Source organism: Panicum virgatum, chromosome 9N, assembly GCF_016808335.1.
Source record: "Panicum virgatum strain AP13 chromosome 9N, P.virgatum_v5, whole genome shotgun sequence".
Taxonomy (NCBI): domain Eukaryota; kingdom Viridiplantae; phylum Streptophyta; class Magnoliopsida; order Poales; family Poaceae; genus Panicum; species Panicum virgatum.
In genome coordinates this window covers 21,049,049-21,175,219 of record NC_053153.1, presented here as the reverse complement: position 1 = coordinate 21,175,219, position 126,171 = coordinate 21,049,049, and the positions used below count along the sequence as shown (strand labels likewise).

At 48.4% G+C, this 126,171-nt stretch overlaps 9 protein-coding genes, 1 non-coding gene and 1 pseudogene across 17 annotated transcripts; 5 read left to right on the top strand and 6 right to left on the bottom strand.

Moving 5' to 3' along the window:
• Positions 1-24,139: 24,139 nt before the first annotated feature.
• LOC120693669 lies at positions 24,140-24,278 on the bottom strand. The gene has a single exon (XR_005683125.1). It is a non-coding gene; the product is annotated as a small nucleolar RNA Z247 (small nucleolar RNA).
• Positions 24,279-25,126: 848 nt separating this feature from the next.
• On the top strand, positions 25,127-27,144 carry LOC120692871 (benzyl alcohol O-benzoyltransferase-like). The gene is made up of 2 exons (XM_039976269.1): positions 25,127-25,721; positions 25,848-27,144. Exons 1-2 carry the CDS (start codon positions 25,281-25,283, stop codon positions 26,781-26,783), a joined length of 1,377 nt encoding a protein of 458 aa, XP_039832203.1. The 5' UTR covers positions 25,127-25,280; the 3' UTR covers positions 26,784-27,144.
• Positions 27,145-30,235: 3,091 nt separating this feature from the next.
• On the top strand, positions 30,236-36,536 carry LOC120692869 (NAD-dependent malic enzyme 59 kDa isoform, mitochondrial-like). 3 transcript variants are annotated; one of them, XM_039976265.1, is made up of 19 exons: positions 30,236-30,975; positions 31,096-31,192; positions 31,336-31,454; positions 31,557-31,724; positions 32,091-32,219; positions 33,021-33,081; positions 33,249-33,352; positions 33,425-33,508; positions 33,577-33,683; positions 33,791-33,893; positions 33,997-34,110; positions 34,222-34,287; positions 35,041-35,113; positions 35,229-35,315; positions 35,402-35,456; positions 35,532-35,603; positions 35,797-35,859; positions 35,994-36,108; positions 36,204-36,536. In XM_039976265.1, the coding sequence occupies exons 1-19, from the start codon at positions 30,826-30,828 to the stop codon at positions 36,273-36,275; spliced, it is 1,839 nt and encodes a 612-aa protein (XP_039832199.1). In that variant the 5' UTR covers positions 30,236-30,825; the 3' UTR covers positions 36,276-36,536. The 3 variants fall into 3 exon arrangements, 2 of the variants coding, with proteins under 2 accessions (XP_039832199.1, XP_039832200.1); XR_005682765.1 differs by lacking the exon at positions 35,402-35,456 and having other exon boundaries at positions 30,619-30,975; positions 36,204-36,520; XM_039976266.1 differs by lacking the exon at positions 33,425-33,508 and having other exon boundaries at positions 30,619-30,975.
• On the bottom strand, positions 36,501-40,109 carry LOC120692873 (tetraspanin-10-like). Its single transcript, XM_039976271.1, has 11 exons — positions 39,419-40,109; positions 38,696-38,808; positions 38,546-38,600; positions 38,365-38,420; positions 38,078-38,125; positions 37,780-37,828; positions 37,582-37,665; positions 37,406-37,473; positions 37,157-37,282; positions 36,996-37,071; positions 36,501-36,845 (listed from the first exon to the last, which is right to left on the bottom strand). Exons 1-11 carry the CDS (start codon positions 39,467-39,469, stop codon positions 36,771-36,773), a joined length of 801 nt encoding a protein of 266 aa, XP_039832205.1. The 5' UTR covers positions 39,470-40,109; the 3' UTR covers positions 36,501-36,770.
• Positions 40,110-40,552: 443 nt separating this feature from the next.
• Positions 40,553-44,878, bottom strand: LOC120692870 (DEAD-box ATP-dependent RNA helicase 12). The gene is made up of 10 exons (XM_039976268.1): positions 44,430-44,878; positions 43,887-43,947; positions 43,489-43,723; positions 42,683-42,921; positions 41,888-42,139; positions 41,622-41,802; positions 41,382-41,470; positions 41,217-41,290; positions 40,978-41,142; positions 40,553-40,893 (listed from the first exon to the last, which is right to left on the bottom strand). Exons 1-9 carry the CDS (start codon positions 44,729-44,731, stop codon positions 41,064-41,066), a joined length of 1,512 nt encoding a protein of 503 aa, XP_039832202.1. The 5' UTR covers positions 44,732-44,878; the 3' UTR covers positions 40,553-40,893; positions 40,978-41,063.
• Positions 44,879-69,318: 24,440 nt separating this feature from the next.
• LOC120692874 lies at positions 69,319-73,496 on the bottom strand (annotated as a pseudogene).
• Positions 73,497-73,847: 351 nt separating this feature from the next.
• On the top strand, positions 73,848-80,546 carry LOC120692867 (HBS1-like protein). 3 transcript variants are annotated; one of them, XR_005682764.1, is made up of 12 exons: positions 73,848-74,010; positions 74,974-75,110; positions 75,895-76,044; positions 76,141-76,281; positions 76,855-77,186; positions 77,285-77,395; positions 77,483-77,982; positions 78,821-78,989; positions 79,213-79,452; positions 79,530-79,661; positions 79,793-80,074; positions 80,170-80,546. XR_005682764.1 is itself a non-coding variant. In XM_039976263.1 (12 exons), the coding sequence occupies exons 2-12, from the start codon at positions 74,978-74,980 to the stop codon at positions 80,197-80,199; spliced, it is 2,049 nt and encodes a 682-aa protein (XP_039832197.1). In that variant the 5' UTR covers positions 73,848-74,010; positions 74,974-74,977; the 3' UTR covers positions 80,200-80,546. The 3 variants fall into 3 exon arrangements, 2 of the variants coding, with proteins under 2 accessions (XP_039832197.1, XP_039832198.1); XM_039976263.1 differs by having other exon boundaries at positions 79,793-79,903; XM_039976264.1 differs by lacking the exon at positions 75,895-76,044 and having other exon boundaries at positions 79,793-79,903.
• A 2,488-nt stretch (positions 80,547-83,034) lies between these two features.
• Positions 83,035-86,356, top strand: LOC120692872 (expansin-B3-like). 2 transcript variants are annotated; one of them, XR_005682766.1, is made up of 6 exons: positions 83,036-83,412; positions 83,960-84,314; positions 84,401-84,510; positions 84,676-84,860; positions 85,117-85,735; positions 86,250-86,356. XR_005682766.1 is itself a non-coding variant. In XM_039976270.1 (5 exons), the coding sequence occupies exons 2-5, from the start codon at positions 84,047-84,049 to the stop codon at positions 85,607-85,609; spliced, it is 1,056 nt and encodes a 351-aa protein (XP_039832204.1). In that variant the 5' UTR covers positions 83,035-83,412; positions 83,960-84,046; the 3' UTR covers positions 85,610-85,850. The 2 variants fall into 2 exon arrangements, 1 of the variants encoding a protein (XP_039832204.1); XM_039976270.1 differs by lacking the exon at positions 86,250-86,356 and having other exon boundaries at positions 83,035-83,412; positions 85,117-85,850.
• Positions 86,357-89,934: 3,578 nt separating this feature from the next.
• LOC120691778 lies at positions 89,935-92,531 on the bottom strand. 2 transcript variants are annotated; one of them, XM_039974971.1, is made up of 4 exons: positions 92,090-92,531; positions 91,878-91,994; positions 90,745-90,821; positions 89,935-90,664 (listed from the first exon to the last, which is right to left on the bottom strand). In XM_039974971.1, exons 2-4 carry the CDS (start codon positions 91,990-91,992, stop codon positions 90,080-90,082), a joined length of 777 nt encoding a protein of 258 aa, XP_039830905.1. In that variant the 5' UTR covers positions 91,993-91,994; positions 92,090-92,531; the 3' UTR covers positions 89,935-90,079. The 2 variants fall into 2 exon arrangements, with proteins under 2 accessions (XP_039830905.1, XP_039830904.1); XM_039974970.1 differs by having other exon boundaries at positions 90,745-91,994; positions 92,090-92,152.
• A 13,184-nt stretch (positions 92,532-105,715) lies between these two features.
• LOC120687603 (myosin-7-like) lies at positions 105,716-111,260 on the top strand. 2 transcript variants are annotated; one of them, XM_039969625.1, is made up of 8 exons: positions 105,716-106,445; positions 106,539-106,724; positions 106,822-106,941; positions 107,082-107,134; positions 107,368-107,503; positions 107,790-109,853; positions 110,472-110,599; positions 110,700-111,260. In XM_039969625.1, the coding sequence occupies exons 1-8, from the start codon at positions 106,371-106,373 to the stop codon at positions 110,881-110,883; spliced, it is 2,946 nt and encodes a 981-aa protein (XP_039825559.1). In that variant the 5' UTR covers positions 105,716-106,370; the 3' UTR covers positions 110,884-111,260. The 2 variants fall into 2 exon arrangements, with proteins under 2 accessions (XP_039825559.1, XP_039825560.1); XM_039969626.1 differs by having other exon boundaries at positions 105,862-106,445; positions 107,371-107,503.
• Positions 111,261-120,007: 8,747 nt separating this feature from the next.
• On the bottom strand, positions 120,008-120,514 carry LOC120691465 (non-specific lipid-transfer protein 2P-like). The gene has a single exon (XM_039974537.1). It carries the CDS (start codon positions 120,419-120,421, stop codon positions 120,137-120,139), a length of 285 nt encoding a protein of 94 aa, XP_039830471.1. The 5' UTR covers positions 120,422-120,514; the 3' UTR covers positions 120,008-120,136.
• Between the last annotated feature and the right edge of the window lie 5,657 nt (positions 120,515-126,171).

Sequence of the window (126,171 nt, the reverse complement as noted above, 5' to 3'; positions counted from 1 at the left end):
CTCTGGACTCACCTTCGTGTGGGTTGCATGTAAGCTTTGGGTTCGATCGACGCTCAGGTGGATTCTTTGGGACTTTACCCGACAGCCCTGCCAGATTACTCCGTTTGAAGTGCGTATTAGCCGGGATTACTTTTAGGGTGATGGTTAGCGCACTTGAGCCGGATTAATTTGGACGGTTCTGCCACAGCTTCTCCTCTTCTTGGGCCTTCTGGGCCGAACTCGGCCCGACTCCTTCTCTTATCCTTTCTCTTTTCTTTTCCGCAGCTGACAGATTGGGCCCATGTGTCGGCTTCTCCGGGATCCCGTGCGGCTTCTTCTTGATTCGGTGTGAACTCCAGTGCATGTGTGTGTCTTGTGTGTGCAGAGCAGGCTCGCCACGCCGCGAATGCAACGTCGCGGCGTGGGCGCGGCGATGGCGCATCGGCGGCGAGACGGCAAAAGCTCCACGCGGCTGCGGTTCGACGTCCAGGCGAGCAAAGCTCCGTCTTGGCTCGGGCGTGAACGCGCGCGGGTCAGGAGGGCCAAGGGCGATCTGGGCCGATCTCGTACGCTCGCGCGCCGGCGAGGCCGTGGAGAGGCCATGGCGGGCCGGCGGCGGCGTGGTCAGGCGACGGCGGTGGTTTGCAGCGCCGAGGCGGGAAAGCGCCTGCCCTCGGGCTCCCGTGTACGCGCACACACACGGCGGACACCAGACAAGGCCACGGTGGGCCGTGGCGGCGGAACGGGGCAAGGCGAGTGGTCTCCGCAGCGGCGCCATGGCACGCCAGCGGGGCAAATCAGCGAGGGTCCAATCAAGGCGAGCAAGGTGTCGCCTTGGCGGCCTGGCTGTGGCTGTGCGCACGCGTGCAGGCATCGGGTTCACCCGTGCCGCAGCGTGGCCGCGCTCTAGGCACGGCGGCGCTAGGACAAGGGAGCGGCGACGGCGGCTGCAGGCTACGGCGGCGAAGCGGAGAGGGTTCCTGCAGGCGCACAACCAAGGGAACGAGGCTCCTAGGGCTTCTCTACCGACGGCTCAACGGCGGCTGAAGCGCACCGGAGCAAGGGAAAGCGGGCGAGGCGAGACGACGGCGCTCACCCGTCGGGCTCGAGGTCGGGGTGCTTGGTGCGGCAGCGATTCGGTGCAGGGAGCGGTCGAGGCCGTGCCGTGCCGAGCTGCAACGTCGATGCAGGGGTACGGGTCGCCGGCTCGGGGTAGCTCCGGTGGCGGTGGCTCCTTCCTTCCTCTGCTTCTTCCCCTCTCTTGGCGGCGGCGGTGGAAGGGGAATTCCCCTGGGTGGCTAGGGTTTCCAGGCCGGGTGCTGGGGTTTATATAGCGGAGTATTAGGGTTTTGGGGCACGGCCGGGCACGGACGCCAAAAAGGACGGTGGTGATGGGACGGGCGCGGAGCAGGGCACGTGGCAGCATCAGGGCGGCTCCGCGCTAGGGTTTTGGGCGCGGGATCATGCGAGATTCGCGCGCGCGGGTGGTCAAGCCGACATCCGTGCCAGGCGGTGGCGTCAGCGTGCCTCGCGGCGAGGCGCTCCGCGCGCTGTCGCGTTGCGCCGCGGTGGAAAAAGCAGGGGAGGCGAGGCGGGCGTGAGGAGAGGGGTAAGGCTGACAGGCGGGGCCCGCTTGCCAGTGGCTCACGGCGGCGAACGGGTGAGGGGAAAGGGTTACAAGCCGGCGCGGGGGCTTGGCTGGGCCGTTGCTGGGCGGCCTGCTGGCGTCCGCGCGCGCCCACGCGCGCGACCGAACCGCAGCGGCCGGTTTTGGGCTGGACGGGGAAGGGAGGTTGGTCGGGCTGGCTAGGCTAGGTGGGTTTCGGCCCGTTTCAGTTAGAGGGTTATGTTAGCTTTTGTTTTTAATTTGAATGGCTGATTCAAATTAAAAACCACCCAATTCAATCAAAGTTCATTCAAACAAATTTGAAACAAGTAGAGCAAATAAACTCCAAAATTCAAATGTGGCACATTAACATTTAGGTCCTTGTGTTAGAATTATAGTTTAAATTCTAAGAATTTGTGAAATAATAGCATTATCCCTTAAGTGATCCTAACTACTAACACTTCCACGCAAATTTTTTTTGAAATTTCGCATTTTTGAAGATTATAACATTCCGTAAAATTTACGGGATGTTACACTCCTCTAGCTCCAGCATCTGACAACGCAACCACAACCCCAATTAGAATTCAGAAACAACTACAACCAGACACGAACTGATCGGAAACCCACCGGTGCCCACCATGGTTCACAAAACCGGACGGGAACCGACGCGGTTTCCGCGGTTCCCGTTTCTCGTTCCGATTCAAAAACGAAAACCCAGTCGGAAAACGCCGGAAACCGCACGGAAACGCCGGAAACCGCCCGGTTTCCCGTTCCCGGACTTCACCGGGAAATAACTTCCCGACGGGAAGTTAAACCCTGGTGCCCACCCACCTGCACGTATTTGGCCATGACCTGCCACTGATTTCCGCGGTTGCCGGTGTCCGCGCGCACCTTCTGCGTTATCAGCGACCCGAGGCACCCGAGCACCTCCTCGTACTCCGCCGACGCCGTCGCCACACCTGCGCGCCACCCGCACCATCGGTTCACCAACCAGAAATGCAACGGAGGCTTAGCCGCACGTGCTCGGGTGGCTCGTCTCGCTCACCTGCGTGGGCGGCGCCGGCCATGGCGCGGGGAGGAGGAGAAGGGGCGGGTGAAGCGGGCGCCAGGGGTTAGGGGCGAGCGGGTGGGGAGCGGCGGAGCGGAGTGGGAGGAGGAGGCGGCGGAGGTGCGCGAGGCGCGGTGGGGGCATGGCGACGGAGGCGGGTACTAGTAGCGTGGCAGTGGCGGAGGTGGCTGCGGGGAGTGGTGCGGGTCGGGGGCTCGCGCCGCCGCCCGCGCGCATCGCTCCGATGTCCGTCCGACGAGTGGCGCGGCCGCGCGGAGGGCGGATCGGCCAGTTTTACGCGGAGGCTGACATCTCGGGTGCTGTTGGCTCGAGCAAGTTGGGCCTGGATGGGCTAATAAATCTGGGTCTGTTCTGTTGGGTCAGAGTTATTCTAGCCGGGCCCTGGCAGCAACGCAGGGAGTGTCATCTGGCAACTGGCATCGGGGGCATGCTCGGTGCATCACCCTTGAGGCCTTCAGAGATTATACACGACCAAGCTGCACTGAGCCACTGACAGGCTATCCTGCTCGTATTTTTTATTCCCTCCGTTTCAAATTATAAGTCATTTTAAGAATTTTGGAGAGTCAAATTATCTCAAAGTTTGACAAAAATTATAGAGAGAAACACAAAAATTTATGATATTAAATAAGTATACTATGAAAATATAGCTACAAAGAATTTAATGATATTTAATTGATATCATAAATGTTATTATCTTTTTATATATATTTGGTCAAATTTAAAAAAATTGACTCTCCAAAATTTTTAAAATGACTTATAATTTAGAACGGTGGGAGTATTTTTTTTTTCTTTTCCTCAGTCGTGAGCTGCTTGGTTTCGCGAAACGCCGAACGCGTGCGGACACTAGTGTTCACGTTGGTATCGTGTTAGCGAACTGTCCTTTTGTGGTAGGCCTCTTGAGTACGATTGCTGCGAGCGTGATGCAAATCCGTCGAGGCTCTTGGGCGGATGGGCTCTTGGCTCTACCATGAATATCCGTGCAAAATATTTTAGGCCTTGCAAAATTTCTATGGGCTTTCACAACAGTACTATATCGGCCCAGAAACTTGGAAAGGGCAGCAGGCCGCAGGCATCTGCATGGAGCATGCTTCTGCGTCTATCTGAGCCAAGGATTTAAATCTCCGGCTATAGCTTCCGCTATCTCCCGCTATAGTTGTTTGAGAGAGATTTGACTAAGTTTTTTCATATGCAATTTAGCTCTTAACTGCCGTTATAGCCCGCTATAGCCGGCTATAGCCCGTTTTTGGACATAAATAACTAAATGACTTAGCTCGCTATTTAAAACATTGATCTGAGCCCAGATCAACATTCTTTGATTTTCTTTCTTTTTTTCTCTGAAAGGAATGGCCAAGTAAAATTCTAAAAATAAAAAAGTAAACAAGGAGAAGGGACAGGGTAGTTGCACCCGTTGTGCTGTGGTCAGCTGGTCATCCCTTACAGAAACAGGTGAGAATTGCATGGACGTGCCTGTGAGCCTGTTCAGCATTGAAGCATGGTGATACTGCGGAAAAAATCTTACGCGATCTGTTTCGGAATGAAAGATTTTCCCGGAAAGAACCAATCAGTTGCCACTAGCAAACAAGCATGGCAATTTCTCGCCCAGAATGAGGCAACCAACTGTGAGAACAGGAAGAACCGAACTCCGCCAGTCAGGCAGTCAGTCACCGGTCGTCAGGTCAAGCGCCCATGTCCATGTGGGGAACCATGTCACTTGCTAGATGCGTCATTGACTCATCAGTAGGTGCAGGCAGGCGACATGTTGGCACTTCTATAATATACTAGCATCAGCGATCCATACTACAGGAAAATATATTGCATGCTTGACGGGTTTTGTTTTGAGAACTTCTCACCTCTTTCTTCTTTAGACGGGAGGACGACTTGGACGAGTCAAGACCTGCAGGCTTGGACTAATCAGCACACCACAGAAGTAGAAGGCTTCGTTGAAAAGCCCCCTCTTCTGTAGACCAACGAGCTAGTGCTGCGTCCCAGTCAGTGGTACCCACACAATGCAAGAGAAATATTTATCAAAAGTTCTAACCACAACATGTTAGGAATGGGCCAGGGTTCACAGGAATGGATGCTAGACAAAAGCTATCACGATAATGGGGGACTCTGTTATATGTTGGGCGTTATGCAATGGCTCAACAGAAATGAAATATCCTTCGACAAGTCACCCATCAAATCTTGTACGCAGATCATCTACAGGGAGCACATTGCCTCGGATATTGGGCATTGCTGCACCAGAGCGAATAAGGCCTGTATGCAGATCGTAGATGGTGTGCTCAATAATGTCAGCTATTACGTTTTTTATTTCTTCCACTGTGGTGTCCTGAATAAGCTTGGTGCTTATCTTACATTTTTTAGATTTATTTCAAGAATTAATGATGCAATTTTTTTAGTAGTAAATAATAATGTATCAACCGATAACAAGATGCTTATGACGACTTTGTTAATCTCAAGATGTCATACCACAACCTATACCAGGTGCTTATAAGGATAGAGTGTGCATGCTGTTGTATTCATATGAACTAGGCGTATAGCCCGCCCATTTGCGCGGCTAGTCATTGTATCCTTGCTTATAATTATACTATTTTTTATCATACATCACCCTATTCATTATCGAAAATTATGTTTCATTGTTGGTTAAAACAATTCAAAGATGGTCTACATGTAATAACAATTCGATTTGTTCAGCTTTAATAATAATGCATATAATTATTCTTATTTTCATTTTATTTTGGTTGATTGTTGTTAGCTTTAGTTTTTATTAACAATATATGTTTGTAACTGATACATAGTTAAATGATATTTTATATTTATTTTTCATAATGGCATTGGTGGGTGATTTTTAATTAGGCATAGGGATATTTTAGGCTAATTTTTTATCATAATGGCAGTGGTGGGTAATTTTTATTTTTCTATTTTCCTCCAATTAACGTGGGAATTTCTAGACCTTCAGAGCGAACGTGGAGGCTCCGTTTGTTGGCCAAATAATAAGATAATAGATAGATGAGTATTCATTCGCAGGTATATGTGACGAGCGTTTGAATCTTTACCATATTTTTTGTAATGAAAAAAATCTGGGTGCTGAATTCTTGTAGTAAGCGAACCCTAAGATACTTCAAAAGAAGCAAAGGCCAGCATTTTCATAATTTCATTATGTAAAAAAACGAGTACAAACAAATCATCGAGCAGTAATGCTTCATTTTCCAAACGTGAATCATCCCGGATAATTCCATCGTCTTGGTCGATACGATTCGGTAGCCGATTAAACACCAGCTGGGACCATTCATCCCCCGCGAACCAACTTGAACCATCCGGGATTCCACCGCGCAAGAGGATAAGGGCGAGCTCGACCATCTATTTGTCCAGTATTCTAAGCCCCATGCCTTTTTTTTTTGAGGACAATGGCCCCATGCTTACATGTCCTCCCTTGATCGCATCTCAATAAATTTTCGTTCCTCCGATCGTCCTATATATCTTTCTCTTTGTAAATCTTATCCTACGTCATCACGCTTACCTCTGATTCCTTTATCACTGTTAGAAAATCTCTCATTAGTACCGGTCGGGAACCCCGGTTTGTACCGGTTTCCCGACCGGTACCGCTCCTCCGGTACTAAGTGCACGCACACTTAGTACCGGTCAGCTGCGCGGGACTAAACGGCCTGTTTAGTACCGGTTGGTTACACCAACCGGTACTAAACTGTTGGCCACACCAGCAGTTAGGCTGAGCAGTTTAGTACCGGTTGGTAATACCAACCGGTACTAAACGATTTTTTTTTCTTTTTGATGCTTTATATTTGTTTTCTTTTCCTTTCAATTTCAATTAATTAGTATTAGTAGTCGTACTCGCAGCGGTTTGTGTATTTGTACTCATACTCGTATCTAGAATTCGTATTTGTATATGGAGCAAAGCAAATAAAAAAATTATATACATACATGGATAAAAGAAATGTTAGAAATTATATACATACATGGATAAAAAAACAATAATATTTACAAGTATGAATTCTCATAAGTTTTTTCCGACAAATTCTTCAATAATTCTAATCATCTGCATCGTCATCGGCACCGGCATCTTTCTTGCGGCGTTTGTTGAGTTTATCAGCTCGAGCCACACTTATCATTGGATCGGAATGAAATTCACCATTTGGATTTATCACCTCATCCAACAGGAATCCACAGAGTGCTTCTTGAATTGCCCTGATTCTTTCCGGTTCGATGAGGTTCTCTTTCAGTCTCCAAATCTGTCAACAACAAATAAACACCAATAGTTTAATTTAGTACCTGCATGGAATTAGATACAAGAAATTGTTACTAATTTAGTACCTGCATGGAATTAGATACAAGAAATTGTTACTAATGTTATACGTACTTCAAAGTTTTCTTGTGTCACCCTCTTGGTATCTCTGCAAAAAAAGTGCATGTGCTCACATACGTAGTATCCGCAGAGGTTGGTTCCTTATTTGTCTCAAACACTATATACATATATACATATATACATGTTATGAAATATTCATGCTGTTTGAATAAATGAAAGTAGATGTGCGATATTCGTACCGGCTTGTTATGGTTGAATTCAACCTCAGTCGGTGTTGACGCGACTCCTAATTGTGTTTTGAGGAACCGAGACCATGCCCTTTGCATGATGTCTATGAGATTTTGATATAATTCTGGTGGCTTATTCAAGTAGTCCCACACAGTAACTCGGGACCGATCGATTTCGATCACAAGTATGATCCAGTGGAAACTGTTGATACATACATATGGATACAAGAAATGTTAGATATATACACTTATTGGCTAGTTGAAGTGACTCAAAAAGTGAAAGGACTCACTTGAAGTTGTACGGCAACAGAATGAATGTGCGATCGTGCTGCCCTTCCAAGGACATGACAAAATTATTCTCGATCCGATTAGGATATTGGCGTACACACTCCTCATGTATAACATTCGGATCTATGAAGCCAACGTTGTAAATCCCGCTCTTCCGGCATTCTTGCATTTTCATCCTGCACGATTACAAATAAAAGGAGGGAATGAAAAATCTAAACGACTTAGTAGAGCTAGAGTATACAATTGATAGAAAACACTTACATAGACCATACACTGACGAGGGACTTGTCTAGGGCGTCTTGATGGAATAGAAACAAAAAATGGTCAAAATCAATCAAAATATCATCAATTCCCCGATAGAAATGGGTATGTTTAATTCGAGCAGCTAGCATTATATACCCCTCTGCACATGCTTTCAAGTACCACTGATGTAACTCACGCATTCTTGTTGGTAGGGTGTCAATCAACTCTGGCCACATCAGAGGTTCCCCCAGTACAAATGGCTTTCTTCCTGCCCCTTTGTGAACCGGGATTTTTTCCTGACCTAGGAGCTGAGCTTTTGTGAGGTTCGTTTCCTTGACAAACTCAGCAGTAGCTTCATCCTCTTTTGAAAGCACTACTAGAGGGGGTACGCTTTGTTTGGGTTGTTCGCCGAGCTGGGGGACTTGGTTGTACCTCCGATTACTCTTCTTATCCCATGATTTTGTAATTGAGCGGTCGTAGTCCGACATCAGTGGAGGCTTTGGTTGGAACATCATGGATAGATAGAATTTCTTCGCTGCCGGATCCACTGGTTCCTTTGGCGGAGGCTTCTTTGGCTTCAACTGCGTGCGCACATCTTCTTGCACCCAAGCATCCAATTCCTCTGGAGTCATTTCGTAACCTGACTTCTCTGGCATGGGCTTCTATTTCTTCTTTTGTTCTTGGGTCTTCTTATATCTTGGAGGTGGCGGTGGCGGCACCCAAGCAGATTTCTTCTTCTTTGCGGGGCGAGGAGATGGCGGAGGCGGACTAACACTAGGCTCCCCGGAAGCGGCCGGTGACGGCGATGGACTAACGCTGGGGTCCTGGGCTGCGGGCGGTGACGGTGGATCCACACTGGGCCTCGGAGACCCTTGAGCAGCTGGCGGTGACCTCGGAGACAGGCTAGGATCCCTTCCTGCAATTTTTATGTACTGTTTTTTTCCAACAGATCCAAGTGTGGAGGGTCTATCCTAGTTCCTCTTCTCCATCGCCTCCAAGGATCTCGAGGTCGAGGTCTTCCCATCTTTTCTCGACACGGTCAACCATGACTCTAGCATATCCTTCTGGAATCATCATGACTTGGATTGTCCCGCCTTGAACAGGGACTTCAGCAACCCCGTGAGCGACTACTTTCAGTTTTTTCCTTAGCGGAAATAGAAGCTCACAGGGGGTCCTCACGGCGATGTCCTCCACGGGGAAATGTCCTGCAACCGTTTCCTCTCGATCTACGGCTGGGAGTTCCGTTGAAGCGACGCTGCTACGACGCTGCGAGCCGACGGGGCTAGTCTCCAGCTGAGCCGTTGATCTGGCTTCTGGTCGCTGCTGTTGCCTAGCTGTAAGTGCACCTTCAATTGAAGCAACCCGTTCTTCTAGGGCACGCACCTTCTCTGCTACTTCAGCCTTTCTTCTCTGTCAGCTTCGATACGTCTCTATGTCGCCACTGAAGTCATGCTTCCATGGAACTACGCCCATGCCTCACACATGTCCTGTGTGTTCCGGTGTGCCAAGAGCGTACGTCAGCTCGTCTTTCTCTCTGTCTGACTTGAAGCTGCCTTCGGACACGGCCTTTAGTGCCACATCGAGCCTGTCAGCCGCTTCCCTTATGGCATCGCTAGTGACGAACGACCCATCTTCCATATTCAATGAGCCTCCATGAGCGTAGAAGTAATGTTTTGCTCCCAACGGCCAGTTGAAAGTCGCCAGTACGATTCCTCTGGCAACGAGATCATCTTCCATCTTCTGTCATTTCGGAATCGCCGACGCATATCCTCCTTGCCCAAGATGATGGAAGTGCATCTTTTTGCTCGCATTCTCCTTGGCTTGGGCTATCTTCTTCTCATTATCCTCGGACGACTTGTACTGCACGAATGCCTCCCAATAAGGACGTTGATTCTTGAAGTTTTTCTCGAAGTCCAGTGTGGGTCCCTTTTTAACATAATCTTTGTTCAAATTTTTCTTGAACGTCTGAAAAGCAATAGCCATCTTCTTCATGACCCAATCCTTAAACAGCTGTTCTTTGTCCTCCGGAAAGGTGAAGTGCCGTTTGACATCTGCCCATAACATTTCTTTCTCGGTCTCGGGAACGACGTCAGCATCGATATCTGTGGCTTTACATTTCTTCCATAGCTTGAAGCTAATGGGAATGTGGTCCCTGACATAACATCCACATTGATTCACCACCATCGTCTTCACACCCTTCGGAGACTTTGGTTCACCGTCAGGATGCAATGAAGTGATAATAGTGTGCCCCTCCATGATTTTCTTGGACCCTCGTTTCAGTTTTGGTTTCCTAGTCGATCCGGATGCCTAAAAAATATGTATTTAGTATGCATTATACTTACATACAGAATTAATGCGTATGTTTATATATATAAGCACGAATTGTATATACCTCTGCGCTATCATCTTGCACAGTCGTTTGTTCTGTTTGGTTATCATCGCCATCGCCAGTATCATTAAGGTATTGGCTGCCATCGTCCTCGGCAGCATCCTCTTCGTTGTGGTGCGTGCCCGTACCAATTATGTCCGCAAGAAAGGCCTCGTCGTCATCACGATGAAAGAGTTCCATTTCGTTTCCTATGTGAATCAACATATGTTTGATATGCAATTTTATACTAATTGACAATGTATAAAAAATTTACAAGTGCACCTTCAATAAAGCCGTACAATGCATACAAGATCAAAATTTCTAAAATTTACATCATATACATCTTATATAAAATGTGCCCTCGAATTTTATAAAATGTGCCCTGAATTTTCTAAGATTTTCAACTATTTTTCTACTATTTTCACCAATTTCTAAGATTTTCTACTATTTTCTACTAATTTCACCTATTTATAGTATAGCAACCTAAAATTTACAAAGAAAATTACAAATTCAATAGATAAAGTACAAGACAAAATTTACATCATATACATGTCATAAAATACACAATTCAACAATACCAAATAAAACAATAAATGTTAAGCCCGTAAAGACATGAAGTTTTCTACAATATACAAGATTTTTATACAATATCCATAATTACTACAAGATATAAATGTGAAGCCCGTAAAGACATGAAGTTTTCTACAATACTCAAGATTTTTGTACAATATCCATAATTACTACAAGATATAAATGCGAAGCCTGTAAAGACATGAAGTTTTCTATGTATATTACTACCAATTTTTTACAAATTTCTACAAATTTTGTACAAATTTCAATAAATTTACTATATATTGAACAAATATCTATAATTTCTACAAATTTTCTAAAATTTCTACAATTTTCACTATTGCGTATCAATTCCTAACATTTTCCTACTATTTTCTACATTTCTACATTTATATCTACCAATTTTTTTACAAATTTCTACAAATTTCAACAAATTTACTACAATTTGAACAAATATCTATAATTTTCTACAAATTTTCTAAAATTTCTACAACTTTTCTTCAATTTTTTACAAATTATAATAACCCTTTTAACTAATTACAAAAAATGACTCACGTCGGGGAGGCGAGGAGGCGGTTCTGCGGCGCGGCGGCGATGGGGAGGAGCGAGGCAGGACGGCGGGCGGCGCGGCCGGAGAAGGCTGCATGGCGGGCGCCAAGGGCGATGCCGCGGAGGAGGCTGGACGGCGGCACAGCGAGCGTGGTCGACGGAGGCGGCGGCGGCGTACGGAGGGGCGGCGGCCGGGACGGAGGGCGGCGGCTGCGACGGAGGACACCTCTGGATGAGGTGATTGCGCGGGGGAGGAGGCCGGTGGGCGAGGGGACGACGACGGGCGGCGGCGCGCGCGGGAGGGCGCGTGGCCGACGACCAAGGTGCAGGGCGGCGCAGAGGAGGCTGGCGCGGAGGATGGCGGTGCAGAGGGCCTCGGGCGACGCGCACGAAGAGGGCCGGACGGCGGTGGCGGCGTCGGCGACGGGCGGCGGCCGGCTTCGATCGATCTCGTCGGGGGGGGGGGATGGCGACGAACGCTAAGTCCCCCCGATTATATAGAGAAGGCAGTTTAGTACCGAGCCATGGCTGCGCCCCGTACTAAATTGTCTTCTGCGTAGTTTAGTACCGGCTGGTGCTACGGCCCGGTACTAAGCTGCCCCGTTTAGTACCGGGTCGTGGCCCCAGCCGATACTAAACGTCCCCAACAGGCGGAAAAATTTTGGGAGGCTGTTTAGTACCGGCTGCAACCATGGACCGGTACTAAATGCCCAAAATGATTCTGCCTTTTTCAGTTTTGTAATTATTTTGTAATTCGTCTAAATATGTTTTATGTGCAATAAAATTCAATAAACGATTAAAAAATAGATATATGTACTATTTTCACCGTGCAAAATTATATTATTATTATTAAACATACGTTAATCTTAATAAATATTAGTTTTTACACTAAATTCAAAGTATTTCAATTCGTTTAAATATGTTTTATGTGCAATAAATTCAATAAAAGCCTATAAAATAGATAAATTTGCTATTTAAGCACTTAATTTATCATATTGAGTTCAAAATTTGTTATATTAGTGTGTCAAATGTGTTTTAGTGTGTATAGTATTATACAAATGTATATATATGCATATATTTACTATTTAAGCACTTAATTTATCGTATTGAGTTCAAAATTTATAACTATTGTAACTATAAAAATGAAAAATAATGATTTAAGCACTTAATTTGTAAGAAAAAAAATACTATTGTAACTATAAAAATTAATAGTTTTATACTGTTTCAATTGTGTTTTCTGTGCAAACTTTTATATAAATGCATAAAAAATTTAAATCTCAGTTATTTCATACATGTTAATTAAACAGTTAATTAAATAGATTTTCTGTTTTTTTGGGTGTTTTATCATATATGTGCATGCACTTAATTAAATAGATTTTTTGTTTTAATTATGTTTATCACATTGAGTATGCACTTAATTAATTTATCATATTGAGTCTAAATTTTTTTTATATCTGTTTCAATTGTGTTTTCTGTGCAAACTATTATATAAATGCTTAAAAATTAAAATATAAGTTATTTCATACACCATATATTACATCAATCACTTGGTTATATGAACATAAAAGTATAACATAATGATTACACATCATTGTTTAATGGAACGTTGACGACCTTTCTTTTTACGAATGTCCCTTGATCATGATCGAGGCGTAAGTAAGGAGCGTCCTCTTTGGACAACAGGATGCTAGGGTCAACATCGACAGAGAATGGAGGACAGTCGTAAAACTGATCAAAGTCTTCTGACTTGTCCGAAATATCTTCAACTCCAACGATTTTTCTTTTTCCTGGAAGAACTATGTGGCGTTTTGGCTCGTTGTCGGACTTGCCTTGATTTTTCTTAGGTTTTCTTGCCATGTCCTTCACATAGAAAACATGCGTCACATCCTTGGTGAGGACGAATGGTTCGTCTTTATATCCAATCTTTTTGAAGTCCACTATTGTCATTCCATACCGGTCTATCGTTACACCGCCACCTGCTCGGTTCACCCATTGGCATCGAAACAAAGGAATCTTCAAGGGGCCATAGTCAAGCTCCCATATTTCCTCTATGACACCAAAATAGCTGTCCTTATTTCCATCATGGCCTATTGCATCAATACGCACACCACTATTTTGGTTCGTGCTCTTATCATCTTGGGCTCTTGTGTAAAACATATATCCATTGATCTCGTATCCTTGGTATTGCATGATTGTGGCCGATGGTCCCCTAGCAAGCCATTGTAGTTGTACATCAATCGTGCTGTCACCTATGAGTTTTCTTCTCAGCCAAACCGCAAAGCTATCTATGTGATGACGTGTAATCCATGCCTCAGACTTCCCTATGTTTTCATATCGGACAATATTGATGTGCTCATCCATATATGGGGCCACGAGGGATGAATTCTGTAGAACGGCGAAATTTGCTTTGTGGATTTCACTTTCAGTGATGTGCATATTAGATTTCTTACCTAGTGTGCCCTTTCCTTCCAATCGCACATCATAGCGTGACATGGGGACCCCAATCGGACTAAGTTCATCAATGAAATCAACACAAAACTCAATGACCTCCTCTGTTCCATAGCCCTTGAAGATACATCCTTCTGGCCGAGAACGATTCCGAACGTACTTCTTTAAGACTGCCATGTATCTCTCGAAAGGGAACATATTGTGTAGGAATACAGGGCCTAAAATGTTTATCTCTTTCACAATATGAACCAGGAGGTGGGTCATAATATTAAAGAACGAAGGTGGAAAGACCATCTCAAAACTAACAAGACATTGGACCACATCATTATGTAGCCTTGTGAGCTTATTTGGATCGATTGCCTTCTGCGAAATTTCATTAAGAAAGGCACATAGCTTCACCACTGCTAATCTTACATTTTCTTGTAGAATACCCCTCAACGCGACTGGAAGCAATTGGGTCATCAAAACGTGGCAATCATGAGACTTTAGGTTTGTGAACTTTTACTCTTTCATATTAATTCTTCCCTGCAAATTCGAGGAGTAATCGGACGGTACCTTCATACTGTTCAAGCAATCAAACATGCTTTCCTTCTCCTCTTTGCTGAGAGTGTAGCTAGCAGGACGTAAGTAGTGCTGTCCATTTTCTCTCTGTAAGCATCTAGGCCCTCTAGGTTTGTTTCGGTGATTAATGACAACCATTATTGTGACTAATGAGTTTGTGCAGCTTAATAGATCATTATCGCTCATTTGGTCATATGTCAAAAGAGGCCCCCTCAATTCCGTTATTCAAAAAGGCGATCTCGGTATTCAACTCAAATATATAACAAGACTAAGGATCTTTCTAGTCCTAAGTGTCGTAAGGTTGAGAAGGACACTTAGGTTAGTATAGGTTTTATAGTTTTGTAGTGATCGCACTATTAAGAGGGGTTAAAGTCAAGTAACTTGAGCATGGACGTGGTCATTTGAAAATGGATGCACACTATGGTCACTCAGGTTCCTAGAAGTTCAAATAAGTGGTTTTCAACTTATTTCTCAAGAATATTTGGATTTCACTCAAGACTCAAATCAGAAAAGGCAAAATCAGAAAAAGTCTATACACCGGTTTAACCGACGCTTCCACTTTTCTATACGTCGGTTAAACGCAGTCAGCAGAGTTTGGACAGGTTCTATACACCGGTTAAACCGATGTTGTTTGAATTAACGTCGGTGCATTAGTCCAGAGTTGGTTTTTCCAGGGCTTTTCAAGTTCAATACACCGGTTAAACCGACGCTGTTTGAAATGAGACGTCGGTGCAATTGACCAGTGAGATGGTTTTTCCAGGGATTTCAGAAGTTGTACTCACCGGTTAAACCGACGATGGATTTGAGTTAACGTCGGTGCAGTTGTCCAGAGACTTGGTTTTTCAGTTGATCAGTGGACAACTACACTCACCGGTTAAACCGATGATACGTCGGTTAATCTGCCCAAGTTGTAACGGTAGTTTCCAAAAGGGGCAGTTTACTTTCATCGGTTAAACCGACGCTGGCTATTGGAGGATCGTCGGATTAACCGGCGCTACGCAGTTTTCTGGCAGCTTTTCTCCAACAGCTCTATTCGTGTGAGCTGCCTATATATACCCCTCCAATGGGTCATTTTGCACTCTCTTGACACCAAGCAACATTCATACACTCATATATTGTTGAGAGCCAACTTGAGCTTCATCTTCCACACATTTGTTCATTCAATCATTCAAGAAGCAAGACTAAGGACTTGAGTAGAGAGAAGCTTGTGTGCATCCGTTCTTGGTGATCGGTTCTTACTCAAGTGAAGACCCTAACTTGTTACTCTTGGTGATTGGCAGCACCTAGGCGATCTTGATGATTGAAGGTGTTTCTTCCGGAGCCTGCTAATGATTGTGGGAGCCCGAAGAAGTTTGTGCGTGGCTTGAGCTCCACCACGCCGAGATGGTGAACGGAGACTCTGAGTGAGCGCCCTCGTCTCGGTGACTTGGGAGGTGACAAGACTCTTAGTGAGTGTCACAACGTGGATTAGGGGTGTGTGCCAACACATCGACACCCCGGGAAAAAATCCGGTTGTCTCTTGCCCACTCTTTACTTTCAAGCACTTACTTTCATGCAATTATTCATGTGCTTGACCTTAGAGATCATAGCTTAGTTCTACCTTGCTTAGTTTCATATCTAGTTGTATCTTCATAAGCTTGTGTAGTTTGTTTAGCTAGCCGGTTGGTGAATTGAGCCTTACTAGTATTGCATAGGTTAAGTTTGCTTTACTTTGTTTTAGAAATTTGAAAAAGGCCCAATTCACCCCCCTCTTGATCCATCGATCCTTACAATTGTTATCAAAGCCTCGTTGCTCATTTGGATCATTAGGCTTCACCGCCTAGAGCTATGGCCATGATGGGAGGTTCGCCGCCTCATTTCGAGGGCAAGAACTTTGCCTATTGGAAAGTTCGTATGGCCGCATACCTTGATGCGATTGTCCCCGAAGTGTGGTTGGCAACAAAGACCGGGTTCACCGGAACTCCCACCTCGGAGCAATTAAAATGGAATGTTAATACTAGAAATGCAATTTTCGAAGCCATTAGTGAGGAAGTCTTTGCTAGAGTAAATGGCATGGACTTAGCAAGTGATATATGGAAAGAGCTAATTGAAATTCATGAAGGCTCTACAAAAGTTCGTGAACAAAAATATCACTTGTTTAGAGCTAAGTATGATTCTTTTAAGATGCTAGCTCATGAAAATTGCAATGATATGTATTCTCGTCTGAATGTCATTGTCAAGGACATTAATGCACTTGAAGTTTCTAAAATTGACAGTGGCTCCATCAACCGCAAGATTCTCATGCTCCTTCCGAAGCCCAAGTACAACATCATCAATGCTATGCTTCAAAAGGAGAATCTTGATACGATGGAAGTAGGAGAGCTTGTGGGCGAAATTCATGCTCATGAAATGGGTATCCTTGGTATGTCCGAAGAGCCAACTACAAGCAAAACAATCGCTCTCAAAACCAAGACCAACAAGCACCGCAAGCTCAAGATGATCAAGCAAGAATCAAGCTCAAGCAATTAAGAAGAAGATCATCATGAAAGCTCATCCAATGAAGAAGATGATGGAGAACTTGCTCTCATGATGAGAAAGTTCACATGCTTGAATGACAAGATCAACAAGAAGGGTTTCAACTTTGACCCTAAAAGAAGAATGTTCCGGCCATGGGGAGATGTCAAGAACAAAAATTGCTACAATTGTGGAGAAAAAGGTCACACTGCTCCAAATTGCCCCAAGCCGGACAAGAGAAAGAAGGACAACAAGAGCAAGCATCGTCATGATTCAAGCGATGATGATGAAGATGAGAAGAAGAACAAAAACAAGAAACTTAGGGAAGAAGAGCCATGACAAGAAGACCAAACTTTTCCCAAAGAAAAAGGGCAACACCAAGAGAAGCTTCTTGGTAGAAAAACAAGAGTGGGTGACCGATGTCTCATCAAGCGAAGAGTCAAGTGATGAGGAAGAAGATATAGTCACCATCGCCCTCACCAATGAAGAATCATCGCTACCTCCACCTCCCATGTGCCTCATGGCAAAAGGTAAAACAAAGGTATGTGAGGTAGATAGTGACAATGATAGTGATGAAGAGCTTGACCCTTATGAGTTCACTAACCTCATTAATGAGTATACATCCGTTATCAAAAGGGAAAAGGGCAAAGTCAAGATTCTTGAGAGCACTCATGCCAAGTTAGAGCTTGCTCACTCCGATTTGCTTGGCAAGTACAATGACTTGCTCAAAAAGCACAATGAGTCACTTGTACTTGCTAAGCAAGTTGAAGAGAGCCACAAAAAGCTTAAACAAGAGCATAGGGAGTTGGCTCACAAATATCAAGAACTTGAATTTGCCTATGAAGCAATTGACCCAAGTCTTGAGAACTTTGTCAATGAAACTATTGAAAAGGTCAATGCTTCTACTTCATGTGATGACCTACTCATTAATGCAAATGCCACTAATATTGTGCCCGAGTTTGCTCCTTCTAGGGAAAAAGAATTGATGGATCAAGTGGCAAGCCTCAAGAGTAGTGTGGAGAAGCTCTCAAGAGGAGAATACATCCACAAGGAAATTCTCTTCAACAATACTCGTGACTATGGCAAGAGAGGTCTTGGTTCATTTCCAGAGCCAAATCAAAGTACTACTCCTTCTCCGGAGATCAAGACTAGCTTCATCAAGGAAGTTGGTTCATATTGACAACATTGCCAAGTCACCGGGCACCACACTAGGGAGTGCACCTTATCATCACGTCATTTCCCTACTTTACCTAAGAATTACTCATAAATGTTTCAAAATAACCATTTTCTTTTGAGTAAAGTGAAGGGCAAGGTGAAGGCCAAATTCATTGGCAAAATCACTAAGGAGTCAAAGAAGAAGCTCCCCAAGCAACTTTGGGTCCCAAAAGCTCTTGTCACCCAAGCTTGTTTGGGTTTCAAAAACTCAAAAGTGAATTCTCATGTGTGTAGGTGAACTACAAAGCCGGTGGAAAACATTGGGTACTTGATAGCGGTTGCTCTCAACACATGACCGGCAATGATAGCATGTTCACCTCTTTTGAAGACCCCGGCGATCATGAACATGTCACCTATGGTTATAAATCAAGGGGAAAAGTTTTAGGTTTGGGTAGAATAGCAATCTCTAAAGATTTATCTATTTCTAATGTCTTGTTTGTAGAACCACTTGGTTTTAATCTTATTTCTATTGCTCAATTATGTGATCTTGGACTAACGTGTACCTTTGACAAGAATGGTGTTGTAGTAACTCATGAAGAAGACAAGTCATTGGTATTCACGGGGTTTATGCATGGTAACATTTACTTGGTGGATTTCTCTTCAAAGCAAACAAGCTCCATGACATGCCTCTTCACCAAGTCGTCTCTTGGGTGGCTTTGGCATAGAAGAATTGCTCATATTGGCATGAGCAACCTCAAGAAAGCCCACAAGAGAGGGATGATCACCGGCTTGAAGGATGTCATATTTGACAAGAACAAGTTATGTAAAGCATGTCAAGCCGGAAAGCAAGTTGCAACACATCATCCCATCAAGACGATGTTGTCTACCTCCAAGCCGCTCGAGCTACTACACATGGATCTCTTTGGTCCAACTACATACAAGAGCATTGGTGGTAACCTCTATTGCCTAGTAATCGTTGATGATTTTTCACGCTATATTTGGGTCATGTTTCTAGGCGATAAGGGTGAAACTCCGGAAGTCTTCAAGACATTTGCAAGAAGAGCTCAAAGGGAGTACAACTCCCCAATTGTGAAGATCCGGAGTGACAACGGCACCGAGTATCCGGACCCCCCAAGTCCGGAGTTTCCGGGGCTATACCCGGAGTTTCCCCGGAGTGTCCCAAACCCGAAGTATCCAGGCTTATACCTGGAGTTTCGCCCGGAGTTTTCCAAAACCCGGAGTATCCGGGCTTATACCCGGAGTCTCCGGACCCGACAGCATTTTCGCCCCAAAAACTGAAATCTTGATTTTGGACAAAACCAACCCTCCAAAATCAAAACTCTTTTAGATTCTAGTTGAGGGATGCATATAGAGTTGATTGACCAAAAGAAATCACTTAGAACCTCCTAGAAACATAGATCGGGGCGGCACAAGTTTGAATACCTAGGATGAGCTTTTCGTGCGCGAAGAACTTGAAATCTAAGGCACCCTTGGGAGGAGCTCGCAGGGAAGATGGCCCTCCACACGGATTCGAAGTCTTCTTGGTCTTGGGATCAATTCGGGGTGGGAGTTTGGAGTTTGGGATTTGGGGAGAGGGAGAGCTTGTGAGGGAAGTGAGGGAGAGAGAGGTAATGGGTGAGTGATAGTGAGGGGGAGAGAGTGATATTTTCTATTTTAAATAATTGTGGGGTCTAGAGGACAAAAATTATATGAACTAGGAACTCTGTCCGGAGTATCCAGGTGTTACAGGCGGCAGCCGGGGCTCGCTGGTGGTGTTGTGTCGCGAGGACCCCCTCCGTGCTCGGCGCCAGCGGCAGCCAATGGTGCGGAGCGGCGACGGTAACGCGATGACCCCTTGCGGCAAGGTCCCCTCTCGTGAAAAGGTAATCCCCGGGCCCCGGCCGGCTGCGTCGATCCGAAGCGATGGGCGCGACGGACACTGTACACCAGACCAAGCAAGCATGGGCTGATGGAGTGATGGGCAGCGCAGGACACCGGTACGCTGTACACCAGAGGGATCGATCGCACCGCTGGCGCTGGCGTCGTCCTCGCCCGGTCGTCCTAGGCAGCCCCACATGTTCGGTCCGGTGCGTCCACACTGGGATCGCACAAAAATAACTTTGACCCAACCGAAACCGGACGAACCCGTCCCGTCGTGCCATCTTTCACGAAAATTACTACCAAACCAAGTGACGAGTGCTCGAGTAGTCAGTCTATCAGGCGCCTTTTCTGCTGACTTGCCCTGACCCCGTGCGGGGCTGTAGAAGAATCAGAGGAGCGGAAGCACGACGCCCTATCTTGGGTCGTTCGTGAGTTGCGTGTTGATAGATGCAGAACAGCCCTACATGCAGCACTTACATATAGGCGTAAAAGCCTTGGGAGCTAAGCCAAGAGACTATCCAAATATAACCTTCCTATACATAGATAGTCTATTCCTATACATAGATGAACTAAATCTCTTGGCTTTGGCAAGATACGGTAAGGCAAATATATATCAAACCTTCCTATCTAACAGCCTCCCTCAATCTCAACCGTTCTAGGTGTAGATTGGCTTTGAAGTTTTCCAATAGCCGAACAAACAAGGCCTTTGTAAAGCCATCCGCTATTTGATCACCAGATGATACAAATTCAATTTCCAATAATTTCTGTGCAACTCTTTCTCTGACAAAATGATAATCAACTTCAATATGCTTTGTCCTAGCATGAAAGACAGGATTAGCAGACATGTACTTTGCACCAATATTATCACACCAAAGTCTCGCTGCTCTTGGACTAGGAATTCCCAGTTCACGAAGTAGAGTTTGAACCCACATAATTTCTGCTATAGCATTGGCAATTGCCTTGTATTCTGATTCAGTACTAGACCTTGAAACAGTAGCTTGTTTCCTTGCACTCCAGGATACAAGATTTGAGCCTATGAACACAGCGAATCCTCCTGTAGATCTTCTATCATCAATATTACCAGCCCAATCTGCATCCAAAAAAGCACTTACCAAGGTCGAAGAAGACTTTTGTATTTTTAATCCCAATTCTGTGCATTGTTTCAAGTATCGCAAAATTCTTTTCACTGCTGCCCAATGAACTGTGGTTGGTGCATGAAGAAACTGACAAACTTTATTAACAGAGAAAGTAATGTCAGGTCTAGTAAGCGTAAGATACTGAAGTGCCCCAACAATACTTCTATACCGTGATGCATCATCTGGTCCCAATAATGATCCTTCATGTAGTGACAAATTTTCACTAGTAGATAATGGAGTAGCAACTGGCTTACAATCCACCATACCTACTCTTTTAAGAAGATCAGAAGCATATTTGCTTTGAGTCAGAGCAATTCCATCTTGTACCTTGGTGACTTCAATCCCAAGAAAATAATGAAGGTCTCCCAAATTCTTTAGAGCAAACTCCCCTTGCAGATCTTGCAACAATGCTGTGGTAGCCTGAGACGTAGAGCTCGCAACAATAATGTCATCCACATAAACAAGAATATAGATACTAATACCATGTTTATTATAAAAGAATAGTGAAGTATCTGCCTTGGAGGATTGAAAACCGAGTGCTAATAATTTGGTACTGAGTCTAGAATACCATGCTCTAGGAGCCTGCTTTAGACCATATAAAGCTTTATCTAGCCGACAAACAAAATTTGGTTTCGAGGGTTCTTCAAAACCAGGTGGTTGTTGCATATATACCTCTTCTTCAAGAACACCATGAAGGAAAGCATTCTGAACGTCAAGCTGCCTGAGAGTCCAGCCCCGAGACACAGCAAGAGACAAAATAATACGAATAGTGGCAGCTTTAACAACAGGACTGAAAGTATCTTCATAGTCTATCCCATATCTCTGTTTAAAACCTTTAGCCACAAGACGAGCTTTATATCTATCCAAGCTTCCATCAGATTTTCTTTTAATTTTGTAAACCCATTTGCAACCAATGACATTCCTACCTCTCTGTGGTGGAACAAGGTGCCAAGTTTTATTTTTCATAAGAGCATTATACTCAAGATCCATTGCTTCTTTCCAATTATTATCAGCTAAAGCCTCATCAGTGGTACTAGGTTTTCCTGTAGTTGTTAGGAAACCATACCTGACAGTACCATCAGTATAAATCTTGTCTTTGCGTATACCACTCTGTGATCTGGTAGCAGGACGATGTACTGATGCAGCTGGCATGGTAGTTTGCGGTGCAGCAGAAGAAATTCCCTCTGTACCGTCAGCGTGAGCAGCAGAGAGTTCCCCCGCCCGTGCAGATGCAGCTGTGACGTTCACTGGTTCGTCTCCACGGTCGCTGACGCCTGTCCCGGTCGGCGGAGGAGAAACGGTTGCCGACGTGGCTGCCGGCTGGTGGTCGAGGCGATCAGCAGGAGAGTCGCCTGCACCTGTGCCTGATTCTCCTGACGTTGGCAACGATCCTGAAGCACCTGCAGCCAAGTCTTCTTGTGTGTTTGTGCAATCAGAATTTGCTTCGGTTACTCCAGCCTGTACACTTGATTCTTCCTGGTTTTCAACATTCAACTCAGAGAAAACATTAGATGGACAATTAGTATATTGGTCTGCTACATGTTCTCCCCCTAAACCATAGCAAAGAATTTCGGAGCGAAGTCTAGCACCGGCATTAGGATGTAATTCACTGAATGGAAAAATATTTTCATCAAAAATTACATCTCTAGAAATATAAACACGGCCAGAGGAGACATCAAGACACTTGTAGCCTTTGTGCATGGTACTGTAACCAAGAAAAACACATCGCTTGGATCGAAACTGGAGTTTGTGTGTATTATATGGGCGAAGATGAGGCCAACATGCACACCCAAAAATTCTCATTGAAGAGTAGTCGGGTTTTTGATGGAATAAACGCTCTAGGGGCGTAGTGAAACCAATCGTTTTACTAGGCACACGATTGATAAGATAAACAGCTGTTTGAAAAGCTTCATCCCAGAATTTGAGTGGCATACTCGCATGGGATAACAAGGAGAGCCCGACTTCAACTATGTGACGGTGTTTTCTCTCAGCAGACCCATTCTGTTGATGGGTGTGTGGACAGGAAACATGATGAACTATGCCTGTCTTATGGAAAAAGGAATTTAGAGTTTGATATTCGCCTCCCCAGTCAGTTTGCATAGCAAGGATTTTTTTGTCAAACAAGTGTTCTACAAGTAGCTGAAATTCCTGGAATTTTTGGAACACTTCAGATTTGTGCTTTAAGAAATAAATCCATGTGAACTTGCTAAAATCATCAATAAAACTCACATAATATTTTTTTCGACCAACTGATTCAAGTGCATAACCCCAGACATCAGAGAACACAAGTTCTAAAGGAAATTTAGAAATACTAGACGACTTGGGATAGGGCAACTGATGGCTCTTCCCTTGTTGACAGGCATCACAAACTGACTGACTCGATGACTCATCACGATAGGGAAGATTATTGCTACTGACAACTTGCTTAACAATAAAGGACGAAGGATGACCCAGTCGACTGTGCCACTGAGATAGAGGCAATCTAGTGGTAGTGTAGACTTGCTTTATTGATGGTGCTGACAAGGGATAGAGGCCTCTGTGGCATCTTCCTCTAAGGAGTATATTCTTCGTTTCCTGATCCTTAATAAGAAAAAAATCAGGGTGAAATTCTAGAAAAGCAGAGTTGTCAGTAGCAAGGCGATGAACAGAAACAAGATTTTTCTTGGCATGTGGAACACATAGAACATTATTTAAATGCAGATCACGAATAGGGGTATGAACTGTAGTATGACCAATATGACTAATGTCCATACCTGTTCCACTCGCCGTGTGAATCTGATCATTCCCTTGATACTTTTTCTTCATGGACAACTGCTCGAGATGTCCCGTCACATGATCTGTGGCACCGGTATCAGTGTACCAGTTGGTGTCCACACCGTACGAGGATGTTGCTGCTGCAACAAGGCGCTGATCTGGCACGATGTTTTCATCGAACCTGTGCCAACATTCTGCAGCCGAGTGGTTTTTCTTGAAGCATACCTGACATCTATTCTCATCAGAGTTGGTTGGAGCGCCTGACATCCCGCGGCTGTTGTTGTTGTAGAAGCCACGAGAGTTGGAGTTGGAGTTGTTGTTGTTGTAGGAGCCGCGTCCTCCTGAGTTCCCGCGACCAGTAGATGCGCCGCCACGAGTGGAGCCTCTCCCGCGTGACTGAGTCTTGCCGCGCCACGATCCACGACCCCGGGTGGCGGAATTTGCCGACCCCGACCCAGAGCTGCCTCCTCCATAGATCAAGTCCCTTCTAGTCTCAAAATTGAGGAGTTGAGAATAGAGTTCACCAACTGAGATGGGTTCCACTCGAGCGCATAGAGCGGAGACGATCGGCGAGAATTCTTCGCCGAGCCCGGTGATGATGTACTCCACCAATTCTTCATCTTCTAGGGGTCGTCCTGCAGCCGCCAAGAGCCTTCATCTTGGCGAAGTATTCAGCAACGGTGGAGTTCTCCTTCTTGGTCGTTGCCAGGGCAATCCGCATGTTGACGGATCTTGCTCGCGTTTGTGACGCAAACATGTCTTCGATGATCTTCCAGGCGTCGGCGGCAGTGGCACAGGTGGCCACCTACGTGAGGACGTCCTTGGTGACCGACGCCAGGAGATAGCTAAGGACTTGCTGGTCCGTAGCCTCCCAGTCCTCACGCTCTGGATTGATGACCTTCACCTCCTTCCCATCGGCGCCCTTCTAGACGACTTCGGCCGGCGGCATCTTGGCGTCACCAGTGAGATAGCCCAGAAGACGTGCGCCTCGGATCGCCGCACGCACTTGTGCTTTCCACAATGCGTGATTATTCTTGCCGAGTTTCTCTGTGACGGGTTGGGCGAGGAGAGGGTTGGAGGAACTAGATGATGAACTCGCCATGATAGTTGCTCAAGAGCGATGCAATCTATTCACGGACTAAGGCTCTGATTACCATGTAGAAGAATCAGAGGAGCGGAAGCACGACGCCCTATCTTGGGTAGTTCGTGAGTTGCGTGTTGATAGATGCAGAACAGCCCTGCATGCAGCACTTACATATAGGCGTGAAAGCCTTGGGAGCTAAGCCAAGAGACTATCCAAATATAACCTTCCTATACATAGATAGTCTATTCCTATACATAGATGAACTAAATCTCTTGGCTTTGGCAAGATACAGTAAGGCAAATATATATCAAACCTTGTAACTTGTTCGGCAACGGCGACCTCATTTCCACCGCAAAACCCCGGAAAAAATCGGACGGCACTCTCGCTGTACCTACCTGTACTGTACGAGCGTGCATATAAGCGCACCCCAGTGCCGCTCCTTTCGCCACACCAAGCGCAGCAGGACCACCAGCAGGCAGCAGCAGCTCGCCACCACCTCAGCTCAGCTCAGTGAGCACTGCGTCGTCGTGCTGCGCATCACCAAGGAAATGGCGGCGGCGTCGCTCAAGTTCACGGTGCGGAGGAAGCCGGCGGTGCTGGTGGCGCCGGCGGCGCCGACGCCGCGGGAGCTGAAGCGGCTCTCGGACATCGACGACCAGGACGGCCTGCGGTTCCACATCCCCGTCATCCAGTTCTACCGCCGGAGCGCGCTGGCGGGGGCGCGGGACCCCGCGCCGGTGATCCGGGCCGCCGTCGCCGGGGCGCTCGTGCACTACTACCCGTTCGCCGGGAGGCTCCGGGAGCTCGAGGGGCGCAAGCTCGCCGTGGAGTGCACCGGGGAGGGCGTGCTGTTCATCGAGGCCGACGCGGACGTCCGCCTCGACCACTTCGGGGACGCGCTCCAGCCGCCGTTCCCGTGCCTCGACGAGCTCATCTTCGACGTCCCCGGCTCGTCCGAGGTCCTCGGCTCGCCGCTCCTCCTCTTCCAGGTACGTGACGGCGACGAGCCGACGACCGTCCTTGTCTCTCGTTTCTCGGGCACTTGCGCGTGTGCTGGACAAGCGTTGCGCACGTGCATGGTAATAAGCTTACGTACGTGTTACGTGTACGTGCAGGTGACGCGGCTGGCGTGCGGGGGCTTCATCCTGGGGGTGCGCCTGCACCACACCATGGCGGACGCGCAGGGCCTGGTGCAGTTCCTGGGCGCGGTGGCGGAGCTGGCGCGGGGCACGGCGGCGCCGACGGTGCGCCCGGTGTGGGGGCGCGAGCTGCTGGAGGCGCGCGACCCGCCGCGGCCGGCGTTCGCGCACCGCGAGTACGACGAGGTGCCGGACACCAAGGGCACCATCATCCCGCTGGACGACATGGTGCACCGCTCCTTCTTCTTCGGGCGGCGGGAGGTGGCGGCCGTCCGCGCGCACCTGCCGCCGCACCTCCGCTCGCGCGCCTCCACGTTCGACCTCCTGACGGGGCTCCTGTGGAAGTGCCGCACCGCCGCGCTGGCCCCGGACGCCGACGAGGAGATGCGGATGATCTGCATCGTGAACGCCCGCGGCGGCAGGTCCGGCGCCGCCATCCCGGAGGGCTACTACGGCAACGCGTTCGCGCTCCCGGTGGCCGTCGCCACGGCGGGGGACCTCGCGGCGAGGCCGCTGGGGTTCGCCGTGGAGCTGGTGAAGCGGGCCAAGGGCGTGGGCGTCGAGTACATGCGGTCGGTGGCGGACCTGATGGTGCTGCGCGGGCGGCCGCACTTCACGGTGGTGCGCGCGTACCTGGCGTCGGACGTGACCAAGGCCGGGTTCGGCGACCTGGACTTCGGGTGGGGGCGGCCGGTGTACGGCGGGCCCGCCAAGGGCGGCGTGGGCGCCATCCCCGGGGTGGTCAGCTTCCTCATCCCGTTCAGGAACGCCAAGGGCGAGGACGGCATCGTCGTGCCCATGTGCCTGCCCGGCCCCGCCATGGATACGTTCGTGCGGGAGCTCGGCAAGCTGCTGAGCCCGCCGGCGGACCAGGAGCAGGGCGCGTACCCCGCCATCAGGTCCGCGCTGTGACTGCGGCCCGTGTCAGTCGCTGTCGTCGGTTCTCGGTTCGTGCTGGGCATTGTCGTGTCGCGCGCGCGGGTGGGTGGTGGACTGGTGGGCTAGTGGGTGGGCAAAGCGGATGTGCAACTGTGCGTGGGGTTACGGTGATCTGTATATGTACACTATACGTAGTAGTAAGTGGTCGCGTCGTCCGGCAAACAGGGAAGGCTCGCCGGCTGAAGTGCGCGCATTTGTGCGATGCAGCACTGCGGCCGACAATGGGACAGTGGGTGTTGTGTGTGGTTGTGCACTGTGCCATGTAGATTTGTATACGTATTCCGTATGCCTTTTGTATACATCGATCAAAAAGCTTCGTAATTTTGGAGAATAAGGACGCCGTATCCGTATGCTTTTTTTTTGAAAAAAAGTTGTATCCATATACTTTCAGAGAGAGTACTTACGTAGACGGAGCACTGTGCACTGATCGCTGATTGCAATCATGCTGTCCTCTTATCAAAAAAGCATGCTGTAGGAGTAAACAAATTTTTTTAATAAAATGAATGGTCAAACATGATCAGCAGAAGTAAACAAATGCTTATATTTTGGGACGGAGGTAGTATTGTATCTGAATCTCTTCCCTTTAGATGCTTGTAGCATTTAATTGGCATAAGAAAGCTTTTGTTTCTTCAGCCTGGCTCATGGTTATTAGCATTGTAGTAACTTCCAAGTGTGTTTTTTAACACTTCTGGTAGCATTTTCTTGCTGGTAATTTTCATGCATCAATAACGGATATTTACCTTCAGGTCTATTTATTCATAGTTTTCACACACTATTTATTCAGATATGCACCTTAATTATTGCATTTTTTGCTTAACAGGCTACACTTTTTTTTTTGCTTCCTGTGCTATTTACACACTACACTTTTTGCAACAAAGTTGTTCAAGTTGATTTTGTAGCCGTTAGGTTTATCTGTGCATAGATGTCTTGTGGGGGTTAAGAAAATAGTTAATTAGTGATATGAACATATGCAATCCTGTTGGGATAATTATTGGTAGGGAAGGAAGCAAGTAGTATACCGGATTAGTTTTTTGTGTGGGGAAGGAAACAACGTAGAAGTGGATAACTAGGGCATATATAAGCAAGTGCATCATGCAAAAGTTTTGCATCATGCAGACCATGGTGGTGACAAACTGACAATGTCCTCGTGTGGTAGGCGCAGGCATAGGCATGGGTATGGACGAGGACTACAGCGACGGCAACGGCAACGAAGGCAGTGCACGCGGAGGACTCGTCGCAGCGGAAAGCGGTAACGACGGTGGGACGGAGCTATGGTTTCCCATGGTCGCGGCGCTGCGGCGCGCAACGGCTGCTGCTGCGAAGAGCTGGGGGGGACGAAGCGGCCAGGCGGGATACACGCGTATGACCCGTCGCCGAAGTAGGCTGCGATGCAGGAGCACGTGGGCTCACGGTGCTGCCTGGCCCAGTGGATCAGCTGAGTGGCCCGCGCCGCTTGCACCCATATGCAAAACTAATTGGCTTGGCCTTGGCCACAACTCTGCTGACCGAAGTTGTTAACGTAAATCTTTATTTGGATTGTTTGCTTATGCACATATTTTGAACCAAATAATAACCTTCATAGTGTCAAAAAAATAATAATAACCTTCATTGGCTAGGTTAAGCTGACACCGTTGCTTTCAGGAAAGTTGTTTTTGATTGTTTTCATACAAGGGAGGATGAAGTAGCAGTCATCAAGGGAGCAATGGCTGAAATGGAAGAAGCTCTGAGATCCTCCTGCATGGAGCGGCTGGTCATTGCCTGAGAAGAGCGGCAACAGATCATCGTGGAGGCACCCAATGCAACGAGAATTATTCCAACGTAGAATTATTTTTGTAACCGTCAGGGTGGTACCATATGGGTGAGCACTGATAGCTGAATTCCAAACATATGCAGTGTGAGTGAACATATGCATATTGCCTTCTTGTTTTAAGATGGATTATCATATTGCTGTCATTTTGAGGGAATGTGTTATGCTTCCTGTGTATATATGACATTTGCAAAGAGCCAAAGAGAGAAGAGAGAAGAGAGAGGGAATATGTGCTATGCTTCCTGACATTCGCAAGAGTATGTGCGTATGTGTGTGAGTTACGTGCGTGCTGAGAGAGAGAGGAGAGAGAGATTGTGAGGGGTGTGTGAGAGAGATTGGGAGAGAGGGAGAGATATGCATCTGGAATTGGTGTAGTTAATTTTCATTTGAATTATACTCTTAAAATAATTTCAAGTAGTCATCCAAACATGTTACGTAAGGATTCCATATTATTCAAATAAAAATATTGCCCCCTCCAGTCCAAATTAACTACTAATAATTTAGGACAGATGGAATAGAATTGAACCACATTCCATCATATTTATTTTCAGTTGAAAATTAAAACAGAATTTGATTACTAGAATCAAATTCATTTCTCATGATCCAAACGGTTTATGGATTTTATTAACTCGTTATTACAAATAGTTTACACCCATATGGGAGTGGAGCAGAACCACACATGCCGGCCAGCCACGAGAGAGCATACATAATTTTTTCGAAACACGGTACAAACGCATACACTCACATATACGTATGCATATTTATCTTTATAAATACATGCACGCAACCCTACTCATACAAACAAGGTTAACAAAGTCACTACAGGATTGTGACCGGAGGATCTGCCGGTATAGACGTATGGTCATTGCACTTGCTGCACACAAATCCTGCATTACTCCCTCGACATACAGCAGCAATAGCTCCATGGGAGTTTGCCCGATCAACCGCAGCATCCCTATTTATCTTGCATATTCCTTGTTCAGGTGCTATCCGACACTGGGTTCTTATCTCTGATGCCCAACCGTATCTCTGATGCCCAACCGACGCAGTTGACAATAATTCCGTCCAGTTCCGTTCGTCGAGCACTGGTCGGCATCAAGCGTCATCGACATCTACTTTCCATCGAACATTCGAACCGAAGAAAACCTCCCCTAAAAAAAACAACACTGGAAAGGCTCCGCAGAGAAAAGGGCGGCGGAACGCACACCACAGGCCGGAGATCTGACCGGATTCTTGGTGGGTCGAGCTGTGGCACCACCCTGTCGTCCCCTGGCAGTGTGGAAGAGGTGTGCTTCTGCTTCACCCAAGCGCACGTGGCTGGGCCAATTCGGGTAAGGCAAAGCCGCAAAGGCATCCGGTCCCCTTGGTTCTAGTGCACGGCCGAGTTCGCGCAGTCGTCGCCGCACGCCCGGACCATCCGGCCACCCCAGCTCCGATCCTCTTGGCGGCGGCGCCATGGAAGTCGTAGGACCACAGGGCACGTCTGGGTCTCCCGTCCCAACGATACGTGACGGGGAATACTGCTTTTGCCGCGGCGACAAATATACAAATCCATCTCGTCAAATTTGTACTGGGCCATGAAAAACGCCTTGCCAAATTTTATACCGGTTGTCACCCAAGGTCGAGCTGAAACTGGAGTGAGTAATCTGCTCCTCTGGAACACAAGCTCACGTGGGAGAAGACGTGGCGTCGGTTCTAAAATATTGGCTGTGTTTTCATGAACTCCAGGTGTTTTCTTTCATCTGATGCAAAATGAAATGGTTTGTTAACAATGAGCTACTGTAGTAGTACTGGGCCAAGCGAATCCACCTTTACGGCTTCGAATCCTCCAATATTCTCGCGCTGCGGAACCTTCGCCGCGGCTGGCCCCCGACACCGCCGCCGCGCGCCCCCGGCCCCCGTCCCGCGTCCGCTCCTCCGCCCCCACCACTCACCTCCCTGCACGGCCCGGGACCGAGCGCCCGCGGCCTCGCCTAGGACCCACAGGTCCCCACCCATCCAACCCATCCCGCCCCGCGGCGGCCGGGACCTCCTGTCCTGACCTCACCGCGGGTACCCGCACCGCGCGGCGACCCCCCTCCCCCCACGCTCTTCAAAATCTCTCCCGCGAGCACGGGACGGGCCTCGCCGACCACCTCCGCACCGCACCGCATTGGGTTTTGGACCCCGGCCGAGCGGCGTGTCGCTGATCTCTCGCGCGGCGCGGCGATGTGGCGTTCGGTGGCGCGGCGGTCGTCGCAGGTCCGGCGGCTCCTGTCGACGTCCGCACCCCCGGCGGGGCCGCTCGCCACCGTGCCGGCGCCCTGCATCGTGCAGAAGCGCGGGAACGACATCCTCAACGACCCATGGTACAACAAGGTAGGCCGCCAGCCGCACCCGGCCGTTCCTCCCCCCACCGCGATCTCGCGGTTGCGCGCGGGGCTCTGATGCAGCGGTCTCAGCTTACCGGGGATTCCATTCCGTCTGGTATGGGCGCAGGACACGGCGTTCCCCTTGACGGAGCGCGACCGCCTCGGCCTCCGCGGCCTGCTCCCGCCGCGGGTCATGTCCTTCGAGCAGCAGTACGAGCGGTTCAGTGAGTCGCCCGCGCCCACCCTTTGGCCGTCTGCGCCCCTTGCGTCCCTGGTCGCCTTTCGACGCGTGGCGAATGGGTTGCGGGGTCCCGGATTAACCCTCCTCCGTTTCTAATACGCGTGCCTGCTTTTTTTTTGTTCGCAGTAAACTCGTACCGGTCGTTGGAGAAGAACACGCGGGGCGAGCCGGACTCCATCGTCGCGCTGGCCAAGTGGAGGATCCTCAACAGGCTGCACGACCGGAACGAGACATTGTACTTCAGGGTGAGCCCTCGATCAGTGCTGCGGTGTCGTGCCTGGACGAAAAAACTGATGCGATGGTGATGGCCGTGAATTTGGAGTGCTTATATGCTCTGTTTTTGCCAGGTGCTAATCGACAATATCAAGGATCTTGCGCCGGTAATATACACTCCCACTGTCGGCTTGGTCTGTGAGAATTACAGTGGCCTGTTCAGACGGCCTCGTGGGATGTATTTCACCGCAAAGGATAAGGGGGAGATGATGTCGATGATTTACAATTGGCCACAAGAGAAGGTAATAACTGAAACTGCTGTCTAAGAACACTTTTTAAATTATTGCATCTAGTGTGGTGGCAAAGAAAGTTGAGATTATTTTCATTTTTTCGATTAAAAAAAGATATGAAACTGAATTATAACATTCGATTGATGCTAGCGGTTTCCCAGAGGTATACTGCATGTTAGTGTATCTTAATATACCTTCAGCCAATGCTTAGAAGCAATCCCACATTAATTTGTATTCAACATATTGCTATTTTCATGGTAAACTCTCGGTTGTGCTTAACGCCTTCTCTTTAGAGACCATATAAGCAATATTCAGCATTAGTTCTTCCATTTCTGCCAGTACAACATGTCTTCATGCAATTGGTTGACACTTTTTCAGGTTGATATGATAGTTGTGACTGATGGGAGTCGCATTCTAGGCTTAGGTGACCTTGGTGTTCAGGGGATAGGCATACCTATTGGTAAACTGGATCTTTATGTTGCAGCTGCTGGTATTAACCCACAAAAGGTGATGAACATCCTACTACTGTCTTTCCAGAATGAAAATGCATCAGCTACAAATAAATTGCTTTTACGTTTACCACATAGAATACTGCCAACTAGAACAAACCAATTATATTTAAGGAAAAGTCCAGTTCACACCCTCGAACTATCACAAAAATCTGATTTTTATCCTTCGACTACAAAACTGGATAACGCAGACCATCCAACTGTCAAAACTGGACAATTTTGACCCTTTGGGCTTCAATGGTGGTTTTTCATTTTGCGAAAATTAAAAAAATTCAAGTTTAAACTAAAGAACTCACAAAATAATTTATTTTAAATAAAAAACGGTTACCGGTATTTTTCTAAAAATGTAACCTATCTATTGGCACTCTACTTGTCAGTTTATTCGGATCCAATTTTTTCATGTTCCTAGTATTTGTTTGGTTGTATTTATGTTTTTTTAATAAATATGATTCAAATAGAGCGACAATGGATAGGTTACTTTTGTATAAAATTTTGATACCAGTTTCATATTTTTCTTATTTAAAATGGATTGGTTCTGATTTTTTTTACATCTTTTCAGGATTTTATTTTTTAAAAAAAATACAAAACTACCTTTGAAACCACCCAAAGGGCCAAACTTGTCCGGTTTCGACAGTTGGATGGCCCTCGTATCCGGTTTTCTAGTCGAAGGTTGAAATCAGACTTTTGTAGTAGTTCGAGTGTGTAAACTGGACTTATCCCTTATATTTAATAGCCTGCCCTTTGTGCCATTCCTTTTTTCTTATGTTCCTGCTCTCTGAACATACATCAATACCTGCAGGTTCTTCCAGTAATTATTGATGTGGGGACAAATAATGAAAAACTTCTGGAGGACAATCTATGTGCGTAAGATACATTAAACCCAATTTTGAAACATTTTCGTACTGACATGATTTTTACAACTTATTTATAATCAAATGGAAACGTGAATGTTGTTTGTTTAGAAAAGATGTATTTATCAGTAAATAAAATCCGTTGTCACATATCTTATTCAGTAGTATTTACTTAGATCTAGGACTGAGGCAACCCCGATTGGAAGGAGAAGAATACATGGCCGTTGTAGATGAATTCATGGAGGCTGTCCACGCACGTTGGCCTCAAGCAGTTGTGCAGGTATGTGTGCTTTAAGGTCATCCTCTACTTGCTAGTTCAATGTTGCTTGTTTCTGAAGTGATAAAATCATAGTTTGAAGACTTCCAAATGAAATGGGCCTTTGAGACTCTTGAGAGGTATCGGAACCGATTTTGCATGTTCAATGACGATGTACAGGTAATTGGATTCCCATACCGTCAAATTTTATGTCTTATTGTTCGATGGGCTTATGCTATTTGAAATAGGGTACAGCCGGTGTTGCTCTAGCTGGCCTACTTGGTGCTGTTAGAGCACAAGGCCGACCTCTTCATGATTTTACAAGTCAAAAGATTGTCGTCGCGGGAGCTGGAAGGTATCCGATATGTTTAACATGCCTGTAGAATTTCCCCAGTCTATTTATATGGCACGTTCGTTATCAAACGCTTGGTTCGTCCATTCTAATTCCTCTTTAGAATCCAGTGCTGGGATAGGTGTGCTAAGCATGGCGAAACAGGAAATGTCAAGGATGCTCGCGAAAACTGGGGAAGAAGGACATAATCAATTCTGGGTTCTGGACAAAAATGTAAGTTAACTTTAGGCAAGCGATGTTTTATTAGGTGACCATTATATTTGTTCAATCTAAAGGCTGTCTTTTTTATGTGCTCCTGTTGTGCTGTACCATGTAGGGCCTTATTACGAAAGATAGGAAGGATCTGGACCCTGCAGTGGCAAATTTTGCCAGAGGCCATGGTCCGAATGAGATCCCAGATCTCCATGAGGGGGCTAGTCTTGTTGAAGTGGTATGATAATTTAATTTTAACTATTACATTGTCAGCTGCTGGAGCTTAGAGAAAATACGTATTTCGAATGCTTCTGTGCTTGGACTAATTCAGTTTGATACTGATCTTCAGGTCAGGAAAGTGAAGCCTCATGTGCTTTTAGGACTGTCTGGAGTTGGAGGCATATTTAACGAGGAGGTAAACATAAGTATCTGAGAACCTACTTCTTTCAGGATTCTGCAAACAAGGAATGCATTCTCTTCTACCTTACCAATCCTGATTTAGCAGTCCTCAGTCTATGTGCTTATGATTAGCACTAAATTATCCATTCAAGTTTGGTGAAGGGCTGTGGTCTTAGACGGTTTCTGAATCTAAAAAATATTCCAAATACTTCAACACGTAATATGTATTCTTATGATGCCAGTGAAAAACAATGACTGCATCAGCTACCGCCTTTTGGTTGAACATATGCTCAAAAAAAAAGATCCATTTAGACTGACTGAAAATGATTCATGAGTGATCTCTTGGACGACAGTGTCAAGTATGTACCTTTCTTATATGGACAGATTTGTCAGGACTGACTAGTAAGCACTACCAATCATGGTGGCCAATATATCTGGACTCCGTTAACAATTCCACAGCAGCACAAAAGAAATTGTGGGTTAGCTGTTGCCAGCTGTTTACTTGCCTAATTTAGTCTAGCCTTGTATAATAATGTTGCTTGATCTAAGTGTTGGGCTGCATCACCACTCAAGAGAAATACTGAGCTTTTTTCTTATGAAATTTCACCATCCAGCACATTCCTAGTTAAATTGATCAACTGTACTTACTGACGAATTTTGAGCATCAAAGCTCCACTCCTTTGTGAACAAGATCATATTGGGAAAGTGCCAAATTATACTCCAAGGGTTCATATGTTTACAATTGAGTTCTAACTCCATATGTCACCAGGTTCTCAAGGCTATGAAAGAATCTGATTCTCCACGCCCTGCAATTTTTGCAATGTCCAATCCAACTACTAAAGGTTTGTGCTCAGCCATCCATAGATAGTTTGAGAAGACCCAAGGATGAAATGCTTTTCTTTTTAAAGGAACCCTAAGATGAAGTGCTAATTTTGGTCTTCTCTTGTTACATTACAGCTGAATGTACACCTGAGGATGTATTCAAGCATGTTGGGGAGAATGCGATATTTGCTAGTGGAAGCCCTTTCAGTAACGTTTCTTTAGGTAATTCCTGCCTACTCTCTTTTGCGTTGTTTGGTAGCATTAATTTATAGTAGATGATCACTGGTGCTAAAGTATTAATTTCATAGGAAATGGTAAGACCGGCTATGCTAATCAAGCAAACAACATGTATCTATTTCCTGGGTACGATAAGCTCTCACCACCTAGATAATTATTTGTTTTTTTTAGTTTTACTGATTGAAGTTCGGTCATATTCAGGATTGGTTTAGGAGCTCTCCTTTCAGGTGCTCGGCACATTTCAGATGACATGCTTCAAGCAGGAGCTGAGTGGTACGTCATGCTCGATGAAACTATCTATGGTTGTCCGACCTGATTAGGTGCCCCTGCATTTTGTTCTGCTGGAGTTCCATTGGCATAAAACATCAACTACACTGGTTTAACAAACGCCTAATCCGATTTGAATCATTCTTTTGTTTTCTTGTGAAAAAAATTACATAAACATCTGCTTATTTTTGCAATGCAGCCTGGCATCATACATCACAGATGATGAAATTCAAAAAGGAATCCTCTTCCCTGAAGTCTCCAGGTGAGCTTCACCAGCTACTGCACGCTGTTACCGGACACATCCATCCAATCCAATCATTTCTTCCTACTCATTGTTATATGAACTCCCTATCCATTTTCAACTGATGGTTGACTGACATCCACCGATCGTTGCAGTATAAGGCACATCACCGCACGTGTCGGCGCAGCAGTTGTCCGTGCCGCCGTTGCTGAAGACCTAGCTGAGGGGTGCCGCACTGTGGGTCCTAAGGAGCTTGGGAGCATGTCAGAGGTACTGTACTACGCAGAGATTAATTTCACATTCGTATAGTTCAAACTTCAAACCTATGGCAGTGTCTGAACCAAAGTTTATCGTGTTGTTGACAGTCGCAAACGGTGGAGTACGTCGCTCGGAATATGTGGTACCCTATTTACAGCCCCCTTGTGAACAACAAATAAATCGGGAAAATCACACGGGCTGCACGGAAGCAGATGCCCATGACATTCCATACGAAGGAATGTATCAGACCTAGGCATTTGTTTTGGCTTCTTGTTATCACTAAAGAATGCTCAATTTTGAGATCCGTTGATCTTCATACTGCCACAGTAAGTGTACTTATCATGATTATTGTAATAAGCATCAGACACTGGAGCTTCTAGTTCTTTCCATCCTGAAAATAAATGTCATGAAATCAGAGGCAAAATGAATTTTATCTGCAAGATGTTCGCAACCCATTTGCAGCAGAGAATATCACCACACAGCAGATAAGCCCAAATATCTTTTCATCAAAGGAATTTGATGGAACAATTTTACAGGGGTGCTAAAGCTAATTCCTGCTTCCACATCGGATGGCCAAGCGCGTCACCTCGAAGTGTTTTCTTTCACCTTCCACAACCTCTTGCATTGCTACCTCCAGCGTTCTGCTGCGGGCAACAGCCCACATAGTGTTTCTTTCACCTTCCATTACCTTTTGCATCGCTACCTCCAGCGTTCCGCCGCGCGCAACATCCCACAAAGTACACGAACAACTAGACACAATAACACAGATGAAAAATGAAATGAAAGGGAGATCAGCATGAGGGTGTTAAAAATATTCATCTTGTGACATGTGAGGAGAGTGCTAGTCTGAAATTGGCCGTACTATCAGTGTTCGTGTCCAAATTGACACCAGGGCTTACCAGGATGACGAACAATATCACGTTAAAGATTGCAACCACGCGCCACTCGGTCTTCATGTACTGCGCAACCCCAGCTCTAGAACCAAATGTTTGGCGTTACCATTGCGTCAAAAAATAGTTTGATGGTTCAGAGCCAGGGAGTGAGGTGCTAAGAAGCTTACTTGCAAGAATCACAGTCGTAGCACCTGACAGAGCGCGCATTCTTGTACAGTTTGCAGTCAATGTTGGTGCTCATCGGATGATAGCTCAGATCGAAATAGGAGGCATTCAGAGCTGGGTACCCACACCTGAAAACCAGACAAACGTGACGACCATGTTTAAGATTATAGTGAGCAGTTGCAGGTTACTTTCAAAGGTTCTCGAACAAAATTTTCAAAGTTTCAATATGAGTGAAAGGTTCAGGTGCATACTCTGCTGGTGGGCGGCAGCAGCCGGACTCCATGGGAGTAAGTTCTGCAAGCTTGTATTGTTTCAGAGTCTGCATGAAGTTGGGTTGTGCTGGTAAGATTATCGTAACAGAAATAGTAGCACATGGAGCAACTACAATAATAAATCAGGCGAAGTAAGATTCCAAGTGAGAAGTGACCTTGTATCTTTTTGACAGGTTATTGCAGTCATCTGACTTCACAAGGCAACTTCTCAGGTGAGTCCATTTCTCCGTGTTATTGAGCTGGAGTTTGGAAAGAAAAAATAAATCAACAGAGTTATGTGCCACACAGCAGAATATTTAGATGTACTTGCATAGCAGGAAACATATATTTTCTAACAAAGAAGCAGTACATGCCTGTTTAACAAACCAGGAGCTGTAATCTTGAAGACGGTACTCTTTATATCTGCACATAACATGAGAAATGCCTCAATTTATGTGGCAGCAAACAAGTAAAGGGAACCGTTTCCAACTTCATCCAGTAAGCTAAAAAAAAGCTAGTAAACAAGCTGGAATTCTTTGGATCATTCAGTGCATGATTTATATGTTAACCCTTTTATATTAAATTACTATAAGCGCAATGTTCCTGTGTTTCTTTGTATCATTATCTGAAACAATACAAAGCTTGGAGACTCCATGGGAGCTAGTCACATACCTAGCCCCAGGAACAACATGGCCAGTTCCTGTATTGGTTATTATAAACCTGCAGCAGTAAAAGACAAAGACACGGTTAAGCAATAACACGGCTACTTCTTTCATTTAGTCAATTGATAATTAACACCTAATCAATGTTTCAGCTACTAAACGGTGCAGGACAATTCCAACAATACCATCACGTAATCAATGTGCACACCAGCAACAAGCAAAAAGCATGCCATCATGGCCACCAAGTCACCAGCTAAATAAAGGCTGTGCAATCACAAACGAATCAGAGGAACTTACGCAAGCACTGTGAACACCATGATTGCCACCAAGACCACAAACAACATGATTAGGTACTAGGCGCCCACATGTCAAGGTAACAGATAACTCCAGAAGTACCCAAAAACAAGGAACCAAGGCAATTAGTTGCACTCATGTGACTGTGACTTTACTAATCCAATTCACGGGAAAGCAAGGATACTGTCCAAAGCAAGCAAGAAATGTTCTTCCAAGCACCAAGGAATCCGATGAGTGATCTGCAACATAAATCGCCAGTGAGACAGGTTATGTGTGGAGCATGATAATTCACCAAGGTAATGGCACAGGACGGGGGTGCAGATGAGATCCGCACATGAGAAAGATCACTCCTCCCAGAGCTATGACAGGGATGGTCAAGGACCGCCTGCACTCATCATTGTGGGTGCTCATCCAGAACCCGAAACCCACCACCAGCAGTGCCAGTATCTGTCCAATAAAAGCAATGCAAAAACACCATAGAGTCATTTATTAGGAAAATTAGTAAGCAATACTTCTTTCCTATGTTCATATGTAACATGAACTGTGAAGGTAACAATTGCTAAAGATCAAACCCAATCAATGTGGTATAAATGTGGAAGCATTGCAGCTTAACACAGAAAATGCAACGGGGCAGAACCACCAGATGATGCAACGGGGCAGAACCACCAGATGGAGGACGACGAACACAAAATTTCCATGAATGTGCACGTTTCGGGAAAACAAAAAGACAGATAAAGTGGAAAGCATAATGGTGGGGAAAGTGTACTTGAGAGCAATCAAAAACCACAATTCGCAATCGCTGGTGAAATGAATTGCTGAAACAAACAAACTGCTGCTGAACCAGGAACGAATTCTGAAGCCCCGCCAACGGCGCCAGTTCACTCGGAGCAGCGAACAAATAATAAGGCAGCTAAAAAAACACAGCCAGCTCAAAGTTGGCGAGCAAATGCGGGAAAAGAGGAGCCGAGAATCAGCCCCAAACAAGAGCAGAGCAAAGCAAAACGCCGGGGGAGCAAGGGAGGTGAAGGAGGGAGCTGGGCCGAGCCGACCGACTGACCATGGTGAAGAAGTTGATCCACCTGATGACGAACGCGCTGGTGCTGCCCATCCTCCCCAGCAAGCCGGGAGCGCCACGGGATTCCGCGCCGCGTCGCGGGACGGGATCTGGCGAGGCGGCGGCGGCTGCTGCGAAGACGGCGACCCGGGCACGAGGGCAGGGGAGGAGGGCAGGGCACCAGCGGAGTGGAGGCGGAGGCTGGCTGGCGGCGCCGGGCGGTGGCAGTGGCTTGCGCGCAGTGCGGGTCGGTTCGCGTGCGAGCTTAAAGACAACAGTCGCAGCTAAGCCAGGCACGAGCGCAGATCAGCAGCGGCCTGCAGACCTGCTCGCGCCGTCGCGCTGGGGACACACAAAGAGCGGAGACGATGACATGCGGGGCCCCCGCGCGCGGGGCCGCGGTGTCGGGGTGGCTGGCGGCGGCTGGCAGGCAGCAGTGAGCATGGGTGTTCGGTCCGGCCTGCCGCCTGACCATGGTCCGGCCGGGGCGGTGGTGGGGCCGAGGGAAAAGGGAACAAGAGCGCGTCCGGGTCGGGTTTGAACGTGGTAGGCGGCTAGGCGCGGCCGTGTCTTTTCTCCGTGCGGCCTGCGGCCGGGCCGCGTGCCTGAGCCGACGGTTCCCGAGCCCGGTCGGATTCAAGAGCGGCGTGCCGTTTCGCGCGGCCGGGATGGTGGCAGCTCAGTTTTGGGGGCGTTGTTGAGCTGCGACGGGGAACGGTATCTGTAGTGCCCAGAGGCCATAGGCATATCGGTGGTGGAAAGCTATACATCCCTGTGCATGGACATTAAGCCGCGTACGTCTTGCAGCCTCGGGCCGACCGACCAAGCAATTCTTCCGGCCGCCGCCAGAATGGCTACGTCCTTACTCCTTTTTTTTCACTGGGAGGGGCAACGAAGGGCCCCCCCGGTGCCAGCCCCGGGGCTCGAACCCGGGTTGCCGGCGTGAGAGTGGGCTCAAGGAGCCACTAGAGCTCACCCGCCTCTCACGTCCTTACTCCTTACAGGGCCGCGGCAACGTTTTCCAATGCTAATGCTTCCAGGTGCAAATTCCTGTCGATCTGCTGCGTTCAGTGGGTTTTGATGTCGAGCCAGTTGCTTGGATCCTACTACAGAAGGGGCACGAGCATTCTTAGAAGGAACGCAAAATAATTTAGAGGCAATCATATGGACCAAGAAAAAAAACAAAATAAACACAAAATAAGCTGGCTAAGAAAAAAATATCCATGTGTCATAACTGAAGGAAAGAAAATGGAAAAAAAACTGACGAATCAAGAGGAACTTAGGCAAACAAGTACAATGAAAATGTTAACAGGATCTATGAAGTAAGAACTGTTTTCTCTGACCGATGTTCCGGACCTCCCAAGCAAGCCCAGTGCGCATGCCCTCAGTTAAACTGAATGGTATCAGTGCCGACAGGAAACCCTTCCTCTACTACTTGAAGTAAGCTTAGAAACATCACCAAGGCACCAAAGCGAACCCTACAAGTACGAGGGTGAATCAAATAGTATCCCAGACAATACAAGGAGTTTTGCAACGAGTGATGCCTCAGTTGGAGAACTCACTTGATGGGTGCTATGTACATCTGTATTTTCCTGACAAGTTTTTCATGAAAATAAATGCATTGATGATTTGGAAACTGCAGCGCTGATCATTGGCAATACACGGCCAGGTCAATTTGTGGGGGTATTGTCTTAATTTCTGTTCCGAGTTCTTGCTCAATCCTATACCTGCAAAACGAGAAATCTCAATACAAGAGAAGTAGTGAAGTACGGCTTACTTTACTTCTGCAGTACAGACTTACAAGTTGAAACGATCCTCATAAGTGATCAAGTTCACTGCCAAACCAAGGTGTCCATATCGACCAGAACGACCAACCTGCAAAAATGCATATATTGAGGAACTTTTAAGTTCAACAAAGTTATGAAACACATATAGCCTTCTAGAAAAAGATGAGATAACAAAGTACCCTGTGCAAGTATGTCTCAGAGGTCTTGGGGAAGTCAAAGTTAATGACCACATTAACAGCCTGGATGTCAATTCCTCTGGTAAACAGATCTGCAACAAAGAACAGACACCATAGATTGGACATAAATGACACATGTGCTGAAAGTAAATTACATAATGGAAGACCAACAAGATTTTCCATGCCTACAAAAAATTATAATCTTTCCTAAGATGTGAGAAAATATTTGACAAGGGTACAGACCTGTACACACAAGGTTTCTGCAAGCACCATTGCGAAAATCATGAAACACTCGGTTTCTGTGGTCTTGCAACATCTTAGCATGAATGTAGAAGCATGAATAACCAAGTTCAGTTATTTTCTTAGCTAGTAGCTCAACTCTATTAACGGAGTTGCAGAATATAATGGATTGATTAATTTGAAGCTGGCCAGGACACAAACAAGGACAGTGGGTTAGTTTATACTTAAATATGAATGAAACTAGAACAAAGAGTTAATGTTTCCTGTACCTTAGAGAAAAGTGTATTCAGGCAATGAACTTTCTGTCTTTCTTCGACAAAAGCATAGTATTGAGTGATTCCTTTCAGGGTCAGTTCATCCATAAGATTAATAACGTAAGGTTTAGGCAGGTATTTCTCTTTGAATTCCTTGACAGTAACAGGAAAGGTTGCCGAAAACATCAACAGTTGCCGACTAGGTGGAAGGAAATGAATAAGTGCCTCTACAGAAGGCTGGAACTCTGGAGCTAATAGCTTGTCAGCCTGCATGTTAATTGATAATGTTTTTGCTCAACTTGTAATGTTTGACAAACAAAAATATAACCCGTTGCAACATCTGTATCAAAAAGTATCCCAGAAGCAACACGAAAGACCATGAAAGTTCTAACACGACGAATTATCAAAATATACCATGCACACATTTATGTAAAGGTAAAATGCAACCTGCTACTGCAAATCAGCAAATTGTAGAAATTTGAAGGCTGTAATGCTCTAAGATCAGGGATATGGGATGTTTTTTGACCAGGTGGTATCAATATGTGCATATTATCAATGATTAGTATCAAGCACATAAACAAAAGTGTGGTCAACGCCACAGTGAACTAGATGAAAATAGATACAAAAGGTTTTTCTTTTCTTTCAGCAAGGGACTACAATTTCAATATACTGACATGATTAATGCTAATCAATAAATCAAATGAGGCTAAGCAACTTTTGTCAATAGAAAACACATCCGGTGCCTACGCTAGGATTACAGAATATAGAGATGCAGAACAAGAAAAGTATTACTTGTGTTCCTCGTCATACCTCATCCATGACAAGCATTGAACAATCTTTCAGCACACAAATGCCCTTCCTGGTAAGATCCAGTATACGGCCAGGAGTCCCAACAAGTAAATGAACAGGTTGGTACAAACGCATGATGTCATCCCTCAAGCTGGTTCCACCAGTGCTGACCATAACTTGAATGTTCAGGTACTTCCCGAGCTCCTTACAGACTTGTGAAGTCTGCAGAGCCAGTTCCCTTGTTGGTACCAGTATAACAACTGAAGAAAAGAACCACAAAACCAGAAAAAAAGACTTAATTTTAACAATATGTAAAGTTCACAAAAATGAGACAACAAGAAACACAACAGTGGACTAATACAAAGTGGATGTAAAAAAGGCATTACACAAAAAAATCATCCACAACAAATGTTTCTGAGAAAGTGCCCATGATCAGCAAAGAAAATAGAATGTTAAGGCTACAGCACAAATGGTTTTCTTATTTCATGCCTAATATCAATAGCACAAGTTACCTTTCTGCAACTATTTCTCTCGATGTGAATACAAACAGCAGACCAAAATTAAAGAATGGATGAACTTAAATAAAAAAGATTTCAGGAGTCATTGTTTCACTATATTCGAATCCATCGACATGACCAACAGTAATAAGTATAGCAACAATTCGGTGGCCATGAAACATCAACTGAGAAGAAACAGATACATGGTGGAATTGGAGAAAAGTGACTAAGACAATCTTTCTGACCAATTAAGTTGCTCACATGATGGTACCAGCGATAATAAAATGTGACTAACTATGGTTCCTTCTAAATTTGAGCACATGAAGTCACCTTGAATGGCATTTTTCTCGGGATCAATTTTTTCAAGTGCTGGAATGCAAAATGCCGCAGTCTTCCCAGTCCCATTTTTCGCTCTTGCAAGAATATCACTTCCAGTCAGTGCAATCGGAATGCTTTCTTCTTGAATAGGGGATGGCCTTTCAAAGCCCTTTTCATAGATTCCCATAAGCAGCTCACGTTTCAAAAAATAATCTTCGAACTCATTGCCTTTTGTTGCAGTGACATCCTGCGTAAGGCAAGACAAATATCAGATAGAAAATAATCAATTGACTGTACATGTAAACAAATGGGAGACATCCAAGAACTTTTCTGAGACAGTTTTCAAAGAAACTGGGATGCATTGTGCATATATACTAGAACATGAAAAGATAATAAGACTATAAACTCACCTCTGTCCTGTAGCGTGTATCCGGAGCTGGTATATTCAATTGCGCCTTCCAATCTTGAGAACTGAAATAAACAAGTGAAGGCCCCACTAAGTTCAATCAACAGCACATTCATGATAAACCCAAAACAGCCAAGCGAATTATTTATATAGTGGGGAAGTAGAGAAAACAACAACAGGAAAATAAAAAATGTTAACATCACGCAGTTAGGCATAGAAAACACATGGTAGAGAGTGCTAGCCATTTTACGCCGAATAGCATGCATACAACAATGATTAGGTTACTTTTTACAGACAAATGACCTAATCAAAGAACAGTTAGCAAGCTCATTAACTGATGTCAGCATGATATAGCAGTAGAACTATACCCAATGCAGCAAGACAGCAAACAAAATCAACTACCCATCATTCGAGTACTCTGCTTGGTGCCTGTTGTCGATTCTACATCAAGCCAAACAAAGCACAAACCCTAGAGGGTGGCACGGCACCAAGCAAAGACCAAAACATGGTTCACCGGAGGCGATGGGCAAATCAGCGAAGTCAACACCTCGAGTCTACAGCGTCGAGCTGCGCCGCCGTCCTCACCGCAGCATCTCCAGACCCCGCGGCGGAGGCGGGGCCCTGATCTCGCCGCAGCCACTGCTGATGCTGATGCGATGAGTTCCTATGCGCGTGCTGCTGCGGTTGTTGCTGCGGTGGCGGCTGCTGGTGCTGGTAGTGTTGGTGGTGGTGCGGCTGCGGCTGCGGGTTTCGGCCGTAGTAGTTGTGATTTCCGCCGCCGCCGCCTCCTCCTCCTCCGCCGCCGCCTCCGCCGTAGCCGGGCGGGTAGCGGGCTCTGGGCTGGTGCATGGTGGATCTAGGGTTCTGGACCTCAGGCGAGAGGGATCTAGGGTTCCGATGGTTTCGCCGTTGCGGCGCTGGTGGGCTTCGCTTTTGGACTTCGGGGGTGGATCCGGGAGCGCCCGGTTTCGAAGGTTGCCAGGTAGGCTTGGGGATTTCTCAAAAAAAAAAAAAAGTAGGCTTGGGGAGGAAGCGGGCGGGGCCTTTTGGAAGCTTTCCGCCTCGACCACGACTCCTCGAGCATATGATTGAGGATTCAAACGATTATTTAAAAAAAATCCAAATTTCCAATCTTAATAGCTTTTTTTTCCAAAACGACTTCACTTCGATTGTGAAAGTATTTTTTTCATAACTAATCTAATAATATTTGCATTGGTTTATTCATAAAACTTTTAGATATCGATAATCGTAGTTAAGGACACAAAATTATTTGTACTATATTTGTTGTCGTGGTGTACAAACTCACAGTCGGGTGGCATAATGCACCCATCTAAACCCAGAGGGTGAGTACTCGGGGTAGCTGGAATTAGTCCAATTTAGATGCAAGAACACGATGAATACAGCAGGTTTAGAGTGGTTCGGGCCGCCGGAGCGTAATACCCTACGTCCACTGTGTGTTGTATTGTTTGTGCTCTCAAGAGGTTGAGAACGGGATTGTTCGGAGTGAATTCGAGCTTGTGTTGTGCCTGGCTTCCCTTGGCCTTTGGGACGACGACCGGGTTGGCCAACCACTCAGGGTGGTGGATCTCCACGATGAAGCCAGCGTGTAGCAGCTTGCGGACTTCTTCACAGATGAAGTTCTACCGATCCACAGACTGCTTCCGAGGTTTCTGACGTATCGGCGTGGCGTCAGGGTAGATCCTTAGATGATGCTCGATCACTTACCTGGGGATCCCGGACATCTGTGACGGTTCCCAGGCGAACACGTCCACATTTGCCCCGGAGGAAAGTGATGAGCGCGTCTTCCTATTTCTCCTCCAGTTTCCCCGCGATGCGGGTGGTCCGGGAGGAATCCGCTCCGACTTGCACGGTCTTCACGGGAACATTGTCCGGGTCGGACAGTTGAACCTTATGTGCCCTGGCAGGCACCTTGGCTCGCGAGGTGGATGGGTCCTCTTCGGAACGTGCAGTCTCTGCCGCCAAAGCATGCAGTTTCTCAACTACAGCGACGGTAGCGGTGCGGTCACCCCGCACGGTGAGGACACCGGCAGGGGAATGCATCTTCTGGACCAAATACCTGTAATGGGCAATGGCCATGAAGCGGTAGAGAGCCGGTCTGCTAATGATGGCATCGAACGGGAGGTTCACTCCGCAACATCGAACTAGACGCTCTATGTACGGAAGTTCTCCTCGGTCCCGAACGTGACCGGCAGAGTGATGCTCCCCAGAGGGAACACCGGATGTGGGCCCACTCCGGAGAATGGGCGAGAGGGAGTCAGCTTGGACTCCGGGATCTGCAGCTGCTTTAACGCTGCATAGCTGATGACGTTGAGACCAGCCCCACCGTCAATCAGCACGTGATAGAGCCTGATGTTGGCTATGACAGGGGCGGTGACTAGAGGTAGTACACCAGCCCCGGTCATGTTCTCCGGGCAGTCAGATGGCCCGAAGGAGATGGTGGTGTTCCTCCACCTGTGGTGCGGCGCCGCCTTCGGGACCCCCGGCTTCGCCGAAAGGACCTCTCGGCGAAGGGTCTTCACGTCCCACCGGGAGACAAGCTCCCAGCTTCCGCCATACATTATGTACAGCTTCTTGCGGTGCTCCTCATTGTCAGAGTCGGAGTTGTCGTGGCTGTAAACGCCCTTCAGCTCCCGAGCGGGGGATTGGTACCCCAGCTCATTCTCCCCGGCAGCAGCCTCACTGTCGGAGGCTTTCTCCTTGCAAGACCGCTGGCGAGAAGGGGGTGAGCCATCCTTGGAGGCCTGCTCCCGCCGCCCACTGACCCGCTTCGCGAGTTTTTGGTTCTCGCGGCAGTCAGCGGCGCTGTGTCGAGCGGTGGGATGAACTGGGCATGAACCTCCGTTGCCACCTTGCGGGCACGGACGCTTGCCATGCGCATTCTAGCCCCTAGCCGCTGCCACAGCAGTTGGTGCCGCTGCTGCAGCGACCGGACCGCCGGCTTGTGGCTCCCCGCGACCCTGGTTCTTGTTCTTCTTTTTATTGCCACTGCCCTGGACGGTAGCTCCGGAGCCACCAGCCTTGGCGTCTCCGTTTTGGGGGGCTGAGTGTCATGCGCTGCCCTGGCACACTTGTCAGCCAGGGAGAAAAGTGTGGTAACGCTTTCCACCTCGTGCGTCGCCAGTTTCTCGAGCATTTTCTCATCACGTACCCCCTGACGAAAAGCAGTAATGATAGATGTGTTAGAGATACGAGGAATGGTACTCCGTACCTTGGTGAAGCGCGAGATGAATGCTCGGAGCGTCTCTCCGGGTTTCTGCCTCACGGCGTGGAGGTGGGCCTCCACACCATGCTGCTGGTACGCACTGGCGAAGTTCGCAGTGAACCTCGCACAGAGCTCCTCCCAGGACTGAATCGTCCCAGGAGTGAGGTTCATGAGCCAAGTCTGGGCTGGCCCAGTCAAGGCTACAAGAAAGTAGCTCGCCATGACAGCGTCGTTGCCACCAGCTGCTGTGATGGCGGTAACGTACACCTGCAGGAACTCCGACGGGTTAGTGGTACCGTTGTACTTCTCCGGTATGTGCGGGCAGAACTTGGACGGCCATGCCACCGCGAGGAGGTGATCCGCCGGCGCAGCGCAACCCACCCCAGCCACCGGGGTGCCCGCCTGTATCCGGGCGTTTCCCGGAGGCTTGGGTGCCGCTGCATCCAAGTCGGCGTCGATGTTGAGGCCCTCGATGTTGAGGTGGCGTTCTCGCGCCCTTTCCACCGAGATGCGGGCGTCCTCACCCGCGTGCCTGTGGTTGAGCTCCACACGCAGGACTTCTGTTCGCGCAGCCCTCACCGTGGGGGAGCACACGGACGCCGACGCACCACCCTGGCGCTGGTGGTAGGGTTCCACCGCATTGCCAGGCGGAGGTCGTTGCCCAGTCCTTGCAGAACTGGGGGAGGCTTGAGCCAGATGAAGGAGACGGTCAACGTCGTCCCGCCACTGCCTCAGGGCGTCTGGCGAGGCTGGAGCAGCCGGAGGGTTGCGAAGCAACTCCCTAGCTGCTGCCAGCGTTCCGCCGCTCGCAGCTTGTGAGGGGGCTCTTGACGGGCGCCCTGACTCTCGCCGACGTGCAGCGCGCGCCACTGCCGACGGTGGCTGCTCCACGGGCACAGTTGCCCCTGGCGCAGAAAGGCGAGAGGCGTGTGGCGCGGATGACGCCACACCCTCCGTCATCTCCACGTCGTGGTGGTGGTGGGTGTGCTCAACCACCCGAACCATGGAGATGAGCAAGAGACGAACTAAGACCAGCTAAAGCTGCCCCTACCAGGCGCACCAAATGTCGTGGTGTGCAAACCCACAGCCGGGTGGCGTAGTGCACCCGCCTAAACCCAGAGGGTGAGTACTCGGGGGGTAGCTAGCATTAGTCCAATTTAGATGCAAGAACACGATGAACACAACAGGTTTAGAGTAGTTCGGACCGTCGGAGCGTAATACCCTACGTCCACTGTGTGTTGTATTACTTGTGCTCTCAAGAGGTTGAGAACGGGATTGTTCGGAGTGAATCCGAGCTTATGTTGTGCCTGGCTTCCCTTGTCCTTAGAGAGTCTGTTGAGTCCCCGACAGATGAGCCCAACAATGTTGTATTTAATACGAATGACCTAGCGCTATTATAGTGCTACGCCTGGGAAAGATCTTATTCCAGGATTTCCTTGCCTTGTTCATGGGAATCTTCCGTCCGGCATAGCCATGCCCTATCTTGTCGAAACGGCGCTAGGGCGTAGCTTGCCGTAGCCTGCCGCGTAGCTGAACGGCCGTGTAGCTTGCGGCATAGGCGGTATGATGAAAGGGTGTCGTGCCGTCGTATCCATTTAATGCGGCAGACGGGCTTTGCGCGGATGCGGCGCATGCGACTGCACTGTGTACCTCGGTAATATGCGGTCTACAGTGAGGCCTGACAAATGCTGCCCCGCGCGTCGCGGCAGCAGAGCACGCCTCAACTACCCGCATTGAATGCAGTGGGTGGGCGAGTCTTTCAGCGGAAGACTCGCGCCCGCGCCTGCGCCTACGGGACACGTGGCGCCCCCGGACCCCGCCCCGGTGGTATATTGGTTCTACGTGCGTAGGAGGTCCGTACGGACGCGGGGAGGTCCCGGACCCATATGGGGGTCCGAGCCCTTGGCTGTTGGCGCGGAGCTTCCCTTCCTCAGGAACACGTGGCGTCACCAGACCCGTTCCCAGAGCGGGGAACGGGTACGGTGTTGTTCGTCTGGTGAGGTAAGAGCCGTACCCCTGGGGCCCGGCTGCTCCGCCCCTTAGGGCGTAGTTATGGATGACTACGTGAGTCCTGCCTTGCTGCAGTAGGAGTTGGTATCCCTGCTACAGGGTACCAACATTTGTAATTTGAGAGAGTTGAAGGTTTATAGAGCTGGTGATTTTAATATTGTTACTGAAAATGGTTGTTTAGAATTTGAATTCTTGAAATTAGTTTACTGCCCACATGGTAGCACTTAGTCATGAACGAAAATAATAAACTTTGATGTTGTAATACTTGTAGATGCTTTTGAGTACTACAAATCCTTCAATTCTGTCGCTAGTAAGTGTGCATGGCGAATTGCTGTGGAGGTCCGGAGTCTACCGTAGCGTGCAAATGCACTTCATTGAAGTTAGGATACTGCGGCGTTGTCTAATGTAAATTGATAGTTCACTTTAGAATGTAGTAACTCAATAGCGCGGTTGCTATTTTTCATTTTCTATATCTAGTTTGTGTTGGTGGATGGCATCTTTGGGCGAGATGTCACAGGAGCCTAGGGATGAAAACATCGATGAAAGGCTCCACCACTTTTTTTTTCATTTTTTATCGGCAAACCAAGAAAATGATAGGAGTGAATGCATCATATGGATTGTGGTCATAATTAAGGTCTTGTATGAGAGTGAGACAAATATTTAATAGTCTAAGTAATTTTGAATTACTAATAGTGCTTATTTGTAATTTGTATTACTAGTGGAGATGTGGCACGTATTTAATTTTCCTTCCACTAAACAACGATGTTATTTATTTTTCTTCTAAAAATAATACACATCTTTCTTTTCTTCCATAAAACAATGATGTCAATATTATCCTTTCAAAACAAATAATGACGCGAATTATGAGTGAATGCATGATGTTATTTATTTTTCATCCAAAAATAATATATGTATTTCTTTTCTTTCGTAAAACAATGATGTTAATTATTATCCTTCCAATTAAAATAATAACGCGAATTATGGCTCCTTCTAGAAAATAATGATGTCAATTATTATCCTTCCAAAATAAATAATGACGCGAATTATGAGTAAATGCATGTGTAAAGGAAAGTAAAGTGTGTGCCAAAAGAAAGTAATATACTAGTACAAGAGTTAGGTAGATGAATGCTTGGTGTAAAAAGAATTAGAATTTTGGTGAAATCATTTTCCTTCTATCAAAAAATGGGTCACCACCCCTTTCGTCAAACCTTTGGATCTGAGGTGGAACCTCCGTGAGGGGTACAATGGGCCTAATATGGTGAACAATAGTTTCAATTGTTTCAACTTTTTATTTCAATTGTATGTACGTGCCACAGGCACGTGTTTAAAGTCAAATGGTTTAAAAGTAATTGGATTGCATCGAACTACTACTAAAAAATATCATTTGTTGCGTGATGGAATAACACAACAAAGAGAAACAGATGAGTTTTATAACTTACAGCTTACCAAAGGCCCATCAACCTCCTCCATCTTCTCTTTGACATATAGACGCTCCACCAAAGCGAGAGCAAACTCAATTGCTGTTTCTGGACCCCGGCTGGTCACGACATTCCGATTCACCAACACCCTTAAGTTTATAGGTATCACATATGCAGTGAACTTTTCCACGAATGATGGATAACGGATTGGGCACATATAATTACACATCTAATTTCACCAAAAATAATTATACCCTGGGGATTGATGCTAAAAAGCTTGCCGATATGTGCTCTAAGAATTCATCGCCTGACGCATGCAAGTAAATTAAAAAAAACAAACATTGTTAAATAAAGTCCCTAGACGATCGATGTTGCTTGATGTCCTACGCCATGGAAAAAATAAATACATTGATACAACATGCAACTTGGGGGGTCAGGATCTGACGGGAAACACAGGTGGATCCTAACAGTGCCCTGATTTAATGAAACAAAGAACAAAAATGAAGGTTAGCGATCTCGACGGCAGTTAGCAAAACAAAAAAACAAACATCGCTAGACAAATCCCTGGACGCCATGGAGAAAACATGCACCATGGCCAAGGTGCAACGGGGGGAGGGGGTGGCATCCTCACCGCTGATTTAATGAATCCAAGATCAAAGATGAAGGCCGGCACTTGCCTGGGGCAGTCGGCCATCGCGACGACAGCATATTGCAGTGGGCGCTCGCGAAGGCGGCCCGGCGATAGTGTGACGGCTGCCCACGAGCCAATCTCAGTCGAGCGTGGGAGCGGCGCACCTGATGGAGCACAAAAGCCCTCAATCAACCAGCGCACAACACAAATGGAAGGTTTGGCACTCAATCAACCAGTGCACAACACAAAATGAAGATAAAGAAAAGAGGGTTAATCAGCTCACAACAATAAAGAAATAAAAGGAGAGATTTTAGGATGTCTTACCAAAAATTATGGTTGCCTCATTTCTATACAATGGAAAGTAACAAGTGGGTACAAAGGTGGGTAGATAAAAGTGTTTAGTGTAAAAAGTATTAGTATTTTGATGGAAACTTTTTTCTTCTATCAATTTCGTGGGTCTACACCTTCTTTCGTCAAACCTTTGGGCTGATAAGTGGGACCTCCGTGAGGGGTACGGTGGGCCTAATCTTGGTGAGAAAGGATCTCAATTGTTTTAACTTTTATAGTATAGATAGATAGATATAGACTATTGAATAAGCTAGATGCTAAGATTTTGTTAACCAATAGTCGGTCACCACGGTTAACCTTCAATAAATTTTGTTAGGAATTTGTATCCAAAATAAATTATGAATTATCCTTCAAACGGAAGGGGAATTGTATATCTAATAAACAACTAACTATATGTATTTGAGAAATTATTGCAGATCAGGTGGTATAACTATGACAATATTAAGAATACTAGACATGTAATAATAACAATAATAAGAATATTATACATGTAGTTAATGGTGCTAAAATATAATGCTGCATCAACAATATTTAGTGGGGATGTCTATCTACTGTTTGGTGTTTTTGGTCATTTGAAAATGGATGCACACTATGGTCACTCAGGTTTCTAGAAGTTCAAATAAGTGGTTCTCAAACTATATCTCAAGAATATTTGGATTTCATTCAAGACTCAAATCAGAAAAGACAAAATCAGAAAAAGTCTATACACCGGTTTAACCGACGCTCTCAATTTTCTATACGTCGGTTAAACGAAGTCAGCAGAGTCTGGACAAATTCAATACACCGGTTAAACCGACGTGTTTGAATTTAACGTCGGTGCATTGGTCCAGAGTTGGTTTTTCCAGGGAAATTCAAGTTCTATTCACCGGATTAACCGACGCTGTTTGAATCAAGACGTCGGTGCAATTGACCAGTGAGATGGTTTTTTCAGAGGAATTCAAAAGTTGTACTCACCGGTTAAACCGACGATAGGTTTGAGTTAACGTCGGTGCAGTTGTCCAGAGACTTGATTTTCAGTGGTTCAGTGGACAACTACACTCACCGGTTAAACCGATGCTACGTCGGTTAATCTGCCCCAGTTGTAACGGCTAGTTTTCAGAAGAGGAAGTTTACATTCACCGGTTAAACCGACGATGACAATGGGGGGTACGTCGGATTAACCGGCGCTACGCAGTTTTCTGGCAGCTTTTCTCCAACGGCTCTATTTGTGTGAGCTGCCTATATATACCCCTCCAATGGGTCATTTCGCCCACTCTTGACACCAGGCAACATCCAAACACTCATACCATAGTCAAGAGCCACCTTGAGCTTCATCATTCACATACTTGTGCTTTCAATCAATCAAGAAGCAAGATTAAGGACTTGAGTAGAGAAAGGCTAGTGTGCATCCGTTCTTGGTGATCGGTTCTTGCTCAAGTGAAGGCCTTAGCTTGTTACTCTTGGTGATTGGCATCACCTAGCGATCTTGGTGATCGGGGTGTTTCTCGCGGAGCTTGCCAAGGATTGTGGGAGCCCGGAGAAGAAGATTGTACGTGGCTTGATCTCCACCACGCCGGGATGGTGACGCGAGTGCTTCCTTTATATCTCAAGGTAGGCGCGTACATGGCTGCTGGGTCCCCGACAGGTGGGCCCAACGATGTAGTATAAAATAACGTATTGTTCATACATTATGGCATCGCAGGCAAAGGAGATCTTTCTCCCGAATATCCTTGCCTGCTCCTAGAGTCCCCCATTCAGCATGTCCAGGCACCATCTTGTCGGAACGGCGCTAGGCGTAGCTAGCGGCGTCGCCTTCCACGTAGCTGACGGGCTGCGTAGCTTGCGGCGTAGGCGGCATGATGGAAAAACGTCGTGCCGTCGTTTTCAATTAATGTGGCAGACGGGCTCTGCACGGGTGCAGCGCAGGCGGCTGCACTGTGTACCTTGGTAATACGCGGTGCACACTGACATCTGGCAAAGGCTGCCCCGCGTGCCGTGGTGGAAGAGCATGCCTCACCCCACCGCATTGAATGCGGTGGGTGGGCGAGTCTTCCAGCGGAAGGTGCGCGCTCGAGCCCGCGCTACGTGCCCCCGGGACACGTGGCGGGTCCGGACCCCCCGGCAGTATGTTGGTTCTACCGCGTGGGAGGTCCGGACGGACGTGGGAGGTCCCGGACCCCTATGGGGGGTCCGGGGCCTCGGCTGTCAGCTTCGGAGCTTCCCTTCCTCAGGGACACGTGGCGTCTCCGGACCTACCCCAAGCGGGGAACGGGTTCGGGGCCGTTGGCCTGGTGAGGTAAGAGCCTGACCCATGGGGCCTGGCTGCTCCGTCCTTTGGGAGTAGTTACGGATAACTACGCAGGCTCCGCCTCGCTGCAGTAGGAGTGGGTATCCCTGCTACAGGGTACCAATAGTGGCCCCCGGGCCCACCTCGGGGGAGGTACGAACCCGCAGGTGGGGCCACTACTACGATTTGGCTCTACATGGCTTGAAGCTTCTTACTGCAGGGGTCTTGATCGGTTTGACCATCTATCGGGTTGTTTGCTGTCTCATCGCATCGCAACGGCTTACTGACTCATGGTCCCCACATACGGTGGTTCTCCTAGTCACGTGCGCGACGCTCGGCATTGTTGCGGCCGGAGTAAACGGGATATTTACTACCGGCGCAGTTCCCGAAAAGCTTGGCCACGCCAGCGTTTAATACGCGCACGTCAGCTCAGCTTCCGCCTTGCTCCGCGCGCGGGCGACGGTTCGGATCCCGCCTTTTCACACCTTTGTCTGTTACACGCCCCACCCCCCTGATAGTGGGCCTGCGCCCCCTTGTCATGGACTGGGTGGTCAACATTAGGTGCAGGCGTCGCTTGGTTTCCGGCGACGGTTGCGGGGCGCGCTGGTTGAGTCAGGCTTTATAACGGGGTGAACCACATACCGCGGTTACTTTCCCGTATTCGCCTTCTTCCTTCCACCTTTGCGCCCCTTTGCCTTCGAGCTTCCTTGCCCCTTGCTCCCCCGCATAGATTTCTCCCCACCTCCACAGAGAAATGGCATCCCTTGCTCATCCCTGCCGTTTCTAGTCCGAGGAGGAGCTGAGCACGGTGCGCCGCTTGCTTGGATGGAGTGCCCAGGAGACTGCTTGGGGGATTCGAGCAGGCTCGGTTCCCCTTGGCAACCTCCGCGCCGGGGAGTTTGTGCTATTCACCTCACACATTTCCACCGGCGTGGGGCTGCCGATCTCTTCGTTCCTGCTGTTGCTGCTGGAAGACTTCAGCCTCCAACTTCAGCACCTGACACCCCACTCCCTCCTCCTGACGTCCATCTTCGTGCATTTGTGCGAGATGTTCGTGGGAGTGCGGCCCTGCATCATCCTCTTCCGCTACTTCTTCATACTGGTGAAGTCCGGGAGGACGAAGGACGAGGTGGGGGCGTATTATTTCCAGACAAGGAGCGACCCACCGACGCCTTACATTCCCGGCCTTACTGGCGGGAAGTAGGAGGAGTGGCGCAAGGATTGGGTGATCGCCACCACCGAAGCCAACGAGTGCCTCGCCTTGCCAACTGAGGGACCCGCCACCGACCGAGCATCCTGGAGGGCCAAGCCGTCCCTGCAGCCGGAATTCGACTTCGTGCTAGGCAAAATCAGGTCGCTGGCAGAGAGCGGCCTCACCTCGTGGCACGTGCTCGGAGATTTCCTGAAGCGTCGGATTGCCCCCCTGAAGCAGCGGTCGCACCCTGCTTGGAGCTTCATCGGCCTCAACGACTGCAACAGGACCCATCGCGGAGAGGGGAGCGACCTGACCCAGGAAGCCTTGGAGGTCCTGGTGCGGGCGGTGATGGGGGACACCTTCATCCCGGAGAACCTGATTCTTCCCCAGGGTATTGTCCCCCTCTTCGAGGACTCTGCGAGGGTGGCGGTGCTGGCTACCCTGCCAACAATTGACGACGGGGGGCTGGCCCCACGCCAGACCGGAGGCGACCCGAACCGTGGGCTCCGGATCCCTGGCACGTCTAGGGATCAAGCTACGCCGAGCTCCGCAGGGGCCGGGCCCACTACGAAGGGCAAGCAAGCCATGGCTAGTAGCGCTGCCACAGTCGGTCCCAGCCAGGTACGGGGCAGCTCCGATGCGTCGTCGGGTGATGCGAGCCGGCGCAGGTTGCAACGGGGCGACAGGACCCTAGTTGGGGAGCCCGCCGCGAAGCGCCAGAGGACTGCTGAGGGCACGGGCCAGGGCAGTTCCCGGCCCACCGGCCCTCGCGGGTCCTTCGGGGCGACCGCGCCGCCACCATCACCGCCGAGAGACAGCTCCCGTAGGCAGCAGCGGCGGCGGCAGCCACAGGAGCAGCTGCAGCAGCAACAACAGGAGTAGCAGCAGCAGGACCAGTCCTGGGTTGCGCCTCCATCGCCAACACGGGAACAGCGGCAGCAACAAAGGCAGTCATCGGGCCTCCGTGGTCGCTGGATACCTGGTGCTCCTGGGTTAGTGCCATTTTGCTCACTCCGCTTGTTCTGGGTGCTCTGTTCTTTACTGAAGGCTTCTCTTCTTTGTTGCCAGGGCTGGACGCCCAAGCAGTTCTTCCGCCGCCACTGGTCCGTCAGCAGGGGTCCAGGCGTCAGTGGCCTCGGCTGCGACGGTGGGTGCGACGACGGGTGCAGAGTGCGCAGGTGCAGCGGCTTCCGCAAGCCTGGCGGTGCCCAACATGACGACGGCTGGTGCGCCGATGTCAAGTGCTGCTGCGCCCGACGCGGTGATAGCTGAGACGCCGGTGCCGGGCACAGCCACACCTGATGCAGCGGCGGAGGTGCCGGTGTTGGGCGCAGCCGCACCTGATGCGGCGGCGGCGGAGGCGCCGGTGCTGGGCGCAGCCGCACCTGATGTGGCGACGGCGGAGGTGCCGGTGCTGGGCACAGCCGCTCCCAACGCGGCGGCGGTGGAGGCGCCGGTGTTGGGCGCAGCCGCACCCGACACGGCGGTGGAGGCGCCGGAGACAAGCACTGCAGCGGCGAGCGCAACGGCTACTGAGGCTCCGATGCCTACACCGGAAGCTCCCACCTCCAACTCCGGTCCTGTTGCAGAGGAGGAGTTGGAGGTGGTTTTCGGCAGGCAACTCCTGCAGCTTCAACCCCCGGAGGAAGAAGCGACTCCCCTCCCCCAGGTGCTGGTCCAGGTCCGGCGGGCGATAGAGGAGGCAACCTCCTCCGCCGAGGCGGCCTTCCGGCGGGAGTGGGCTGCTCTGGAGAGCGAGCGCCAGCGCCTCTCCGTCTGGCACACCCGCGTGGAAGCGCACACGAAGGCTGAAGCCTCCCATGCTGCGGAAGTCCGGTCCAAACTCAAGGCCGATCAAGAGGCCTACCGGGTCAACCTTCGGAAGGTGTTTGACCGGGAGTTCGCAGTATCGAGCCGGGAGAAAAACGTGGCGCAGCGGGAGGAGACCTTCGCCCTGGAGGTTGTTAGCTTCGCGGCTCAGCGGTCTGACCTCGAGACTCGCCTCGCGGCCCAGCAGTCCGAGCTGGAGACTCACAGCCAGGGTCTCGAGGTCCAGAGGCAGGAGCTCGACGATCTCTTTGCGACTCTGCAGGGATGGCGCGAGCAACTGCAGGAGAGAGACAGCAAGCTGGCTATTGCCGAGCCGGATCTGGAGGAGGAGCGGAAGTCCCTCGATAAGCGGGAGTCCCACGCCTCCAACATGGAGAAGGAACTTGGGCGCCAGCGGGACTCCCTCAAGAAGCTGAAGGAGTGGGCGGAGAAGAGGAAGGCCGAGCTCGAGGAGAGGTCCCGCGAAGTGGAGGTGGCCAAGGCGGCTCTGGACACCCGGGTGCAGGGGGCAGTCCAGGAGGCGGTCCAGAAGCTCCAGGAGGACCAGTGCGTGGGGGCCCAGCGAATTGCTGACTGGGCGACCGAAGCGAGCTTAGCACTGGTGCCGCTTGGAATGAGCCCAATCCAAGTGGCGGAGCCGCCAGCTTCGATAGCTGACACCCTCCCAGTGCTGAACTCCACCTCGGATAGGCTCCGGCGTCTGGAGCCAGTCCTTGCTGGCCAGCTTGAAGCCGAGGGCCGGGAGCTGATCCGGATGGTGGCGGAGCACATCCTGACCTGCCTCCGGAGCCACGACCCGGCTATCTCACTAACGCCCGTTGTCGACGGTCCTGTAGCGGAGACGGAGGCCGCCGCTCGGGACAGCGTGCGGGAGGTCGTCGACTTCATCGCCGCCTACTTCAAGCGGGAGCCTGCAGAGCCTTGAGCTGGGCATTATACATTTGTATCTTTTGTGTTATGTAACAAACATTGTACTAGTTGAAATTTTGGAATAGAAGAAAACTTCAACTTAGCTTTTTGTCAATTGCTGGTTTGCGGTATACAGCACCCCGGCGCCCTGGCCCCCTGGTGGATAGGTTCTGGTGTCTGGACCTTTCTGCCACTCGAGCCGTAGGAGACACTCCGGACCCCCATATGAGGTTGGGCGAGTGTCCTTGGGCATAGTTTGCAAGCTGAGCAAGCGTGTTATTCTCTTCCCTGTGTAGCAGAAAGAACTACGGACAGAAGAATCAAACTCGCTTGTATGCAAGCAATGATACTGCAACTTAGTTGTTTGATGCATGCAGGATCGATCTGGGTAGTGTCTCAAAGCAAACGCCCCGAGCCCCCTGGGAGACAGACTCAGTTGTTTTGAGTCTGTCTACCATCGAACCTGGACCTTGATCTGCACGAAACCTTAGAGCGGATGCCGGGACCCCCTGGTAGGTAGGCTCAATGGTTTGAGACTGGCTACCACCAGTCAAGGCTTAACCTGTGTACCACTTCAAAGTTACAGCTTAGTTGCAGGCCCGCGGGACCTATTCTGGACCGGCCCCTAGGCTAGTACGAGGTCCGGAGCTCCAGATGCACAGGTCCAGGTAGTTCAGTGTTTGTTACGGAGCGGTGGAGTGTGTAGGCTTAGGGTGCGGAACCAGGCTAAGGCGTTACACAGGGCTCCGGACCACTCCAGGAAACAACACGACTTTCCCGGACCTGGCTCTAACGCTCCAGACCCTTCCTAGCAGTAGGTGAGGTCACTCTGCCGCAGCCGATCCTTTGAGATATGGAGCTGGACCTGCCGTATAGGACTTAGGAAGCCAATTCTTTAGCTAGAAAAAGGTCAGAGCCCCTAATTACCCGGCTCCAGGTACTAGAGCACTTGTTACAGGGCGGTGGAGTGTGTAGGCTTTGGGTACGGAACCGGCTGAGTGGCTACACAGTACTCCGGACCACCCCAGGAAACAGGCACCCCCTCTCCAGAGCAGGTCCTTAGGGGCCCGGACCCCTCTCCAGCAGCAAGAGGGTTCGGATCAGTACGGCAGTCCAGCAACTCAATACAGATCTTAGTTGTAGCGACAGAGTGGAAATCCGCGCGGGGGTTAGAATGATCGAGAATCAGAATGCAAAATTAAATTTTGACTCAAAGACAGAATTGGGAAAAATCTTTCCTTTGCAACTTGATGTACATGGATTGCGCGATGGATGCCAGAGGCCGAGTTTACGAGGTCGGACCTCGACCGCTCTGAACCGCCCGTTAGTCGACGGTGCGATGGATGCCAGAGGTCGGGTTTATGAGGGTGCACCCCAACCGCTCTGGGCCGCACGCTAACGCTATCTTATTACAAAGAAAAAGTTTATTTCCCTGCTCTGCCGAGGTGTAAAACTTACGCAGATGCTCTATGTTCCATGGGTTGGGCAGCGGCACTCCATCTTCTGTGGTGAGGCGAACGCATCCGGGCCGGCATACCTCTGTGACCTTGAAGGGCCCCTCCCAGCTGAAGGAGTGTTTATGGAGGCCCGCTCGATTCAGGATCCATCTGAGGACGAGGTCGCCAGCCCGGAGCTCCCTACCGTGCACGAACCGTTGATGATAGCGCCGGAGCGCCTAGTTGTAGCGTGCATTTCGGATTGCTGCTCGCCACCTTCGTTCGTCAACGAAGTCCACGTCGTCATGCCGCAGCTGCTCCTGCATGGATTCGTCAAAAGCCTGGACCCTTGGTGAGCCCAGGTGAATTTCTAGGGGAAGGCATGCTTCAGCCCCGTAGACCAGGAAGAATGGAGTCTCCCCGGTGGCACGGCTGGGTGTGGTCCGGTTGCCCCATAGCACGCACGGAAGCTCATCGACCCATTTTGGCACCATGTTTCTTCAAGCAGTTGTAGGTGCGGGTCTTGAGTCCCCTGAGGATCTCTGCATTCGCTCTCTCAACCTGCCCATTGCTGCGGGGATGTGCTATGGACGCAAAGCATAGCTGGATGCCGATGTCCTCGCAGTACTCTTGGAAGAGTCTGCTTTTGAATAGGGTCCCGTTGTCCGCAATGATGCGGTTTGGGACGCCAAATCTGCAGACAATGGACTGTAGGAATGCGACTGCTGACTTTTTAGTGATATTCACCACAGGGGTAACCTCCGACCACTTCATGAACTTGTCGATGGCGACGTAGAGGAACCGGTACCCACCGACGGCCCGGGGGAAAGGCCCCAGGATATCCACACCCCACACGGCAAATGGCCATGAGGGCGGAATCATTTGCAGAGCTTGAGCCGGTGTGTGTATTTGCTTTGCATGGAACTGGCATGTTTTGCAGGACTTTACCAGCTCAACCGCATCCTGGAGTGCTGTTGGCCAGTAGAAACCATGCCAAAAGGCCTTGCCAACAAGCGTGCGAGATGAGGAATGACTTCCACACTCGCCTCCATGGATCTCTGCGAGCAACTCGCGGCCCTCTTCCTGGGAAATGCACTGCATGAGGACACCGTTGGCGCCACGGCGGTAGAGATCCCCTTCTACCACCGCGTAGCGTTTAGCCAATCGGACTATGCGCTCAGTGGATACATCGTCATCAGGGAGGATGTTATCTTTCAGGTAGCCCCGGATCTCGGAGATCCATGCATCGGGAGCTCCCTGAGCAGGTGGGGGTAACTCTATGAGGTCTCCAGGATCCTCAACAGAGCACACAGCCCAGGTCGGGCACCATAGGTGGAATGCCGCCGGGACTGCTAGCTTCGAGGTGCTAGCTTGATCCCCTTTACCCAGCTCGGGAGGCTGGGCGGTAGGTCTCCGCATCCGTCTTTCGAAGACGCCCTCGGGCACGGATGCCCAGGTAGATGCTATCACGGAGAGATCATCTGCTGCTGAGTTGAGTTCGCGGGGAACATGTTGCAGTTCCAAGGCGTCGAAGTCCTTCTCGAGCTTCCTCACGTGGATGAGGTATGCCGCGAGCTGGGGATTGTTGCAGCTGCAATCCCCTCGGACCTGCTTGATAATTAGCTGAGAATCCCCCTTCACCAGAAGCTGCCGGACCCCCAGAGAGAGGGCTTGTGTCAGGCCAAAGATCAGGGCTTCATATTCCGCCATGTTGTTGGTGGTCTTGAATTCAAGGTGCACCATGTACTTCAGTTGATCTCCGTTCAGGTCGATGAGGACCACACCGGCTCCGACCCACTTCTCACGGGCGGACCCATCGAAGAAGAGTGTCCAGTGGGGCTCGGTGAAGACTGGTGTCCTGATTTCCGGCTCCGGGGGTCCGGCACTAGAGTCCGGACCCCCAGAATTGCTTGGGGAAGGAGTCCACTCTGCTATAAAATCAGCCAGGATCTGGCTCTTGATTGCATGGCGAGGCTGGAAGTCCAACTGGAACTCAGCTAGCTCTGCTGCCTACTTGGCGATGTTGCCCATGGCGTTGGAGTTGTGTAGGATCGCTCTTAGTGGGTAAGAGGTCACTACGACAACTCGATGTGCCTGAAAGTAGTGGCGTAGTTTCCTGGACGCAATAAGTATCGCATAGATAAGCTTATGCATCTCAAGATACCTGGCATTTGCCTCGTGAAGGACTTCGCTGACGTAGTAGACTGGCTTTTGGACGGTCCGGACCCTGGTGACTGGGTCCGGCTCGCCCTTGTCCGCTTTGTCAGGTCCTTGGGCCCCCAGCGGTTCTGGGTTCCCACTAGGACGAGGCTCCTCCGGACCCCCTTGGTCGGGTTCCGGAGCTTCAGGTAGAGATGAGACTGACGGGCCCCCGTGTCCGGGGTCCGGCTCACCATCCTTGGCCGGGGAGACCCTGGTGTCCCCCTAGCGAGCTTGCTCCGTCCTCTCGGCGACCAGCACCATGCTGACCGCCTCCGCAGACGCAACAAGATACAGAAACAACGTCTCACCCGGCTCCGGAGCCACCAATACTGGCAGTGAGGTGAGATGCCGCTTCAGTTCCTGGAAGGCTTGTTCAGCCTCTTCGGTCCAAGAAAATGGGCCGGACCTCCTCAATAGTTTGAAGAAGGGGAGGGCCCTCTCAGCTAGCCTCGATATGAAGCGGCTGAGAGCGGCGAGAGATCCAGTAAGCTTCTGGACATCCTTGACGCGGCCAGGAGGCCTCATTGCTTCGATCGCCTTGATTTTGGTTGGGTTTGCCTCGATGTGAGACTAGGAAACCCAGCAGCTTTCCCGCCGAGACGCCGAAGATACACTTCTCGGGATTCAGCTTCGTGCGCGTGGCGCGTAGCCGGTCGAAGACGAGGGACAGATCCTCAACTAGTGTTGACCCTACCTTAGTCTTGACCACAATGTCATCGACATACACCTCAACAATATCTCTAATTAGATTACAGAAAGTTTTGTTCATAGCTCGTACAAACGTGGGTAAGGCATTCCTCAGACCATACGGCATGACAATGTAGCAATAAAGCCCATCCACTGTTACAAAAGCAGTATGCTTCCTATCCTCTCTAGACATTTGAATCTGGTGGAAAGACAAAAGGTCACACCTGGAGGTGGAGTCCACGATTTGATCGATACGTGGAAGATGATAGGGGTCTCTGGGACATGCCTTGTTGAGGCTGGTGTAGTCGATGCACATCCGAAGCTTCCCGTTGGCCTTTGGGACGACAACCGGATTGGCCAACCACTCGGGGTGGTGGACCTCCTCGATGAAGCCAGCGTGTAGGAGCTTGCGGACCTCTTCACGGATGAAGTTCTGCCGCTCCACGGACTTCTTCCGAGGCTTCTGGCGCATCGGTGTGGCGTCAGGGTAGATCCTCAGATTGTGCTCAATCACTTCCCTGGGGATCCCGGGCATCTGTGACGGTTCCCAGGCGAACACGTCCACATTTGCTCGGAGGAAAGTGATGAGCGCGTCTTCCTATTTCTCCTCCAGGTTCCCCGCGATGCGGGTGGTCCTGGTGGAGTCTGCTCCAATCTGCACCGTCTTCACGGGAACATCGTCCGGATCAGACGGCTGAACCTTTGGTGCCTTTGCAGGTGCCCTGGGTTTCGAGGGGGATGGGTCCTCCTCGGAACGTGCAGCCTCTGCCGCTAGAGCATGCAGCCTCTCAACTGTAGTGATGGTAGCGGTGCGGTCACCCCGCATGGTGAGGACACCGGCAGGGGAAGGCATCTTCAAGACCAAGTACCCGTAATGGGCAATGGCCATGAAGCGATAGAGAGCCGGCCGGCCAATGATGGCGTTGAACGGGAGGTTCACCTCCGCAACATCGAACTGAACGCTCTCTATGCGGAAGTTCTCCTCGGTCCCGAACGTGACCGACAGTGTGATGTTCCCTAGAGGGAACACCGGGTGTAGGCCCACTCCGGAGAATGGGCGAGAGGGAGTCAGCTTGGACTCCGGGATCTGCAGCTGCTTGAATGCTTCATAGCTGATGACGTTGAGGCCGGCTCCACCGTCGATCAGCACGTGGTAAAGCCTCACATTGGATATGACAGGGGCGGTGACTAGAGGTAGTACACCGGCCCCAGCCATATTCTCCGGGTAGTCGGATGGCCCGAAAGAGATGGTGGTGTTCATCCACCTCTGGTGCGGCGCCGCCTTCGGGACTCCCGGCTTCGCCGAAAGGACTTCTCGGCGAAGAGTCTTCACGTCCCGCCGGGAGACAAGCTCCCAGCTTCCACCGTACATTACGTACAGCTTCTTGCGGCGGTCGCCGCTGTCGGAGTCGGAGTTGTCGTCGTTGTACACGCCCTTCAGCTCCCGAGCGGGGGATTGGTACCCCAGCTCCTTCTCCCCGGCCGCGGCCCCGCTGTCGGAGGCCTTCTCCTTGCCGGGCCGCTGACGAGGAGGAGGTGAGTCATCCTTTGAGGACTGCTCACGTCGCCCACTGACCCACTTTGCGAGTTTCTGGATCTCGCGGCAGTCAGCGGCGCTATGGCAAGCGGTGGGATGCACCGGGCATGATCCTCCGCTGCCACCCTGCGTGCGTGGATGCTTGCCATGCGCGTTCTGGCCCCCAGCCACTGCCGCTACAGCTGGTGCCGTAGTAGCAGGTGTCGCTATGGCGACGGCTGGTCCGCCAGGCTGGGACTCCCCGCGACTCCGGTTCTTGTTCTTCTTCTTCTTGCCACCGCCCTGAGCGGTAGCAGCGGAGCCACCAGCCTTGGCATCTCCGTCTTGGGGGGCTGAGTGCCATGCGCGGCCCTCAGCGGCCCTGGCACACTTGTCTGCCAGGGAGAAAAGTGTGGTAATGCTTTCCACCTCGTGTGTCGCGAGCTTCTCGAGCATCTTCTCGTCACGTACTCCCTGTCGGAAAGCAGTGATAATAGATGCATCGGAGATACGAGGAATGGTACCCCGTACCTTGGTGAAGCGCGAGATGAAGGCCCGGAGCGTCTCCCCGGGTTTCTGCCTCATAGCGTGGAGGTGAGCCTCCACACCATGCTGCTGATACGCACTGGCGAAGTTCGCAGTGAACCTCGCACAGAGCTCCTCCCAGGATTGGATCGTCCCAGGAGTAAGGTTCATGAGCCTAGTCCAGGCTGGCTCAGTCAAGGCTACATGAAAGTAGCTCGCCATGACGGCGCCGTTACCACCAGCTGCCGTGATGGCGGTAACGTACACCAGCAGGAATTCCGACGGGTTAGTGGTACTATTGTACTTCTCCGGCAGGTGCGGGCGGAACTTGGATGGCCATGCTACTGCGCAGAGGTGATCTGCAAGCGCTGTGCAGCCTACTCCAGCCACCGGAGCACCCGACTGTATCCGGGCGTTCACCGGAGGCTTGGGTGCCACCACGTCCAAGTCGGGGTCGAGGTTGCGGCCCTCAATGTTGAGATGGCGCTCTCGCGCCCTCTCCACGGAGATGCGGGCGTCCTCTCCCTCACGCCTGCGGTTGAGCTCCGCCCGCAGGTCTTCTGTCCGTGCACCCCTTACTATGGGGGAGCGTACGGACGCCGACGCACCGCCTTGGCGCCGGTGGTAGGGCACCACCGCATTGCCAGGCGGAGGTTGTTGCCTAGTCCTTGCGGAACTGGGGGAGGCCTGAGCCAGATGGAGGAGACGGTCAACGTCATCCCGCCACTGCCTCAGGGCGTCTGGCGAGGCTGCAGTAGCCGGAGGGTTGCGAAGCAACTCCCTAGCCGCCGTCAGCGCTCCGCCGCTCGCAGCTTGTGAGGGGGCCCTTCACGGGTGCCCTGACTCCTGCCGACGAGCAGTGCGCGCCGCCGCCGATGGTGGCTGTTCCACAGGCACAGTTGCCCCTGGAGCAGGAACGTGAGGGGAATGTGGCGTGGAGGACGCCACACCCTCTGTCATCTCCATGTCGTCCACCCGAACCATGGAGACGAGCAAGAGATGAACCGAAACCAGCTAAAGCCCCCCTACCTGGCGCGCCAAATATCGTGGTGTGGCAAACCACAGCCGGGTGGCGGAACGCACCCGCCTAAGCCCAGAGGGTGAGAACTCAGGGGGTAGCTAGCGGCTAGTTCGATCTCGCTCAAGAACACGATGAACACAACAGGGTTAGAGTGGTTCGGGCCGCCGGAGCGTAATACCCTACGTCCACTATGTGTTGTATTGCCTTGCCTCGAGAGAGTCTGCGAGAGCTTGGGCGAGCCTGAGTGTGTGATCTAGAGAGCTCGTCCTGTACAGCGAGTGCTTCCCTTTTATATCTCAAGGTAGGCGTGTACATGGCTGCTGGGTCCCCGACAGGTGGGCCCAACGATGTAGTATAAAATAACATACTGTTCATATATTATGGCATCGCAGGCAAAGGAGATCTTTCTCCCGGATATCCTTGCCTGCTCCTAGAGTCCCCCATTCAGCATGTCCAGGCACCATCTTGTCGGAACGGCGCCAGGCGTAGCTAGCGGCGTCGCCTTCCACGTAGCTGAACGGGCTGCATAGCTTGCGGCGTAGGCGGCATGATGGAAAAACGCCGTGCCGTCGTTTCCAATTAATGCGGCAGACGGGCTCTGCGCGGGTGCAGCGCAGGCGGCTGCACTGTGTACCTTGGTAATACGCGGTGCACAGTGAGGTCTGGCAAAGGCTGCCCCGCATGCCATGGTGGCAGAGCACGCCTCACCCCACCGCATTGAATGCGGTGGGTGGGCGAGTCTTCCAGCGGAAGGTGCGCGCTCGAGCCCGCGCTACGTGCCCCCGGGACACGTGGCGGGTCTGGACCCCCCGGCGGTATGTTGGTTCTACCGCGTGGGAGGTCCCGGACCCCTATGGGGGTCCGGGGCCTCGGCTGTCAGCTTCGGAGCTTCCCTTCCTCAGGGACACGTGGCGTCTCCGGACCTACCCCAAGCGGGAAACGGGTTCGGGGCCGTTGGCTTGGTGAGGTAAGAGCCTGACCCGTGAGGCCTGGCTGCTCCGTCCTTTGGGAGTAGTTACGGATAACTACGCAGGCTCCGCCTCGCTGCAGTAGGAGTGGGTATCCCTGCTACAGGGTACCGACAATGTCCTTCCAAACATGTCCACTGACATAGGGTGTTAGAGCATCTCCAAGAGTTTTCCATAAAATTCTTCCCCAAAACTATGTATTGGGGGCTCTTTCAAAAAATTTTCCTCCAAAAATATATCAACCCACATTAGATCACTAATAACTAGTCCTCGATATTTCAAAATAGGCCATGTCATTATAATTAGGCCTTGTCTACCGTTGACCTTGCATGTCACCGTCGCCGGCCAGGCCATGGTCTTGACCTCCGGACCTCTGGAAAATCCCGTCGCAGCCAGGCCATCAAGGGATGTGGCCGCCGGAGGATAGGACCTGCTGCATTCTGTGGCCGCCGAGCCGAGTTTGCCCCCCGACGACTGGGAAGCGTCGCTCCCATCTGAAGGCTTCTTGCGCCACCGCCTCCTCCTCCAGTCCTCCAATGCCAAACGCCTGCCACCGCTGCAGCCTCCAACGCCGATGCCGCCAAAAGCTTTTTGGCTACCTAGAACTGGCGCAGGTGGCACTAATAAAGCACGCGAATGGATGCCTAGCGCGCGGGAACAGAGGATCCGGGGTCAATTGGGGGCAGCGGAACTTGCGAAAATATGCACGGCGAGGCATCGGGTATTCGCGTTGCGAAAATATTGAGGAAGGTTTGCGCCATCCGTTGGACTCCGTTTTTTTACTTTTCTTCCCAAAAAAGATTTTAGGGGTGAGATGCACATTCTTTTGGAGTTGCTCTTAGGGTCTTTTACCAATTACATTGGTTGCTGGTTCAGTTTTCTGGCGATAGTTAATAAGGGACGGAGGGAGTAGATTATAAAAATGATGGGGTATTTATTCTGGCTTCTTCCTTTTTGGTTTGAGGGCCGTATATTATGCGGTGCAACCGGAGCTGTTGCACCTGGCCTCAAAAAATGAGGAGCCTCCTAATCGGCACTTAGTCTATGCATATCTAATCCAAAGTTCCAATGCATGCCCACAGGCGCTCAATTAGACTCGTAGGACCGGTAGGGCACACCATGATCGGCGCCGGCACCATGACCGCGAGTTCCGAGTAGCTGATTGCCGTCGTCACCATCTCCGCGAACCGCTAGAGCTAGGGCCATCCCCTATTGCGCTATGAATCTCTCATCTATTTTGTTATTTCTCAATTAGAGTGCAAGATGGTAGGAAAGTAGATTCGTGGCCTGGACGCTTGGACTTCAATTCAATTAACCCGTGTATCATGTTTTGCGTTAAAGTTTGACCAATCAAATTTTCTCATTTATTTGTATGGAATATCATCCTTCTACTCTTTTAGCATCAATGCTTATATAATAAAATCAAAATATATGTTGGTTAATTTTTATTCTTTTAATAAATATAGGGCTACATTTTGCATTTCGCACTAGGATCTCAAAAACTTCGGTACGGCCTGTTGGTTTCGTTTTGAAACGAAGCTTTTTTTTTGCTGCCTCTACCTGAACCCTAGCTGACGCGCGCTGACCTGCGCCATCGTTAGGAACTTGGGACATGGCGGTGCTAGCTTGGTGGTCACTGGTCTACAATAAAATGACTCGAGTCTCAAAACCCAGCAGCGCCCGGCCGGGGACTCGCGGTTTACAGGGAGCACAACCCGGCAGACTCACCTGGACGGCTGGGGGGACACACTCACACACACCGCACCCCAAAAACCGTCAGCGAGACGAGTCAGTCACCGTCGGTCTTCCTCGCCGTCGCGTCTTGTGCGGCAGAACCAGAATTAGGCGGCCTAGTCAACTCTAGTGGTACACCAAGCGCTTCACAGACAGGAAAGCACTGATCACGTGCCGGGCCTAAACAAAGCCAGACAGGCAGACACCAGGTTTTAGGCAGGGTTTTCACACCTGGCTCGCGCACGTTGTGAGCTGTGCTGCTACACGAGCCCACGGTTCGCGACTTATTAGTCTGAAAAGGACAGGCTGGGGAGTACGCGATCCCTTTCGTAAATATTCGCGACGGCTCCACGCTTCGTACGAACGCTTAGATTCTTATTCTTTCGTTCTCGTATACGTACGTACGTACGCGCGAGCCACCACAACCTGCAGGTACGGTGGTGCTCTGGACACACGGACCGTGCGGCGCCTAGGGGGACGTCGGTGTCGCCCGTTTCGTAGATGCCCATCACGCACGACACAGCTGGCGCAAAGGTGCCGCGCCCCGTTCCGTTTCGAGAGACCCCGGCCCAGGTCCTCGCCGCTTCCGACGGAAACCGGCAGCCACGGCTCGCAGAATCGAGGCCGAGCGCGCGCCGCGACGCGGGGTGGTTTCTAGAGCGCGCGGAGCGGGGGTGTCCCAAACCATGGCCGTGCCCACCGGTTCGGCGCCCTCCCGGCTCCCGATAAATCCCCGGCCGCGCCACATGCCAAGCCTTCCCAACTCGGCAACTCAACGGCCGGCGGCCAGCAGCAGCCTAGCACTAGCTAGTAGCTACCAGCCAGCCTCGCTAGGGGGCCGTCCGCGCTGCCACTCTCTCCTTGCAGCAGTAGTAAAAGACTAGCGCCCGGCCGGTCGCGATCGAACTCGCGATCCATGGACGTGTACATCTCCGAGGAGTACGTGGCGCGGCGCCGCGCCGAGAGGAGGGTGGCGCGGAACGCCGCGGCGGTGGCACGCGGCGCCGAGGAGAAGGCGGCGCGGGCGGAAGGCGAGGAGAAGCGGTGGACGGGCGCGGCCGCGTGGGCCAAGGAGAAGCGAGCGGTGGCCGACGGCAATGCCGGTGCGAACCCCGGCGGCGGCAGCGCCGCCTGGCTTGTCGGGGAGGACGCCGTTCTCAGCTACTTCTCAGCTTAGGCGACGCTGTCCCCGCTGCATGCGTCGAGCTAGGAGGCAATGCAAATTAAACAGACATGCCCATGCACGATTGCATGGATCGGCATCGGTTTAGATTCGCCGGATTATTACTTACCGGTAGGTTTCGTTTTGTAACTAGTATATGTGATTCGTGTGAGATTGACCAATTGGTTCAGGCTTCAGCTATCGATCAGCTCCCCGACTGTTCAAACTTCGCCGTATGTGATTTTGCACAAACTTCAGCAAATCATGTCACCAACTTCGGCAGGCTTTGCTTGCAGATCGATAGAATGAGACAGGAAGAGGCACAAAGAATTCAGTATAGATCTTTCTGTTACTCTTAAACCATAGGAGGGAAATGCATTTTGCAGTATCATTACACATTTACACGCCGCTAAATCTAGACTAACTATAATTCTAAAAAATTCGGGTTCACAAGGCCGGGCAAAATTTGATTTGGATTTGGTTCTTATTACAAGGATACACCAACTGGAGCCTGGAAAAGATGAGGCTGTATCAGTGGCTCAGGGCTTGTGCACTGCTGAATACGCATGCGTGTGCTCGTTGTGCATTGGGGCAGTGACATACAGCACAACAGAAGCGCCAAGAAGTACCACCAGAAGAGCTGTGAAGTTCACCAGCAGGGCTTCCGAGCTGTACCTGCCGAGGCCACCGGCCTGAAGGAAGGTGAGCTTCTCCAGGAAACCCAACTCTGCCGCAAGCAGTGCCAGAGCGAACGTGCCACGGGAGCATCCGGCGCCGGACTGTTGGCGAAGCACCAGGGTAGAAGAAGGTACTAACGCCAAGTAGCCACTGAAATAAGACATCAATGCATTAATGTTTCAGGCTCATCCAGATCTGGTTCTTGTACAGTGCTATAAAAAAAACAGCCCATCACAATATGAAAAAGATCAGAACACTGCATGCTTACAAAGACCAGCTCAACGAAAAAGAAAAGAAAGTTAAGTCTACAGATGTTAATTCATCTCTTTTCACATTGCCATTGCACGGTTTGAACTATTTATTGTTTCAAATAGCAGTGCAAGGCTCACACCTAGTGGAAAAGAACCTTTCAGGAATAAAGCTGTATGGCAATCATACTTGCGTTGCTACACATGTGTCAAAGGGGGAACAATGTTCTCTGCAAATAGTTCAAAATGTCCCAAAGAAAAGGGTTCAAGTGAAATCACCTGTATGCCATACAGGCAGATAGTTCCAAGCCCAACCCACGAATGCAAGCTGTAGAGATTAGCAATTCCACTTTCATTGTGGAACTTGAAGGCAGCATATATCCCAACAGAACCCAGGAAGAGTGCAACAGCATGAAGAACCATGTGAGCTATCTTATCTGTATCGTGACTCCATGGCAGTATTTTATAGCTCATTATGGCTGCAGACAAATTACAAAAGTTTGTTCAATACTTCCACATGATGGAAAGATCATTAAAGGAAAGAAGAGAAATAAAGGACCTGCACTTTACCTTCACTCCCTAGGATGATAAATCCTATCAGCATAAGCACAGGATGCACCTGCGCAAACATGGCTATTACATTAAGACATTTTAAGTATAAATTTTTCTTCCATTGAGAAAAAAGGCAAACATGACACCAAACACATCTAAGGATCCTTTCTATTGAAATAAAGACTAGGATTCCCTGTCAATGAATGACTTTCTGGTTTCTTGGCATGCCATTGATAAAAACAAATATGACCTAGGTTTTTTTTGTTTGGTGTAACTGCTTCTGGTAAATTTGGATGTCAGGAATAAGATGGCAATAGAATATAGAGTAAAGTTCATTTTTGGCCATCCAACTATCGACTGCGTCCGGATTTGGCAATGTAACTCTAAAACCGGACATCCGCAGCCATCCAACTCTCAAAACCGTTCACGTTTGGCCATCGAGCTGTTTTGCTAGGTGGTTTTGTTGAGTTGGACGCCACATGGCGGTGGGGCCCACCTGTCAGCACCTCTCCTTTCCCTCTCTTTCTTCTATCCTCTCCCTCTCTCTTCTCTCCTCTCCCTCTCCTCTAACCTGCGCCGGCCGCCGCCCTTTCCTAGCTCGCTCTGTTCACAGCGGCTAGCGGAGCAGGAGCGAAAGCAAAGAGGCCATGGGCGGTGGGCGCCCTCCTGCTCTTCGTCTGCCTCCTGGCGCCATTCGTGCTCGCCTTCGCCGCCCGCGGAAAGGTTGTCGCTTACTCGTCCTCGCCGGCCGCCGAAAGGTTGTCTCCACGAAAGCTTGGATCAGAGACGCGCCCGGCCGGCGGCGGCTGCAGCTAGGCACCCCTATGCAGCTGCGTGCGGGCCAGCTGCCTTCTTGGGCTGTTGCTCCTTGGCCTTGTCCGCGCTCCTCTCCGCCTTCCGCCGCGCCACCCATGGCTTGCACGGCGCCGCCGCCATAAGCTTGTGCGTGCGGCCGCCGGCGGCCGGCCGTGCGTCGCGTCCGCCGCCTCGGGGACGCCGCCCTTGAAGACGGCCAGCTGAATGGAGGGTGGAGGCTGGAGTCTGGACGGACCGACGGGAAGAATCAAAGCAGAGAAGCCGATGTGCTGGCGGGAGGGGCGGCTGGCCTCCACGGACACGCCGGCCGCCGGCCGCCGAGCCGATGCGCCGCGTATCGCCAGATCGCCAACAACGTCATCGGCGTCATCTTCGCCGCCCGCGGCACCACCGCCAGCGTCCTCACCTGGATGGTCAAGTTCCTCGGCGACCACCCCTCGGTGCTCAAGGCCGTCATCGTAAGTGCCCATCTCCCCGCCGCCGCCGTACGGCTCGCCGCCGGCGGGAACACGCCGGGCGAGCTCTGCCATGAGCCAGAGCTGCCGGCCGGGTGAGCTGGAGAGGCGTGCGCGGGAAGGGCGGCGGCCGACGCAGGGTCAGCGGAGTTGGATAGGAGAGAGGAGAGGTAGAGGGAGAGAGAAAGAGGAGAGAGGAGGGAGAGGAGGGCTGATAGGTGGGTCCCACCGCCACGTGGCGTCCAACTTAGCAAAACCACCCAGCAAAACAGCTCGGTGGCTAAACATGAACGGTTTTGAGAGTTGGATGGCTGCGGATGTCTGGTTTTAGAGTTGCATTGCCAAATCCGGACGCAGTCGATAGTTGGATGGTCAAAAATAGACTTTACTCTAGAATATAAACTCTTTACAACCCATGACTGACAGTAAAAAATAATCCACTTTATGCAGAAATGGAGTATTCTGTGAGCAAGGACGGTCAATTGGGGCTAGACGGGAACACGGGATGATGATGAGGTGAAACGCTGGCGTAAAGATTTCATAGAAAGAAGAAAATAACATTCGGATGAGATGACAAGGCTTTCAATCTAGATCCTACTTTGAACTGTCAGTGAAGTCTTGTGATCATAAATGTGCCTACCAAAGAGGTCATATATTGTTTATTACTCTGATGCCTCAGTGCAAGCTGGTACCTCCAGCAGTTTGGTTTTAAAACAAACCATATCCTTCCAATAAAAGTAGGTGTTGGTAAAAAGAACTAGGATACTTTACATTCCCCGAATAGAGATCCTATCTGATATACGATTGTATACTCCAATAAAAACCATAAATATTTTTTAGCGTACAGTTGTAACTTTGAAGAGATTAAGCTCCAGAGTTTCTCTTATTACAAATCCAAAATGTCTGAAGATACACTGATACTACTCAATTCAAGAATGTATGGCCGAATAAGGACAACAAAATTAGCTGTCATAATATCACCTTGTTGTTGGCGATGAACACTCCAAAGCAATAGGGATACATACAGACTGCTAGTGCTAGCAAATTTATATGGTTGACTGACAGTCTAATTCAAGCTAATCAAATTGCATATGGGCTGTAGACATTCATCCCTGAATGTTCAAGGCCAGAACTTTTCCTCAATCCAAAAAAAATACATATATACAGTTGCAAAATTACATACGGTTGGCTGACAAAATGACAAGTGACCCAGAGTCAGCATTGCTCTTTTATGTCACAATTAAACATGCCATCCTCTATAAGGCAATTCGGTTAAAACATAACGTCTAGATTTGAAAATACTGAAACCAGTTTGAGCACACCACAAATCTACAACGCTAGACTGCCAGAGCAACCAAATGATTACTAGTACAGAACAGCATTGCAAGTTACAGCCAAAGCAGTGACGAATCCATTAGCCACCATGTGGCATCAACCGGTTGATTAGAGAATATGTATGTTGATTCACCACGGCAGATCCCCGTTCGCAACGGTGCCGAAGCGCCAAAAACCGAGAGAAAATGGAGGGAATGGGACCACGGCAATCAAAGTCCAACCTAACCAAGGACCGGGGGGCTGTAACGGAATGGGATCGAATGCTAACTCCACGGCAAGAAATGACAAAGAAGGGTCTTACGTTGAAAATGAGGCCCTTGTTGGTAGGGGAGCCGAGGGAGAGACCATGGCGGAAATGGACGCACCACAGAAGCACGAGCACCGCCGCCGTGGCCGCAAGCGCGCGCCACCTTCGCGGGCGCCGGCACGGCCATCTCCTCCTCCGGCGGTGGAGGGGGAGACCGGAATTCGGAAGTCTCCGGGCGACCCGGCCCGGCCGTCAACCGACTATATCCTGCCAGTAGCAAAGGCCCAGAGAAAATGGTTAGCCCGGCCCACAGCACCAGCCTATGAACAACATGTCGGCGGCCCATACGGTCTGGCGGGGCCAACCGTCAGAGTCTCAGAATCAGCCCTCGCCACTTCTCGAGTCTTGACCCACAACACACCGCATTGCGTTGCCGTTGGTCCTTTCCGTTCCGTTTATTCTCTCCAGTCTCACCGTCACTGCGCGCGGGCCCAGACGCCTGTCAGGCCCACGCGTCAGTCGATAGCAGAGGATCTCAATCCCTCCCAACTGCCCCACCCGCACCAGGCACCACGCCGCGGCCGCGCCTGCTCGACTTGCCCCCGACACGATCCCCAACCCTCTCGCGGCTCCAGTCCAGGGAAGCTCCCACCCTCCGGAGAGCGGCGAGAGAGCTCAAGGTTTCGAGCCCCCGATCACATCTAGCCGGCGTCAAGGTACACCCGCGCTCTCCCCGTTCCTCCCCGTGGGTTTCTGGCATTTCCCAGTGCGCCTTTTGGGTCCGGGCCTGCTGCGCTGGCGCTTCCGCTCGGAGGGTGCCCCCAATCTGTTCGTTTCCCGTTCCCGATGGGGTTTCTCTTCGGTCTCGTGCTCGTCGTCTTTGCCGCGTCTTCGTGGGTTGCGGGCTGCTTCCGGTGACAGCGGCACTCGGCTCCGGCGCCGCAGCGGCTGTTCGCGGCAGGACGAGATGTCGAGGGGCGAGGGGCTTTAGCGGGCTTGGCGGGTGGCGGAGTCAGGGGAGGCAGAGGTGGGTTTCGATGGATAGTGCCACTAGGGTTTAGGGGCTCAGGGAGACGAGAGAGTGCGTGCGGGTGCAGTAAGAGGGCTGCAGGGAGGACTGATGTTTAGGGGAGCGATGTAGGTAGATACTAGAGACGTGGTGAATTGTAAAATTTATAATCTGCCTCTTGTTCCCTGGAATCTCTGCATTTTGTGCTTTGTTGTTGGCGTGCTGTGCACACTTGTCAGTAGAGTCGTGCGTATTTGCTGAAACGGGAAATGAATTTGATCTGATGCTTCTCCATTTGTTTGAAGAAAGAAAAAATCTTATCAACGTTCAGCGGGGAGTGTTTGCTAGACTATGAGTGAGCTCAGAGTGCTAGCATTAGGCAGCTGAGTTAGTTACTTATTTTGATATCAGATCGTTAGGCTTTCTAAACTGTGAATTTCAATTGAATTTGTTGTGTGGCTGGGGCAGGGAAGACAAGTGGATGGAGACGAAGCTTATGCTAGTCTTCACTAGGAACTGCTCTGTTTAGTGCTTCCTATAGACTGATAACTTGCTTTGCTGGGGGTGGGATTCGGGATTCCTTGATTGGGATGAACTATCCCTAGTTTATACTTTACTTGCCATATGCATGGCTCACACCGCTTTCGTTGTTGGAACCTCTTTATGCCAGGAGAATGCCTCGCAAAGTTGTATCTGGGCCTGACTGCGATGATGATTACGATGACTATGATGAGTATGATGATGATTATGATGAGTATGATGACACCAGATATGGCAACGATCAACATCCTGTTCAGAAGGAAAAAGGTATACTTCCGAATCTTCTGGCTTTATCCATATCATCTCTAATGAGGCGGAAATGTTTACTAGAGTTGCTTTATCGTCTAATTCTGACAATCATGAATAGTGCATGGTTAATGTAAGCCTTTGCAATGACAGTTGTAATGTTGTATTGCTTAAAACAATGGTTATTAAGCTCATATTGTTTATTCCCCCGGCTTTCATTAGTTTCTAGTTCTTCTTTTGCACACCAACTGCTGATGAATTCAATTGGTTGTTGTGGATTGTATACCTTTTTCCAGCTGTTCTGTAGCTATATATGATACTATGACTTATTACATGTAAAATTTCCATCCTTTTATCCAGTGCAATGGAGATGTTGTGTTAAATATGAATTGCTTGAAGGCGTCCTGCATATGTGCATTTCTATGATTGGAGGCCAAATTTCATTCATCCAGTCAAGCTGTCAAAACTTGCACTAAATCCTTGTGCAGTATGAAAGTCTCAAAGTTGGGCTTAGGAGGTTACAAGTCAAACTAGTGGGTTTCACTGCTGATTGTTTCTTGGATTGTTGCGCACATGCATAGTATTGTTTCTAGCATTCTAAGCTTCGGAAATGTTTTTTTTTTTACGTCATCCAGCTAATGATTTGACTGGTACCATTTTGGGGCTGCCAACTTTTATGCTTTAAATGTTTTGCTCTTTATGTCCTTATTTCATGTTTTAGTTTCAAGGAGTTTCTCTGTTACAATCCAATTCACTGTAATATGCCCCTTTGATCTCTAATATTTGTTTCCATTATATTGCATAGAATCATTGAAAAAGTCCTCAACTATGGTGCCCGTGCATTGGACCTGTTCCATGTGCACGTTCAATAATCATGAAAGCATGACGTACTGTGAGATGTGTGGGGTTTTCCATGAAACCTTTGTCAAATCTGCCAAGAATGGTTCATTAAAAGGTGTCTAGAATCGCACATGCTTCAGCCATTCTGATTCTGTTTATAAGTAAACGAGGACTCATAATTTTTCCTTATATGTTATCATTGTCCTATCAGATGCAGTCGGCGCAGCGTCAAGTGAGCCTAGGGCAAGTGCTGCACCAAAAACAGATTCTGCCAAGACGGCGATGAAGACTCGTGGTGTGCATTCTGATAATGATTCTGCGAGAAAGCATGCTAGTACACCATGTGATAAAGGTATTATTGGTGGCTTGGTACACATTGGAATCTTTTTTTATAGATTGTTAATATGTCTAACCAAGAACTCAGCTGGCATCTAGCATCAAGTTGGCTGCTTCTTCCTAATTACCCAAATAAATATGAAAAGGTGAAAGGGAAAGATAATAATTCACAACATAACAATGCACGCTTCCTTCTCATGTGCTGAGAACAGGCTTTCGATCCCCCCCCCCCCCAACACAGCAACGTTTCATATTCTCATGGCTCTGTGGACTTGGTACTTTCGTGCAGTCTAGTTGAAGAACTTCATTGCTGTTGCAATCCGTAGCACTGCATTGTGCATAAGTATCTGTGGATGCTAAACATTTTCAATACACCTAAAAGAAGTAGTTTGTCTTGTTTGATGACTTCACACTCTATACCTTATTTGTCATGTTTTCTGAATGAGTTGTTCTTGTAATAAGATTGAAGTGCTGGATTTTCTATTAACAGTATTATCGCTCTTTCCTTTGATAAGCGTGCATCTGAAAAATGAAGGTTGTAAGGTTTTGTTTTATTTGCTCAATTTTAATTTTCTGTGCATCTCAACAGCCAATTCCACACAGTTACCATCTGCTGGTAGCTCATTAAGTGCTGGAAAAAAGAAGAAAACTCCTGTAGTTTCTGAAGAAATACCTGTGGAAAGGACAGCTCTATTGGTCCCCAATCATTTTCAGCTGAAGAATGACAGGAGTGGTGGGGCTAGCAGTTCCTTGCAGAATGATTATGTGACCCAGAAACTCTCTTCTGACATAAGCCAGCTAAATGTAGACAAGAACAATGTGAATGTTACGAAACCTTGTTTGCCTGAAGAGTATAAGCCTGAGAAGTGGATGTTAGCTGATCAGGAGTCAGGGGTGTTGAGCCAGCTAAACCTTGCAATAGTAGGTCATCACTCATGCCCAGTTGTAAATATTGTATCTATTATTTGATATCGTTGTTCTTCTAGATATCCTGTGTCTAATTTGAACAATGTGGGTAGGTGGGTCATGTTGATTCTGGCAAGTCGACACTATCTGGGAGATTACTGCATCTATTAGGAAGGATATCGAGAAAAGATATGCACAAGAATGAGAAGGAGTCGAAAGAGAAAGTATGCCGATTCTCTTTCATATCTGCTGCTCTATTTCTTCATGTGCATATGCATATCTAACTGTTTGTGTTTCAATTCGTTTTCTAGGGGAAGGGATCATTTGCTTTTGCATGGGCCATGGATGAGAGCAGTGAAGAAAGGGAACGAGGTGTGACAATGACAGTTGGTGTGGCCTATATGGAGACGAAGAAATACCGTGTGGTTTTGCTTGACTCACCTGGCCACAAAGATTTTGTGCCAAATATGATATCTGGTGCAACACAAGCTGATGCAGCTATTCTTGTGGTTGATGCTTCAACGGGTTCTTTTGAAGCCGGTATGGATGGTGAAGGAGGAAAAAGTGTCGGTCAGACTAAAGAGCATGCTCAGCTTATTAGAAGCTTTGGCGTTGAACAGCTTGTTGTTGCAGTGAACAAGATGGATGCTGTTGCATACTCAAAAGAAAGATTTGAGTTCATCAAACTACAACTTGGCAGTTTTCTGCGGTCTTGCAACTTCAAAGACTCAGCTATTACCTGGATTCCTCTTAGTGCTGTAGAAAATCAGAATTTGATCAAACCTCCTTCAGATGCTTGTTTGACCTCCTGGTAAGTGCTTTCAATAATGACGAGGTGGTGGAGTTAATGACCTCTTTTTGAAGCTGCCTGAAATTTATGACATGAAGTTTTTGTGTTCCACTTTGTTTAGAAGACACTCTTAAAAACTATTGTCATAATGGATGTTAAATCTATATCATCTCATGGATTGACTACTTTAGGGTACCAACAATCCCTTTGGAGCATAAATCTTCAATGACCACTACTATACACAGCATGCCTAGCCTGTTAGGTCTCTTGCATGAAAATGATCTTAGAAGATTATCACCAATTGTAGTTCCTTATTGGGTTTCCTTATTACTCCCTCTGACTCTGATCAGTGTTGTCAACTCCAAAATATAACTTGGCTCTAATTTTAATTGTAATATATTTGTTATAATTATATGCCCATTTGTTTTTTTCAAGACAAATCTACAGACTGCTTTCATCAGTTTGATCCAACTAAACTAGTTTGCCTGCGTACCTCCTAATCAATGCAGTCGATGCCCATATGATCTGCCTATTATTCTCTTCAACTACAAACTGAAATCTAGGTACCATTAGTGGCAATGAACCTGGACACTAGCTGAACCTGGACACAACTGTCTGAACCATAGTACATGGGCTTCACAATCTTACTGTTCGCCTGCACGGCCGTTCACACTGTTTACACGGCGTGTAAACGCTACTCGATGGGTAGCCGAGTAGGCCGATTAGCCGTGTAAAGCCGTGTAAAACCGTTTCAACTGTTTAAAAGTCCGTTTAAACGGCCGTGTATTCCGACTATTTGCTAAACAGTGGGTGACCGACCGTTCACCGTTTAACGTTTAGGCTAACATTACCCTTTCAGGTATCAAGGGTTCTGTCTCTTGGATGCTATAGATTCCCTGCAGCTTCCTTCTCGGGATGTTACAAAGCCCCTCATTCTTCCCATCTGTGATGTTATCAAGTCTCAGTCAACAGGGCAGTTGGCAGCTTTTGGAAAATTGGAAACTGGGGCTATTCAAAATGGTTCTAAGGTATATTTCCTTTAAAACTTAATTGCTCTGCAGAAGCTGTAAATGACCTTCTACTGCATTGAGAATTTGAGACCAGTAGATAGGATTCTAGTCTATCAAAACCGTGATATTGGCTGTTTGATGCCCTCCTTCATCTTCCAGTAACCAGATGCTAGAATGTAGCTGCAGCAAAGTTGTTTAATACTCTCTCTCCTGACATCTTGCGTTTTACTTCCTGCTGCAGGTGTTAGTTTTACCTTGCGGGGTAGAGGCGACAGTGAAAAACATTGAGCGGGACACTAATTCATGCAGCGTAGCAAGAGCTGGTGACAATGTGGCGGTTAGTTTACAGGGTATTGATGGGAATCAACTAATACCTGGCGGGGTGCTTTGCCACCCTGGTTTCCCTGTGGCTGTAGCTAACCGCTTGGAGCTTAAGATTCTAGTCCTGGATATTGCCATTCCAATTCTTGTTGGTTCTCAGGTAAAAATAAAAGACCAAAAGCCTGCTTAGTTAGCATTAAATGCAGGGTAATAATCATAACAATGTTATGGACCTAGGTGGAGTTTCACATACACCATGTCAAGGAGGCTGCAAGAGTAACAAAAATCATTGCTTTGCTTGACAAGACTGGGAAACCAAGTAAATCAGCACCCCGATTTCTTAACTCAAAACAGAACGCTGTTGTGCAGGTAATCAGCAAGTGGGGATCATTGTGGGCACCTTTCTTTTTCGAAATTTCATGCCCTAGGATAATATAGTTTGTGGATCTTGTACAGCACAATACAATTCAGAACTCATGCTCTTCTAATTCTTGTGTCAGGTTGCCCTTGATGGGGCGGTCTGCGTTCAGGAATTCTCCAAGAGCCGAGCACTTGGGAGGGCATACTTAAGGTCGTCTGGTCGCACAATTGCTGTTGGTGTAGTTAATCGGGTAATTGGCCAAGATGAGAACTAGAAGACCTCAACTCTTCTGAAACCTGAACCGAATCAGTCATTGCTAGGATGTAGAGACCTTATCAGAACCCTGGTGCTGGCAAGTTTTGTTTTCTGTTTGCTTTATCGGCATTATGGCCATTCCAATGTATTGGAATATGGCTGTAAGGTGGTCACAGATGAGCTTTTTTGTTCCGACCCTCGTATTGCAAAAGTGCCAGGGAATCTCTCAAAATGCTGAATTCATGTCTATTGAACTGACAGGTAATACTAGTCCCAACTCCCGGCCAGTGATCATCGAGTGGTGCGAGGCCATGCAAGATTCACGGAGGTGCCCATAATATTGATCTGCCGCTGTAACTACGGGCAGCCATGGCACATGTGCGGTCAGGCACGGCGTGTCAACGAGACGCTTGGGGATTGGTCGACTTCCAACACATATTCGAAGTGTTCACGAGTACTCCCTCCGTTCCAAATAAATTGTAGGTCGTTTTAATAAATTTAGATGCATAATTTTTACTACACATCTAGATAAATACTATGTCTAGATACATGACAAAAAATTTGTATCTAGATTTGCCAAAACGACCTACAATTTGGAACGAAGGGAGTATATAATAGGAAAAAGTCCTTTCTGTCTCCCTCAACTTTGGACCGAATCTGATTTTCCTCCCTAGACCACAAAACCAGTTATTGAGACTCCTCGAACTTCCGAAACCGTTCGTGCGACCTCCTTTGAGCGGTTTCAGGATGATGTGGCAGCGGTTTTTTCTTTTTATTTTATATTTATTTTGACTGAATCTTTGAAAAATCATATTAAATTATAAAATAGAAAATCCAATTTTGTTAGACTCCACATGAGCTACACAGTGAACATATTATATGGTATACTTTAGTATAAATTTTTTGCTGTAATTTTATATATATATATATATATATATATATATATATATATATATATATATTTCTGTAATTAATTTATAGATACAGTTTTTGTTATCTAATTATGGTAAATTTTTTATAATGGGCTAATCATTATATGGTGGAGCTGTAGTAAAAATGTTATAATTATGGGATCATGTATGACTGAGATATAGATTTATCTATAGATAAATCTATATCTCAGTCATACATGATCCTATAATCATAAAATTTTTACTACAGCTTTACCATATAATGATTAGCCCACCATAAAAATTTCACCATAATTAGACAAAAGAAACTGTATCTATAAATTAATTATAGAAAAAAAATATATAAAATTACAACAAAAAATTTATATTAAAGTATACTATATAATATGTTCATTACATAGATCTACTCATGTGAAGTCCAATAAAATTGGATTTTCTATATTATGATTTTTTTTATAATTTAATATAATTTTTCAAAAATTTAGTCAAAATAAATATAAAAAAAAAGAGAAAACCTCTGTCATGTCACCCTGAAACCGCTCAAAGGAAGTCGCGCGAACGGTTTCAGAAGTTCGATGAGTCTAAATAACCGGTTTTGTAGTCTAGGGAGGAAAAACAATTTCGGTCCAAAGTTGAGAGAAGCGGAAATGAATTTTTCCTATATAATAGGTTGTGTACATGCTTGTATCGATGTCCTGTGTTTTGGAAAAATGGAAAAAGAAAATGATCGCGTGGACCTTGGGGCCTGACTGCTGAGGCAACACGAGGATGACGACGACATGGACCCAGCAAACGATCATACGTGGGCCTTTGCCTGAAACAAAAAAGTTCTTATTGGGCCATAAACTAAAATGGGCCAAATGGTATTATTTGAAAGACAATATTATCTCCGTACCTCCCAATGCCTCAATTGTCGTCACTGTCCACTCCACTGCAGAGAAACACCATATTCTCCTCCTCCCTGTACATCCGCAAACACCTGCACCTTCCGGAAACGCAACCCGCGGCGGCACCACGCAGCAACCACACACCAAAGTCGTGCGTGATGATGCACTGCTTGCTACCGACGTGCTAGAGTCCAAATCCTCTGATCAATGGACATCGCCATCGCCGAGAGGAAACCACCTCTTTTGCATCATCTGACGAAACTGAAACGACACCGATGCCTGCCTACTCGAGAGCGCGCCCTCCCTGCCCGAACCCGCCCGCGACGCCGCACCTAACCGACCTTGAATGCAGCGGCTCCGGTCTCAATCAAAGGATGGATTTTCTGCTGTTAGTACTTTTGAGCCAGGCAGAAGCTAGTAAGCTACGCACTACTGCACTACAGCACTAGTGCAGAAAAAAAAAATGTTGGGCATATACACGAGCTCAAGGTGCAACCACCGCTCAGCTTTACACAACCACACCTCGAAAGCATTGAAACAGAAGGGTATGTAGCTTGCCGCAGAATTAATGGTGCCCAAACATGATTATATTGGGAAGCTATCAGAGATCACAGTTAAAGTTTGTGTTTGTATTGGGAAGCTATCAGGGATTCGCAGTGGACGAGTGTCCCATATGAGAATTGAGAAGAGAGTGGAACCGTGGGACTGAGGTGCTAAAGCGTCTTAAAATTTAATTTCCAAACATTAAGTTGGATTGTTGATAGACCAAGTGGCCAATCTAGAAATTAGATTTAGGGGGATCATCTTCTTTTTCTTCTTCCTTCCCCCTCTTTTTTCTTCTTCTTCCTCCTCATTTTTTTCTTTCTCCTCTTGATTCATAGTTGAAAATTGTAGAGAGGGCTTTGGGGGCTCCATTTGTTGCATAGGAGTAGAGGGGGCTGGAGCACCCCCAGTGCCCCCTCTAGCTCCGCCACCGGATAGACCATTAGAAGTATGATCCATTACCTGATATGCAAGCTTGCACAATTAGTATTGAATTGCATGTACCAACCAATTCAACTTAAAAGTTTAATATGGGAGAGGTGAACAATTCATTTGTATTCCAACAATTAGTAAAGAGAATGACACACTTTTGTGGCTTGGAGGTTCACGGTATTAGTTTGTGACGAGCAAATTATTGCTGAGAATTGTAACACTGTTTCTGATGAGTAATAGTAACACAGTTTTTTTTTAAAAAAAACTCACTCTCCCTCGGTACGGAAACGATCCAGGCCGTCCACTCGGAATCCGAAGCAGACCGAATGGGACGAACGAGCCATGAGAGTGAGACGGAGGCGCGAGGCGGACACCGGATAGGAGCCCCGTCCGAGCGGATAGCGACCTAGGGTTCGCCGATTCAAATTGGCGTCGCGCGGCGGCCAGCCCCCGCCGGATTCTGGCATCCGGCAACGGCGATTCGGGTGACGCATTGGCGGAGGGAGCCTGGGAGGACGGAGAGGAGGGACGAGCCGGCGTCTGGAAAGGGAGGCGCGGTCGCGCGGAGGAGATCCGGCGGCAGGCGGCGGGTGGCTGGTTTGCAGGCACGGCTTGCGGCGGCGCCCTCGGCCGGTCTCTGGCACACTGCCGCACTTGAGTGGAGCTGGAGCTGAGGAGCGGCAGGCAAGCAGCCAACGCCCCCGCAGCGAGCCGGGTAGGCAAGCAGTAAGGTAGCTCACACCAATTTTTGTTCTCTGTAACTTGTTTAGGTACCTTGCAGGCAGCATTGCACATTGGTAGCCATGGTAGAAAGCTAGGAACGTAGGATTGCAGCACATTGTACATTTTTGTTAGAAACTAGGAATGCACATTGGTAGCCGGAGGTAGGAATGTTAATTTTGTAAATTTGCAAGCAACTTGTGGTTGCCTTATCTCTAAGGGAAAAGTCCATTTCTGACTAAGTAACCATCGAACTATGGTCTGAGTTTGACTTTGGCCTCCCAACTCCGTTAGAAAGCATAAGCCTGACATCGAGAAGAAAAAAGTATTGTTATCTTATTTGAACTATTATAAGTGTGTAAGCATTTTTGGAGGCAAATTTATACTTAACTGTGGATTTGAAGATGTTTGTAAGACAAGATTTTGTGCTTGTACTATATTGTAAGTTGACAATTTATATTTGATATTAAAAAAATTGACATATTGGACAACCCTAGCTTCAAATCCTATATCAGCACGACTGACCTGATGCCTACATTCCTTCCATGATTTCTCCAGAGCCATGTGACGTCCCCACCAAAAAGACATCAGGTGCTCTGCGTTTGCTCCGGAGCCATGTGAAACCGTACCGAAGGATATCCTGCAATGTGCTTCTTGCTGACCATCGAAACAGAGAGCTTCATGTCTTGCCTAGTACTAGCAACTAAAGAGCTAGCTAGTAAGATGGCATCCATGGTCGCCTCGTCTAAGGTGGTTACACTTGGTGCACTGATCTTCTTCCTCCTTGTTTCGTATGGCTCGTGCACTAGGATTGTCAACTTCAATGCCTCCCACATCACCGCGGACCCCTACTGGGTGGCTGCCAGGGCCACTTGGTATGGTGCGCCAACCGGCGCTGGCCCCTACGACAATGGTATGTACATTAATGTTGGTGCATGGTGCCAGATTGTATGTGGCATGTATTGTTGTTGGACAATCTATAGGCTTCCGTGCATGCAGGTGGAGCTTGTGGGTTCAAGAATGTGAACCTGCCCCCTTTCTCGGCCATGACGTCGTGCGGCAACCAGCCCCTGTTCAAGGATGGCAAGGGCTGCGGCTCGTGCTACCAGGTACATTACTTGGTCCGAGTACTGTTTCTAGGATGTTGACAAGCTTGTTTGTGCTGTCAGCCACCCTCATGAAAATGGAAACAGAGATAGACCGAGAGAAAACTAGATTAGGCATGGTTTGGACTAAATCCTTTCATTTGTTGTTGGCCTTTTTGCCTTTTTCAGATAAGATGCCTCAACCACCCTGCGTGCTCCGGAAACCCGGAGATGGTGGCGATCACCGACATGAACTACTACCCAGTCTCCAAGTACCACTTTGACCTCAGCGGCACAGCATTTGGGGCCTTGGCACAGCCCGGGCGCAATGATGAGCTCCGCCACGCCGGCATCATTGACATCCAGTTCAGAAGGTCTGTGACACGCACTGGTCGTTTCATAGAACCACAGGCCGACCAATCTCAAGGCCCTACACGAACATATTTATATCTTGACCGTCTTGCTACTTCGCTATGGAGCCCTTTAGTTTTGCTCAACCCTCAACGACAACTATTGGTTTGAGTAGATTCACACTAATAGTAGTACTATTTCCACTTTAGCATTTGGCGTTTTAGTATGCCTATGGACAAGCTTAATCCAAATTACATATAACATGGCATGTTCCTGTAGGGTGCCCTGCATCTACCCTGGGCTGACGGTGACCTTCCACATCGAGCACGGCTCAAACCCTGTCTACTTGGCGGTGCTTGTCGAGTTCGAAGACGGTGACGGCGACGTGGTCCAGGTGGACCTCATGGAGGCCAACTCCAGGTGGTGGACGCCGATGCGGGAGTCGTGGGGATCCATCTGGAGGCTGGACTCCAACCACCGGCTCACGGCGCCCTTCTCTCTGCGCATCACCGACGAGTCCGGCGAGAAGCTGGTGGCTTACGAGGTCATCCCGGCCAATTGGGCGCCCAACACCTACTACCGCTCCAACATCCAGTATCAGGCTATGAGCTCCGGTGCTGGACTGGATATGAGCTCTGGTAATGGAGTGGATATTGGTTCTGGTGCTGGGTTGGTTATTAGCTCTACTGCTAGACTGGACACGAAAATTCTCAGCATCATTGGCCTGATTTGTTTGGTATTGTTTTGTTTGCATGGGATTGAGGAGCCTTAGTTGATTAGCTAGCAGGTGACAAGGACATGTCGGGTGCCCTATGCTGTAGGTGGTGCTGTGTGTCTTGAGAGATTTGACGACTGGGAGGTAATCCTGTCCCGGAGAGAGTAGGAGGCGCCCCGAAACGTCCGACCTGCCGGAGGCATTGTCGGTTGTATTGTATAAAGAATGAACTCGCGAATGGAATGAATGAGTAGAGCAAATGTATGGTAAATGAACTTCGTTGTTCTTTCATTGATCATTGGTTGAACAGACACATGGGAGAAAGAGGGAGGCAACCTCATGAGCGGTTACTTCTGTTACACAAACGTGTAGGGGATGAGATCACCCCACTCATTTATTTGTAACAGGTTGAGAGATTCAAATCTTTCAAAAAAAGATTTGAATCCAAATAGTTTTCTTATAAATTTTGTTGATTTCTCTGCGGTTATTTTTTGCGGAAATTCTAAACATCTCGGTTGATTTGGTGCTCTGTTTTCACCCAGTTTTCTATGGCTAGGATTGTTTGAAGATTCGTGTTACTGTGTGTTCTACTTCATTGTGGGCCGAAATTGTTCCTTTGGGCCGCCATCGACAACGCAAGATTGTGTCGCACCGCACGTTCAAGCTTGTCCAATTTGCATGAATTTTAGACAACCTTGTCCTGGTTTTGTTCTTACTTTAAACATACGTTCTTTTAAAATTCTCTCACTTCATGTCAAACCTAATGGTTGGTGTATATTTGTATGCAAATTCATATGTACTTCATCATTTGCTTTCATGGACTTGTGTGTTTTGTTTGTCGAGTAATTTTTTTGGCAGCCTCATACGCCCAATTTGAAAATCTTGCATCCACCACTGCAAGTTTCATCCTGGACTGTTTCAGAATTCAGACAGAGATGAAGTTTCGTTCTGCAGCTTTCACCGGTCCCTGCACGCTGCGATGTTCTCCGGCAGGCAGGGGGCCGCCGTGTGAGCTGAAAACCACCACGACGAGCAAGTGGCACGCATGCCGTCTGAGCAGGCAGCCGGAGATGTTCTCATTCCCCCTCAACCTCTCCTTTTTGTTTCTATGCTTGGAACCATGCAAAACTCCAACTGCAAGCTTCCTACGCATGACGGCGCGTTAGCGCTTTCGTACCTTGAAGGCAAGCTAAGCAGCGGACCAACCGCAGCTCTGCATAAAAGCAGCAGAAGGTGCACATAAACAGTAAAAAAGAAGAAGAAAAGAGAAGGTTTTGACATTTTTTTTATTTCTCTTGAAAATGAAGGCTAGATCTACATTGCCATGCATCCAAATGCAGGTCTGCTGAGAGCAGGCCAGCCCCGGCCGGTAGTTCACGCCTCCAACCATCTCAGGCTTTGCCAACTGTGAAACCAACGTCCTCCTGATGTGTTTAGTTAGTGCAAAGTTTGGATTTTGGTACTATATCATATTTCGTTGTTACTTACTAAATAATGTCTAATTATAAACTAATTAGACTTAAAAGATTCAGCTCGTGCTAGTCAGTTAGACTGTATAATTAGTTATTTTTTCAACTGCATTTAATACTCCATACATGTGTCCGAAGATTCGATGTGACGGATACTGTGTAAAACTTTTTGGGAACTAAACAGGGGCGCTACTGCGACCGACGGCGTTGGCAGAAAGCATCTGCATGGCACTTTCCAGAAAGGGAGAAATTAAGCAGCGGGATTACGAGCGCAACAAATCCCGCGTCGGTCTCCATTATTTGATTGTCACTTTTTTTTTGGAAAAAAAGTGGGCTGATTGCCAATGAAAGCAACAATAACATGTCACCTTCCGAGCTCTGAGGCTGGGATGGGAGAAGGAGCGATGGATGACGCGGTTCACTGTCAACTTTCGCGAAAGAACCGTGGGGCTGTGGGGGCCTGCGTGTTTGCTCTTTTCCCTCGCTTCATTTGTTTTTTACTTTTTATTTAGCCTTCTGGTGAAGGAGATCGTTATGCGGCCAGCGAAATAGCAGTAACCGAAACGGAAAGAGACCGAACACCAGTTCTCCTGTGCTGTGATCGCTGTAAAAGTTTCCCGTTTGGAGTAGGGGAGGTTCCCGTTCTCCCTACTTTCAATCCCCCCCCCCCCCCCCCCCCCCCCCACACACACACCCAAAAGATTTCCCGGACTGCTGGCTGCTGCCGGTGCCGGGCACTGGCACGCCGGTCGCCGGCCGCGTCCGCGCACGACCCATCCAATTGCATTTCCATTTCCAGCTGCGAGATCGCACTAGGCGTGGGCGAATGATGATCGCAGACGGACGGAGCAGGCTCCCCGATGGCGATGGGATCGGCGGAGTGATGAGCCCCCAACGTGCCCGTCCGTGGCAGTCAGCGCCGCGTCAGCCGCCACGCGCCGTAGGCCCGTACAGCCCAAGCGCGAGAGCCCGTGCGCGCCCGCCCGGCCGGCCGGAGACAAGACAAACAATTAGGCCCCGTTTAGTTTCAAAAAAATTCACACAGTACCTATCAAATTGATTTTTCGGACACATACATGAAGCATTAAATATATTAAATATAGTTGAAAAAAAATTAATTACACAATCTAACTGATTATCACGAGCTGAATCTTTTAAGACTAATTAGTCTATAATTAGACATTATTTATTAAATAGCAACGAAATGTGCTACAATATCAAAATTCAAATTTTTTCGCTAACTAAAACTCACCCTTGGACAACGGGAGAGGGGAGGACCGGAGGAGGGCACGACGCATCATGGCGGCGCCGCACGTCCGATCGGCGGGGAAAAGAGAAAGGAGGCCGCGACCGTACCGCATCCATCGCACCACGGCGCTGCGGCTGCGGCTGCGGCTGCCGGCCGGTGAGCTGCTGCACGTCAGCGCGGTGCATTACTGGTTCTCGCAGGTCACTGGTGCGGTCACAAATCGTATCTGCTCGGATCGGACGTCCGGATTGGTCGCCGACGTGCTGGAAAAACCTGCACGGTCAAAGTTCCAGTAGGGAGTACGATGCACGGAGAAGGAAGGGAAAACCTGCACGGCCAAAGTTCCAGTAGCAATGATTTCCCTTTGGCGGATCAGGCTGGCTGGATCATAGCGTGCGGCGGCGGCGGCGGCGGTACGCGTTGCTCGTGCAGTGATTTCGGTCGATCGGTGTTCATTCATGAACGCGATCGCCTGTGCCGTACCGTACGGGCCACGGGCGCACCGCGCAGCGCACGGCCGCACGCTGGGCAGGTTCAGCAGTGCCGGGGCCCCACGTGGAAGTGGGAGGTGTGTGCGCCTGCGGACCGCGGACGCTGCGGAACGGCGCCGTGGGCTCGCCGCGGGCCGCTGGTGCGCTGGCCGCTGGCAATGCAAATTCGATTCGTAATTAGGCTTATTAGATTTAGTGTCTAGTCACATCATAATTAGGCATATTAGATTCGTCTCGCGATTTACAGTCCATTTGTGTAATGCGATTTATTTTTTGACTATATTTAGTACACCATGCAAGTGATTTATAAAAATTTTGTATTTTATGTTTTGGGATCTAAACAAGGCCTAAATTTAATTTGGCTACCAGCTCAGGCACGGGCTTCAATGCTTTGCCTGCCGATGATGCTACTGCCTACTCCCTCCGTCCCAAAAAGACTGTAGTTGTAGGATTTAAAATTTGTCCAAAAAAACTGTTACTGAAAAAATTCATCATTTGTGGAATTCACCTCCATCTGATTCCACCGCAGGGAAACTTCTCGGAGCCAGCCACCATTTGGAAAATAAATAAATAAATAAATAAATGGCCACCCCCAGCCAGCGGTCTGAAAAAATCTATCATCATTCATCTCCATCTCTCTTACCCCTCTCTCTATTGATCTTATCCACTCACAGGATCCCCTCCCTTCCACGAGAACTCCTGGTCTCCTATTCCCCACTCCCCCTCTCGCTCTCTACTGCCCCTCTCTCTCCTCCCTCAATTTGGCTCTCTCCCTCAATTCCTCTCTCTATGGATCAGGTACTAGTGGTGACAATGATCTGTTACTTAGTTTGTGTCATATGAACTGCAGATTAGGTACTAGGAGTGACAATGAACTGTTAACTTGTTGTGTCATATGAGCTACTATAATCTGTATGTGTCACAATGAGATGCTAGTTGTGGTAAATAAATATTATCCTAGCTAATAAAATTAGTGTTTTTATAAATTTGTACTACATGCAAATTCCCTTCCTTTTCTCTCTGGTTTACTGTGATTTTCCATCTTGTTTTTTATGCAGTCATAGATAGGTTTCTAAAAGTATAGCTGCACCACCACCTTACATAGCAGACACACATAAATTTTACAGCTTTTTACAATTACAACAAATGCACATGACTTTATATTACAGCAGTAAAAACATGGTCATGATTATTTATATTATAGCAGTAGCAAAATGCAAATGATATTATATTACAGCAGTTACAAAATGTTCATGACTTATATTACATCTTTAGCAAAATACTTGTGCGACGAATATACCAGTCCTAATGTGCATAATTAGAGTCCTAGCGTTGCGATCACATCCTCATATAGCTGGCGGTCACAACTAAGACTTTTAGGTAGCATGCCTAGTGCCTCTAGCCTGTTTTTGTTCATGTGAGAAATCTTGTATCTGTTTCCTCCACCATCTTTCATCACTTCAATCATACACCCTTGTAGTGTTAGAAACTCCCTGTTCAAAGTTGTTGGATCATAGTTATCAAACTCCTTCTGTACATTGTCAATAAGGTCATCTAAGTTCCTAGAAACCCGTTCATTAGTTAAGGATTGAAGAGACGCAAAGAATCCTAGGTCTAGGACATTCAAATCTGGGGAATTGGTAGGTTGGTTGATGAGTCGTATGTCAAACCCCGTCTGTGCTACAGCAGCAGCAAATTCTTCATCATTTACCAGGAGATGTGAAGGAGCATTATCTTGCTGAATCCAAATGGTATTTCCAGTATGTTCTCGTGGCCATCGTTCAACAATAGCTTTTAGAACCTTGCCAATAACGTAAGACCTCATAGTACTTCGATCTACCTTAATCGGCTTGGTGATTAGGGTCCCCCTTCTTCTATTGTGGCTTCTTCTTTTTGCTGGTTCCTATAGGAAATGAAACCAAGTAAGAATCACAAATGAGTGGCACAAAATGATGTATGAAAGTAAAACATTGTAAAATATACCTTTCTAACAAATGCCCAGACTCCTAACTTCCCATCAAAGATGCAATTACCTTCATCGTCATATATAGGTCTTGCAACTGCAGCCAAGAACATAACTTTACCAATGCAATTCTTATTTAGCACGGCCCTGTGTGGGTCCTCCTCTTCTGGAAGCATATAATATTTCTTATATTTTGATGTGATGTTAAACCACTTCTCATCCATGTGGATGATGTTGTGCATTTCAATGAACCTTAGTTCATTTGGCAATGTACGGTGATCTAACATGGAAACACACCATTGCAGCCTCTCTTTTTTGTTTTCTTCCCTCAACAAAGGCTTGAGCGTGCTAGAGTGACGTCTTAGTAGCCCTTGCTTGAATCACCTATGTAGACTGCTCCTTTTTACACCAATGGCCTTAGCTAGAGAGCGAATAATGCTTCTCCTATGCAAGGGAACACTAAGAACCGCAGATATGTCTACTTGCATATTTTTGCGGCCACACTTTTTGGACTTCCAGGATCTAACATCCACTGGCTGTCCTTGCAAACGGCATTGCTTTGCTCGCTGCCAAATGCGTTGCACTTGAGGCCTACTAACATGGAACATTTGAGCAACTATAGTTGTGCTTTTCCTTTTTAGTTTTCCACAGACACTTTGTTCAAGCAACGCTGCATAGATTTGCTACCGTTCATCGTTCGTCAAATTTCTATATGGATGTGTATTATTTTCATTTCCATGATGAGCATGTTCATCATCCGAGTCTTCCAACTCTTCGTCATCAAAGGCTATGTTCACGGCATCAGTGTAAACACCATACTCATGCATGTCACCCATCATATCTACAAAAGACATAGTAGTACATGATTAGTTGGAGAGCAATTATTGCAGATGTGTAAAACAATTTAACTAAAATGAGATATAAAACCAATCAGATCTATTGGCTCAGGTTAATTATACACTTGATTATTTTATATTTTTTGGCCTTTTGCACTGCAAGTTTTTCTGATCACTAGTTTTGATTTACAGATTTTCTTACCACCATTTTTGTATGGAATATAGCATGTGAGGCTGCTCAATAGAAAGGTAGTATAAAAAATAGAATGCTAAATTGAGACAAGTAAATAAAAAAACTTTGGTAATCATCTACTTACTGATAACTTGTTGTAGCTCTTGTTGCTGATCAGAAACTCCAAAGTTGAAATCAAATTCGTCATGTACAACCGGACCATGAAAGTTGAGCCCTTCAGCAATGTCTTCCTCTATCATGTCTAATTTTTTTTTTGCATGATGAGGTTACTGATTCATTAAATTCAACTAAGAAGTGAAGTAATCTATTCATCTTCCTTGAGATGTTAGAACTGACCTTCATGGCAATGATTGATTTCTCCTTGATCATGTGTAGGTTCATTTAGATCAGGTAAGGGCTGACTTGGAGATGGACCTGGAGGTAAACGGGATCTTCCTCATCTTGCTCATGTGCTGGTTCTTCATTTAGATCAGGTAAGGGATGACCACCTTGGCTATGGACCTGGAGATGAACTTGATCTTCCTGTTCTTCCTCATGTGTTGGTTCTTCATGCAAGTTAGGTATGGGCTGATCACCTTGGATATGGACCTGGAGATGAACTTGATCTTTCTGTTCTTCCTCATGTGCTGGTTCTTCATTCAAGTTAGGTATATGGACTCTTCTCTTATATGTGGTAGCTTGTTTAGATCTATTGGCATGGCTGGTGATGAAAATGACTTGCAGGCTAATGGATGGATGCTCAATCGTGTGGGTCTTGCACTTATACAAGGGAGATGAGAGGTGGCAGCACAGGCGGGATGAAACATGGGCTCCTAATTCAAATTTTGTATTCGTGGTAGCTGGCTTCTCGCCAGAAGTTTCTAGGAGCTAGGAGGATTTGCTTCAGGGGCTCTCATGGGCTGGTTATTTAGTGCCACGTCTGGCTCTCATAGCCACAATTTTTTAGTATTGTAATTATTCACAAATTGTACAGTACCACACCCGTAACATGTCTGACTACCTTTTAAGGGTATTTTTGTAATTTCTCACCACTCCTTGGTTTTCACACCCAGTCCTATAACAACGGTCTTTCTAGGACGGAGGGAGTACTTGAGCTCTTGAAGCCTGTCCCTCCGTTCAGTTCACAGTAGCCCAGTGCTACGCGTACTGCACAGTGAGCCGTTGCAACTCTGTTCGGCTAGCTTGCTAGTCATCCAGCCAGCAATATTTTTTTCTCACATTAAATTAGTATCAGTACATTAGCAATATTTTTCTCTCACAACAAATCAGCATTAGCCATCAGTTACAGCTAGCCAAACAAATCAGCACCAATACTAAACTCTAGTACTTTAAGGTATTAGCGTATGGATGCGAACATTCTTGAAGTTACCGAAAATTGTATTGTGTCTCTGTGTTCCATTATTTTCAAAAATCTGTGTTCAATTATAATAATAAAATCTCTATTCAATTCTTAGTTCATCAAATCATACGAGCTAACCTTCCGTTCTAATTGGTGGAACAGTTACGCTGCCTGTGCAAAGGGGGTTTGCATTACGTGGCCTGAATGATTTCATGATCTCGTTATCTATCCTACTCCGTATCTCCTTTCAGAATTTATTTAGTAATATTTATTTTTAAGACAGCTGCACAAAGGGTCATTCAAAGTTTAGATTTTTTTTAGAACACCTGCAAGTTAAAATTTAGACTTTTGGAATACAGTTGACGAGCTACTCATGTAGCTGGAGATATTTGGAAAAAGCTACGACTACTAACAACCAGCATATAAAACACGGCTGGTAGAATGGCCTGACATAATCCCTGAAAACACCTTTGAATAAACAAAGCCCTTGCAGCCCTCCTCTTCTGTCTCTGTCTGTCCTCATGCTATTTGTTGTACACAAACATTTCCGAATCCAACCTCTGCACTGCACCTACTACCCCAGCAATGGCAGATCGTCAGGATTTGTCAAAGGAAGGATTATTGTCGGTGAACCATCCTTTTCCACATGATAACAATCACGAGAATATGAAATGCAGAAAAAGATAAGAAAAACCAAAATGAGGGGAGAATACTCCAACCTCACTGGATAAAAAAAAAGGGACAGGACCCACTGGGTGCCGGTTGGAAAAGTGACCGTTGGGCTGGCAGGAACTACCCTATCCTGGTCTGCCTGCCTCTGCTACACGCCAGCACCCAACGCTGAGATTCCAAAAAAATCCACGCCCCCCGCACTTCTTTTTCTGCCTTTCTTTTGCTCCGGTAGTAGTACGTGAAAATATGAGTCATGTGCACTGACAAAAAAAAGTCGTATTCTTTTGTTGTTAGGACGCATTATGGAGCTGTTAGTGTCAACCGTTGCGATTTACTAAAGGAAAACCAACGGAACAAGCAATCAAGCAAAGCTAGCGACCACAAAAGTGGAACAGTGCATCCATCTTTCATCCTTTGGGAGATAGTACATCGGTCTTTATTGGGCTGTGCAACATCCCAACAACAGCAAAGCTAGTATGGACCATGGGATTAGTGACGGGGGGCCGCTAATCATTTATTGTGAAAGAAAAGAAGATGAGTCCCTTGGTGACCGGCCAGCCAAACAGTCACTGACGCGAAGTGTAATGATTTTACGAGGGCGAACTCGTGTTGGAGCATTTATTCTGGGATGGAGCATGATCGAATAATTTCCTTTTAATCTCGGCAACAGCTCAAGTATATGGAATTATCATAATCTAGATGTATAGATTATATGGATCATAATCTTTATCCATATAAGACTATATGAGCTAGATTATAAATTCAGATGATAAATAATCTGAAACCAACATTTTAAATAGCGGATTATAGCAGCGTTATAGCGGTTTCGGAAACCTAGCGCTACGACCACTACAGTAGTAGAGAATATCAGGCCATAGGGGTGTTCATTGGTGACCCTTAGATGCACCTTCAATCGCTTTAGTTTAAAGTTTTGTACTAATTTTCTACAATAAAATCTCATATTGAAGAAATAGTACAAAATTTTGAACTAGAAAGGATTGGAGGTGTATTTAAGGATCACCAATTAATATCCCAAGCGGATCATTAAATGCCCGCTACTTTAAAATATTGTCTAAAACAAACAAGTCCTATGTATGCCACTGACTTACTTGGAAGTGGAAAGAAACAATCTATTATCTTATTATTTGGCCAACAAATGGAGCCTCCACGTTCGCTCTCAAGGTCTAGAAATTTTCACATTAATCGGAGAAAAATAGAAAAATAAAATTACCCATCACTGCCATTATGATAAAATTAGCCTAAAATACCCCTATGTCTAATTAAAAATCACCCACCAAGGCCATTATGAAACATTAAATATAAAATATCATTTAGCTATGTATCATATACAAACATATACTATTAATAAAAACTAAAGCTAACAACAATCAATCAAAATAAAACAAAAATAAAAATAATTATATGCATAATATGATTAAAGCTCAACAAATCAAATTGTTATTATAGGTAGATCATATTTGAATTATTTTAACCAACAATAAGACATAATTTATGATAATGAACATGGTGATGTATGGTAAGAAATAGTATAATCTTTAAGTAAGGACACAACGACATGAATTTTTTTTGAATTTTCAATACTAGCCGCGCAAATGCGCGGGCTATACGCCTAGTTTCATAGAATTTCGGCTACAACTAGATTCGTGTACTGATAACAACTAGGCGTATGGCCTGCGCATTTGCGCGGTTAGTATTGAGAATTAAAAAATTTGCATGTCATCCTTACTACTTTTTAAAGATTATACTAACAATTTAATTTGTTGAGCTTTAATAATATTATGCATATAATTATTCTTATTTTATTTTTATTCTGATTGATTGTTGTTAGCTTTAGTTTTTATTAATAGTATGTTTGTAACTGATACATATCTAAATGGTATTTTATATTTAATTTTTTAGAATAACATTGGTGGGTGATTTTTAATTAGACACACGGGTATTTTAGATTAATTTTTATTGTAATGGCAGTGGTGGGTAATTTTTATTTTTCTACGATTAATGTGAGAATTTCTAGACTTTGAGACCGAACGTGCTAGTATTGAGAATTAAAAAAAATTGCATGTCATTGCATCCTTACTACTTTTTAAAGATTATACTAACAATTTGATTTGTTGAGCTTTAATAATATTATGCATATAATTATTCTTATTTTCTTTTTATTTTGATTGATTATTGTTAGCTTTAGTTTTTATTAATAGTATGTTCGTAACTGATACATAGCTAAATGATATTTTATATTTAATTTTTTATAATGGCATTGGTGGGTGATTTTTATTAGGCACATGGGTATTTTAGACTAATTTTTATTGTAATGACAGTGGTGGGTAGTTTTTATTTTTCTAATTTTTTTCAATTAACGTGAGAATTTCTAGACATTGAAAACAACCGTGGAATCTCGGTTTGTTGGTTAAATAATAAGATAATAAATTGACAGCCACGTGATTATACCGTCCGGAGGCAGATGTCAGCAGGGCCGAGGCATGGTGGTACCTCGCTCGATTTCCGACGTGCCGACTGCCGAGATGCCTTGATTGCTGATCAAGTAACCCAACGTCTCGCCCTAGCTAACAGATCGACGGCGACGCCGCAGCTGCCCAGAAAAAAGGCGCAAAGCGGATGGATTGAGGCAGTGCTCCGTCCCCTGCTCCCGCCGTTGGTCGACCACATGGCGGAAAAGAGGGCCAACGAAAAAGGAAAAGCAGAGGCTACGTCCATGCAGGGTGACAAGCTTGGACCTGCATAACGGCAGCAGAGCGCTGGTGCAAGCACACTGGAGGACGATGTGGGACCTGCCTGTCAGTATTACACGGCGTTGTCAGCAATAGGGAGTAGTAGGTTCTCAACTCATGTGCTGGCCAGCCATTGTCGTGGTTAGGCATAACGACCCTCCAGGTCCAGCACGATGTGGCAGTGCAAAGCATGTTGGTTGGACAGGGAAAGCAGGGGCGGGCAACGTTAACCGACCGACAGAAAACCACTGTCGGCAGAGGCACCTCAGCCGTTGTCATCAGTATCTAGCTGCCTCTAGCAGATCTGGACTGGGAGGCTCGCAGCTCACTAACTCTGCTTCCATCCATGGACGACGCTCCACGGCTGAAGCTGCATCCTTTACTTACCTTTAAAACGCACTGCTTGATCACCTAAAACTTTCTCCTTAATCGCCTACTACTCACCCCCCGTCAGCCCCCTGCTCTCCCCGGACACCGGACCGGCAGGACCAGCCAGCCACCGGGACGATGCCACTGCGCGCGAGCTCTCCATCCCATTCGCCCGCGCACGGTGGCCGCGGATGGGAGCGAGGCAGCGAGCGAGATGCATGGGATCGCGGGGGCCGCGGCGGCGACGGCAGTGGGGGGTTACGATTATTGATTGCCCATTCGCCCTCGTGGACCAGGCGACCAGCCGTCGCGTCCCCGTCGCCGTGCGCCCGTGCGTGGTGTACAGTTTGTGCGTCCGCGCCACGGTTGAATAATGATGCTGAGTAAGCGGGCGACTGCCAATACACGTCAGAAAAGAAATACAACTGGCAGAGAGAGAGAGAGTAAAGAGAGAGAAGGGCGAGCGACTCGCCAGTCGCTAGCTCAAACGGGCGTACGAGCACCCCTAGAATTCTGATTGGTTCATGGTAACACCAGCACAAAAAACATTAATGATGTTGGGACCCGCCACTACACCAGCTCAGCAGCTCAGGTGAGCTGGAGCGCGAGTTGCCGAGCAGCAGGCGTCTCTATTATCCCGGCCCTAAAGTGAACCTTGGCGTACCTCCCCTGGATCGAGCGTTACGGTTGCAGAAAAAGCAGAAGGATGTCACGGTAATAAGGCTCTCCGCACTCGTCACTCTCTAAATTCACTCTCTAAAAGGAATATTTCTGTCTGGTCATCGAGATTCTCCTCTCTATATTCAGTTTCTCCGCGTTCATTCACTCTCTAAATTTCTACTCTATACCAACTACCACGAGTGGGACCCACGTGTCATAATTATTTTCTCTTTTTTTACCCCCCGCCCTCCCTCCCCACTCTCTCTCTCTCCCACCGCGGCCCCTCTCTCTCCCTCTCTCCCTTCCTCGGCCATGGGCGGAGCGGCCGATGGGCGGGGCGGGGCGGGACGGAGCGGGCGGCCGGCCATGGGCGCGCCCCTCCTCCCTCCCTCCACCGCGCGGCCTCGAGATCTCTGGCGCTCCCCTGAGGTGGCCGGCGGCGGCCTCCCTCCTCCCTTCCTCCCTCGACGCGGGGCGGAAGACGCGGCAGCGAGGCCCAGGTAGAGGCGCGTGGCGAGGTGGAGGAGAGGCGCGCCGGCGAGCGGGGCAGCGGAGCTTGCGAGGCGGCGGCCCGCGGAGGTCTGCGGGGCGGGGGAGCTCGGGTGGGGCGGGAGCCGTGCCGGCACGTGGCGGACATGGCGGGGATTGAGGTGGCGGCGCCGGGGAGCCGTGGGCGCGGCGGGGCGGCCATGGCAGGGCGGCCTCGGCGGGTCCAGGGCGGGACGGCCTCGGCGGGTCAAGGCGGCCATGGTGAGGCGGGTCCATGGCAGGGCGGCCTCGCCATGCTCCCCCCTTCTCCCTGCTCGCCGCCCATGGAGGTCGCCATGCTCGCCGTCATGGCCCGGCTCGAGCTCGGCGCCGCGGCGGCCATGGCCCAGCTCGAGCGCGGCGGCCATGGCAGAGGCCCGGCGGAGCTCTCCTCCCCCACGCGGATCTAGCGCCGCCCCACGTGCGTCTCCGGTCGTTGTCCGCGGCGGAGCTCAAGCCTCGGCCGACCGCGGGGCTCCAGCGCCGCCCCCCACGTGCGTCTCCGGCCGCGGGCTCGAGCTCGGACTTCCACATCCGCGGGAGGCTCGGCACCTCGAGCTCGACGGTTGGGGACGAGCGCGAAGGACGAAGGGGCCCGCGCATCAACAGTTTGGAGTTTCGTCCGTACCGCGCTGTATGTCCAGAGCCACTGCTCCGTCCGCAACGATGCAGAGCCGTTTAGAGTACCCGCTGCAGCAAAATTTTCTCCATATACTACTGGAAGTTTAGGTTGCGGACGGGATAGAGAGTCCACTGCGGACAGCCTAATGAGTCCTCCATCGAAATGGATGACAGCTTGGCAGTGGCAGCATTGTCGTCTATCTCGCCGAGGTCCCATAAATTCAGAGAGAGGCTTCGCGATTTCATAATCCGAGTCTCAAAAGAATTTTCAGAGCGTTTTTTTGTTCAAACATTTTTTGCTTTATCCCAGAACAGGGTATTAGGGCACTAGTATATCATGCATATTTTTCTCAAACTACCACTACCGCGACTAATGATCCAAGCCAAAAAGCAGACAAGCAACTTTGCCCCACTCGAATCGATTTGCCTCCGGTCACGGCTGCCGGCTGGGACCAATCGCTCGACGCAATTAGTTAGCCCTAGCCCGGCCTGATCAATGCTGACCAACCGAGCAGCAGGCCGGCCGGCCAGGACCGACCGGCAAATCAACGGCGGCAGGAGATCGAGCTGCAGCCGCCGGCCGGCCGGCGCCGGCCGGTCACTGCCCCCCGGGGAAAGGCGAGAGGACAACAGCCTAGTACTAGCCTAGGATGCCACGGACAAGACGGCGCTCGAACGGCTAGTGGTACTCAGGGTTAAATAAACCGACCGGTCCGGTCAAACCGCCGCCCTCCGGTAGCGGTTTACCGGACCGGTTTGACCGGTAACCGGTGGAAACCGGTTGAATTCAAATCCAAATTCAAATAAATTCAAAAGCTCCCGTGCAACCGGTTCCGACCGATTTACCGGTCGGTTTGACCGGTTTGAATTCAAATCCAAATTCAAAAGCTCCCGTGCGACCGGTTTACCGGCCGGTTTGACCGGTAGCCTTAATGGGCCGGCCCATTTTTTTTCTTTTTCTTTTTTGATTTAACTTTAAATCCCCGCAAACTATAATAAATGAACGAATTTTTGAGAAAATTTGATACCATTAGATTCATCGCAGCTTGAAGTATTTTTAGGTTTTTTTTGGGAATTTTTTATTTTTTGAATTTAAATTTAAATTTTGAATTTTGGCTGGTTGGGTACCGGCCGAAACCGGAACCGGTCCGGAATTTCGCGCCTTGGTATACCAACCATTTGGCCGTGTTTGGTTTTGCCTGAAAAAAAATTCGCCGAAATTTCGGAAAATTTTTCGTTTCCGCTAGTTACCGGGATCCGAAATTTCGGTATTTTTCGGTATATTTCGTTTTCAAATTCAAAATTCAACAAATTTCGACCGAAATTCAACGAAATTCGCCGAAATTTACCGAAATTTCGGAACGGAATTCCGTTTCCGCTAAACACCGGGATTTGACCGGAAAACGAAATGGTTAACCCTGGTCGGCAGTCGCCTCCAGGCTCGAGTTGTTATACCCGTGTTTGGTTTGCTGTCAAATTAAAATTACGACGAATGTTTGCATTTGCATGGAGTACTAAATGAAATCTGTTTGTAAAAATTTTTCAGGGATGGATGTAACTTTTTTGCGACTAATCTAATGACGGTAATTAATAAATGATTTGCTACAGTGATGTTACAGTAATCATTATCTAATCACGCAGCCAAAGACCTTATTAGATTCGTCTCGCGATTTACACGTGGGGTTGTGGAGGTGATTTTATAATTAGACTTTATTTAATACTCTAAATTAGTGGTCAAAGATGAAAAAAAATTTCGCGAAATTTTTTTCAGGCAAAACCAAACACGGCCGATCAACCTTTTTTTATTCTTTTTTTGCTGCCGTAAAAAAAACAGTGCTGGTCATCAGCCTGCCAAGCACTGGGCTGTGCGAGTGGCGAGTGCTCGACGACGCAGGAACGCATTTGCGTGTTAAAGAAGAAAACGAAAATGAGGGCCCGCAAGTCGGCTTACGATGCAAGAAGAAGAAGATATGGTGAGGGGGGAGATGCGCGGATTTTCGGGACGCGCAGAAAGTCAGACGAACGAGAGGATACCGATGTCCGATGGTGCTCTGTCATGATGTTGGTTGGAGAGATGTGGGAGTGGTTGTGCGAGCATATGACAGACGACTAAATATTTTGAAAAAACTAATATGCTGACAACTAAATCTGAGAGAAACAGTACTATGCTCACGGCAAGTGCTCCATAAAATAATTGGTTATACTATTTGCAACAATAATAGAATGTCAGGTTTTTCTGTGACCGCGATATTCCCGGTGTCTATTATTCCATCCGGTCTCAAATAAGTGACATTTTGTTTTAGGGTTGGCAAAGTCAACAGTTCTTGATTTTCGCCACAAGTTAGTTTCATGTGTTTTTTTAGGGAGACACTTACCTAACTTTTACATATGGAAAATAATGCAATATTTACCACGGTTTGTAGACGTGATGCTTCGAGCCCAAGGACAGAAAGCTAGGAACAAAAGTAGCAACTAAAATGTGAGTACATTTGTCGTCAAATTCAGTATCATGAAAAGCATACATTTGTTTTGTTATGTTTATAAATATTTATGGCAAAACTGTGTTTTAAGGCCGTGTCAAGCCATCACGCGCTCTTGAGTGGAGGGAGTAAGAAAATATCAAGGGCTGGGAATTTGAGTGGGAGAAATGTAGCTTAACTTTAGATCCCGAGAATTATTTCACGTCAACCTACATTTGTCACACTTGGCTGATTTCGCTCCACCATGCCAGGTCAGGGATAACCAAATGCTGCTCGTGCTCAACTCAATCACCCCCCTCAGAAAACCAGTAGCAGTTGGATCCGTGCAGCTACTCTGCCTTGGATGTACTCGTCGCGTCTGGAATCTGGATACGCCTGCCGGGGGGACGTCCTGCTGGACGTTTACGGTGTACCGTGTCCACGGAGAACGGGCAGCGGAAGGAAGCAGATCATGTGGCAGCCGTGGCCGCCTGTGCATGCCAAGTTGGAACCGCGAGGACCGCAGGAAAGGGTGCGCCCAGCAGCCGAGGGCATGCACACCCGCCCACATGCGCAAGGGCCCGGCGCCACGACGGCTTCCCCGTCCCGAGCTCTCCGGCCTCCCCTCCCGGTCCCGGAGGAGGCCGCCGCCGTCAGATGCCGCAGCGCAGCGTAGGCCGTAGGGGTTAGTAGCCCGCCATGGACAAAAAGGTAGCCTCACCTGAAAACGTCCTGGTCTACTCCACCTTGTTTGCTTTGCATATCCTGACACGCATGGGTGCATGGCTCCTGGATCGGGTTAAGTGGCCATGATGTCCCATTGCCCATTCATGCTGTTTTAGCAAAGATCTCGCGAATCTCTCGACGCACGGGCTAGATTTACCATTCTTTGCAATTTCTGCGGCACCAATTTGTGGGTTTATTGAAAAGTTTCGGGTCGGTTGTACGCACTGGATACTGCCGAGAAGTATGTTAGCTCGGTTTTGGAAGTGTCGATCTGCAGCCGTTTCAGTTTGACCGGTCTGCATGCGTACAAAAGTCGATAGAGCTGTAGTAAAAAGAATCGCCACGGCATTAGGGTGTGTTTAGTTGATGAAAAAGCTTAGGTTTTGACATTGTAGCATATTTCATTGTTATTTAATAAATAATGTTCAATTATGGACTAATTATGTTTAAAAGATTCATCTCGTGATAATCAGTTAGACTGTGTAATTAATTATTTTTTTCAACTGTATTTAATGCTTCATGCATGTGTTCGAAGATTCGATGTGACGGATACTGTATGATTTTTTTGAAAACTAAGGGCATATACAATGGTACAGACAGCTGCTTTCTGTAAGTTTTTAAAATCCAAACACAGACAGTTAAAAAGAGACGATACAACAGACCGTCTATTTAGCTGTCTGCAAACTGTTTAATGTTTTGTATTTAGTCAAGATCAATAGGGAATGACATTTTGTATATTATTTTATTGCCATTTGATAGAAAACGGATCAAGCATAGCGAAGCATCAGCTAGAATTAGCTATAAAAATGGAAAACAATAAAAATAAATGAAAACAGTAAAATACCAAATTGCCCCTTATCTCTTCTTCTCCGTTGAGCGGTGACCATGATGCCAAATCGAACCAGCTCTACTCCGGCCTATTCCTCTCTCTCTCTCTTTCTCAATCATTCTTTCTTCTTCCAGAACCAAGGGACCAACCGGTGCTGCTGCTCGCCACCAGAGCGAGCGTGCAGGAGCTGAGCGTGTGACAAAGCGAGGGGGAGGGTGGTGGAGCAGAAGCACAACAGATCTAGCCAGGGAGCATGGGCGGCGCCCCGGACAGCTCGGCAAGGCGCGGTGGCACTTGAGCCAGCGCCGGCGAGCGCGCGCGGCCGGCTCGGTGAGACGGGCGGCGGCGCAGCCAGGGAGCGCGAGCAGCGCCGCCGACGGCTCGGCAAGGCGTGTTGGCATGGCAGCCAGCGCTGGCGGGCGCGCGCGGGCGACGCCGCAGCCGGCTAGGTGAGGCGGGCGGCGAGCTCGACTGGCGACGCGATGCCGAGCACGGGGTTGCGGCAACGGCCTCGGCGGCCGGCGTGATGGCCTAGCTCTGGGGCTACAGCAACGACCTTCACTCGCGCCAAAACTGTGGAACCCGCACTTGATCCGTGGTTGCCGTCGACGATCTGCAGTGCGGCATACAACGGGGCAGCGCCGTCGTCTCCTCGTGTTGGACCACGAGCCCGCGCCGTCGCCTCGCGAGGCGACGAGGGCGTCGTCTCCTCGCTGCACCGAGGTCTTTTTTGCAAAATATGCTGCACATAGACGGCAAACCGACAAGCGTTGTACGTGCCCTAAACGGGGCCTAAACTACTGGCAACTCATTCATCGCACCATCGGTTAGACTATCTCCACCCAAATCAGAGACCCATATATCAGTTTAGGTTGACTACAATAAAAAGATTCGTAACCCATAAACTCGCTTCTCCAACAGACGACCTAGTGCATCCTCTTCCTTCCTCCTCTCGCGAGCACGCCGGCGACCTCCGCGCCCCCCTCCTTCCTCTCCACCCACAACCTGCAGCTGGCGTGGCCGCCGTGGCTGCGCTCCGCGCCCTCGGCGTCCGCTCCCACGCGGTCGCCATCCACCTCACCAAGGGCCTGCCGCTCGGGTCGGGCCTGGGCTCCTCCGCGGCCTCCGCCGCTGCCGCCGCCAAGGCCGTGGACGCAACGACCTGGTCCTCGCCGGCCTCGAGTCCGAGAAGGCCGTGAGCGGCTTCCACGCCGACAACATCGCGCCCGCCGCCTGCCATCCTGGGCGGCTTCGTCCTCCACCAGGTCCGAGTTTTGGGTCGATGAGAGAGAGATGCATTTTTGGGTCTCCCGTGGAGAAGGACCCAAAATGGGCTACACGTTTGGGTACTCTGTTGGAGACTGATTTCCTCCCCAAATTCACTGTGCAAGACCCAAATATGAGTTTGGGTACCCTGATAGGTCTCCTGTTGGAGACAGTCTTATTGGATTTTGTTGACTGACGCCGTATTAAACAAGTCATGCCAGTACAAACTCCAGTACCAATCGTTTTCTGACTGCAACTCGTTGATTAGAACAACTTTGCAAATGTTTACTGTGCCTTTTTTCACAGTATGTATACGGCCGACACTTCACTTCATCAGTATCCGAACCGAACTCACCCAAATACTGAACGTCACGCTCTCACATCAGCACAGCCTTCCAGCTGACCAGCATGCACACTCCCTCCCTAGGAAACCTCTCGGTAAGAAAACCTCTTCTGCATCCCTTCAGTAAAATTTCTTGTCATTTAGAAGTACTAAATAAAATCTAATTAAAAAATTAATTGTAGAACTCTAGAGTTACTTTTCGAGACGATTCTAACGAGATATATTAACCAACGATTAGTGAAAGGCTACTGTAGCATCACTGTAGCAAATCATGACTAAATTAGGTTCATTAGAATCGTCGCGCCAAATTACACTCATCTATGAAAAAGTTTTGCAAATACACTTTATTTAATATATCATTCATGTAAAATTTCTTGATCCAAAATTTTAGATATGGCCATCCAAACAGAGCCTTTGTTCTCAAGCAAGCTCCTCCCCACCACATGGGCATTGCAGGCCATGGTCCATGGAGGATTGGAGGGCAGGCATGGATCCAAATCCAAGTACCGCATCCAATCCAACATACTGAACTCCAAAAAAAAATCATAGTAATACAAATATGAAATATCCAGCGCGCAGCAGCGGCGGCATCCGGTCAGGCAGCGGAGGAACAGCCATGACTGTGTTTGGTTAGGGTGGTAAAAAAATTTGATGAATCTTTTTGTACTTTTGATCACTAATTAGTAGTACTAAATAAAGTCTAATTACAAAACCATCTTCAGAACCTTTAGTAAATTCACGAGACGAATCTAATGAGGTCTTTGACCGCATGATTAGAGGATCATTATTATAGCAAATCATGAATTAATTAGGCTCATTAGATTCGTCTCGAAAAATTACACCAATCCGTTAAAAAAATTCGCAAATAAATTTCGTTTAGTACTCCATGCATGCATTTGTTATTTTTTGAAATTTTTTTCACCGTGTTAACCAAACACGGCCCATCGCCAGGTCCACACGGGCCGGAACACGGCGGCGCAGGGCCAGGGTTAACCATTTCGTTTTCCGGTCAAATCCCGGTGTTTAGCGGAAACGGAATTCCGTTCCGAAATTTCGGTAAATTTCGACGAATTTCGTTGAATTTCGGTCGAAATTTGTTGAATTTTGAATTTGAAAACGAAAAATACCAAAAAATACCGAAATTTCGGATCCCGGTAACTAGCGGAAACGAAATTTTTTTTGAAATTTCGGCGAAATTTCGCCGAAATTGTTAACCCTGCGCACAGGGCAGGGGGAGCACGCCCTGCTGCTGCACGCCCTCACGCGAGGGCGCGGCACAGGACACACCACTACACCACTCGTACTGTCGTACGGGGCACCAGCAAGGCCGCACAGCAACGTGGCATCAGCCGGGGGCTCAGATTTTATAATCCGTCACTTCCTCACCAGACCCCAATCGCCCTCCTCCCCAGCTGTACCCAAGAAATCAATTCCGTTTCTCCCCTTATTTTTCCCCAGACAATTGACCTTCGTTTTATAGCCTCGCTCGCAGAACCTTCTCTGACCACATTTCCTCTCTCTCTCTCTAGCCCCTAAAACCCCAAATCAGAGAGAGAATCGGAGAAGGGAGAAGGGAGAAGGAAAGGCAGAGCTGTAGAGAGAGAAGAGAGAGAGAGAGAATCAAGTTGATCTCCCCTCCTCTATCAGATCTAGTGTCCACTGCCTTGGCCCTCGGCCTTGCTGCTGCTGCGTGCGTGCCTTTGCCCAAAGGCGCCTGCGTGCTTGCTTCCCTTCGCTCGCAGCTGCACAGTGGCCTCACTCGCCCGCTCCCCCCCACGGCCTATGCTCGCTCTGCCACCGTGTGGCGGTGGTGGTGGTCTTCGCGCTCCAACTAACCACCAGCACCCCACACCGCCTTATCGCACCGCGATGCCAAGCTCGGTGGCGTCACGCGGCCCGGTGGCTTCTTCCGCGCGCGGCATTGCAATGCCGCCACCGACGGAGGCGTGACGGAGTAGCCAGCTAGCTTAGCCCGGCGGGCGAGGCCCAAGGGAGCGGGAGCCGGTTGCGCGGCAGCTTGTTCCGCTTGCTCGGAGCGAGCGCGGCGGCGCCGACATGTTTAGGTCGCGGTGGCGCGGCGGCGGCGGCAAGGCCAAGGCCGTGTTCAAGCTGCAGTTCCACGCCACGCAGGCACGGCTTCGACTCCCTCCCTCCCTTTGGCCTGAAGCGGAGCTTCTTCTTGTTTTTTTATTGACGCGTGATGGGGGGTGGTTCTTGGTGCAGGTGCCGGAGCTGGGGTGGGAGGCGATGATGGTGGTGGTGACGCCGCAGGACGCGGGGCGGCCGACGGCGCGGTCGGAGCCCGCGGAGGTCGCCGGCGGCGCGTGCCGGTGGGCGGCCCCCATCTTGGAGGCCACCAAGCTTCCCGCCGGCAAGGACAAGATCTACCAGTTCCTCGTCTACGAGACCGTAAGCGACCTGCTGACTCCGCCGCTAACTAATTCGTGATTAACCGCCGGCGGTGGTTCCGCCATCGATCTTGACCCGGGCAATGCCGTCGGTGCAGGGATCGAGCAAGGCGGCGCTGCTGGGGGAGGCGACGGTGAACCTGGCGGAGTACGCCGACGCGCTGAAGCCGTCGGCGGTGACGCTCCCGCTCAAGGGCAGCCCCGGCGCGCTGCTGCACGTGAGCACCTCCCTCTCTCTTCCCCCCTTCCCCCACCTCGCCTCCCTTAAAGGGTCGTGGCGTTTTCTTGTGACCTGTGACGGCGACGTGCCGCGGTTTCTTGATTTTGATGCTTGCTGGTGCTTCGCTTCCTGTGACAGGTGACCATCCAGCGGGTGGTGGGTGGCGCCGGTGGGTGTGGAGACGACGCGAGGTGGGTTGGGTGGTGGATTGATCTACGCACACATCTCTGCTGCATTGTGGTTTGTTTGAGCTTTAAGGATCATCTCGCCCCCAGACAGATTTAGCCATTGCCGCTGCTGCATTGTTATATGAGCCTTAGGGATTGAGCCATCTCAACCAGATTTATAGTCATTGCTGCTGCATTGTGGTTTGAACCTTAAGCATTCGCTTGGTTGCTGATTGTTGTTGTCCTCCGGGTGGCAGCAGTGAGAACGGCGACGCTTCGCCACCGGTGGTGAAGACTCTGCAGAGGACTACGCTGCAGAGCCAGCTGAGCCGGTTTGAGGACGAGGACAGAGAGAAGGAGAGAGCAGCTGGGGATGCGATGAGTCCTGTGCAAGTAAGTGGGAGCTTTTGGGAGTTCTTGGGAGCTTTTCCTCTTTCGATTCATCATCATTGTGTTGCTTTGATTCATCTTTTGATTGCTAAGAAAGAGGCCTTTTGGCATACAAAGAAGATTGCTAAATAAAAAGTGGCAAAGGAAGCCTACGTTTATCTCAATGATAATTAGCTGTATCACACTCTTTGTTTGAGATCTGAATTTTTCATGCCTGAAAAAACTCATTCATGTTAGATGTGGTTTGCTTTTTCGTGTTCTTCCGATGGTTGATATCTTCCTTGCACAGGATGGATTGTTGATAAGGAAACCTCCAGGGATGAGGTTTCCATCAAGAAGAAACACGGCTATGTCAGTTGACCCAGCTGGCCATCTCGACAATGGCAGCAGCTTCGATGCCGTTTCGGTGTCTGGTTCAGATGGAAGTTCTGGGAGGTATACACCCAAAACCAGTGCAAGCATGAACAACACATTTCTCCCGGATAGTGGCAGTGTCCTCTCTCCATTTGCCAACAATGGCACTCTGAGGAACCCATTGACTAGTTCTGGTGACTGGTCAGGAAGCTCAGCCCCTGATGCTAGCACAGATGGGTCAACGAGCAATTCTGGTGAGGCAGGGTTAAGAGGGGAAGAGGATGATGTGGAGAAACTAAGAAGTGAGATAGCCACTTTAACAAGGAAATTGGATGTCTCAGATATGGAGTTGCAGACACTCAGAAAGCAAATTGTGAAGGAGAGTCGGCGTGGGCAAGATCTCTCCAAGGAGATGAGTAGCCTGAGGGAGGAGAGGGATGCACTCAGAAGAGAATGTGAAGGACTCAGGGTGGCAAAGAAGATGATCCATGATTCGAATGGCTCAGGTAAACGGCTCTCAGATGGGGAAGACCCATGGTCACAGATTGAAGAACTGAAGCAAGAGCTGAGTCATGAGAAGAATCTAAATGCAGATCTTCGTGTACAACTGCAAAAGATGCAGGAATCCAACTCTGAGCTGCTTCTGGCTGTGAAAGATCTTGATGAACTGGTGGAGCAAAAGAACAGAGAGATTTCCATTCTGCGAGAGGATACACATGAGGATCCACAAGAGGTAGAATATGAGCATGCTCTGTCAATTGTGCACAATTCTGGACACAAAATAGCCTTATCTGAAACAAGTTCAGAACAAGAGAAGGAAGATGAGCTTATGCTGGATGCACTTGCAAAGAAGCGCGATGATATTTCTACCTCTGAGCTTGAAAAGAAAATTATGGAGTTGAGCAATGAAATTGAGTTGTACAAGAAAGATCGTGAGGATCTTGAGATGCAAATGGAGCAACTTGCACTGGATTATGAGATTCTGAAGCAAGAGAACCATGACATATCCTCGAGGCTGGAGCAAACACAACTGAGGGAGCAACTAAGGATGCAATACGAGTGTTCAGCTCATTTGGCTATAATAAGTGATCTTGAAGCCAATGTTGAGAGCTTGGATAATGAACTCCAAACACAGGCTAAAAAGTTCGAGGCTGACATAGCAGAAATAATGAGTGCAAAGGTGGAACAAGAGCAACGGGCCATTAAGGCTGAGGAGTCTCTAAGGAAGATAAGATGGAACAATGCAACTACTGCAGAACGACTACAGGAGGAATTCAAGGTCTTGTCTTCGCAGGTATCTTCGGCTTTCAGTGCAAATGAACGGCATCTTGTGCAAGCAAGAAAAGAGGTTGCAGAGCTGCAGTTACAGAAGAGCCAGTTAGAAGAGTTACTTCAAAAGGCCCAAGGAGATCTTGGATCAATTCAGGATCAGCACCGGGTTAAGGTTCAACAGTTAATAACACTGGTGGATTTCAAGTCAAAGGAGATTGACAGGTTACTGATGGAGCTCAAAAGCAAGAGCGACGAGTTCCAGAACCAAAAAAGATGTGATGAGGCAAAGTTGAGCACTCTGTCAGAAGAAGTCGACCTACTTAATGCCAAGATTGAGAAGCTATCCAGTGAGAGAGATGAACTGTTCGAAAAGAATGAGCAGAAAGATAAGGAATTAGCTGGAATTAGTGAAAAGGATGCACAATTGCAAGGCAAAGCTGCTGAGATTACTTCGCTAAATAAAGAGCTTGCATTGCTGAAGGACCAAGTGAAGATGCATTTGGAGGAACTGCATAATTTAAAATGCTCGAAGAATGAGAAGGAAGAAACAATTGGAAAGCTGCAAATAGATATTGGGTCACTGAAGCTCCAGTGTGAGAACTTGAAAACTTTGCTGTCCAAGAAAGAGTCTGAGAAAGACAACCTTGCTTCTCAGGTGCTGAAGCTAAGAAGATCCCTTCAAACCAGGGAAGGTGCAAAGACAAACGGTGTAAATGCAGATGTGAAGGTAAAATTCTTCCAAGCAAATATGTTTCAGTCCATATAGTTCATTTATTTGGTTTGTCTGCTGGAATATTTTTTTATGCTGGGAAAAAATTGATTGTCTGTTGCTTTAATATGCATGCAATCTTCATGGAAGGAACCACTGGAGCAAAACTCTATTTCTATAATCTAAAAGGCTTATGATATTCTAGATGTGAACAACTGCAATGCTCCAAGCACAATCAATGGAAAACTCTAAACAAAATGCAACTCTTAGAACATTTGCTTGCTGAGCACTCATCCAAACCAGTAGCTGTAACTTTCTGCATTTAAGTCAGCAGCAGGGTGAGCATCCTGTGAAACATATGAAAAGTAACTATCAGCACCTGTCATGAAGAATTCTCATGATTCCTGTCTTTATGCACATGGGAAGACAAATTTTGCTTTAGTTCTATTATCCACCAGCGGACCATCCTCCTTGTCATCATAGGTTGGGGAATAGCTTTACAAATAGAGGTCCCCACTGACGAGAACATGATATATTACTTTTTGTTATTGAGCTATTCGACCTTTACATAGAACGGCTTAGACCGTAATAATAAATTATTGCCTAGAAAGTTTCACAAAGTGCTCTGTTTTGTAGGACAATCAACACACTAATCATAAGCGTGTCAAGCACAATACCGGCTCCACTGGGAGCACTACTGCGCTGCCAGGCACCAACAGACAGAGCGCAGAAGGTGACTGCAACTGCAACGGGCAAGACATGAGGTACAGAAAAAATCTGACCATGCCATTTCAGTTCAGAAACACATGATACTTGAGCATGACTCACTTTCCTTGGAACCGGCAACGATTCACACAATTTCAGGAACGCCACTGAGCAGTCATCAAAAGAGCTGGCCTCTCTGAAAGAGAGGAACAAAACCATGGAGGAGGAGCTGAAGGAGCTGCATGAGCGCTACTCTGAGATCAGCCTGCGGTTCGCCGAGGTGGAGGGCGAGCGGCAGCAGCTCGTGATGACGGTGCGGTCGCTGAAGAACTCCCTGCGGTGACAGCTGGCAACGCTGCTCAACCGAGTCACCCACACTGTAGCTACAAAGATTTAGACGGTACCCCGAGGAGGTTGTACAGGCGGGCGACTGGAAGACAGTCCAGAGCTTCGCGGAGGCCATGCTGACAGGCACACCCCGGGTAGCAGGGGGTGCCCGTGGTGTGGTCGGTCAGTCACAGTACACAGCATGTAGATCTCGTCGCAATAATATTCTTTTTTTGTTTTCTTAATCCCCCATTGGTGTGCGTGCGGTAATATAAGTTGCAATAGTTGTGTTACCTTCTCTAGAGTGTGTGTGCTGTATAATTCTCACGGTATCTGATGACTGTTGTGAAGAAAGGAAAATGAGAAGAAAAGAGTGGTGACAGTTTGATCTCAGAAAGGCCCTGGCACTTGTCTGTGTGCCATATTCCTGCATCTTGTAATAATCAGTGTGAATTTGGGGCATCGCCCGAATCGTCCTGGCTGAAAAGGTGAACTCCGAGGTTCCGGAGTGTCGGAGCGCTTGTTTTGGCCGACAGAATCTGTTGTATTTGTTATCGATGCTGAAACTGGCAGCATCTAGCGACGCATCATTTTGCGCAGATGGATTTCCATGTGAACATCACGGATGCCGGCATAGCGGGCTGCTTCTTCGGAGCACCGCTGTGAACATAGGCCGTAAACTTAGCTAGAAAGGCCTACGCAGAGCCCACCGAAAGGGCCCATTAGCGGCGTCCGAGCACGCATATTTCATCTAGATATTTTATTTGTACAACCGGCTTCCTGCAACCGGCGCTAACTAGTCAGTGGCGGAGCCAGGAATTTGCGACTGGGTATGTCAAACATAAAAAAAATCGAAGCTAATACGCAATATAATGGACAATTAAGTTATCACCGCCGTAACAAATCCATAATAATAAATAGTGCCAGCCTCCTTCATGCTGGTGCTGGGGCACTGGCGCTGGGATGGCGAGGCGCCTGCGGTCTGCCACGCTGGAGTTGCCGTTGCTGAGATGGGGAGGGAGGGAGGAGGGAGCCGAACTGTAATGCCGGTTTGGGGGACAGGTGGAGGGCCGAGGGCCAGAGGCGCACTAGAGAGGACACAGAGCCGGGGGACAGGGGCTCGAGGCGAGCCGCAAGCAGAGAGACAGAAAGAGCAATTCTTTTGCATGTTGGGCTTTTTTTGCTGGGCTTTGTTGAATTGAGACTATAAGTTGTATATGATACTCTCTCCATCCCAAAATAAGTGTAATTTTTGGCTTTCAAATTTTATCCCATAAAGAGTATAGTTTTAGCTTGTTATGAGATCCATCTAATTAAAGCAATACCAAGTATACCAAGAAAGCATTGCATAGGAAACATATAGAGCCAATAAAATATTCAGTAGATATTACTTTTCTAGTTTCAATGTGTATGCATTCATTGAGGATCCAGAAAACCAAATAAATAACACGGTTTTCAATCACAATTGGTAGAAGTAATTAGGGGTAACAAAGTCATTTCTTCGAATGAGTAATGTGCCTGAAATTTTCTAAAACTACACTCTTTGTAGGATGCAAGAAGTAGTATACATCTATGAATATGTATTAGTATTTTTCTCAAAATCTTGGGTATGCCTAGGCATACAGGGGCATACCCCTGGCGCCGCCACTGTAACTAGTTCCTGTTACTCGTGAGTGCAAGGTTGCAAATAGCGGGCGCTAACTTAGCGGTGGACTCCTTGAGGCTATGGATAACTGCAGCGGGAATAGCGGCAGCTATTTCATTTAGCGGTTTTGTAAAATTATAAAAATTAATTATGTATAAAAATTTGGAATCAAGTAACTTGTATTTTTTTTTGAGGAGAAAGAGCGCTTTTTATTACTCAGAAATAAAGTTACACTCCTGAGCAATAATTTGCTCTACACAAATTGGCGCCGTGAACCTCCAAACCGCAGTGTGTTGTTCGCTTCGCCAACTGTGCAAGCTCATGTGCCGCACGATTGCGCTCTCGTCTCACGTGGACAGTCGTCCACTCTGGGAGCATATTGCCAGCCTCCCTCGTCTCTTCTAGCAAGAACTTTAGCCGCGATCTCTGGAAATTGCCGTGTCGGAGCAGACCCACCACGTAGTTGCAGTCCGATTCCAGGATCACCTTGCTGGGACACCATTCGGCAGCTAGCTGCATGCCTTCCCGGCATGCTAATGCCTCCACCTCTTCCGCATCCGACCCGTGTGCCAGGTACTTCCATGCAGACAGGATGACGCTCCCTGTCTGGTCCCGGATGACGACACCTATGCCTCCAACTCTAGTGGAGATCTCAAAGGCCCCATCAACATTGACTTTGCACCAGCCATCTCCAGGCTTTTCCCACTGAGTCACTCTCGTGGTCTCCCTTTCTCGACGCCCTGCAACCAGAGAATCGCTTATTATTGTTTTACCTTTTGTGTCGTCGAGTTGATGGTCTTGCCGGATTGAGCATAGCTCCGCCCAGTGCTTCGTCAGGAATCCAACTGACTTTGCAAAGGAGAGCTTTTCTGTCTCGTGTGTAATGTTATTGCGCACCTGCCAGGTTCTCCATAGCAACAAGAGTATTTTTGCCCCTGTATCAACATCCTGATTATCGACGGAGATGACCAGGTTTTCCGGTGTCAGGGAAAGGAAAAAATTCTCATCCGGTAACATCCAGACCGCTCTCATTGCGTCTCTTAGGGTCTTGGCATGGTTGCATCTGATCAGGGCGTGCATGCACGATTCCTCCTCAACACCACATATTTTGCACATGCTGGTAACCTCTATTCCTCTCCTCTTTTTATTGTCCTGCGTAGCTAGCCCATTGTTGGCTACCTTCCATCCAAAGATGAGCACCTTGTGAGGTAGGGGAATTTTCCAAAAGGATTTCCACACCGGGCTTCCATTCTGGTTGCTCGATGACATTTGACGTGTGCCATCTTCTTCGCTCTGGAGATCTCTAGCTAGCTTGTATGCACTTTTCACCGAATAAGCACCTGACTTTTCATGCAGCCAAGCAATGAAATCCTCTGCTTTTGATCGGGGCAATTTCAGCTGGAGAATTTGTTCTGCATCATGCTCCATGAAGTACTTGTGTACAACGTCAGTTCTCCATGCCATTCTTTCTTGGTCAATAAGCTGTGAAACCCATTTAAGGCGGCAAGCCCGCCTCCTCCGTCCTGGTCTCCTGGACCAATTTCTCGGGAACCACGGGTCTCTCCAAATACGAACCTGCTCCCCCGAACCAATCCTCCAGCACACTCCTCTTTTTACCAACTCCAGTCCATGAACTATCGCTCTCCATGTCGGCGACTAGTTTGATGGGAAAGCCGTATCCAGCAGGTTGCCATTCGGATAGTACTTGGCACTCAGTACTCTTGCACATAAGCTTTGGGGACGTTCAATCAGTCTCCATGCCTGGCGGCCGAGCAGCACCTGGTTGAACAACCTGATATCACGAAAACCCAGTCCACCTTCTCCTCTTGATCTGGTGAATCTGTTCCAAGGAATCCAATGCGTCTTCCTTTTACCAGTCAACTCTCCCCACCAGAACTGCCTGATCCGGCGTTCAAGGGCCCCATGCAGCGATGCCGGTAATAGAAAGACACTCATCACATACACCGGAATAGTTTGTGCTACCGATTTGATAAGTACTTCCTTGCCGGCTGCTGACAGACATCTCTCATCCCATGCGTTGCATCGTTTCGTTAGACGTTCAGTCAGTGCTTGGAACCTCTCCACTTTCATTCTCCCTTCTGGTGTGGGCAATCCCAGGTATTTTGCCTCGAAGCTAACAGTACGTACATTCAGCTCCCGTATCAACATGTCCTTTACTTTTGCACCTTTGTTTTCATTGCATAAAATCGAGCACTTATCAAAATTGATTAACTGTCCTGTGGCCCTGCAATATCTGCTTAGAGCCTCTTTAACCCATCTTGTTTGCTCTAAGGAAGCTCGGAAGAAGAGCAAGCTGTCATCTGCAAAAAGCAGACTGGTGATTTCAGGGGCCCGACGGCTCACTCTTAGGCCCTCGAGCGCTCGATCTGTGACCCCTTGCTGCAAGATTTTGGATAAACCATCAGCAACAAAAAGGAACAAGTAAGGGGATAGCGGATCACCTTGGTGTAACCCACGGGTCGGTTGGAACGTGTCCAGTAGGACACCATTGAAACGGACGGTGTAACGCACAGTGGTGACACATGACATGATCCACTGTACCCAGGTCCGATGAAAGCCCAGTTTCACAAGAACTTGTTCTAGATAATTCCAGTCGACCCGATCATAAGCTTTGGCGAGATCCAGCTTAAAGGCGCATAAATTGTTCCTATCTGTATTACCCTGCTGAATAGCATGCAAGCACTCAAAAGCGATTAGTACATTGTCAGTTATTAAACGCCCAGGAACAAAAGCACTTTGATTTTCATCTACTAGTTCCTCAAGGAGGGGCCGCAACCTGTTAACCAGACATTTGGAGACCACCTTATAAATAACATTGCACAGACTAATCGGTCTGTATTCTGTCAACCGCCCTGGGTGGGCCACCTTCGGGATGAGTACAATAGCCATATCGTTAACACCCTCAGGCATACGACCTTCTGCGAAAAAGGTTTTTACCGCTGCAACCACGTCGTCCTTTAGGACACCCCAATTCCACTGGAAGAACCGAGCAGGAAAGCCGTCCGGCCCTGGGGCTTTGATAGGGCCGATCTGAAAAAGTGCGTCTCCAATTTCCTCTTCAGAGAAGGGTTTGCATAGCTCCAAATTCATATCATCTGTGATTTGCCTCGCAAAAAGATCTGCAACCTCCTGCGGGTGTACACTAGGGTCTTTAGTATATAAATGTTGGAAGAACTCATTTACCATACCTGCCATCTCTTCATGGGAGGAGCACCATTCCCCATCCATCTTCTTTAATCTCTTTATACGATTTCTTCTTGCTCTCCATGTTGCTTTCTGATGAAAAAATTTTGTATTGCGGCCCCCCTCCTTCAACCATGAAACACGTGACCTCTGTAACCAGAGCATTTCCTCTCTGTACAAGAGCTCATTCATCTCATGGATAACGTTCCTGGTAGCTGCTTCATCATCTCCTGCAGCCTGCAACTCAGCAAGGTTAGAGCGCAATTGTTCAAGTTTCTTACGGACTGATCCGAACTTCTTCGTGCTCCATTGTTTTAGGGATCGCATCACCCCCTTCAGCGCACTGCAGATCGTCCCTAGATCACCCCTGGTACTCTCGCCCGCCCATGCCTATTGAATGCAGTCCTCCAGTGATGCATCCCGTTCCCACATGATCTCGTAATAAGCCTGTGGTCTGGGCCTGGTCCCATTTTCCTCCTGTAGTACTTGCACGAGCAGGGGACAATGATCTGAGCAAGGGGATGTTAGATGATAAACAGTAGCATTATTGAAACGGTCCAACCATTGCTGGGTAGCCACCCCTCTATCTAATCTGACTTTCACATTGCGATTCCCAGTTTTCTTATTGTCATAGGTCCAAGGGACCCCAGAGAAGCCCATATCATGCAAATCACATTCCTCCAAAATATTTCTGAAAATTTCCATTTGTTTCTCCCCCCTTTTAGTTTCAGAAAAGTGTTCAAATTGCCACATAGCTTCATTAAAATCACCCAAAACCACCCAAGGATCCCGCGACCGGTTTTTTAGGCGCTGGAGGATTTCCCAAGTACGATGCCTATCCTCCACCCAAGGTTCCCCATAAATAAAAGTAGCTCTCCATGGGGCAGAGCTCGGGCTTTCCCTGACAGAGACATCGATATAGCGATCACCCATCGACAAAAGATCAATAAGAATGTTCTCATCCCAAAACAACGCGATGCCTCCTCTCTTACCATGACTATCTACTGCTAAACAACCTTTTAGGCCTAATCTCCATCTAAGACTCTTGACACGACTCTCACTTATCATAGTTTCTGAAAGAAAAACAAGCTTGGGGTTATGACTACGCACTAAGGCGTCGAGGTCACGAACTGTCCGGGAGTTCCCCACCCCCCGGCAGTTCCAGACTATCGCATTCATTTCTCCTGACGGGGCTCCTCCAGAGCACCCGTCAGGTCTCCTGGCTGGCCGGCGCCAAGCTCGTCTTGATCTGCCACCTTCTCTAGAGCTTCATTTGCATCATCAGTGAGTCCATCATCCGCCTTGGCCCTACTCCCGTGCATCAGCCCATCCTGTAGCTCCTTGATCGTCGCAGCAATTCCTGCTACGGACGCCTTCTTCGCCTTCTTCTGTTTATTTATCTCCTTGACTGGGCTTGGCCCTTTTGCACCCACCTTCCTGTCTTGTGCACGTAGAGCTTTTGTCATCTGTAGCTTTTCCTGGAGTGAGCGTGGCCCCACTCCCTTGACGCCATTCAGTGTAGACAGCGAGGCGTCACTTGATCCAACATAGGAATTAATCCCGGACACCCTCTCGCGCAGTCCACCAGCTTCCTCTTGCACTTCTAACAAGCCCACATCAGCATTCATATTTAACTTTTGCACACTGTTAGACAGTGCATTGCTGACCTCCGCTGCCACTTGCTTGGGGCCGGCATGGTTGTTGTTTGTCAGATATAGCAACTTGCTTCCCCCGCCTCTTGCCGAAGTAGAACCCAGTCCACCTTTTGTCACGCTCGAGGCTGCCTGCACTTTGTCTCGCTGAGAACCGCTAAAATTCAGAGCACGATTTGGCCGCTGGTTTGCCGGCACAGTTAGCTCCCGCTCTTCCCCCTTCTTTTGTGGCGAGCGCCGTAGCCGGTCACCAAATTTCCTGACCTTGGTGGACTCATCATCATCATCCTCAGTCTCCTCCTCAACATCTGGACACTCTTTCTTGGAATGCCCCATCCTCCCGCATGCAAAGCAAAAGAAAGGTACATTCTCATACCTAACGTCGAAGCTCATCTCACCGGACCCTTTAACCTTCACTTCCACAGTTGGCTTTATTGGCTCATCAAGAGGATAAGCCACTCTAGCACGTAAGTAATTCTTTACCGGTCCTTCCACCACCAAGACATTGGAGCTGACTTTCTTTGCTAGAACTCCCGTGAACACCATGCTCATCAGATGAGCCGGGACGTCGTAGAAACGAACCCATAGATTAATGGAATCAATGATAACCTCCGACGGCCTGCTGAGACCATCATAAGGCACAACGATCAGAGCGTCGCCCTTATGCCTCCATGGACCACCATTGATCACGTAGTTATATTCCTCCTCCACATCAAATTCCAGAATATATCTGTTGTCCTCCAGGGGTCTAACCGGGATTGGATTCTTACACTTCCAAGCCGCACCCATCTCAACAAATAAGAATCTGGAACGATGACTAGAATAGAACAACGCCATGGCATACCACTTTGGAGCCTGCTCCTTCATGCCTTCGAACGGATCGAACTCGAACTCATCATCCTCCTCTGGCACCTTCTCTTTCCCCTTCGCCTCCTTCTGCATGACTTGCTCCGTTGCAGCCTGTACATCCCCAGCTATCATCTTCTCCCCTGACTGGGTATCATCCAGCGGCAACTCCGTCTCCTTCGCCATATCCTTTGGCAACACCGCACCCTGCATCATCTCGCGCCAGTTAATCGCGTTCTCTACCGAGTCTATCGGCGCTCGCAGCTTCGGGTGGGCAGATCCCTCACCGGGTTCCCCTTGATCACCCCCACTGACAAGGCAAGTCAAGACGTCGGCAAAGAAAACGGAAAAACCCTAGCAGATGGGAGAGGCAGGGTTGCAAATGTAGGCAGCAGAATGACGTCCGGAAACAAAAAGGAATCGGTCTTCCACCGTATCACGAGCCAACCTCCAAAACTTCCCCAGGAAGTAAAAGACGATCTCCCACGGACCCTTTCGTAGCAGATAGGGAAAACGCGGAGTAAAGAATAGGATCGGATCCTACCACGACTTCACCGCAGCCGTACGGCCAGCAACCAGGAAGAGATCGCAGCGATTACGAGCTCTTTCTCCCCTGGAAATCCATCTAGGAGTCCGGGCAGATTAGGTCGCCGCCAAGTCGCCAGGAATCGCCTTCATCGCCGCTCCGTGTTTTCCGTGGGTTGTTACCTTGGTGAATCAAGTAACTTGTATATTAATACGAATGCTAGAATATATATTTTGGGCTTTAGAAGTATAAATCTTTATATTCATTACTTCATAAAGGAATATAGTTAGGACTTTTAAGTGAGTAACATCATATTTAACATAATCTTTGGCCTGCACTAATAGGCTTATAGACCTTCAATGCAAGGAAATAATATATTATCGGCACACGGATACTGAAAATAGGATTAGCGGTTCTAAAAAGATTTAGTGGCTACATCAAACAGCGGTATTTAGTTGGTGGTAATTACGGAACCATTGATAATATCATAGTGCCATGTCTCTAAAAAAAGCATTAGCGCGCTATAGCCAGCTATTTGCAACTGCCTTCCGGACTTCCGGTCCTGGCTTCCTACTACAGGTGCTAAACTGCTAGCCGCCGGTTCGACGTTTGCCTTCCGACGCTGACGGTCTCCAGTTTTCTCGAGTTGGACGTGGATTCACAACCGGGGTAGTTCCCCAATTCTACGAGTATAATCATAACGAGTGGCTCATGGTCAGGATTCTATTTGGCGTTAAATGACATCTTCAGTGCTTTGCTGTGGCGCCGAACCGGTGCTGGTGACACGCCATCGCCGTCTGGCATGAATGCCCCCGGGCCCCGGCGAAAGAAGAACATCTTTCACGTGAGGTGCGTGGGACAACGATTCTGAAAGACCGTAAGGCAGTTGCAAATAGCTGGCTGTTACTGCTAAAAATACATTTAGGATCTATACCATCGTATGATATATATCTAACTTTGGGATCTTTTAATGGTATACATTCAATTTTTTTCTCAAATACAAATAACTTACGGTGGCACTCTGATCTTTAGCCAGTAAGACGCCGGGTAATCTTTGGCCAGGAAGGCGAGTTTGCACGTACGGTAACACTGAGAAAGAACAGTAGCACACTAGTTCATCACTCTGCGGTAATTAAGTACTCTCCATCTCGAGCACAGATACAATAGGCCGATCGACATGCATCCATCGGCTAAGCTACAGCACACACACACACACACACACACACACACACACACACACACACACACACACACACACTCCACGATCAACCGGTTCACACAATTTTTATTGTTTCAATCCACACGCCACACCACGACACGGACAAGGAAAACCCAGACAGATCGACGCGCACGCGCACGCGAGGCGGAGCGCGCGCGAGGACACGGTGCGGCGCCTCTAGCAGCGCGGGATGGCGATGCCGCAGGCGGTGAGCAAGCCGCGGGCGCCGGGGCTGTTGATGTAGCTGCTGTACGCCGGGTTGCGCGCGTACTGGCAGAAGCACCCCTGCTGCGCGCGCAGGCTGGTGCAGCACCCCCCCGTGGGCGCCGCCCCGCCGATGATCGCCGGCGCGCACACCGCCAGCCCCGACGCGTCGCACTGCTGGGCCGCCGCCCCGCCCGCGCCCGCCGCCGCCACCAGCAGCAGCGCCACCAGCACCGCCACCGCCACCGCCTTCGCCATGGCTCCTGGCTCCTAGATCTCTGGCTCGTTACAAGCGCAGGCGGACCGAGGTAGTGTGGGCCGGTGGTGCACGGGATGGAGCGCGTCCTGGCGCGGTATTTATAGGCAGCCGCCGTGGCGTCGAGGCGCGCTTGCTGAGTGGAGAGGGCGACGTCGGCACGCCGTTGCGAGGCAACGCTTCTTGCGTGAGTGTGCTCTGTACCTTTGACTGCCTGCACGAATTAATGGGCGGGGTTGGATAGTTTGTCTTCAACTATTAGCAAGAATTAACTGCACGAGTAAATGTTAGGATGGTGAGCGGCTAATAGTTGGCCGGTCTGTTTTTGGTACCACATGCCAATTTTAGCTGCTAACTATTAGTATTAACGTTACTTCAAAAACAACTATTAGCCTACAATTAGAGTATCTCCAGCAGTCCCTATTTTCCAATACAACTCTCTTTCCCCAATAATTATTAGGGTGTCTCAATATTTCACCCCATCTCTCCTCAAATAAAGGAGGATTCATACTCTCCAAATACGTTGTTGAATTGGGATAAGAGTATTGGGAGACTGCAAAAACAACTTCTCCAATAATTCTAAAGCTGCTATTGAGACATCTCCCAATACCAGTTATTGGAAAAAGATTATTGAGAAACTGCTGAAGGTGCTCTTAACTAACTTAAGGTTAATTTTTAGTTCCTTACTTTTAGCTCATCCAAAAAACGAGATTGAGAAGATAGTAAACTATTAGAGCAAGCATTATAGTGGACTATAAGCAGGCTGAATGCTGAGGTGGAGGAGCGAGAAGAGGAGAGAGAAGAAGTGGGCTGTTAGCTTACAGTCAGTTTCGACACAAGAACCAAAAAATTTTGTGAGATAGACAAGTGAGCTATGTATTAATGGTGGAGAACTAAACCACTATATAAGTAGACTGAGAGATGAGATGCAAAGATTCTTGTAGCCAGTAGTAGATTAAATCATTAGTATTGCTCTTAACTAGCTTCCACAACTTTTGCTAACTATTAGCCGGACGATTCGAACAGGACATGACACAACCTATAGTGAAACTGATAGGACTGCAAACAAGAATTTATTGGCAGGCTTCCTCCAGCTAACAACTAAGACCAAGTATTATAACAGATTGTAAGTAAGCTAAATGCTGAGATGGATGAGAGAAGAGAGGAGAGAGAAGAAGCGGGCAGTAAACTTACAGCCGGCTTTGACACAGTAACCAAAAAACTTTGTGAGAGACAGAGAGAGACAAATGGGCCATATATTAATGATAAATGACTAAACCATTATATGAGTAGGTTGAAAGGTAGGCTATAAGAATCCTTACAGCCAGCAACAGACTAAATTATTAATCTTGCTCTAAGTACTCCATCCATCCTAAATTATTTATTAATCTTGCTCTAAGTACTCCATCCATCCTAAATTATTAGTTGTTTTAATTCTTCTAAATGCACATCACAAATCTATGTATTTAGAAAAACCAAAACAACTAATAATTATGAACATAGGAAGTATTAATTAGTAGTTTGGATCAAAGAGGCCTTAATCTAACTGCTAGCGGAGCCTGATAGCTGCTGTCAATAGTTGATCGCTATAGACAACATCTAATATCTAAAAGTGATAAACTATAGCACTAGCCTATCCAAATAGAAGTGCTAATTGGGTGTGCTAAATATTAGACAAGACTTAAAACCTTTACAAAGATCTATAAGTGTAAATAGATGCTAAAATTTAGCACTTACCTATTAGATTAGCCCAGCCGGCTGATGAATCAGCTGCTATCTTGAATGTCTCCAGCAGCATCCATGATTGCACCAACCAGACGGACAATTTTTCCAGCCATACACTGTACGCCCAGCCAGTCCAGCCAATTACAAACAACCGAACGGGCTGTTAGCCTATCCAAACACGTACCTCCAACTCCGAGTAGCATAACCCTTTGTGGCTTTGTACTAACGAGATGGATGAGTTGTTGTTCCTGAGGAACTGAACCCAACAATTAGCATCCGAGTCACAACTTCAAGGGCTCAAGCCTCTGCAGGACTGATATTCATTCCTACAAAGGCTCGAGGGCTACTGTCGGTACTACAATCAGGGGCATCCTAACTTAGGGACTAAAATGCACTCAAAAGCGCAAAACACAATTAGGCAATCGGGCTCACAGTGCCAACCGCCACGTCATACTCTGCAATCATGACGAGCCAAGGCGAACCGTCTTCCTCCAATCCGAAGGGGAAGACGGACTACTCGACGGCGATTCTGAAGAGGAAAAAGTCGCCGAGCCGACTGATGGTCGACGAAGCCACCAATGATGACAACTCCGTCGTCGCTCTGCACCCGGACACCATAGAGCTCCTTCAGCTCTCCCACAGCGCCCAGATCCTCTCTAGGTCCTAAAGAAGCCCGATCCGCACTCAGCACACGGCCCAGCTCCACGATACGGCCCATCTAAGACCCCCTCGAACCCACAGAACAATCTTCATCTCGCTCGAGGCCTCCCCGCCGAGGCCTCCAGCAGTGCACTATATCTCCGCCTCGCTCGAGGGTAGAGGACCTACCCTCGGAAAAAAGGCAAACTCCGCCTCGCTCGAGACCCCCTCGACCGAGCCCCCCGTGGGGCCTCGGCTCGGGAGGAAACTCCGCCTCGGTCGAGGCCACCCTCGACAGACGGAACAAGCAACCCATCTACTCACCCGCCCGACTGACAGAAGCATTAAATGTCAACCACTCCACCGTGGGGTGTGGTAGTCAAGCAGTGTCAGCCCGCCATGCCGCACAGCGGGAATGACTAGAGTCCTGTCCGCCAACTCTGGCCACTGTGCAGCCATCCCCGGCGCTGTTCCTACCCTGTGGAAACTTGCGACACCCTGTGCTGACATGCCTGACACTGCACCCGCCACTGTGCTGCCTACTCCTCATACTTCTTCTACTGTAGGACCCTCGGCGAACATGGGCGCAACCCTTGGGCGGGGTGCGGACCTTGACCGGGGCAAGACCACCATCAGCAGAACCCTCTGCATTCAACCTGGGACGCACGCGGAGGACCATACTCTCCACAGCAACCGTTACTCCGTCCACTGATGCCGCAGGACGCTGGCGCGATCTCCTCAAGGCCAAAGAGCCTCCCAGGACGACTGTCACGCCCGACGCCATGCTCTACAATGTACTTCCAACAGCAACCCTCCACTGTTCTTTCCGGATTCGAGGAAGAACGACGACTTCAGTGTACTCCCCGTACATATACTCCGCCCCTCCTTGTGTCTATAAAAGGAGGCGGGCTCCTTCACTTGGCATCGCTCATCCACGCACACAACTCGCAGAGCACACTCACACGACCCTGATATTGGCACTCGCCTCAATCATCCTCGCCTTTAGCAGAGACTTGGGAGCTTCTCTCCCTCTCTCGCCTCGCTTGTACCCCCTACTATAGGCACTCCGGTGCGAGATAATACAGTGCACTCGCATATCCTGCTGGACGTACGGCCCCGTGGCCGGAACCAGGATAAATCCTTGCGTTACTGTGTTACCTCTTGCATCAACCATCTAGGATTAGGGACACGCAGCATCGATTACTAGTTAGTGCTAGGCCGCGAGGTCTGGACACCGACAAGTGTGGCTAGAATTATACGTGAGTCCTACATTAAGAACCGGACCTTAGAAATAAAACATTGCGTTCACCCTATAAAATTTTATCGAAATTGACTAAAATTTGTTGGATATGACTTAATGTGACTAGCTGCTACTCTGTGCAAAATAATGTAGCAAAACCTACACTATATTTTTTTATGAAAACAAATTTTTATTGGATTGTAAACATAGTTTGGCTAATAGTTTATTATATTATGAGCTGAAATATTTGGGTTAGAATGGTGTGTAGTTGTGGTGGTTTGGAGTGGAATAGGTAATATTAATTTTTTTCATGAGAATGGATTGGTGTGGGTATAATTTGATCCTTAACCCATTTGCAGGGATAGTTGCAAAAATTTTCAAAGAAATTCTTTGCTTCGGCAGCCCGTCTGTTGGAAGCCTATGGATTCAGATTCGTACAGTGACTGAACCACCCATGAGCTCCAGGATCAGATGTGTTATTGTAGCTTATCCTGTACATTTATCCCTGATCAGACGGAATTGGTGTCGCGTTCGCGGTGTGGCAATGCATGACCTGGACATCGCAGAATAATAGGGTCTGTCAGATCAGCTTTCATTTCGTACACAGCTAGCTTCGCATGGTCATGATCGATCTCGTAAGTCGATTCAGGACAGATCATTAGAGAATAGAGATCACGCACGCATTCCCATCACAGGACACAGGTCGATGGGCACGAGCAGGCGACGTCGACCCGATCGATCTGCAAAAGAACCGCGCCATTATGTGTGTACTGTGTGCTAATTCCTTCTCGCTTCTTTCTCAGGCTATGTACTAATGTACAGGGCCCTCCTGCGTCTGTAGCGAGTAGTAATTGAGCATAAGCAACAGCTACAATCATTTCAACACTGAAACTGTCAGATGTAACCCTCCGGTCCAGCGCATGTCGACGTGGCAGGTCTATTACCTGATCAAGCTGATAGTTATCAAGACTTGTGTATCCAGGAATTGATGCATAGCTAGGAAACTAAATGAACATCAAGCTGTAAGGACCTTGAATTTTGATATGAATGAGGATCCATGGTGGGATGGGTGTGTGGACGATTGTGCTAGACCTCTTATGGGATGGGTGTGTGGACGATTGTGCTAGACCTCTTATGAAGAAAAGTACTACAGAACATGATCCTAATGTAGGTGGTTCCAATGAGATGTAAGTTTTGGAAATCTGTTGTGCCGTTAATACTTTAATATTTAGAATGGTTGGAAAAATTATTCTTTTCACCTTCCATGTTGTAGAGGAAACAAAAATAACAGTGATTCTGTACATGCTACTACTATGGGATCCAAAGAATTGATGGTATTAGGCTTGAATGCTGAACCTATCATCGAGATTGAGAGCAGCAGTTTGGTTATTTCGACAAATGTAATGTTAGGAGGCAATGCTGACAGTAGTAGTTCCAATGTTGTAGCTGTTCAACCTGCTCAACCAGAAGTCCCGTGGAAGCGAAAGTTTGTTTCCTCTATCTTGCTTTGTATCCTGACTATTGGTTTTGTAATGGTTTTATAAAATTTAGTATTATGGTTTTTGTGGAATGCTTTCTATTTTCAGCGCTGTAACTTGTTTGTAGTCTATTATGGTATCAAAATTACAATGAAAGAAGGGTCCATTTTTGTGGTTGTACTTTGTTGTGGTATCTTGATATAATTGTGTTCTCTTTGTCTCCCAGAACACAGTATGCATTTGTCCAGACAGGAGGGAGGCTGAAATTGGAAGAAAAAGTGCTTTACAAGAAGCGATCATGAGATTTGCTGATCGGACCACACCATATATAATCAATCGTGCTGTTGGAATGGAATTTGATGACTCTGATGAGGCTTATGAGTACTATAATCTATATTCATGGGAGTGTGGGTTTGGCATCAGATGGGGTAAGAAAAGATGGTCAGAAAATAAGAAGGCACGAAAACTGCATGGTGATAAGCCATACCGGCTTGGGCAGGAGTTCTATTGCAGTTGCAGGGTACGTTGTGTAGCATTTACGCTAAGAAAATATGCCTATGGATGTTTTTTTCCTTCATATACTTTGGTACGATAGGTAATATGTGTTTTTTGTTCTTCCCATGTTTATTAAACTCAAGAACAACCAGATGCAGATGTGAAGACCATTTCC

What these genes read in the sequence shown, in the direction of transcription:
- LOC120692872 (XM_039976270.1), top strand. Translation starts at nt 84,047, where the DNA reads ATGTGCTTCTTGCTGACCATCGAAACAGAGAGCTTCATGTCTTGCCTA. An exon ending in CGCTGGCCCCTACGACAATG is followed by an intron (nt 84,315 to 84,400) that starts GTATGTACATTA and finishes CCGTGCATGCAG; the next exon opens with GTGGAGCTTGTGGGTTCAAG. An exon ending in ATTGACATCCAGTTCAGAAG is followed by an intron (nt 84,861 to 85,116) that starts GTCTGTGACACG and finishes ATGTTCCTGTAG; the next exon opens with GGTGCCCTGCATCTACCCTG.
- LOC120687603 (XM_039969625.1), top strand. Translation starts at nt 106,371, where the DNA reads ATGTTTAGGTCGCGGTGGCGCGGCGGCGGCGGCAAGGCCAAGGCCGTG. An exon ending in AGTTCCTCGTCTACGAGACC is followed by an intron (nt 106,725 to 106,821) that starts GTAAGCGACCTG and finishes CCGTCGGTGCAG; the next exon opens with GGATCGAGCAAGGCGGCGCT. An exon ending in TGCAACGGGCAAGACATGAG is followed by an intron (nt 110,600 to 110,699) that starts GTACAGAAAAAA and finishes ACACAATTTCAG; the next exon opens with GAACGCCACTGAGCAGTCAT.
- LOC120691778 (XM_039974970.1), bottom strand. Translation starts at nt 91,011, where the DNA reads ATGTTAGATCACCGTACATTGCCAAATGAACTAAGGTTCATTGAAATG. An exon ending in TCTGGGCATTTGTTAGAAAG is followed by an intron (nt 90,665 to 90,744) that starts GTATATTTTACA and finishes CATTTCCTATAG; the next exon opens with GAACCAGCAAAAAGAAGAAG.
- LOC120692867 (XM_039976263.1), top strand. Translation starts at nt 74,978, where the DNA reads ATGCCTCGCAAAGTTGTATCTGGGCCTGACTGCGATGATGATTACGAT. An exon ending in GCCAGCTAAACCTTGCAATA is followed by an intron (nt 77,187 to 77,284) that starts GTAGGTCATCAC and finishes CAATGTGGGTAG; the next exon opens with GTGGGTCATGTTGATTCTGG. An exon ending in GATGCTTGTTTGACCTCCTG is followed by an intron (nt 77,983 to 78,820) that starts GTAAGTGCTTTC and finishes TTACCCTTTCAG; the next exon opens with GTATCAAGGGTTCTGTCTCT.
- LOC120692870 (XM_039976268.1), bottom strand. Translation starts at nt 44,731, where the DNA reads ATGCACCAGCCCAGAGCCCGCTACCCGCCCGGCTACGGCGGAGGCGGC. An exon ending in ATACACGCTACAGGACAGAG is followed by an intron (nt 43,724 to 43,886) that starts GTGAGTTTATAG and finishes TGCCTTACGCAG; the next exon opens with GATGTCACTGCAACAAAAGG. An exon ending in TATGAGGATCGTTTCAACTT is followed by an intron (nt 41,143 to 41,216) that starts GTAAGTCTGTAC and finishes CTCGTTTTGCAG; the next exon opens with GTATAGGATTGAGCAAGAAC.
- LOC120692871 (XM_039976269.1), top strand. Translation starts at nt 25,281, where the DNA reads ATGGCGGCGGCGTCGCTCAAGTTCACGGTGCGGAGGAAGCCGGCGGTG. An exon ending in CGCCGCTCCTCCTCTTCCAG is followed by an intron (nt 25,722 to 25,847) that starts GTACGTGACGGC and finishes GTGTACGTGCAG; the next exon opens with GTGACGCGGCTGGCGTGCGG.
- LOC120692869 (XM_039976265.1), top strand. Translation starts at nt 30,826, where the DNA reads ATGTGGCGTTCGGTGGCGCGGCGGTCGTCGCAGGTCCGGCGGCTCCTG. An exon ending in GGCCTCAAGCAGTTGTGCAG is followed by an intron (nt 33,353 to 33,424) that starts GTATGTGTGCTT and finishes ATAAAATCATAG; the next exon opens with TTTGAAGACTTCCAAATGAA. An exon ending in GGGCTAGTCTTGTTGAAGTG is followed by an intron (nt 34,111 to 34,221) that starts GTATGATAATTT and finishes ACTGATCTTCAG; the next exon opens with GTCAGGAAAGTGAAGCCTCA.
- LOC120691465 (XM_039974537.1), bottom strand. Translation starts at nt 120,421, where the DNA reads ATGGCGAAGGCGGTGGCGGTGGCGGTGCTGGTGGCGCTGCTGCTGGTG.
- LOC120692873 (XM_039976271.1), bottom strand. Translation starts at nt 39,469, where the DNA reads ATGGGCAGCACCAGCGCGTTCGTCATCAGGTGGATCAACTTCTTCACC. An exon ending in GGATCAACTTCTTCACCATG is followed by an intron (nt 38,809 to 39,418) that starts GTCAGTCGGTCG and finishes TTTATTGGACAG; the next exon opens with ATACTGGCACTGCTGGTGGT. An exon ending in TACGACTGTGATTCTTGCAA is followed by an intron (nt 37,072 to 37,156) that starts GTAAGCTTCTTA and finishes ATTTGGTTCTAG; the next exon opens with AGCTGGGGTTGCGCAGTACA.